Below are 144,179 nucleotides of genomic sequence, written 5' to 3'. Positions count from 1 at the left end.
GGAAAAATTGCTTTATCTGGTATTGGTACGAGAAAAAACAGCATTAAACTGGCTTTTATTTACACACCAAAAATGATAGAAGTATATATATAAATTACAAATGAATTGTGTGCGAATCCAACAATCTAGCCTTTTCAGCAAACCTTTTGTTTTGTTTGAAAATTGACAATATGAATACGAAATTTTTATTTTTATTCGGTTCACATATAAAAATAAAACATTAGTATTCGAATCCGTATTCCATGGTATCGAGATTTAAGGGTTTTTTTTGAAAGATATATAATTTTTCCTTAAACAAAATTACCATTTATCGATAAACATATTTCAAAATATATTTTATTTTGAAATAAGAATGCTAATGCTTTCGGGAATCTAGGACGAAGTACATCAGCAAACCTCTATAAGACTCAAATTTCTTAACATGATATAATAACCTTTAAATTCAGTGTTCTGATAAATGAAAATTTCAAAAAAAGTTTCCCGGTCACAGAAATTAGCACCAGTGAAGACATTTTGATATATATATTCCATTCATTCTGAAACCGCTTTTATCAAGGGAATGGTAGACTGAAGTGACTGGCATTATTTGAATAAGGATAACAGCTGTCAAGATTGTCCTGATCGACCCGAATAACAACCCTTTCTTGGTGCCAAAGGCTGAATGTAACAGTTTGTGTCGGAAGATTGTTGTCCGAGGACACGTTGTATCATGATAATTGTTCCGTCATATTTTTTTGTTTCAAAATGAAAAATCAGTGGTAGAAAAAACAAATGGATAAAGGTCAACAGATGTTAAGCCAAAACTTCAATATCTCAAAAAATAGATATTACTATTAATAAAGTCTAAAAACTTGAACACTGATGCCTTTCAATAGTTACTTTGAAATTTTAAAAAAAGATCAATTGTCTAAACTATATGACACAATAAAAAACTATAACAACAAGGACAATTCTCTTTCGATGTTTTGTTTGTCTTGAGGTTACCACCACAAGTCATGAGAAGTCATAACAAAGCATGGCTTATTCCTTTATCTGGCACATTTGATCGAACTATATCACTGGGAATATTAAACTTTTTATTATTCAAAGGACATTTATTAAGAACAAAAATGTTATTTCGATATTCAATCAATAAAATCTTTTGAATATGCAGATCTATTTGTTCCTTGGTACTGTATGTTTGTGAATTGTATTTGCACAATATTTGTTCCTGACGTAAACTACAAACTTAATAATCCATAAAGCCGTGAATATGCATTACAGTTTATTTAAACTTTTGTTTGCTCTTTAGAAAATATCACTCTATCGCTAAATTTAAATTCCTTGTGACCTACTGACTGGGTTATACAACGAAATATTTACGTTATTGCCGTCTGGGAATTAGAGCAATTCTTTCGCGCCAAAATGTAGAAAGAAAGGTAGCTTTGAAAGCACACGTGAAGCTGTGCACACAAAGGTGTATGTGTGTACCTATTTTATTTTATTATTACCAATTTTAAGGCTATTGACTTATTTTGACGGGGAAAAAAAACCAAAACAATAACGTTAATTTGTATTGCAAAAGAAACCGTCACAGGAAACAATAGAGTCTCTGTACACGAAAAGGTGTTATTGTCAAAGACATTGTTTGTACTTCATAACGTTTAACATTTTGGTGAAACTATATAACCACAATTAATGTAGTTTTTGCATACATGTCTTGTTCAGACTAATGAATCACTAGTGTGTATATATCACAAATATAACGGGGATTTTCTGTTTTCTTTTGTGTCTCTGAAACACAGACTCTAGTAATCCATGTCAACAAAGTAATGAATTGGAATGTCTCTGTTTTTATTGTGACGGTAAAAGTAATTGGTATTTCCGTGTTAACATCAACAACACTGTCAGATGTTTTCACAGCAAAAAATTCGCAATGTTGTGACGCTTTAATATGTCTCGCTTGTCAATACACATCCGAAAGGTTTCAGATATCGACACGATTCTCTCTGATTGATGAGAGGTGTAGATCAGAAATATAGGCTAAACCTAATTTGGAACTATTAACCTTAGGGGGAAAATTCCTTGCTTACATACATATCTTATTTGAATAAAATATTGAATATAAACTGATAGTGTATTATAGTTAACAGAAATTTACGTTAAATTAAATCTTCCAAATTTTATAGAAACAACTGTTTGTATATACAATTGGGGTCATTTAAAGTATTTTCAAAATTCACAGGGCCGTAACTACATTGAGGCAAATGAGGCAAATGCCTCATGTTTTAAATTTCAAAAAAATAAAATAAAATAAAACAAGATTGTCTTCATATGATTGTCTTCATATCAAATAGTTTTCACTGAAAGTGTCTTGCAAGAAGCAAGTTCTCTTCACTCTCTGATATCGCCCCTGCATATTTTTCGTAATCCATGTTTCTATTTTACTTTTGGTTTTCAGAGTTGATGGTCTATTGTTTGTACTTCTGTGTGCCGGGTTTGTCTTTTGTTCATTTATTGTCCTACTAAGTGACTAGTCTGAGTGTTGATTTTCATTTGTAAACGTGTCACACTGTGTAATGCTGCACGTCCGCCGATGTCCAGGCATTATGCGAGAAATATTTTAAGAATATACGATGCTACTGGACCCAGAAAAAAGTGGTCGTTTCTGCATGGAGAATTGAAGTTGATATCAAAGAATACGAAACTGCCTTTCTTGTATATAAAATCATACCCAATTTTTCTTAGTATGGATTGCAAAATTATGTATTTTCTGTAGGTGAGATATGCACAGAAGTGATAGATATGTATTATAAATATAGAAAATTGAATAATTATCGTAATCAACAACAAAAAAAAAACTATCATATACCCAAGCGCCTGTGGATAAAACTAGATAGCTGACATGGTTTAAATTAAAGTAAGACCATTAACAGAAAATAAAGGAATATGAAGTACACGTACACGGAAGCTAATCGCACACAATATCAATGTATAGAAAAAAAATACAAATGATCAATGGTCAAAGTTTTTATTCCTGTTCTTCATCTTGATAGTTGCTGGAGGTTCTTCAATAATGAAAGAACCATAAATACCGTAAAACAAGGTCAATATGGTTCCTAGTGTCGACTTGAGCAATACTAGTATTTAACGTATATTACTGCACTAATGACTGTCACTATATTTAAATCTAGTCATAAAAAATCTCAAATCAGCACAATACAAGACAAGAACAGACAGACATATCCGGTATTAATGATTATGAGAATTACGATTTTTGATTTATCCTACATATCGGTCTTTTAATGTTTTGAATTTCCCTAAAACTTTAAAGTCTTGAATAACAATGAATCTATGTTTTTGCTTTGAGACCAGAATATTGTCGAAAAAATAGCTAAAAATAATTTGCGTTTCTATGTAAGAAAGAGTCCGGGAAACTCTCAGAATGCACGATTTTGCGTTATTAACGCAGACCCCTCGCCAAAAATTTTTCGACTCGCTACGCTCGGCGCATATATTTTGCCTCAGTATTAAAAGGGGCTAGTTGCGGCCCTGAATAATTCCTGTTCTTAATTCATAAGACCAGTCTTCTAACCTTTGAAGTCAGTCCATCAATAAAAATCAGGAACACAATGTTAGATTAAAAAAACTTTCCAAACTTCGCAGAAAGAAAATCCATCATTGGTATATGTACTGTTTAGGCGACCAGATAAAAATATCCCTCAAAGAATGTGTACTGTCAGTTTTATGTCGCTTTTATATGATTTAGAGAGACATTCGTGGCATAAATATTTCGTGTATGTTAAGTAAGAAATTAATATCACTTCAAAATTTTCATACATTATTTATTAGAATTACGTATATATCACCTGTAAGAACCCTCTGCTTGCATGGCTTGGAGTTTCGTTTATAATATGTCATATACTTCCCATGGTTTCGATCACAGGTGCTTTGTTTACCATTTGTAACGGTTATTTTGAGACTTTTGACATTTTATCAAACCTAATATAGATTCTGCTTTAAAAACAATGCATTAACAGTAAATAAATTGTTCTCATACACGTATACCAGCAAATAACTGGCTTCTGTATTAAGAAAACGATCGAAAGATAAAATTCTTACTTAGCGAAGGGCCATGTGATTTCGCTTAATACAGAGAGCCAGCAACAAGTCAAAAAAAAAAAACCATTTCGTGCAAAAAATCCTCTTATTTCCACAACTCTCAGGAATAAATTGTCATCTTCTCGGTCACATTTTATTTTTCTACAGAATGGCGTTTTATATGTTTTGTTTCTTAATCTGAAAAAGATAACCCGATCGCGTGTTAATGTGTCTGTCTCAAATCTAGAACACCATCAATGGTTGTCATAGTTTTTCTCAATTTAGGAATAACTCTTCCTTTACAACTTCAATCGAATTAACACTCGATGCGATCTAGAGCTTGACATATTGCATCGAAAATTATCTGTCATTGAGGGTCTTTAAGTGACTGCTAGGAGGCTAGGGTATATTTTAAATGCCTGTGATGGAGCTTTGACGTTGACCAAATGCATTCTGGTATTTAAACACATGTATAGCAGTCTTAAACTTTCTACAGACATAGTCTTGAATACATTCAATTGGCATAAATAATTTATTTTCAATAGTTTCTATATATCATTAAAAATGTAATAATTTAAACGGTTGAAAACTTGAAAAAGACTTAACATACTGTGCAGAGCTGATTGAAAATATAAGCTGCACTGCAGTTGTCATGCCTATGTGTAAATAATTGGACTTGACGTTATACAACGAACAATCGCATAATACAGAAGTTTTACTGTCTTCTGAGTCGGATGATATTTATGTTCTCATAGTTTGTCTGTTGGCTGAATAATCCGATGGCTCTTCGTTGTACACCGATTAGAGGATGATTATGTTAACAAGACCTTCTCCTCTAATGTCTCTTTTACAACTACATTATCCGTTATTTAAAAAAAAATATATCAAAGATTTTATGAACAATAAAAGGTAAATTTATGATAATTTAACATTAATATGTCTACTTTTCTTCCTGAATGTTAAAAACACAGGTGAACATACTAAAGGTCGTTACATATCTGTAGACCTTAGTAAAAGTGAACGTACCTATGATTTTAAGCTAGAGATAACCATTTAAAACGATGTATGTTACAGTGTGATAGACTCGTGTTCCTGGAACAATAGTGACCACTTTACAAACCATGTTTTCAAAGCAAAACACATATAGAACATTCAAGAGCGTCAAAACCAAAAATTGACATAACCGGACAGAACGGCACAGATCGGTTTATGACAGCATTGACATTGGTATAGTTGCAATTAAATGAAAATATACAATAAATAGATGTCAAAAACTTTGGCTTATTTCTTAGAAAAGTCGATTAACAATTGAACAATTGCAATAATATTATATCATTTCATAAAATTGTATTTCAGAGATGAAAAGGAAAAGGCATACAATAAGAATTAGAAATATTTACCTTTTCAACAAATGTTGATTCGTTACTTTAAGTTAAGATATGATATATACATGCAGTAACGTCTGTTTCATATTTGACTGATCTGTTCACATTCTGCTTAATTTAAGGGGCAAGAATTTTTCATGAAGGAACGTTTTTTATAACTTAAAGGAAACGCTAGTACGAAAGATGAAATTCATATATAGGAACAGTATCATTGTTGATATTTCATGATGTATTATTTTACTAATATTCTATAACTAAGATGTTTTACTTGGATCTTCATGACTGGTAACTTCAAATGCGAGGGTCATATACTATTCTTCAGCATACCATTTCTAGACAGATTACGCAAAATTCAATATGCAGTACCGTCACTAATTTAGAAGATGCACCTAGATATCCATATATGGTATTATCTATGTCATTCTGCTAAAGCAGACCATTTATTTACAAATGCGCCTGTGTGTAGGATTTGATGGCAGTCTAATTGATGCAGGGATATATTTAGCTACTATACAATATTGATTCCTATCCCAGTATCAATACTCATGACCTCAATTGAAATCAATTAAGAGAACGCAACAGATGAAATGCGGGAAAGGGTTGATTATTGTAGATTTTACGTCAGCAGTGATGATGCCGACGTCACTTTCTGAACACATGCAAGACACGACGCAAAATGTTGTAATCAAAATTTTTTTCAATCGCTCTCAACTAAGTGTATTTTGTGAAGATATTAAGCATTTTATAATTTAACCATGCTTTTCTGAAAGCGTTATATAGTTTTCATAAAAAAAAATGGTATATGTATAAATATAATCTTTTGTAATGTTCATTGTTCTTTAATATAGAAACTCATGAAATTTAAGACTATAAAAACAGAGAGAAGCTGCAAAAAGAGGATTAACATTCCAATGGTCTTTGATATGACAGAATGGAGTTATATATATCACAATATATTGATTCTGTATTTAGCTAATTGTAGATGTATGTTCCCAGTGGAACCATTTGTGTCATAAAATCACCAGACAATTCATTGATACTAGTTTATTGATATAGCGGAAGACTCGGGGCTATTTCAGGAAATATCAGTTTGAAATCAGGAAGACAACAACTACTCCTTCGGACTTTCTATCGGTCAACGACACGTGAACTATATGTAACGTCATAAAGACACAATCACACGACTATTTGTTAGCAGGGGAATAATAAATGTATTTATTCACTAAAAAGGAAATACATGTAAAACAGAAAACTTCAAGTTTATAAACCTTCAATTTGGTCAAATAACATTATATAAATAACACATAGCTGAGAGGGTGATAGAGCAGATTGGTACCCCGAGAAAACATTGTCAACCGCGGCGAAGCCAAGGTTGACAATGCTTTTTCAAGGGGTACCAATCTGCTCTATCACCCTCTCAGCTATGTGTTATTTAATTTATTATACTGAACGTCCTACCATTTTTGTCTTTTACAGATTAATTTTATTTCAAAAGGATTTTCTATGACGTCACGTACATAACAACGTTACGAGTGTTAGAAATAAACAACAAGATGGTTTATTTTTTTCATTTTGACAGTTTAAATAATAAAATTTGATCCAGAACGTAAAACTTAAGCATTGACTTTGTATTCATCTACTTGATGTAAATTCAATCCATTGTCCTTTAAATTGTCGATTTTTGATTGGTTTAGACGAGAGGGTAACATTCAAAAAAATTGTCACCCTCTCAGCTATGTGATAGAGTAAAATGACACCCTCGTATTAGCCAATCAAAATATGGCATTTTAACGTGAAGTATAATAAATGCTTTTGTTTTATATATGTAACTAACCGGGCTGTTTCTGTATAGATCCGAGATATGCTAGCTTCACTGCCCCCCGAAACTCGGATCCAATCATGACAGCTGATCGAGAATCTTGAGCGGGACATTACACAGAAAAGCTTTAATTTGACAATATTTTTCGAAAATGATCCTTATTTGTCAAGTAAACAGGAAACACATATTTATTAACTGCGATTTGTTTAATCTGGTTATCACCGATCTATTTAGAAAATAAACTCCGACTTTTACACTAACTCGTAAGAGAAAAAGCTTTTATTTATGATTGTATTCGTTCTACCAAGCAAAACTTGTATTTTAACTTTTGAGAAGCCAAATTTCAACATCTCTTCTAGATACATTTCGTAATCAACAGGGTATTGTGTTAGAAATAGTTATATGTAAGCAGGTGCTTCTTTACGTAGTAATCCAATATATTAGTATACTGCGCCTATTGGTAACGTAGTTGCTGTTTCTTTTTAATCATCTAATTAACAGAAATACTTCAGAACCTCGATATAAACAAATGATTCACTTCATACATAGTCACCAGGTAAACTGCATCATCTTTCTATTACGCATAAATTTCTTTGAGTAATGCCAAAAGGTTGAATAATAGGGCAATAAGGTCGGATATCGTTGTCGGTTAATTATCGATTGTTGGACTAGATTGATATTCTTTTATACAATTTCATTAAATGAGAATCTAAATCGTTGTATTTCTGATCATACTAGAGATACAGTAAAATATGTAAAAGCATATTCTGACATGAAAAAAATGGCAATCTTCTATGTATGTCACAGCGATATATTGAACAAACTGCAATAATACTTTGCCATAAGATGACACATTTTAATAAATATTTAATAAATAATTTGTGAATTTAAAACTTTCAACCTTTATAGAAAAATATTAACGAGTTTTGGTTGATATTTATTGGTTTTGGTAGGAAATGTCAAAAAGGTGTCAAAAAGATTACAGAGAAAAGACAGAATTAGAATGGATTATATATAGATATATGTCTCTGATCTATATTATAGGCCAAACAAATCTGTGAAAACATATTGATAGTTGCCATAAACAAGCTTTCGTATTGTTTGTGTATTGATAAAAAGACAACGAGCGGTTGTGTTTTAGAGAATGCTCACATTGGCCCTATGGAACACCATGTACTGACAATTAGACATAGCGAAACAAAGAAAGTGTTATTGATAACAAGATGGAAGCCAATTTCGATCATTTAAAAAAGACAATCTTGTATTCAAGTCAGAGCCTTATTGAGCAAGTCATAAGATGACACCTTTTTAAATAAATAGATTAAATATATAAGACTTCCAACCTTTACAGAAATACTTAACAATTGATTTTTTTATATATCTATTAGTTTTTGGTAAGAAATGTCAAGACGAAGGTGTAAATAAAAATTAACCGAGAAAAGACAGTATTAGAATTGATTTATATTGGGTAAAATAAACCTTGGAAAACATGGTTTACTTATTGTTATATATTGACTATGAACTAGCTTTCACGGTATAACTGCATGCAATCACTCTTTGGTACTTTGGTATATTAATTTTATGAATTAGGCCATTGGTGTTTTCTTTTGAATTCATTCACATTTTTAAAGCTTTAAAAGCCGACTAAACAGTATTGGTTTCCTCATTGTTGAAGTTAGAACGTTTGCCTATAATTGCTGACATCTACTTCATTTGAACTCTGGTGGATAGTTGTCTTATATAAAACAGATTCTGTATACTGTTGTGTGTCCTTTGATAATATTTCGTTTTTGTCATGGCATTGTCGGTTTGTTTTCGACTGATCGGAGTTTGAATTTCTTTTTGATATCTTTCTCCCATCTTGGTCACTTGAATATCGAACTCATTCGATTCGTCAGCCTTATTATTATTGTAAACAAAATTACGTCAGACATGTTGTTATTGTAAACAAAACAAAATGAAAGTTAATTTCACACATTTTATTTTTGTGCTAATGATTTTTTTTGTAGTTCGAGCATTGTACTTCACAGTTGTGTCGTCTGTGGCATATGACGATATTTAGACTTATTAACACCTTCAAACAAATATCTTTATATAAGTATATATGTGTGTGACAGGTTCAAATAAAGTTTACAGAATTCTCTGATCATAAATAAGCACGTGGCTCGATGGTCATAATTCCAGTGCTTTTTTAAATTCAGTTTAAAAAATCCAGGTTACATGATTCTAGGATAAATTTTATGGGCGCTTGCGCGCAGCTTTTGATTACATTTGCGCGCATTCAGTTTACAGGTAAACTCAGGTAAAAATATAAATCAAAATTAAATCAAATTGTAATTGACTATATATTTTTTTTTATTTTCATAATAAATATGACTATCAATTATTAATTTTGAAAATATTTCAATAAGTTTGTAAAGTTACACCAAGGTATACACATGGAGTTTCGGCACGTACCGACATGTAAAGTAACGAATTTATCAATACTCTTACCTTTAAAAAAATAGCTATGTTTTAACATTTTAACATTTTCATTTGTATATACTTCTAGGATTTAGTGCTTGTGCATAATAAAATGGACTTATCTTGCTCGAAAATCCCACTTATACTTGTAAATAATTGAACAAATTATAATTAAATAAGTATTATTACCTGTATTTTACCTGAGTTTACCTGTCAAAAAAATGCGCGCAATTGTAATCAAAAGCTACGCGCAAACGTAATGATATCGGGTACGTTCGAGAAGCCAAAAGAATAATATAATCAAGAACATCAAATCCTAAATCAGAACATACAATCGTCGTTAACGTCGCCATTGTTTGATGGAACTGCGACAAACGTTATCAGTATCTGTTATATTGTGTCACATGCTATAAATATATAGTTTTGTGCCTATAAAGATTTGAGTTGAATTTAACAAAATGCATGTATTTGAAAATTTGTGCCAATATGTCCTTTTGTCATTATCACTGGGCGTCTTTCTTTCAATGTATAGGAAATAAACAGAAATCGTCATCTCTGATTTCACAAGGACAATCTATATTTTGGTCTCAATCATCCTCATGGTCTGAATTCAAAATCTTAAATATCAGGTGCAGTCTACCAACTATAGCATGCTTAATATGACAAAAACGATCGAAACAGGTGTCCTGCCCTCAGCAAATTTTCTAAATGATAACCTTCATTGAATGAAAATGTTAAGAAAGCCATAGTATATAGACAAATGATTTCACATTGTTAATGTGCTTGTTCCAAGCCAGAACCTCGTCAGTGGTTGTCTTTAGTTGTACCTTTCTTGATATGTATATGTTGCCATTGAAAGAAAAAGATTTGCTGAAATTATTCACAACTTTTAATGAGCTTAACATAGTCTATATATATATATATATATATATATATATATATATATATATATATATATATATATATATATATATATATATATATATATATATATATATATATATATATATATATATTAGACTCACCGGGATTCGAACCCATGCATGCTACTGAGATATCGTGACACCAAATCGCCTGCACTGTAGCCGTCCCGCTAGACCAAACGACCACCTGGGCTTCATACAACTACAGTACATGATATATAAGGCATGAAGATGTTATTCTTACAGATCAGCTAAATTATCTATAGTTAAGGATCCTACAAATTAATGTAACTTAAAGATACAGACACAGAAAATAATTATATTTATAAGTATGTTTGAAGCCCAGGTAGTCGTGTGGTCTAGCGAGACGGCTACAGTGCAGGCGATTTGGTGTCACGATATCTCAGTAGCATGGGTTCGAATCCCGGCGAGAGAATAACAAAAAATTTGCGAAAGCAAATTTACAGATCTAACATTGTTGGGTTGATGTTTAGACGAGTTGTATATGTTAAAAAAAAATATTGTTGACATCTAGATGTCTTTTGTGTTTTTTGTCTGTCATTGACTTGCTGCCTCAATAAGGTATATCCGACATTCTCTTGTTTCCATAAGATTACTGCTTGTATAGACATCAAGTTATTTACAAATAAATAAACCAATCAGCCCATCCGTATACGATGTGGTTTTCCCCTGTTTTAGAGAATATGTCAACAGTTGTCGTTAAAGAGGATTACAGACAACTTCCCCTATGTAAGAGCGGCACTCCAAAGTTATATCTGAAAAGTGATAAACCTATACGAAGTTAATGAATTTTGAATGGTGGTGTATATCATACTGGGAAAGAATTACCAACACGAATTTACAAAGTCCTACGCACAGGAATTTTAATACTTTTATACTGAAGGCAACCCGGAAACAAAATGAGTATTTTGTGTATTGAATGACACAAATAGCTTTATAATCTCAATAGAATTTGGGTTTTTGTTTGGAAGTATTTTTCTATTGATTCTTTGACAAAATACGGTTATACCCACATTCGTGATTGTTCAATGTTGTACCGCAGTCATGTGTGGTACTAAACATACAGGGAAAACAAGGTTATTGAATAGTAAAAATTATGACGATGAAACAAAAAATTAAGACAAGACGTACAAGGTTTTTAGATAAAACATACCTCTTTGGTAAATACAAATTTGTTTCGATAGTAAATGTTATACGAAGATTATGTTCGTATCATTATTGTGGTAAATATTAACAAGTATTGACATTCCGGATATGAATGTTATTGTCCTAGTTATAAGCCACATCCGTGTGTTTATTTCTCTTAAATAATACACAGTTTCCTTGAATTTATCTTATTACGAAAACAGACTTTTTATTTGACCTTTGTTGTACAAAGAAACTGGATATAATTAATTTTAACAAAGTTGATGAGAGCGTCAGAGTGTTTATTAAGTTTTTAAGTCAATTTTAAGTGCTATTGTCTACGTTTTAGTCAAATTAATCCATCTTTACTTAATTGTTTTTGGGTTTGGTTTTTTTGGTCTATGAAAAATATGCTTGTTATATACTGATATTTAAACAGTGGAGAAGACAGAATTTTCATACAGCCGATTCATCAAAAGTTAATGGGGAGCAGTCAGAAACTGGCGGGAAAAACATACAAATTTTAGCAATAAATGCTTCATGCCATTTCTTTCTCTCATTTTTTTGTGTATGAAAAATCTGATTCTGTTTTCAAATATCGTTAAAAATTAAGATTATAACCAAATATATATATTTAATATAAACACTGGTTTTCATGATGTTTCATGTTGTCTGAAATCGCTTACAAGTGTTTTCACTGCTATCGATATTTTCATGTCTTTGAGAAAAGTCAGCTTACTCTTTTGAAATCATATTAAAGTTAACTTATGTTTTGTAAAATACTGAAAGAGATGTGGTATGATTGCCAATGAGACAACTACCCACTAGAGACCAAATAACATGCATAAATGTTAGTAATTAAAGGTCACCGTGTTTGTTTTTTTTATCATGTTTCACCACTATAGTTTTATTTTCACAAATTGTGCATCAATACATTAAAAACAAGAAGATTATATCAACATTGTATACAATGCTGTACTTTGATTGTCGTTTTGTTATTGTTTTCGTTCGGTTGCTGTTTCATTGACACCAGTCCCTTTTATCCATATATATCTATATATAGTCATTGCTTGTATACATAGTATATATACATTATTGAGTTGTATAATTACGGTTCTTCGAATTCAATATTGAAACGACCTAAGATCTATTTGCGAACGATATTGTCCTTGTTGCTTTATATCAATCAATTAATAAAAACCATTGGCAAATTCTAAAACACTCCGTATCCAAATATATGCTGACATTGTAGTTGTAAATATGTGTCTAGACACTTAAACTAAGGAGTGTATCGAAATAGACAATTTCTTATCTTTTCCAAATTACCATACATGGAAGATATTTTATTCTCCTGTGAATAATATAGGACATGATAAACAGCAGTCGTGTACATTAGTCTGGTACACTGTATAGGTCAGTGAGGATTAATGCACATATAGTTGTGCTAAATCATATTCGCTAGCCAAGAGCAACACCTCGGTACTCTCTTCTCGAGAAATCATTTGCTTTGAAACAAATCATCTCTGAAACGAACACCTCAGTAATCTGTTTAGAATGCTTAACAACCTGCAGAGAGTATGGCACTTTCATAACATGAGGCATCGGAATTAACACCCCCAAATTCGACCGAATGATGCTGCGTATTTATACATTGCAAATTCAACCAAACATTGCTTTTGATTTTGCCATTTGATAGGTGACTTTCCGTTTTGAATTTCCCTCGGAGTTCGGTATCTGTGTTATTTTACTTTCTTATATAGGATAGAGGGTGAAATTCTGTGTATACTTTGTTATTCAGACTTTCTCTCGCTCGACAGTTAGACCAAAAACAGACCCTACACGTTCGGTCGGTGTGGAGACGTTTAATTAAATCTTTGCCTCGAGTCACATTTTGAGTACGATAAACTCCTTAACTGAACTTGGAAATTTCTATGAAATATTAGTAAGTGATATTTGCAGGTATCCCTATCGACCATGCAATTATCAACTCAATCCACGCACTTGCTCCAAGCGACATTTAGAAAAATTATGGACATTTTAGTATATAAATAAATATATATTGGTAAATATACCACATGTCATAATTTCAACTTTTTTCACGTATCGGCTATTTTATGAGATTTTTTCATTACATTTCCGTTATTTTTACATTCGTCTGGGTAACATGTATTGGTCGATTAACATAAAACCTATTTATTATACATGGATATAAGACTAAAGTTGTTTTAGTTATACATATTTGTTTTTCGTTCATTTTTTACATAAATAAGGCCGTTAGTTTTCTCGTTTGAATTGTTTTACATTGTCTTATCGGGGTCTTTTATAGCTGACTATGCGGTATGGGCTTTGCTCATTGTTGAAGGCCGTACGATGACCTTTAGTTGTTAATGTCTGTGTCATTTTGGGCTTTTGTGGATAGTTGTCTCATTGGCAATCATACCACATCTTCTTTTTTAGAGTTACAAGTATTGGTCGATTAACATACGAGTTACATGTATTGGTCGATTAACATAACACCTATTTATTATACACGGATATACGACTAAACTTGTTTTAATCAGCATAGAATTTGTTCAAGTTTCCAAACATTTGACAGACCAGAAGATTGGATAAATTTGAATCAGATCATGAGGGTTTTTGTACGCTTGTTTGCCTTGATATGAACTATATATACTTACAATCCGTTAGAATATTTCTGCTAACAAAACAAAAGACATTTGCTGTCCGTCTTGTTTGGAAAACAGTAGTATTTTTGAAACCATACGTAAGCGATACGCGTATTTACTGAATGTGTAACTCTTTTATAATAATGACCAGGACAGGAAATGTATGCGTGACGGACGCACTTTTTTTCTTTATTTTAGAAAATAGAATGAAATTCAAAACAGTGTGGCTGTGGCCATTGATTGACACATTAAATTCATTCATTGACTGGGACAATTTAGGTGAACGTTTGTATGTAAAGACCACTGCTCACTATGTACTTTTTAAAGACACTTAAACTTTGGGGTCACCAAAGGTTCTCAACACCTTAATAAAGTAATTCGAAAAATTAATCAGAAATAATACGATGTTTTGATTTATATCAATTTTATAAATCAAAACATAAAGGTTATTCCTGATTGATTTTTCGAATTATTTTATAATTAAAGGCGTTAAGAAACCTTTGGTGACCCCACAGTTTAAATGTCTATCGTAGGTACGTCGTGAACAGTGGTCGTTACAGACAAACGTTCACGTAAATTGTCCCAGTCAATGGATGAATTTAATGTGTCAATCAATGGCCACAGCCACACTGTTTTGAATTTCATTCTAAGACAAATGACGGTATGACAATTTATCGTGTCCAAAGCAATTGTCATCAACATTTAAAAAAGTCATTATATTGATGAAAAGCTATACAGCTTTCTCGTAGAATTCTACAAAAATCTTTCAATGTGTTTCAAAAGTTAAAAACAAATTGTAAATGTTTACATAAATAGATAAAAACAAATAGTTTGTACTATTAATATACATCGAACCATGGCGCTTCTAAATCGACGTCATAGCGCACGAAAGGACAGCAAATTGCCAGGAAATTGTTATCTCTATTTCCCTGTAGTGGCAGTAATTTTTTGTCTTTCTGTCTACAACTGTGAGTGTCAAACACAATCTTTTTAACTTTAACCTGGACGGTGATATATACATGTACATGATGTCAGCTTTTGGGTACTTCGTAGTAAGGCATTTATTCAAGCAGCCCAGTGCTTGGTCACTTTATAATTTAACTAATTGTCCCAATCACCAGAACCATATAGAATCATATTCAAAACAGTGTAGCTGTGGCCATTGATTGACAACCTTAAATTATCCTATTGACTGGGGCAGATTATGTGAACGTTTGTCTGTAACGACCACTGCTCACTACTTACTTATTATAGAATTTAAGCTGTGGGTCACCAAAGGTTCTTAACGCCTTTAATATTAAAATAATTCGAAAAATTATTCAGGAATAACTTTATGTATTGATTTATATTATTGATACAAATCAAAACAGCATGTTATTCCTGATTAGTTTTTCTAATTACTTTATTTAGGTGTTGAGAACCTTTTGTGACCCCACAGTTTAAGTGTCTTTAACAAGTACATAGTGAGCAGCGGTCGTTACAGACAAACGTTCACCTAATCTGCCTCAGACAATGGGATAAATTAAGGTCGTCAATCAATGACCACAGCTACACTGTTTTGAATATGATTCTAATGTCTCTGCAATCAACAACAGTCTAAGTTGCAAGAAGTCACAATCACTGGCAGTCTTAGTTTGAAAACATTTTTTTTGTGCTTCTTATTATCATACATTGTCTCAAATTAATAAAAGGCTGAGTTTGGTATCTTTGTCGACATATTTAGTGTATGACCGACGAGGTTTTATTGTGAATGCGAAGAACCATGATAACTATTGCATGGTTGATAACTGTTCCTCCTGCATGATATCGTCTGTGTTGACGATGATGTCTTTTGTGTTAACAATGGTGTCTTCCGTGTTAACGATGATGTCCTCTGTCCTGACGACGATGTCTTCTGTCTTGACAATGATGTCCTCTGTGCTGACGATGGTGTCTTTTGTGTTAAAAATGATGTCTTCCGTGTTAACGATGATGTCCTCTGTCCTGACGATGATGTATTCTGTCTTGACAATGAAGTCTGTTGTCCTGACGATGATGTCTTCTGTGTTGACTATGATGTCCTCTGTGCTGACTATGGTGTCTTCTGTGTAGAGGATGATGTCCTCTGTGTTGACAATGATGTCCTCAGTGTTGACGATGATGTATGCTGTGCTGACGATGATGTCCTCTGAGCTGACGATGATATCTTCTGTGTTGTCGATGGTGCCCTCTGTGTTGACGATGATGTCTATTGTGTTGACGAAGATATCTTTTGTGTTGACGATGTTATCTTCTTTGTTGACGATTATGTCGTTTGTGTTGACGATGATAAACTCTGTGTTGACGAGGATATCTTCATTGCTGACGAGAATATCTTCTGTGTTGACGATGATATTTTCTGTGTTGACGATTATGTCCTCTGTGTTGACTATGATATCTGTTGTGCTGACGATGATGTCCTCTGTGCTGACGATGATATCTTCTGTGTGTTTACGATGATATCGAAGTTCTGTGTTGACGATAATGTTACATTAAATTGTCAGTATTGTTTTGAAACCTTTCGCAATAAAAGTATTTTGTGATGTCGGCGAAAAAACGAAATTTATCAAATACTTTTCGACTTCCGTTTCCTTGCACATGGTCAGAGTCCTCGTCTTGGTCATGCAATCGAAACATCTGAAAAAGTGACATTAAGTAAAATCTATTCATCGATCAGATGTCATGCACCAATTTTTAAAATGACAAGTGTGTTATAATTCATTTTGATATATATAGTATCTTATTTTATCTATATAGTGCATGCAATAAAACATTTCCAACGTTTACATGGATCTTTTAGAATGTTTAATAAGAACAAATCAAACAATTACTAGTACTAGAAGGTTATAAATTAGCCTAATTAAAAGTATTATAATTAAGTTACTATATGTATAAATATGTATGTATGTCAGTAGTAATATCCATAAGTCATGCATAAATGAATGTAATTATTTTATTTTTTTGTCTGTGGTTATGTTGTCTTTATTATATACAGAACTGTTCAAATAACCGTAGTCACGACTCTCGTGTGTTGTAAAGATAAAGCTAGGACATGAATTATCATATATCTATATATTGATGCAGTGCATATAGAGCATTGAGTTAACAAACACATTACCGTTTCCGTTACCGCGAACAAAAAATCGAACCCAGCTTTGAATCATTTGAATGAAAAAAATAATTACAATAACATTAACGGTACCAATTTTCCTGCACAAGATGCGCATTTCGACAATACATGTCTCTTTATAACGTAATGTATGTATTTAAACATGTTCAATTTTATCAGGAATAATACATAAAAGCTGTAGCATGGTCCTGTCTGTTATGAATGTGTATACATAATAATATGTATCCATCATACTCCGCTCGAACTATCACGTGAAATCATGGTCAGAACTGTAATTTGACATCAACTTAAAAACAAAATCACATCATCATGATCATGCATATTTTAAAAGTTTGAAATTGCTCAGAAACAGAAAGAAAAAAAAACTGTTCTGTTCCTTTGTTGACATATTAAAGGCCGGTGATACTGTTTATACGGTAAATACTAGCTATGTGATCTAAATGATAAAACGCTAAAAAAAACATGAAATTGTTCCTTGTGGTTACAATAATTTAGAATAAGTGTATTATATCTATTCTTTTCTGAAAAATAATATCAAATCAAGAATGGTATATAACGAACGGACATCATGTTATTAACTGTATGTTTAATAGGAGTGCGACAAGGACAGAATCTGTCACCTCATTTGTTTTCAATAAACATGTATAAAAGATTGCTTAAGCTTAATTTTCGACCGATATTTTTTTTCTCAACAGAGGGTATGTGGTAATAAAGTCATGAAAGAATTAACTATGATAAAGAAATAAACGGCGAGATTAAGTGATCGCGAGCTGTAAAATGCATGAGATTTCTGTAACTTATATGTATATTATATATATTGTATAGAAATCTCTTTATCCTGAATTATGGCAACGCGATAGAAAATGACAAAAACCTGTAATTTTTTGCTTACATGATCATCAATGATTAGTTTTGCTTTTCAATATATATTAACTAGAACACACCCGTATATCGCGGGTCCGTGACTGAATTAAAGTATATAACTATGCGCAAGCCTTATTTTAGTATCAGTATTGTCATCTGATAAAGTCATGCTGATTATAAGATACACAGTTTTCTCTGCTTTCAAATCTTTCTGTTTGAACCCGTCGAACTGGAACTTATCAATTATTGATAATATTAATTATTTGGAAAACAAAAGTATTTTTTAATCAACAGCATTGTCCTATTGTCCTATATTAGTTATAAATATTGAATTCTTTGATTCGCTGTTTTACGTCATGCCCGCTAACAAATTGAAAACTGTACCTATACGCCTTATTTTAGTCCAGATTTTTAGTATTCGTATTGTTATCTTAGAAAGTCTAACTGATTAAAATACTACAATAGGTAACAATTTGACAATTAAGTAGTGTCAACCCTGTGATTATGACCCGTGCAATACTATATAGCATATTAATCCCGAATACACCGTTTGGTGGTGCGCCTGTCAGATGCGGAACGTACAGATAAGGTAATCGGTAACAGGTGAATATACTATTGGTATCGGTATCGGACTCGACCCGGAACTTCTTAATTATTGGCAATATTAATTACATGGAAAACAAAAGGGCCTGGAGTGGTGTAATTTTTAATCTACACCTTTGTACTATATTAGTTATATATAAAGTTGAATTCTTTGATTCGTCGTTTTTAAGTGATGACGGCTGACAAATTGGACCTCGTAATTTTAGTATTATAGATGAATGGCTTAAAACTTCCATTGAAATCGTTTCTTTGCATCTGTCATATTTTCTTCAAAAACAAAGAACTGCATTTTACCCTTATGTTCCATTTTAGGCTATATATAGTGGCTATATATGTGTCTTGACAAACAAAAAACTAAAATATAAAATTTTTACTAGAATCTCTGAAACTCATTCAGCCCAAGTTTTGCTGAAATTGATTCAGCAGTTTCAAAGGAGACGATTTTTCAAAGTAAGCAAACTAAATGAACAAATTTTGAAAAAAATTATTTTAAAGGGCAATTACTCCTTAAAGGGACAATTGACAATTTTGGTCATATGGAGCTTATTTGTAGATCTTACTTTGCTGAACGTTTTTGTTTTTTAAAGTTTATATCTATCATTAATAATATTCAAGATAATAACCAAAATCTGCAAAATTTCCTTAGATTCATCTGAAAATTTCAGGGTTGAAAGAACATGGCCTATAAATTTTGTTACCTCCCATCAGATTAGCTCTAAATGCTTTGTTTTTTAGATATAAGCCAAAAAATGCATTTTACCCCTACGGTCTATTTTTAGCCATGGAGCCATGTTTTTTTTAAACAGAAAATGTAACACAAACTTCTTTTAGATACCATTAGGATCATTCAGCTTAAGTTCGGTTGGAATTGATTCCGTAGTTTCAGAGAAGTTGTTGAACCAGACGGACGATGACGGACGACGACGACAGACGACGCAAAGTGATGGTAAAAGCTCACCGTTCCTTCGGAAGGGTGAGCTAAAAATGTCATTGAATTGAAAAGTAATACCATATTCTGTTACAATTTAATTGAAAATAAGTAAATATGGGAAATATGCATGTGGAAGTATGTACTATAAAAACTATTCTATAGCTCTCAGTATTGTCTTCCTGTTTATTAGCTTTAGGGGGATTATTCGAGATGGCTTGTAAAACTAAGATTTATTGGCAGTATTGACCACAGTTTTTCATTATCAAACACAAATTTATTCAACGATATATATTGTTCAACTAGATAGATTCATAGATAACTAGATTCATAGATGTATAGATCATTAACGGTTACCTCTGGCAACCTACAGATAACTAGATATATATAGATATATATAGATAGATAGATGTATGATCCTGGGATCAACTAACTTAGCTGTTGGATCCTGGGATACAGCGATCCACAAAATGTACTTTATCACTAAAATATAAACAACTGTAACTGTAGTTTATCACACGCAGCGAAGTTGCCAAACACATTTTTCACTTTTTAACGATCAAATATTTCTATACGTCATCCAACATCTAACTGAGACATCACATGGTAAATCATCAATGGAGACGAATTTTTCATACTGAAACTCTAACTACTAGTAAATACATGTACCTGAAAATAAAAAGAACAAAAGAGCAGTACCCAAACAAAACTACATGGTTTAACTATATATAGTGAAGGGATGGTGGGTATTTTCAAAATACTTCTCTCTGTAATTATACACGTCTGTCCTCTTGCAGCTCAAAGTTAAAAAGAACGTTAACGTCAAATTGACGTCACAGCTATACATCTTAACGACTACATGTGAATTTATAAAGGAAAGTACTGCAACGGACAAGATTAAAACTTTCCACTACAATAACCGAATTTATGTATGTTACATAAATTCTATTATTTTCAAAGGTTTTTTCGTACTCTCGGTTCTGTAATGCCAGGAAGTTAGTTTTCTGAATCAGAAACATTTTTGTTATAAAAATGAATAGCGAAATAATGTGTTTACCGAACTGGAAATATACTTCACTCCCGGCTGTTTATGATTTTCCGAAACATTGGACAACATCATTTTACTTATATACAGAAAGGGAGTCTGTTTTGTGATCTATATTCAGTTCAACTGTATGTAAGGCATATTTTACAACAAAAATAACGTGCTTGTCATTGGAAGAAAAATTAAGTGGGTCTGTATGTGACATGTGGTTTGATAACTTTCCATATAGAGAAATGATTTTCAGCCATATTATTGCAATTAGCACAGCCAAATACAAAACTCATTAGTAAAAATAATACTGTGCACTGGTATCTTAATTGTCGATTGTATTGACGTTGTTAGTGCAGAGAATATTGCTGCACGATTCATTATTCATTACGTGACGCTGGTGGTACAATCATTGAAACTGAGTTAGTAGGACAATCGATTTATCATCAAGGATTTGCATACATGGTTTCATCCATTTGCCATTAAAAAAATGATGTAATACCAGTTCGATCTAGTTCCATTAGACTGACGTTTTGTTTAAAATTGCATGGTAAAATATCGCTCATTGTCGAATTAATCAAGCGCTTCTCGCTAATATGTACTGGATACGATCTTACGGTGCTTCAACACAACCTGCATGCATACAGACCAATCCTACCTTCCAGCTTTATATCCAGGACGATCCACGTTGTGGAATCTATTCCCAGATTAAATGTTTTTTTCTTCTTTCATGTCCTGAATATACCCATTAAAACATGTGTATAACTACACGTTCATCGTGGAAAAGCCAACTTTATTGTCCTCACGTGGGGTATACGATAGTTTGCTCATTATGCTTGTACAATGTGTAAAATTGAGAATGGAACTGGGTGTGATTTGTTTAATCTGGCGTGGATCGAATGTAATCATTTTAAACGTTTCAAATTAAGACAAATAGAGAAAAAAGGCACCATATATACGTAGAATGCAAATATACAGATAGTAAAAACCAACAGTCTCCAAACTAACTGTACCGCATTTACTTGGTAATTGTACGTTGCTAACGAGTTGGATTAACACATTTGATTGCTTTGGCATAGCTCTAAATAAACAACTGTGCATGCTATGCTATATTTCCATTTGTTTGCCCTTTGGACTGTTTTCGTATAAAAAAAAACTGTTTTGAATGTCACCTGCTTGTGGTTTATGATATATAGAGGTGTATATACAAATAGCATATGTCCTATTTCATGCACAGAATAACTTTTCAGAACGTGATCGAAACATGACATAAATGATGCAACGGGGAAAGGATTTAAAAACAAAAGATATGGCACTAACGCATGTATGTAGAATGTTTCCGTCGAAAAGAGAAAAAAATATGTATTATAATTTTGAACATAAACTAACACAAATTGTTTAACTATAAAATTAAGACTCGGAAGGACCAGTTATAAAGCACCACAGTCATATCGTCAGTAAAGGCTTTACAAAACAACAAAGACTCAGAAGGACAGGTTGTCACCGAGAAGGGACCACCAACATATGAGTGTAAATATGTTTACAGCGACACAGTATATCAATCCATTCTTTGGGGACTATCCAAATGTTCGTCTTCATGGTTCCAATTACTTATCACAAATATATGCCTCTTATATATGTAAAGGATGAAGCCTATGACTCTCGACACTATCTAGTACCACTTACTTACGGACGAACCGCTTTACTGTCATTCCCTGTCAGTTTCGTCCCATGTCAGTTTGTTGAAATATATACACAAATCTAAGTGACGGCTTATTGTTTGGGGCCTCCTTACACACATATATCATATAATTATATTGTTCATTGAAAATTTTAAGTTTTTTTCTTGCAGAATGCGCAGGCATAGACTTAATAGAGCAGAGTGTTTAGGGTGGTTTATATTAATAGAATGAAATTCAAAACAGTGTGGCTGTGGCCATTGATTGACACATTAAATTCATCCATTGACTTGGACAATTTACGTGAACGTTTGTCTGTAACGACCACTGTTCACGACGTACCTACGATAGACATTTAAACTGTGGGGTCACCAAAGGTTTCTTAACGCCTTTAATTATAAAATAATTCGAAAAATTAATCAGGAATAACCTTTATGTTTTGATTTATATAATTGATATAAATAAAAACATCGTGTTATTTCTGATTAATTTTTCGAATTACTTTATTAAGGTGTTGAGAACCTTTGGTGACCCCATAGTTTAAGTGTCTTTAAAAAGTACATAGTGAGCAGTGGTCGTTACATACAAACGTTCACCTAAATTGTCCCAGTCAATGGATGAATTTAATGTGTCAATCAATGGCCACAGCCACACTGTTTTGAATTTCATTCTAGTATTAGCTTCATATTTTATATCTCAACCTATAGATATTTATAAAGCAATCCTGGATGTATTCTATATAATCATTTAAAAATTAAGGTTAAAAGACAGAAATGATGAAAAAAAAAACCAATTTATTCCCATGTTCATGGATAGTAATTTTCAGTATTAAATATGGCATATTTGCAACTTAGATTTGTTGAGATTAATCTCCAATTGATTATTTCAGCCCCAATAGGAATCAGAAATAATTAGATAAAATAATGAATTTTACTTTGTTTTCGATATATATATATAACTTTACCAAATGATTCAGCTTTACTTCTAAGTTTATCAGTCAGTACGAAGGAAGAACATTCCATAGGATGATTAAAACAAATCAAGATGACGTCAAAGATCCATGCTGCTGTACTGAAACTGACCTAGTCTTTCATAAAAGTAGTTCCGACTTAATTTAACATATCGTTTGATTGTCTGATCTTCATTTTGCTGTTTTAAAACACCTAGATCAAATACTTTCTGACTATATCGATCGTTTTTACTTCACTGAGTATATCAAATCATAGATTTATATACCCAAATGGTTCATATTTTAAACATGTTAAAGAACATACTTAAAATTTCCTTTCAGACATTTTTGAAGCATTTAGTATACCCGACTTCCATGTAATATTTTTACATGCATGATTTACAAAGAATGTTAAGCAGATTACACAAAATACCAGTCTTGCATTTGAAAAGGATTAATTTTTAACATGGCCGTTTTTAAAAATTCAGAAGTGAAAATTTATTTTAAAATAAAATGAAGATCCCATTCGTCTTAAATAGTTAATTTGTCATTGTTTCTGTGCTGTTTGCATCCATGGAAACGCTGCTGGTACACTTGCAAATAAAATAAAGATATTTAGTTGCACGACAAAAATGATTATGTGTTTACTGCGGAGAATCTTCAAAGTCCACTATCTAGAATATCTTAGTATCATATGAATAACAACTGTAGTAAATTAAAAGACATTACGTATAAATCATTAGAACACATTGCCACGCACACATTGTTACAGAAGTGTATTATACATGTAATTATAAAGACATCCTGTTTTGTTCTTTATTACTGTTGTATTGGTGGTGACGTCAGAAAGAAAATTTTGTGATGCGTATTGAAAATAGGGCTGACAATACGTCATCACAATGTCAAATGGTACACCGTTTTACTTGGCTATAAACAGGTGTGACAGGATACAAACATTTTGTATTTCTAGACGTAAACACAGGTAAACACCGAAAAGGTTATTTTTATAGTAAAGTTTATTGATCTTCCGGGAGGTGATACAGCAAAGTCTCCCACGTTGACGTTATAAAGTACAAACTGAAACACAGCATGTTTTAATGAGTACTGCATTAATAAACTGGGTGATTATGAATAAAACATTCCCTCACCAAAGCCTTTGTCATTCGGCATTGAAACTCTAGAAAATATCATAACAAACTACCAAAAAAATCAAAACAAACAGTAACATGGGATCGTTCATTCACCTACACCATCTGCACATGTGTGTTTCCTAATTGAGTTGTGTCTGATTTTTTTTTCAGATACTAGCGACCTGTTGTGAATCTTTTCCACACCTTTTTCAGATAGGACGAACAGCTTGCTAAATACTTTTATAGTATACACTTAGAGCCTTTGTAATTTAAGAGACGACCATTTGATATTCTGAGGGGTGCAGGAGGACTTTTTTTATAGAGGATTTCCTCATTTTTAGTTCAATTCTGCCAGTATCGCTTTTTTAACGCAGCTTTGTTTTCTTTGTAAGTATTAGCCATCTAACCTATCTAACAAGTCTGAGGACAATTGCATTACAATACCCTGAACGAACTTATATAAGCCCCTGGATGCCATATTGAACTTTTATGAGGGCCAATGATACATAAAAAGTATAATGATCATTTGTGTGACTTGTTACAGACTGTCCATGCAGTAAAGCTTTTGAAGACTTTTTCCTAAGGGCCGGCAATAAGAAATAAAAAAAATCGAGTCCCTAAAAAACAGCACTTTTAAAGAACCTTTTAGAAACATCTCCAAGTTTGGTAGTATATGTTCAGTGTATTGTTCGTAAACAAAGGAAGGTGGCGGCCAATGATAATCACTTTAGCAACTTCGGTCGATGGTGAGTTTATATTGCGAGAAATTGTTGCGAAATGTGTAATTAGTACATTAAGTTCCGCGTACTCTAGATCAGTATGCAATAAGGGTGACTGGGTACGGTGGCCAATGAGACAACCATCCAACAGAGACCAAATGTTGAAGTTGTTAGCAACTATTGGTTGCTGTATATGACCTTTATTAATGAGCTGCTGTATATGCCCTTTATTAATACCGCATATATAGCAAACTATTAAAAGTCCGGATATAACAAACTATAAAACTGTTTTTTGTTAGGTAAATAACATTGAAAACTCATCTTTTCGGTCTCAATGCACTCTCGAATGTACTCATCATGCTAAAACAAGTTTTTTTCTAGCTGTGTTGAAGATCAATTGCTGACATTGGACTGTTTTCTGCTCTTTGGTCGGGTTGTTGTTGTCTCTTTGACACATTCCCCGTTTCCATTCTTAATTGTACACTTGAAATGGTGACTGATAGTTTCGCATGGAGTGTCATACCGTTTTCATGTTTGGTTTATCTCAAGTTAAAATAATACTATCTAATGATGATATAACTGTATACAACATCAGACAATAAAGTTGATTTCGTGCCACCCGGTCCCTTTTACAAACTATGTTTTGTTTTTTACATGGGTCCTGAACTAGGAATAAAACTATTATTAATGACGTGATATTTTTTAAATTTATAGTTATTCATTTTTATTTACGTCAATAAGACAGTATGAAAACATTGTTTGACTATTTAACCGTATCAAAATATCACGAATCTTTCCTTGTAAATACAGGTATAATTAAATTCTTTTACCTGCAGTAAACAGTCCTATTTACCATCTTCTGCGTCCATGCAATTAAACATATTAATTACATGTTGTTTTTGAGCATTCATGCTTACATGCATTATATAAGCTTAAATGATGTCAATATTGGAAACTGCGTTCAAACTGGAATAATTAATCACCTTTTACATGAACCAGCAATTTATTATTAAGATAACTTTACAAGTTTTTGTTATGTATTTGTTTTGAAGTTTCAAGGGAATTATACTATAATTATTAAAAAAAGTGTTTGATATTGTCTTTTGGTTGGCTTTATTGGTGTAGAATCCTTGGTTTTACATGGAAGTAATCTATCGACAATATAATACTACCATGGTTGTACTCATTGCTGAAGGCTAATTGGTGACCTATATAGTGGCATCTATACGTCACATTAAAGTGGTCTCTTGTGGATATTAGTCTCAAAGCCAATCCCACCACATCTTCTTTTGCTGTGTGTTTCTTTATTCTTCATTGACTCGAGGTATAGGGGGATGTTTGAGATCTCACAAAACTATTTAAGGTTTCACTAAAATTAATTTGGACCGTTTAATTTTCATAAAATTTTGATAAAGCAATTACTTTGACCCTTTGACAAAAATATAAAATTTTCAAAAAATTTGAACCAACCATTTTATCAGAAAAAATACACTGGTAACATAGCAGTTTGACAAACACTAGTTTTGATCATTGGGAAGTTTAACATTCCGTTAACCACACAACGTGATTAAAACGTTTAGCTGATTTTACCGAGTTATCTCACTGTAGTGTTAGGTGCCACCTTAAACACCGACGCATTTTTGCGCCTGTCCCAAGTCAGGAGACTCTGGCATGTGTTAGTCTTGTGTGTGTTTTTTTTTTTTAATTTTAGTTCATTTCTATGTTTTGGAGTTTAGTATGACACCCATCTTCACCGAACTAGTACACATTTTTATTTAGGGGCCGTCTGAACTCCAACTCTGGGTGCGGGATTTTATCGCTGCGTTGAAGATCTATTGGTGGCCTCCGTCTGTTAGCTGCTCTTTGATCGGTTTGTTGTCTCTTTGACATTTACCCGATTTCCTTTCTCATTTTAATTCTTTATGGATATACATTTGAAAGCGACATAAGATGTCCATATATATTATATATATGGTCTGCTGTATTGTTCATTTGTCTACAATTTGAAGTTCAAAATGTTAACGAACTCTGTATCAATACCAGACAATCTACAACGCATTCTGCAAACCCAGTCTGTAAATGAACGTTATGCATCTTTGCAAAATTCATCGTCTGTAATATCAATCAGATACTATTATTGAGAAATGGTTGTATGCTTGTATTACCTCTGACTTGGCAGAAGAAGCTCTGCCTACAAACACACTGATATTTCCATTGCAGACAATCTACCGCCGAGACATAAATTACTCTTTTGGATGTATCAAGTTCTTTCTATATATAAGCACTGTTCAATCAAATAACAACACACAACTTCTAAGTTTGATGTCATAAATCTGCATGAAAGAAATGGAATATATATTTTTAGCGGAATATATGATATAATAGGACCGCGGGTAGCTCGCAATCAACTGTTTTTGTCTGATGACGTGCAGTTATATATTTTAGATAGTATATAAATATAACTTACATGTCAACTTTATATATCAATATTAATTTAATTATAATCTTTGTGCCTGATCTCATCTTATATGTGCATGAGATATTTGCCACCGGACGAACGTGTTTGATAAGGAACAATTCGTCGATCTGTAAGGGATACAAAGCAGTGTCTCACCTTTTTTTCAATATTCAGAAAATAAAACTGAGCATCAAACACATTTATATTTTTAAAGATTACATAATGAACAATACAAGACAGCACTTAGACAAAACAAACATTTTTGTAATATTTTTGCACTGACATTTTTTGTTACTGTAATTGATTCTGTTTGCGCAAACTCTTTATTGATTATAGGTCGGAAAACTCGTTATTTGTATGAAAGTCATAGTGACCTTCAAGAATCAACAAATAAAAAACTTCGACCCTGGAAGGTTATTTTTTAGTAACATGCAATGGTAAAGCTAAAATAACCTTCAAGGGTAGTTAAAAAAAAGAATATAATTTCAAAGGGTCCTGACACTATCAATAAAAAACATGATGCACCCATTGTTTGATCTTGTTTCCATATGTGCAATATCTATAACATATAGATATAGGAAAATGTGGTAGGAGTGCCAATGTAACAATCCAATTTATAAAAGTAAACCAGTATGTATTATACTACATATAGGTCAAGGTACAGCCTTCACACGGGCCATCGGCTCACAACGAACAGTAAACTTTAAAGAGCCCCCCCCCCCCCCCCCCCCCCCCATTACTAGTGTAAAACCATTCAAACTGTAACACCAACGGTCTAATCTATATGAAAACGAGAATTGAAACACTAATGAACCTCATAAACAGACGACAACCACTGAACATCAGATTTCTTACTTAGGACGGATTAAACGTTTTAAGTCCACTGTTTAGTTTACAAGAGGAGAAAAACAAACATACACATAAAATCGCCTAAAATCAAACGACACAATAAATACCATAACCACCAATACATTTATAGATATAATATAGATATACATGTATGCAAGATACTATAATTGTTTAATCTTCTACGTATAAGGTTCATTGTTACAGTATGTATACATGTATGTTTATATATAGACAGGTATGATAATTCAAACAAGATCCCCTAAGACCATGGAAGTAATATTGACATTATTACTTCCATGTTAAGATTAAGTAACAAAAATATTACTCTCATGTTAATACTAAGCAAGGATTTGTATACTATACAAATCCTTGGACTAAGTAACTAATAGAATAATGCATTTAAGATAAAGTATGGTGATTCGAATTACAGAATAGACCAAAGGCAAAAACGTTTATGCTTGAAACGTCGTTTGCTTCCACTGGTCAGACCAACTACATGTAATAAGCTTCTAGTAGCATAATTTGCGACACGGTGGCATGCCACATTTAAACCCTTTTAAATCATACGTGTTAAATATTTATTTGATTCCATTTATAATATTTATTATGTGTCTTGACAAAGGAGAATAAAGTGTGTATCAAACCCAGGCGAAATAAAGATCATCATTATAATCATTATACAAGTACATTTGCAGTAGTATTATCTACCATGCTAGCGTATAATATATATATATATATATATATATATATATATATATATATATATATATATATATATATATATATATATATATATATATATATATATTGGTATGCTTGTATATGATATATCACTATGTTTAGCTGTGATTTGATGTCTGTCTGTGACATAATATAAATTTTAGATCCCAGTGTCTGCTCGTCTGGTTTGATGATTTTGTGGGTCGCACAATTTCGTTTCGCCATTCCTCCCACTATAGTTTCCTCTGGAGGTTAATATCCTTTTTGTTAAAGATGCATAGTTTACTACTGTAATTTGTTTACAATCATTATTGAAAGATACAAAATTAATAGTGTACCACCCGTTTTGATAAACGCCCATGTTTTTGCTTTTAAGCTCTCTTTACTTATACCTCGACTATTTTAAAGCTAATTAAACCTTTGATAATGTGGGAGGTGTGCGCTTTCGCCCTTCCGCGATGATGATTCAGTGATCATACATACATCACTGTACATACTCAGTATTTTGTGAATGAAAATGATATCCCTTTGATGTTTGTACTAGAATGTGACTAAGAGAATATCAGACCGTTTAAAACACAAAACGGCGCGTAGATTCCACATTTTCTTTATTAAAACCCACTTGTAACTTAGATACAATTGCAAAAGAAAATGAAAACTACGTCTGTTGTTCTACAAAAGATCTGTCTTAATGGTTTGTTCATTTTGTGGAAATGATTTAGGATATAAAGAAGAGATCTGTTTCAATAAAGCATCTATTCTACGTTCTCCGCGAAAGCATGCCATGGAAGTTACCTTAAACTTTTAAATAGATGTATTTCATTCAAAGCAAAAATGTGTTCTATACATGACGGCAACATTTCCCAAAGCACAACCAAAATCATTTAGGTACGAGGTTCTTTAATTCTTATTTTCTTTACATTTTAAGCTCTTTCTTATTTTCTTTACATTTTAAGCTCTGTCCCTCTTCTTTGCATTGTTAGTGTAGACATATTAAAAATGTAAATGAACAGAAAAGAAAGAAAGGAGCTTGATAAGGAATTGATAAACTATTACAACTGGTTAATGAGTCGTAATCAAGATAAAGATTTATTACTGTTTTCAAGCATCTTGTATCTGTTTAATTAGCAGGACGTTATATAGTTGATAATTCTGATTATACACCACTGACAGGAGACGTGAAGTTACGTAAGTTCTGGTCTGTAATCTCAAACATATATTGCTGGATACGGTTACCAACTGATTTCCGGTCACAACGGGCACGTGCCATCAATAACATAACCAGTAAGACAATATGATGGCAATTAACGAGGCGTATTTAATTGCATGTCATCAGTGTTAATTATAGAAGAGATTTTCTACATTGTTATGTAATATACACAGTGGGACGCGTGGATTTGTTAATACACATGGCAGACTGTCCATCTGTGTTTGTGCCAATATCTCTTATTACCATGAATAAATTGGATTCATTGAGAAAATTTCAACAGTTTTTGATATCCAGCATTAATTATTTCGTCTAGAAAAAAGACTGATCACCTTATGGTTATGTTGAAAAGAGGGACGAAAGATACCAAAGAGACAAGTCAAACTCATAAATCTTAAACAAACTGACAACGCCATGGCTAAAAATGAAAAAACAAACAAACAACAGCACACACGACACAACATAGAAAACTAAAGAATAAACAACACGAACCCCACAAAAAAAACTAGGTGTGAATTTATCATAGATAAGACGGCCAAAGGGATTCTATAATATGAGACCGTGAAAAAAACCCACCCCCGATGAAAATTTGTCGTGCTTCCTTTTGTACCTTAGACTAGTAGTATAAAAATTTGAATCCATTTAATAAAATTGATAATAATCATAAGGTGAAACCAAGGACGTATGTTAGTTATACGTCCTTGGTCAAACCAAATTAATGTCGTTTCTTCGGATTTTATCTTTTGCCGCTATCAAAACCATAAATTCAATTTCAAATTCCAAAGTCATTGCCCGCTCCTAAATAAATACTTGAATGAATAAGAAAAACCTATAACCTGATTATTTCCACGAGCTCTTTATACTCCTCACGAATAAAAGGAAAACACAATATCGCTGGCTGTCACGTATTTGAAAAAAAACCAGTGTGAGTGTTGATGACTTTTATTTGAAAGTCATTGTTTGAAAACATAATATAGCAAAACAAAATTAATAAGACAGTTGTAATAAATGTTTCAGTTCATTGTTTCATTGAGGTTAACATACATGCCTCTACAGTTTGTATGTAATGAAAACCAGAGCTGCGATGCTTAATTAGACCATAGCTATCATTAATTAAAGTTATGACTGTTATAAATATGCCACAATTAGATAGACATCGAATGTGAAGAGACCGCTGTGGTCGTTCCCCCTGAGACTATTACACTAATATACATGTATATTAGTCCTAAATGAGACGGTAGGTCTTTCATTGGGAGGGCACTATTTAATGTGATACTTTATTTTGAATTTGAATAAAACAGTATTAATATCACATACTTGACAATTTGAGAATTGCCACTCCAAATCACTGATCATTTACAGACGAAGATTATCTCACCCTCGTCTGCTGTTTTTCCTTTACATTTGATTTTTCAACCCACATTTTTTTCGCTGCATGCTTTTGATAAATGCTGATGTCATTGTTTTTTTATTATATTTTCATCATTAGCATTATCAATACATACGGTATTTTTTTTCTTAATTTATTTTATTGAGTGGTTTTCTTTTTCAACAGGTTGCTTGTTTTGTACTGTAGTAAGGACTAGGATGGATGTCAAGTTTTATTAAAACTAGTTTAACCCGTCAAGTATCAAGTCAATGACTGTCGCCGTTCCATTATATTTTTTCCATCTATTGTGAACAAGATGTTTGGTTTCAGATATTTTAATTCATTCACAGCTTGATTTAACCTTGTCTGAGCGCTTATCCCTTTGTGAAGGCTGCATCGTGACCTTAGAATTGGTTAAACTGTGTAAATAGGTTGCCTTTTCAATAACGTTTACCTTGTAACCTTTTACTAGCATTGCACGTCTTTTTCAGTTTACAAAATAGCTAGCTTGGTTGTTCATCCAGTTCTTGCAAAGTCAAGAATTTTGTTGACATAAATCACAAATATGAATTTAACTATTTCAGTTTTGTTAAACCACAGCCAGATCAGAGCCATACACATAAAAAGGCATACCAATATAGGCAAATATTCTCGACGTCTTAAATAAAACAATATCTATACTATATTGACAGTTTTTTTTCAGTTCCAAACATTTATTTATATAAATTGCAATATTTTTCAATACCTCCAGGTTTTCTTGAATAAAAAGCCAATTAAATTTGGCACTTGTGCTTAACTTTTATTTTTTTTACAACCTATTAAAATATTATCATATTTTTTTTTTCTGAAAAAGTTATAAAAGGGACACTGACATATAAAATGTTCTTCGTCTTCAACTTTATTTAAGATGCATTTTTTACATAATCTTTGTGATTTATCTATACAAGTTTTAGCATATCTATCTGTCTCTACTTTTAGGGTGTGTGCACTTATTCTGATCTTGCACTGTGCTTGCCATACATGATTCATTCGGATGATCGAACAGAGCAAAGCTAGTTTTTTTTAAGAAATGTAATCCTAACCTGGTCAGATCGTTCTACTTTATCTCTCGTTTCTAAGGGCAGTCATAACACTGAGTCCTTCCATATCATGAGATGGTATGATAAAGAAAGATTTCTACATTTTTGAAATAGCTATTTTGACCACGTCAGCTAAAGTTTACACATGGTAACAGGTATACGGTATACTTGTTAGTGACCTTCTGCTGTTGTCTGTTCTATGGGGATACGTATAAACATCGATCAGGACATACCAGAGACATATATGACATACAAAGTGCACTCAGGACCCTTTAAAGTCATCGTATCTGCACACAGGATGGATGTATATATTCGTTATACGCTTCTTATTTTAGAGTTAAATTTTGGTAGAATTTGAAATCGAACTTAGAAGATATGTTAATTTTTATAAAATAATGAGGACACTGTCACTGAGGAGGTCCTGAGCGGTGTTTAGACGTACCGGTTCTATGGTGGGGTTGTTGTCTCTTTGACACATTCCCCATTTCCATTCTCATTTTTATTATATTTTAAATATATACAAGACGATGGGGTATGATTGCCAACCGTTGAAGACAGCTCTTCACCAGAGACCAAATGACGTAGAAGCTAGTATATTTTTCATATCGTTCGAACAAATAAGAACTGTACCTGATTGTTCATATCTATATAGTATGTACCATATGTATGAACTTACCACAATGTAATTCAAAAGATATGAGATCTTGATAGGATAATGTTAAGTCGCGATAGTGCAGCACATGTTCTTCTTGTGACGCTCCTACACCTTCTGAGGACATAAAGCTCATGAAAAATGTCTAATAATGTGCTTCAGTTTGCATTTTCTGACGTCGGTGTGATGTAAACGACAAGAATTGCGTCAGACTTTAGGAATTTGCTCCTACAACTTATCTGTTTATAATGTGCATGATGTTTAAAGAACTTCCAGATGTTAGAAAGAATTCAACTGACCTAGTCAGACGTAAGATGTGGCCTACTTAAACTTAATAAATCAAATGTCAGATCGTATGTTGTTCTACTTTTTTTGTAAGTTATCTCGTTTTTTGATCAAACGGTTTCCAGCAGAATATAAAGAGTCTGTATCTAATTACTTAATTGCTTATTTACGGTCAATAAAAGCAGAATAAAACAGACGGGTTCAAAACAGACGACGTAATTACACAACGATGGAGCTTATCTACTCAATCTGCTTCTTGTTATGGTTAAGTATGTTTTGTTTTCTCTCACTTTTATATTCCCTTTTTAAGGTATCAAAACACTGCGGCTTGCCTGGTGCACTTCTCTGTCTGTGTTGACATGAATTATCATTGATATATATATGGTCATAATTATAAATTAATTGTTTACAAAACTTAGAATTTTTGAAATACTAAGGCTTTTCTATATCAGGAATAGATACCTTAGCCGTATCATTGGCAAAACATTTGGGAATTTTTGTTCCTCAATGTTCTTCAACTTCGTACCTTATTTTGGCCTTTTTATCTTTTTTTGATTCGATCGTCCGGCACTGATGAGTCTTTTGCTGACGAAACACTTCGTTGTTCACAATTTTGACGTTCAATCGAATATAAATGAACAGAATAAGGTACGAAATTCTAATTTTGAATACAAATCCTGTTCATAAATATAAAAAGGGCCCTATATTTAAAACATGTATAGTGACAGAATTGCAATGAACATATACATACATATTTATTTATTTTTTTCTGTTGTGTACACTTTTTATCGACATGTCATGTGGATTAATAAACAATAACCTTTACACACAAATGTTTCGTCATTCGCCTGGCAGCCACATGTTACATTTGGCTTTAAATGTCAATTTTACATTGTTGTAAACAGCTTGCTTTGCCATCCTACACCTATGATCCCTCGATTGGAAATATACATATTCTGCATATTATCTCGAACATACTTCTTACTATATGCAATGAAAATATTTCTAGTATGCCATTTGACGTATCAATCGTGACACTGGACAACGAATGCCCACATTAGAAATGAATCATTAAAGGTCGTAAAATTTACGTCATTTAGACTCAAATATCTGCCCTTAATCCCTTCTGTCTATTTACAGTGAAGAATAGATAAAAGCTATAGTGGGTGTTTTATTATTAGCCTATTAAGTCTTCATAAATGTAGAACGCTTTATATTTTGTACATGTAGTAACATCGAATTTTACCTGGTCTCGGGTCGTGGGAATATTTAAATCTTAAAAAGAAGTAATTCAAGCGATATAGAAGTAGATGTAGAAGTTGTTTTAGTGTTTACTAGGTTTTTATTTGCAGTGACCGGACTCGCCCAGCGACGTATAGCAAACATCTTTTTAATCCCGTAAACATTGGATACATATGTTCATACATTCAATATCTAGCTAACACAGACATATCAATACATTTGATACATTTCCAAAGTTTTTATATTCTAATCCATTTTTCCAAAGACCAAATATGAGCTATTGCCATGACAATGAATGGTGTCCGTCTACATCGCCTAAACTTTTTTTAAGGATTTCAATTGTTCTAGTTTAAACATATTTTTTATAGTGGATTCGGAAACAAGTTATGACAACTTATTTTAATCCCTTTTCACCCTTTTCAGCCTCTAAATAACTTTTACAAATTATTTTTTTGGGGTGTAATCCTGTTTATCATAAGTGACAAAACATATACTGTATCAGGGTCACATTTTGTAAATCAGAAACTTGTTGAATAAATACGCGAAATTGTAAGTGTTTCATTCTTACTACTTCATTTCATTGGAATCAACAACAATAAATTTTGTAACATGCGTGATTGATTCTGAGAAGCCTTATCTGGTAAAAAGGAAATATTATAAAGTTTATAAACACTTTCTCCTTCAAAACGTGTTATCAGATTATACACAACTTGACATAACCGATCCCAAACGTCATTTATGGTGAAAACTGGATTTGATGATTGATTGACAGGTGAGTCTCTTGGAGCCTCAAGTTTGGAATGTAAGAGTTTTACCCTCAAGACAGAAAGATCTGTCCTAACGAATACAGGTAAGCATGTATACCTCTCATGACACAAATTTTGATGGATTAAATTTTGTTTGAGTGTGAATAAGTGTAAAGACATTCATTCATAAAAATTTGTATGCATGACTTCCAAAGTTCTTTGGGGGAAAACCACAGGCATGAATCGTGGGAAGTATAGTTTCGTGTGAATTATCTAGTTTTCACAACTTCGAATACTTTCCATATTACAGCAGGTTCCATACCATATGAGCATATGTTATCAATTTTCTCGTCAATTTTGGGAACTGGTCTCTTGTGTTAGCGAAGAAGGAAGGGGGTTCGGATTCTCAAGTTGGACCAGAAAAAAACCAGGACTTATTATTTTTGTCAATGCATATATAACTGGCCATACTGTTGTTGACAGAAAACATATTTTAATAATTATGATATTACGTAATAACATGTACTAAATACCTGCTAAATTAATAATATACAATGTATACTGCATAAATACTTTGTCTATTTGTGGTAAAGTTTTATTTAATTAAGTGCATGTATAATGCATGGCATTAATGGATTTTATTTAAGATTGCGAAGAGAAATGACCTTAAACTGGAGCGGATGTTATTCCATTAGCGGGCAAAATCATCTGTTACAATGCATTCTTCAATTTTCAGATACGAAAGGAGATTCTCCACATGAGGCAAGCCACATGGTTACATCAAGGAGGTTATATTAGATCGAAGAAGGATCCAATAAACTTATTCGCTAGATGGAAATTCTTGTCGTTGAGATCAGTTTGTGCATGCCTTAAAAATCTTTGGCGCTTTCGTGCCACCACTCTTGACTGGTAATGCATACAGAAGATACCAAGAACCACACAAAAGACTGGACAGTCATGATACAACAGACCACATCAACCACCAGCACCCGACTCCTCCGAAAAATTAACACAGACATACTGCACACTACGAACGACACGATCCAGAAAGCGTAATTCTGCCGGTATATTCATGTGAACTACGATTACTACATAACCTCACAAGCAGGAGATTTTGATTACAGGGATGGACTGGATTATTCGGGTTAAGCGCAACTTAGTACAGACACAAATCGTGGTGTGGTAAAACGAGTTGTGCGTGCACTTAAACCTCCCTCTTAACCAATGAAGACCGTTTGTCGTTCAGCTTAAAACACACATTAAATAATGTATATAGTACTTCAATAATAAAACTGTATCAGCAAACATTAATTAGTCCATAGAAGTATTATATAGACAATATAATACTTCCATGATTAGTCCTAGTAGACTGCGTAATTCAATAAGTTCATTCCGTTCAATTGTTTCAAATATTTAGGTGGTTTGAAGCCTATCGTATATAGGAATATTGAATTCTTTCACAGTTTTCTCCATGCAAGATTTTTTTGTATCATTTAATCATATACATGTATATTAAGACTTACTGGCCTGCAATCACGATTTTTAAAAAAATTTCTACTGTTATTTGTCGTACTCTCCCTTTTTTTTGGGGGGGGGGGGGGTTATACTCATCTAAAGGGTTATCGACAAAGCAATAATTTTGCTACGTATTTCCAATTTTATATGCAACCGATTTAACATTTTGAAAATTTTATGGCTCCCTTTATATTCTAGTAACAAGAGTCACGGTGGTTGGTTAACAGGAACATCCTACAAACTTTTTGTAAACTGAATGTCTTAAAGATATTTTGGCTGGTTTTTTTTGTATGTCCCTTTTGATCATGTTGGTGCTCACGTTTCCAGATATTCCTTGGCTAACATTTTTTAAGTTTAAGCGGTCCTGTTGAAGCATATGGGGTTTATACAAAAACCGATAAGGATGACACGTGATATATATTAAGTGTTATTTTCATTTTCGGACATAGTTTTTAGTCTTATTAGCGGAGTAGCAGTGAATCATATACCGGTAGTATTGAAGATATGTGATGAAAATCGCCTCGATGACCATACGAGCTACATGTAATTGGTCTCAAATTAAACCGTTGTTTCCAGTAAACATACAAACCAAAATTGTCCTCGAATTTAAACCATGAAATTAGTCTATAGCACTGGTCACTTACATCTATAAATAGAGAATTCGGATATTAAAATTCCATTGGCTAAATTCTTAAGTAAACATAACCTGGCCGTAAACTCATAGTGGACAGTATATGTCAACTTTATTTACCACAATTATTACAAAAATGTGACCCGTCTATTCAAATATTTTAGACATTCAAGTTGTATGACGCAAATTATTTGATTGAGCCATTCTTTAGTATTCTATACACTTTAAATGTCTAAATAAAAACTTTCAATCTATTTAAATTTCCGAATAAGTTAAATGACATGAAGCTTTTTACAAATATTTACTTTTGATATATAAAATTTAATAGCACTAAGGGTGACTATATAGATCTATATACATTTGTTTAGAGTTTAAGTTTATGAGACATTGCATGCATGATGTGTTTTGGATTGGAAAAAAAATATCCAGATGAATCAAATGTATATAAACATCCTTCAATTTTACCATCGGTCAATTCTGATACAGAAACTTTGAAAAAAATATATACTAGACTTAGTACAATAACGCACTAGTATATAATTATTAAATGACAGAAAAAAATCAAAAGTTTACAAAAGATAGCAAATGCGAACAGTTAATTAAAACTCAGAATTTGAACATCGACTTTATGAAGCTAGGCTATAACTGCGTAAGTTTGAATTCATTTTTTCCAAGAATATATCAATTTGGACAAATGCCATGTCCGCTATATCCATAAAAGTAAATAGCAAACATTTATGTAATGCTCACTTTATGTTCTAGTAAAGTCACAGCCTAAATGGGTTATTGTTTCTCAGATCATGCTTAAGAGCAGAACCAAGATATCGAAAGTACACGTACACCTATTGTTGTACAACGAACTCTTTTACATTTAAAAATACTTTCTGTAAAAAAATGACGGAAGTAATGCATGTATAGTTACAGAATACGTCCAATACACAACTTCCCAACTGTTACTATATCGACATGGTGGTATCGCTTTCCACAACAGGCTGTATCGTATAGACATTTTCCTGGTATTTGTTTAACCGAGAATTCTAAATTATATTCTCACGCGATATATTCTTTGAAATTCAAAATGTTAATGAATTGTTTTGTTACGTGTATGAATTTTGCCTAACAGAAATAAAAAAAAAATAAAAAATATAAGCAAAACAAAAAAATAATACTTCGTTGCAAGTCAGATTTCCTAATTATATTCTCAAGCGAGATTTTCTTTGAAATTCAAAATGTTTAATTGTTTTGTATCGTGTATATATTTTGCCTAAAAAGAAATAAAAAACAATAAAAATTTAAAATAATCAAAACAAAAAATACTTAGTTGCAAATATTTCCGTATATAGATAAAAATAGCAGTCATTACTGGTTTGTTGTTATATTTTCAAAAAGTTGTATTTAAATAGTTAACCTAGTTTAAAATTTCAAGTTATTTTGAACACGGAAGATACTTGAACAATTTCTAAAAACCGCCAAGTATATAGTGTAGTTCTAGGAAGTACTAGTAGTGAAGGTGAAGGGTATATTTTCAGCATTTGTAAACGATTATTTGATTTTTTAAATTATTTATTGTATTACAGATAAGAAAATGTCGGCGACCAAAAACTGAATACTACGGTAACGCGTCCTGTACAGATGATAAAACTTCCAAAACAATATTGGTCGAGGCTTGCAAGCCATATATGCGGAAACTATAAACCGCGAAAATGTTGCTAAATGCAAATATATATGGAAGATTCTCTTTCTATAAATATACACATGCATAACACACATATTAAGTCTTATTTGAAAGGCGGGGCATGTTCTTTGCACATTGACCGTTTTAACGGTTTAATTGACAGTAATTAAATATTTCGCCATTTTTGGATTTTTTTTTTTTTTGGTCAATGCTCAGAAAGAGAAAGGTACAAAGTGACAGAACTTACCGTGACACATTATTCCGATGGTATAACATGCATATAATATATAGACATCCACGAAACAGAATTCCGTTGTAAGTATCTTTCAAGGAAGCATATATATATACGATTAAGTTGAAATGCATTTTAATCAAGGGGGATACCTTCTGTCCAAGGAAAGGAGAAGGGTTTTACTGGCCAAAGCTGTAAAATGCATCTACCGAGTGAAGCAAAATTTAATTTTTATTGACGATTTTTAGCGGACTTGTTTTTCAAAGGAGGGGATGCATGTCCCTTAATTCCGCCACTGTATTAATCTTGGTTAGCTTACTAACATATCTACAATGTCATTTGACAGGCATTTAGTAGATGTTCATGTACATACATTGTTTAAATATATATAGATAGATTTAAAGGAAACATTGCTATAGATCCATGATCTTGATGATTATCCACTAAAAGGTTAATCATACATATGTATGCACTGAAAAATAAAAGTTATAGATTAACAAAGTAAGGTCTAAAGCATTTATTATTATGCTAGGGATTTTTCAAGCAACTCTTGGGTTCAATTTCTATGGAATTGGAATATGTTTTTCAAATTAAAAAAAAATCCTTCCTCCCCCCCCCCCCCTGTTTTAATGATTGGTCCCTTATGTAGAGATTTCCCTCTGTTACATAATGGTTAGCTGTGCGTTGTAGCAATGATATAAAGGGATATACGTCTCTGAAAATAGACAAGACAGTAGATTGGATGCTGTAAACTAATCAAATCGTTGTAAAGTTCCTTGTGCGAGAACTCCCAAATTCTTTCTGTTTAATTTCCCTTTCCTAGAACAATTCGACCTTTCATATCAGAACGCTTACTGTGAAATCCATAAAGTAGTTCAAACGGAAATACTAACACAAGCAATGTCGTCTGTGTTTACAATGAATCTGAATGGGAGCCACATCTTCCTCGAATCACTTATTATTTCCTATTTACAATTGAGGACAAGGAAACAAGCTTGATAATCTTAATATTAATTCTTTCCCATACGTCAGTGTTGAAAGTGTTATTTTCCTGAAGTCTTGATAGTTTTCCCGCCAAATTATTAATACCGTCTTATTACAAATTAATATAAAAGGATGTATCAAAATTTACCAACAAATTTCAGATATTATATAGGTTAAGACATTACAGTCCGTTTCTTAATTATTATGTCCTGTATAGTTAAATTTTATCTTTGATAGAATCCAGTATCGGATCCTGGATTATCATCGGAAACATGCCCCACCATGGTTCAAAAACTGTAAATTATTTAACTCGGCGTCTAATACAGGAATGTCCAACGCCCTTGACTTTTCATGTCACAGACAAAACAGTGGCGTATGTTCGGGTAAAACATCTCCTATTTTACAAAACAGCAAGCCTGCAAAGTAAATGCGTAACATATTTTTTTCAATTCAAATTCACTGTTATCGATGAAACACTAATAAAACTTAAACAGACATAGACCCTCAAGCGAATAAGATACTAAATAAAAGGTGCAATGTATACCTTGAATACTAGTAGCTCTTTCTTTAGACCAGATGTGAACAATATACTTAATAAAACGTTTAATGTATACCTTGAATAGCTGTTTTCTTAAGACCACAAATGACGTATATCTAGCAAGATACTTCATAAATGAGTGTATGTATACTTTATACAAAGTTGTGTCTAAAGACCAGATGCGAGCAACATAATAAAAAATACTTACAGAAGCAATGTAAATATTTCTAACAAACAACGACTAGAGCCGTGCTGTAGTGTTTAGTGCATCGGACTACTAACACAAAGGTTCCTGGTTCGATTCCCGTCTGGAATGAAAATTTCAGGGACTTAATTTTCGGCTCTCCCTTGACACAATTTGCGAGTATGGTCTTGAGGAAACGATGATAGTCCGTAGGACGGGGACGATAAATGGCTGACCCGTGTCATATATATTCTCTTGCACGTTAAAGACACCCTTGTATATATCTGGAAAAAGAGCAGGCTAATGCCGCTACAAGGCAGCACTCGCACCCGCAAAGTGGAAAGGGATTACTATAAGTTGCAAAAACTTGTTTCCCAATCCACTATAAATAAAAATGTTTAAACTAACGACCAGAAAAGAGCTTTTTAACACACGGAGTCCATAGATCAGTGCTATCTATATATTGGGGAAACACCTACCATTTATTACAGAAACCGTTCAAGAGCAATTTATTTAACAGACTGTATACCAATCATCAAGGGCTATCGTTCAGACAACTTATAAGCATCAGAGAGACATTTTGATCATAATGTCTTGAAAAGGAAATTTAAAAGAAAAATTGAGAAATGAAATGGGGAATGTGTCAAAGAGACATCAACCCGACCAAAGAGCAGTATACATTATTATTCAGGGTCCAGCGTGATTGAAGATTTGTGCTGTTTTCTGTTCTTTGATTGGGTTGTTATCTCTTTGACACTTTCCCGGTTTCCAAAATTCTCTTTTCTCATTAAGGGTATTTCTTTTGGACAAGTCAATAGCGTTATTTCAATCAATCAATTGTGATGCTCTTATTTATTGGTTGAAGTAGAAGATTGTCTTGATTTTAGCTAAAAACGAAAAATAATAACGGTTAACAAGTATATATAACTTTAAGGGTCTTTCATGGCGGAAATCATCCCCATTTTTCATCGTAAACCTGTTCCAAGTCGAGCTATTTACCCCTAATGTTCTGTTAATTTGTAAGTTACGTATTTCCTTTATTGTCGGGTGGTTGTTGGTGGTTTATAAGTTCTCCTAGTTATCACTTGCCTTGAGTTTTGGTGGTAATACTAAGACCATAGACTAGTCTCGGTGTTCGATTAATGTGTCCGGGTAGATGTTTCATTTCCTATTGACTGTAGACCTTGTGCATACATGTAAAAATCCGATTTATTGTGTCTGTCTTAATGTTAATCGTAATAAGAGGCATTATAATTTCAAATAAATATGCAGTTACAATTTGTCGTTGGATTATCTAAGTAACTCAGTTGAGCCTTGTTTTGTTGTACAACGTTGTTTGGTTGCTGTGTCGTTGACATAAGTCCATGCACGTCTCCTTTATAATTTATCTTTATTACATTCAAACGATTGAAGTCCGCAAGTCGTCCTAGAAAACCGACACATATTCTTCACGTTTGTTTACCATAAAATTGTGAACCTGATATAAAGAATCAAGTTACAACAAGTACTAGATATTCAGGTACTACCACCCGATATTTCTCCGAAATTTATAGAAGGGGAGCGTTTATTTGTCGAACACTTGAGAGACAGGTCACCGCATAGGTAATTCAAATTCTACATTCCATTCACGTCCTAATTTCATTCATGATCACGAGGACACCGCTGGTTATAGGTACGAGATATAGTACTTATATAAGTATGACATATAATCATTGGTGTAAGTCACTACCAGGTACATCATCAGGGGAGATAATTTTCAGCTTAAACATAAGAGGAAATGGCCAGTACGATATTGTAGTAGTGTATACTCTATTGTGTCAGCTAGAAACGTGCATCGTATTCAAATATTTTCTAGACAGTACAATTACGATAGTAGATGTCAGTTTCAGTTCATTATGTCCTTCTTTCTAAAATCCTACTGTGAATAGACAACAACCAAAATATGACAAACTCAATTTCATCTTATTGTCAGATAAATCTAGAGGAGGATATGTATGGTGTATGTCGTTCATTTCATTTTTCTGACATTCTTAAAATCAGTTGTCTCTTTTCTCTAATTTTTCCGTTCTTAGAATTTTAAGTTCATTTTAATATCTGTACATTTTTTCCATTATCCTATTATGCATTTAGGTAAACCCACATTATCCGCTAGTTTTCTCGTTTGAATAGTTTTACAGGTCTTTTATAACTGACTATGCGGTATGGGTTTTGCTCATTGTTGAAGACTGTACGGTGACTTATAATAGTTAATTTCTGTGTCATGTGGTCTCTTATGAATAGGTGTCTCATTGACAATAATATCACTTCTTCTTTCTATGTCTAATTATACTTTCAGTAGAGGCGTTTCAAATGTTGCGCTCGAATATTTTGCAGTCCGTTCTAGCAATTAAAAACGAACATACAAACAAGGGGAAAACAACCCAGTGTCAGTTATATAAGTGTTATTCAACTGATCAGTGGGTCATCTTTCAACAAAATGACAGTTTTGTTGTTTGGCATACTCCAGGTAAATTTCAGGTAATATTGATAGTATACCTGTACATTAAAAATCTACCGGTCAATGGGGCAATTATTTAACATACTATGTCCTAAATAGTTACACTAACCTATTTAAGTGATCAATCAAGTCTTTTTATGACAATATCTGACAAAATTCGTCTTTTATAGCATATTTGTTGACAGGTAATGTTATTTATCATTTGTTGGTTTGTCTTTGAAGTTTTTATAACAAATGATATCCTTTTCAATCTCAACAAACATTCTGGGAATTTTTATACAAGCAAGCAAAAATAGATTGGGAGTGCATTTCGGGGCTAGTACCAGGCACGGTATTAAAAAAAAAAAAGATATGGAAACGGGTATTGATTCACGAAGTGAATGTATTGTGTACTATTAAATAATTTAATATTTTTTTCAAATTCGGTGTATATGTACTATAGAAAAGTCATTGTCTTATTTTCATTTACATTGGATCATATTTTTTTCTAATTTATTTGATTTTTGAATAGTCGATTGGGAAAGATTAACTGATTATCATCAGCCTTTACACAATATATTCACAATTAACAAAAAAAATAAATAAACGGCTAATAAATTTATCATCTCAGATCTTAAGCTCTGTAATTGCTTTAGGTCAAGCAAATCGAGCTTCCTATTTGATACTGTAATTTAAAATCATACTTAAGTAATATTATCTCCTCCCCTGTGTGAATATTTCTTCGGTCCTTAGCCCTCCGGTTATCTGATATCCCTTGTATTTTTTACAATTCAATATAAGATATAAATAGTACACGGTATATATGTTCTTAACATATCACCCTTGAGATAATTTTCACACTTTATAATTAATGCATTTAAAGTAATCTTACCTTTGATTTATTAGTTGTCTAATGAAATAGTTACTATATATCATTAAAAAGACAATAATATATTTGACATATATATTTCAATGAGATGCAGTTGATTTGTATCGCCAAATCCTGAGAAATGTAAAGAATGCGACGAGACTGTATAGACTAGTTCTATCATGATAGAGTTTCTTGTAGCCGGTTAAATGATCTTTTTATGCATTAAGGTGATATTGTCGGTTTGAAAGGAACCTTTTTAAATAATAAACAATTGTATTTTTTTAAATTGCTTTTGTAACGCAATCCAATGCATAAAGTAACAAAAATGAAATATAGCTTGAAATATGCAAAAGACAAATGATAAAAACTACATTTTGCAATGAACTTTTTTATACTGTTAGAATGAACCCTTGAAGATAAAGCTTTCACTAAAAAATGCATATGGGCATTGTTTTAATCCGAATGTTCAGCGTTGTAAAGAAAAGCGAATGTTTAATTTGACCAAGATGTGTAAAAATATCTCTAGCTAGATTTTAAAATATCTCTAGCTAGATTTTAAAATGTCTCTAGCTAGATTTTAAAATTAAAGTACATGTTTGCTTATAGGTTTAAAAAGTTTGGCCTTTTCTTCCTATATTGTCCTTCGCGTTCCCCTCAATGACAGTGTGAACACTGCCTCAAGTCTGTGTGAACAAAACATCTCTGTCTCAAGTCTATGATCACAGCTTTAAAGGATGGTAAAGGGAAACACGCTATCTTATTTTACACAATAAAAGGTTGCCCTAGTTACACAGTATCTAAATTTTAATCTCTGATAAGTATCTTTATTTTTCTGGTTGAGGGTAGTTAAACTATGAATGAATCTCGTGTACTTTTTAAAGCGAACAATTTTCTACTTAAAAAAGTTATAAAACTAGGAAGGGTGGTCGATTAAGGTCGAACTTAGAACAAACTACAATGTATGCACGATGCTAGGTCATTTCTCTTCTTCTGCAGTAGAATAAACAGAGCGAGAATATTAATTTGCTATGGAGCAAGTCAACCAAAGGTTGATTTATATTCAATGTGAACGACCTGAATGATTTTTTGTCCGATAACTGGTTCAATTGAGGTCAAATGCAGATTCAGTAGTAAGCCTCGTGCTTTTAGGATCTTTTAACGATGAGAAAGAGGATAGAAATAAAATAAATCTTTACGCGCTGATCACACGCAAAGAATGTTTTAGTTGTAAAGAACTGCCTTATTCCATGCATATTGTAATTGTTTATCGTTTATGTTATAATATGGAACCAACCACCAGCGCTTGGACTCGGAATGGACTTCTCCCCTTTCTTTACAATATGTTTCTCCCCCACCTCTTTTCTTTACAATATGTGTTTTTATATTTTATTTTTTTCATTAGATAATCTTTATTGCAAAATATGAAACCCTGGGGGGTTAAAATGCAATAGATATTCTGTAATATTTTAACTTCTTTTTTCTAAGTAAATGTGTTCTTTCTCCTATCTATATGACATACCATTAACAGAAGCTTATAAACATAATTTTTGTGGAGAAAATATAGTTGTTATATTGTAGGGATAAAATATTAAATATGACTGAATATTTACTTTAAAAAATAAAAACACAAAATAGGGGTTCATTTAGCAAGCGCCAGGCTGTAGAACCATCCACCAAATGCATGTATTTTCTTCAGATGAAAGGATTTGATTCCTTTTAGGAACACATGGCAATTTGGGGGGTCTACAAAACGACAAATATTTTGATACTCCCTTTGAAAATCTTCTATATACCATAACCAAAAAACAATATAGTTAAGAATATCTTTCGGGAAAACAGATCATATTGTATAAGCTTCTTTGTCGATAGCTCGGGTAATGAGTTGTATCAAGGTTCACATTTTCAATCTCGACTAACGTCTCTGAAAATCGTCGTTAAAATGTGATGCACATTTCACACATGATTGATTTCGTATAATTTTATACATGACTGATAAGCAATGCATGTATTTCTCTTTTTTCAATATATATATAACAAATAGTTGTTTTTTTTAAATGTCAGTTTTACAACTTTAAGTATGTATGTATAGTCGAAATGGGGAAACAATAAGTCGGGTCTTCATTTGACGAATGGACTAAGTTCATCTTAGCCTAGTCTCTAATTTTCCCAAAAGTGAAATGCGCACGTCTTTGCGACACAGACTTGATTTGTCTTCTCTGATATGTGACATAGTTTTATAACGTAAATATATAATCACGATTAAAGATAAGAGTTAGTATTCGTGACCTATATCGTACTAAGAAGACCTTACTATTTTTCTTTCACTACAAAACTATCTTTCAGTGCTTATCTAAGCCCTGATAATTGTGTAACTATCTACATTTAAGGGTTAAGCCATTAAGTTCGTCTGCGGGCCATGGTATATGTTTACCCATTGCCCTTGTTTCATACCACATATTTTGCCAATTTTCTTAATCCAGAAGCCATTTATTAATCGATTATCTTGATTATCATATTTACATGTATTCAACTTATATTTATCTACACTTTCCAATTGTATATTTAATCGAATAGGTATATATGAAATATAGTTACCGCGGTCATAGGCGTTGGTACGCAAGTTTCAGTCGAGCACCTTGTAACCTTAAAAAGTAAAATCACAAAGATACTGAACTCCAAGGAAAATTCAAAAAGGAAAGTCCCCAATCAAATGGCAAAATCAAAAGTTCAAACACATCAAACGAATGGATAACAACTGTCATATTCCTGACTTGGTACAGGCATTTTTTTATGTAGAAAATTGTGGATTGAACCTGGTTTTATAGCTAGGTAAACCTCTCACTTATATGAAAGTTGTATCAAATTCTGTTATATTGTCACCGATGCGTGAACAAAACAAATATACACAATAGGTAAAAATGTCAAAAATAGGGGTACAGCATTGTATTATCATCAACAAATGTAACGAAGAAGCACAAAAAGGCATGCATCAAAATTAACATCCTCGTTTTGCTTATACTATACGATTTTATTTATCTATGTAAAATGCACCCATAAAGGATGAAAGGTTTTAAGTACTGGTGTAAAATTGCGTGTTTGAAATTCGCACAGGTAGAGATAGATCGAGTCACATCCTAAAATAATTTTGCCGTTCAAAGTATGATGGGATACATAAGCACAGAGATACGTCAAATGGATATCTCAAAAAACAGACTTAACAGTAAAAGTAATATTAATAAAGACAAATAAAGAATAACATAACAGATACACAACTTCAGCACGCAAAATCTTTACTTCAAGACCATCGTGTATTATTTGTTGATACGGAATATTTATCAACAAGTTCTAGGTACCTTCAGATGAACTTTTTTAGAAAAAGGACGAGACGTTCCTTGACATAGTCCTGGTTCATCAACTTTCTGTTCAAACACTGGTGACGTAGTAGGAGCTGCAAGCTCTTAAATACCGAATAAGTTGGGAAATGTATTTTCCATATGTCGGTGAAGTTGGTATATTCCTTCTAAGGTGGGGGAAATTGATAATTTCAAAATCAAAATCGTCTCGTTTGTCATAGATTCTGGTACTAATATGACTGTGTATGTCAAATTCGAGATATAAGTCTAGAAATGAGGCGGAGGAAGCCGTGTCTGTTGTCTCTTTAATTTCTAGTTCTGGTGGATATATTAATGGAACCCAATCGGAAAAGTTCGGATTGTTAATGGAAAGAACATCATCAATATATCTGAAAGTGAAATTTAATAACCTGGCTTCTTTGATCTTCTTGTTTTTGACAAGTGTATGAGGAACTCCGATTCATATGAAAATAAGAAGAGGTCAGTCAGGAGAGGCGCACAGTTCGTTCCCATAGGAATTAAACTTAGATGCAGATCATTATAGTTGTAGTCTTGTTCTGAACTCTAAACGTTTCGTTCGATTATTGATTGACATAATTAGACCTAAATTGTCCCTTTGTAAGTCTTTGGTAAATTTTGGACATGCATAGACCAATACTATGAGAAGACACTCAAAATATATTAACTTTAGTGCTTTGTCGGTTGCATCATGTCGACACGCTATTAGGGTATACTGAAGAGGTGTATACTAGTATTTTAAAGAATTACGTGTCAGTTAGCCTTCAAAATGTAGGCGTAAAGCTGAAATTCTAAAGTAACCCTTAAAACTGATAAAAATTACTTAACTGTTGAAACTAATACGGGGATGAAGTAATTTTCAACAGAAAACAAATGGAATTAACTGATAGAATCGCTTATACCAGTAACCCGATCAAAATTCGTTATCCTGACAGGATGTCACTTTAGCTGTATGACATTTTTGTTGTAAATGAATGGGAACTTAGTTTGTGATTTTGCTGTTTGAATCATCATTACTTGTGGAAGATCCTGGATGTCGTTTTTTTCTCAGTCGTGTCAATTTAGAGCCTAAAACAATGTGTGGAAATCTGATGTTTTTGTCGATCGTCAGTTTGCTCTCATTGACGTTTGTATACCCGACTTGTCAATTTATGCATATCGCACAACACACACACGTACAACAATTAGTTATATAAAGCACAAAAAAATAATGTCGTATAAAAAGCAAATGTTTTTAGGTATGTATAACGAAAACACCTTACTATAGTGCAGAGCCCCAAAAATCCAAGAAATTCCGATCGTATCGCTCTTTATGGTAGGTGTTTAAGCTAGTTCTTAGCGCTAATAAAACTGAATATGTATCGGTTTGTTACAAAAGAATGTAAGGGCATCTTAAAAGTTTGTATGTGAGATGTTCGTTTTCATTTTCCACCTTCTCTACTTTCAGGTGTTTAATTTTTACATTTTGGGGTGTAAAGAATTAGAAGAATATGTAGGTGTAAAGAAATCTTTATGGACTTCGTGTTAATTATAATCTCGAGGTTTTGAATGTGTCTTCAATTACTAAAGACGCTTAATAATATTAAAGCTTTTAATCCTGTTGTTACAATTAAATAATTCCCGATTTGTAAAGAAATCCTTGCATGGGATATCCGAAATATTTAGAATATCGACTTTAGAAGGTTTTTTTGTGGCCACTTGGTACAGATTTATAAGAGATTATCTTTGATCTCTATTTTCAGTACAGATCTTGCCGTTTTGTTCACTGTGTTAGCATTTATCATGTTTAACCTGAACAATCCGTCTAAATGTGGGTAAAAGGTTCAAAAATAGATTTATTAATTGCTTTGGGCAAGATACGCGTATACAAATATATTGAAATAAACATTTGAATTCATCAACCATTTTCCCATTCTCTGTTCAAGCTTTTGACAAAAAATATCAGTAGGTGTCTAATATTGATGGCATCTATTCTGAAAGCAGAAAAAAATCTCTAATTCTGCTTCCTCTATCGATTGTATTTTCTGTTACGCAACCGAGAAACTTTCTTTCTGTCAATCATTGATCAGACTTGTGACCTTTTATTCAGCGAGACCATATCACGACTATACTGTATGATCAATACTATTAAACCGTAGTAAAGTGCTGGCAGCTTGCCAAGTAATAGATTACGTATACAAATACGTAGAAAAAAGGGGGTGTACAATTCATGTTTAATTTCAGTTGTTTACCAGGCGTTTTTAGTTAGACGATATCTGCAAGACATTTAGTTGTCATTTATTTATTTAATGGGAAATATATTGAAAATCAATTTAAATTAAAACTTTGCATCATCTTTCTGCTGTTCACGTAGCGTTAGTAAATCAGTCGATCTATATATTGATCGCTGAAAAAATGCGTACATCGTTTCTTATTTATTAAAGATCTGTAATTAGTTTTGTTTTGTTTTTGTATAATCCATGGCAATTTGCCAGTGTTATGTCATAAAGTCTGATATCATATGATCTTGCTGTAAAATTGTATAGCCACAAAAATGTTTTAGTCGAAGAATGCACAGTTATGGGATCTTGTCCAAATTACTAATAGTATTATTGTTTATGTTTTAAATCGTGATAATTCCTATCATGTTATTTTGCAATCTAAAAAGATTGTTTTGTAATAAGTTACAAACATGACCAATAACATTAGTTAAACGTTCAGGAAATTTCCTGAATTGTTTCTGTTTCATAAGAAACGGTATAATGTATCCGGGTTTTTGTATCGAGACACTCGTTGCTTTAGGTAGTTTTGCTGTACAATACAAATGCTATATTTGTTAAATTGAAAATATCATAGAACACCAGTATATCTTTATAATTGTTGATAGTTAATAATTCCTAGTACTTCTGTTTCAGCAGGATTCTCACTAAAGTGAGTGCTCGAATCCTGGACTTGTACACGAATATTTGTATGGAGTAATTGTTCTCTTAACCTTCATGTTCAAAGTTGCACCTAGAATGTTCAATGATATATCAGCTGAACCTATTACCATTCAAAAGCAACAGTTTAAAACCTAATATTAGACTATTATTTGATCTTTTCCTCCTTGTTTGACATATAGACGTTAATAATAAATTGAGGCATTGCTTTTGTTTTCCGTCAGTGACTATTTTGACTTTTCAGGACCATAAAAGAGGATTCCTTAGACTTTTCTACAGATTTTGAGAGAGATATCTGGTCTTGTTTTTTTTTTTTTGATCTTCAATCAACAAAACAACTGGTTTGTTTTGAGCATATACAATGAATCCACCAATAAACTAATACACTAAAACCCCTGTAGAAGAAAGAATTTGTCCTTTGTGCCTATTAGAAGTAGAAGATGAATTTCATTTCATTTTAAAATGTACAAAACTAAATATAATTAGAGACCAATTGTTTTCCAAAATTAGTGAAATAGTTCCATCTTTTTTAAATATGACTAATGAAGCAAGATTTAAATTTTTGTATACGTGTGGTGAGACTGATATAATTAGAATTATTGTTAAATTTATAAGCGACATGTACATTTCTAGAAATGCTTTATTAAGTACTTAATAACTTTGAGGTACCACCTCCTCATATATATATCAATCCTGTAATTTTGGATTTCAAACCAATAAAAATAACTTACTTACTTACCAATAATAAAACTTGAGTGTGTATATTGGAATGATCAGAAAACCATCAACACAATAAAACACGAAAATAAATTTGACAACTTTTTTATAATTTTTTTTAGAAATAATATAGACTGTCCTCTGTCAATGTAATTGTGAAAATGTAATCAATGCCATACTAGGTTTTGAAATTTATTGAACTATAATTTCCAACTCAGAACTTTTTTTTCCATTTGTTTCAACTGCTATATTTAAAATAGGTGGAAGAGTTCTGTATAGTTCAAATGAACAGAAAAAACAGTCTCACTTTATATAGTACAAATGTAGAATGGATCATCAGTATGCAGTATCGTTGAAGACAAATAGACCACAATCTCACTTTAATTGGTAGAATGTCCAAACAATGAAATTCTTCAGGTTTTGAAATCTGTTTTGGCCCAACTATTTTCAACTGAGTGATGGAAGTTCATTTTGCCATGCTTTTCAAGTTAACTGAGATTCAAATATGAAGTGAAGAGGGCCTTCATGAGTTATTTTGTGTAATACAAATATACGAGGCTACAGCTGTCTTAATGTGTATAGCAAATAAACAGAACTCATTTTGTGTTGTTCAAGTGTACAGGACTCATATCTCATTCTACAAAAGTAGAGTATGAAATTGAAATTTTGTTGAGGTACTCATATTTTTTAGATCAGTCTCATTTTGATCAATAAAAATGTACATAGGATACAGATATTCAATTTTTGTCTGGTGCAAATGTATATACATTTTGGTACCTGAAGTTGTCATATTGGCACATATACCACATCTCCTTATTTTATATAGAGTAGCACCGTATTAGCATAATCCAAATAAACATACAGATACAAATGTACATGTATTTTATCATATAGGATTGTTCCTTGTAGTAGTAATAGTCTTATTTAAAAATCTACATGTATAGTATAATTGTAGATGATCAGCGTCTAGTTTTGAATTGTGTACTGTATACATGTCCATTATGTATGATCAGCGTCTAGTTTTAAGTTGTGTACTGTATACATGTACATTATGTATGATCAGCGTCTTGTTTTGAATTGTGTACTGTATACATGTCCATTATGTATGATCAGCGTCTAGTTTTGAGTTGTGTACTGTATACATGTCCATTATGTATGATCAGCGTCTAGTTTTGAATTGTGTACTATATGCATGTACATTATGTATGATCAGCATCTAGTTTTGAGTTGTGTACTGTATACATTTGTACATGTACATTATGTATGATCAGCGTCTAGTTTTTAATTGTGTTCTATATACATGTATGAAGGATGACATCTCCTTTTCTTTTGCATTTCACATGAAAACTGTCTATTGAAGTACAAATGTACACAAAATTGTAGTCTTACTTCATTTTGTACTTGTAAAAACATGAACAGTAACAAAAATTAATATTTATACTTTTATTTTTCAAATCTTTAGGATCCTTCCATTTCTCTTTTTCTTTATAAAAATAAGTTATATACATTACAAACAAACACAAAGGATTTCTCCCAAATAAATTAGACACACCTTACTAAGCTGCTTATAAGCAACACACAAACCTACTCTCACATCCATCATTATCATTCTGAACAATTTTTTAAAATGGCTCTTTGCTCATGCATCCATCTCCTATTATACCTCAGTTTTAACATGCACACATAGTCTTACACACGGCAAAATTCTGCCAATAAATATATGATTTTATATTTACAAAATGAATGATTAATGATTTGAAAAATTCGTAAAAATGATTTAAAGAGAACTTTTCTGGCAGGCAAAATCTTGTATAATTGTTGCATAAATTACAAATTTTAAAATGCAGATCCAGATTTATATAAATCTGTTAAAAATAAATTGGTAAATGTTAGTTTAGTGCCAAATTACTACATAGGAGTTAGTAAGACTCCAAGTTGTTTCTAAAATCAATGTGAATGTTAAATACTACAGTAGTACACATTATATATTATCAAGAAACTTAGTTTCTCCGTTGTAAAATCTACTCAAATGGTCTCTCTATGGTATAAACCAAGTCGTAATTTTTAGCACCAGTTTATACAAAATTGAATTTACACTTATTGACAACAAAAGTACAAATGTTTCACATGCATTGAAATGGCAGTGGCAAATAAGTTCTCAGAACTTATATCATAAATAAATAAATAAAACAAGTCCTATGAGCATGTCCTCTTTGAATAGCACAATAAAATTATGCCAGACTTTGGCAAATTGTTTGATTAATCCCTGAGCATTGGAATGAGTAAGTTTATTGCATTTTTCTGTTGCACAGAATATTGACTAAATCTATTCTGTTATAAGGTTTCGTCACACACTTTCTTGGCTACTCATTGAAACAGTGTCTACAGAATTTCCATGCTGGCAAGAACTATTGTTATTATTTCCATGTAAACTAAGTTTCTCAACTGGCAACTGTGGAGTTGCTAACCATGAATGATTTAAAATGTCTTCAAAAGATGGCCTATCTGATGGACGAATTGCTAAACACTTTTTAATTAAGTCTTTCACATCATGTGATAATCTTCCCCTAAATGATACTTCTGCTCTCATGATTTGTTCATCTTGTTCAAATGGAATATCTCCACAAACTAAGTCAAATAATAAAATTCCCAAAGACCACACTGTTGCTGATCTTCCATGGTACCGATGGTGTTTTATCCATTCAGGAGGACTGTACACTCTTGTACCTTAAAAATAAAGATATGACAATTAAGAATAAGCTCTAACTTTTCTAATGCATTTCTTTACAGAATTAACAATTAAAATTAAGCTCTAACTTTATTATGAATTTCTATACATAATTTAAGTTTTATATGTTTTTATTATTTAGTCTCAATTTTTGTCATCAATCAACTAAATTCTTACTGCCTAAAATGAAGTGATGTGTGAAGTGTTGTCACAACTCATCCTTTACATTTAAATACTTAAGTAAAGGACACACCTGAATGTCACAATGAAAGGACATATGGTCATAAGAAAGCCTGACAGATGATCAACTTTTTAATATATTAATACCCTTAATGTAATTTGTGTTAGAAAATTTTACTAATTACCCCATTTATTCATATCTAATAGCCAAAGTATTGATTTAAAAAACTCAGGTAAATGTTTTGACATGCATGACTGATCACAGGTATGCAAGGAGTTCTTGTGAACCAACTTCAAAATGTCCCACATAATCAATCCTACAGTTGACTTGTTACAAATTATAAAAGCATTTAATTTTAGGTTGATAGCAACCAGTCATATTTTTTTGGCTAATGCTACCAATATAATAAGCCAATATCATAACTTGTTATGCACTGTAATTTAAACCTAGTTGTTAACTTTGTGTAAACAATGTATGCTATGTATGTTTTGCTACTGAATATATGAATCATTGCCAAGTTATGCTGAGACACATGTGTGATCATTTATGCTGATATTTTCAGCAGCAGCAACTGTGTAATTGATATGTTTTGCCAGCCAATGTAAAGCATTCTTAGCATCTCCCATATTGGGATCAATTAATATGTGTAGGTGGATGAACTTTTGTATTAAATCAAATACTCAATATTCCTACAACACTACAACAAAATGCAATCTATTAAAGATGCTCACCATCAAATGTCACATAAACTGTATCTTTGAGCAATGTACCAGATCCAAAGTCAATTATTTTCAGTTCACCAGTTTTCAAATCCACTAAAATATTTTCATCTTTAATGTCTCGGTGTACAACACCTGATCTATGAACATTATATAGAGTTTCTACAATTTGTCTAAAGAACACTTTGCTGGTTTCTTCATTAACAGCGCCTTTTTCTGTGATATAGTCAAATAAGTCTTGAACATGCTCTGGTCGTTCCATCACTATAACATAACTGTGAGCACTATTGTTTTTCACTTCATACCAATCTAACATTTTAATACATCCAGAAACATGAGAAACTTTTTTCAAGAGAATAATTTCCATTGGTATATTATGTCCATTATGAAGTCCCCATTCAGTCACTTTATTTTTGTTGATTAATTTAACCGCAACCTGAAAGATATATACAAATTTGTTAACAACAGTACAATGTTTTCATGTTTCAAATATAAACATTTTAAGTAATGTGTTTTATTTTCTCTTTTTTCATTTTTAATTAGTTTTTACAAGAAGGGTATAGATGTCTAAAGAAATAAATGTTTTCTATTATGAAATTTGTTGTAAAAGTTAAAAACAAGGAAACAAAATTCTCTATTTTATACTTACAGGTAGACCATCACTTCTCCTTGTGCCTCCATAAACTGTTCCAAAACCACCACTTCCCAGCTGTGCACCAACATTATATGTTTTATTGAGCTCTTCTTTTCCTTTTACTGAAAAAACAAGATAGACTTGTAAAAATATGAGTCTAACATAATGTATAAACAACAAAGTAACGTGGCATCAAGTAAAGATGTAATGTATAAACTCGCCATATTTCACTGCAATTTAGAAAAGTAAATTCAAACTTACTTTGCTCTTTCTTTTCTCCCGGGTTGTTATTATTAAACAACTTTCTTCCCAACATGATGATATTTGAATATATCTCTTATTTATCAACCACTAGTATCCTTAAAGTATTAGGTATTCACTAAGCAAATCTCAAAAAGACATCCCTGTTGACACGACAGAATATACAAATGTTATGAGTTTCCGAAGTTGTGTGTATAGTATTAACGTTAACTATCAATGTGCTATAATCAGGACACGATTCATGCGCTAAGGCACATCCCACTTGGAGAGATGCCAGATTTGTGTTTTGAAAAAGTCTCTTGAAATATTTTATAATTTATATCATGACAATCTCTTACAAAATGCTGAATTTACTATCCCGAGCTACGAAAATATTATAAGCGAGGTATAAGTAATATAAAATTGAATGCAGACAGAGAACTATATTGCGTTGTAGTGATATGTCTGATTGAATATGTTATAAATCTGGCCGACTGCCAAATAATAGCTTGCCGCTATTTTTTTACCTACAAATATATTAACCAATCAAAAATACTCCCGCGTTTCTTATCTAGTAACGACCAATCAAAAGCTCCATAGCTTACAATACGCCTCGAAACGTAAACAGAACAGCGTGGTAAGGTGAATGAGTAACGTAAACAAAACATTACAGCGGGATATAAGAGAAAATTCCTAACATATTTTAAAGGCTTTAGTTTTTGAACTAAACGACTGAATCGAAACTGAATAAATCTATTTAAAGACAATATCTTTTACACTTTTTCTATGTTAACCATAATTTTTACAACAAATATTACACACTGACATGCAGGAAAACACCGAGCTAAAATGATGTGGGGGTCAGCTTATATTATACATGTAAATAATATATTTCATGCAATTCTCTTTACTTGTTTGTTCATTTATTGATGTATATATATGTATGTATATATAACTTGTTCATAAAATAATTAATAAAGAAAGCGCATTCTAACACACTTGTTTCAATATTAAAGTTTAGTATTTTAAGTTTATTCAACTTAACTGAGAACCTTAATTTTAGTCTTTTGGACCAACGATAAAAACTCTAAATACATACATATTTCGTATGTTAGAAAACTTCAGTAATCACACATTTTCAAAATTTCATACTGCTGATTTAATTTTTATATATTGAATGTAATTTTCTGTAAAGCTACATATGACTATGTACATAACGTGTTTGAACGCAGATCATATTTTATTGACATAATTATAAACGCGTCCATTTGGATAGAAATGACCTAAATTTTCAAATAGTAATACCCCAGATAAGAGAAAACATTTAAACAAGCTTCCTGTTCAAAAGAAAAATAGTCCTCATTCCTTCCCAGATTGAAATAGAAATAAAACTTCCCCGTTTCTATTACATAATTGCTGTTGATTTATGAAAAAATACATTGTTATTTTTAGTCAAGATTTGCCTTGAAGGAAAATATTAAATTGATTTAATACAGGAAATATTTACCAGGGGGCAAGAGATATTGTAATATTATTATTTAATATTTAGGCCAAATTGATACTGAAAGGTGTGAACATATTTTTCCTGTTACAAAGAAACTTACACTATTTCACAATTAAAACACATTTCCAAAATACACAAACTAAAAATTAATGTGTGAAAAGAACTTTTGCATTAGAACTACAATATGCTATATAATTAGAACTACAATATGCTATAAAATCGGGTATAAGACTAAATATAAAACTAAAGTCATAACTAAATTCAGTATAAATATATTATATAAATATTGACTATTCAAGGTACCATGAGAATAAGAACCTCGAAAGGAATATTAGTTAATGTAATTATGTAATTATTTCTCGACTATGTCTCAAAGCGAAGAAATATGTTACATGTAACGGGAGATAACTGCTACATAAAACAAAGCAATGCACGATTGGGTTATCTGCCGATAGCAAAAGCGTGGGAGACTTTTTCCTCTCTGACAGACACTTATCAATCTCATGAAAAACCGAGAAATAACTATATACATTTATTATTTTTTTCACTTACAAGTCAATTGCTGGAAGATCTTCAATTATAAACTGAGTCGACACTTCTCGCTTTAGTATATTGCTTCATTCTTTGCCTTTGATAGTAATTCAATGACCGACAAATTAAAACCACTGTTTCTATTTTCTCACCTTTTGATTGTTCCAATCAAGAAATGGAAATAATTGAAAAACACCTCAGTTTTCAAAATTCTCAGGCGTCGATTCTTGTATATTTTGCTTTTAAAAACAAATTGACTAAGAAAAAGTCAATACGAAATTAGAAAAGTAATAGTAGTAATGTCAGTTAATACTCTTTTTTTTGTTGAAATATTGGACATATTGAATATAGCGACTGTTTCAATAATTCTTATGCATGAGCATTTTTGGGTAATGTAATGTATGGCACCTAAGCAATGATTACTTGAGACTTGTTCAATGTTAAAAGGGCATGCGAGTCGATACTATTTGTTTTCTAGTGACGTTCACAAATCAGACAACATTGTGACCGGTCAGAAAGAAATATCGTTTATATGTGATAAAACGATAACAAAATCGTTCTGTAGGCCAGACAGAGTTGTCTCTCTTCCTTTAATGCTAAACATCATATAAAAAAGTAAATTTTGTACATTTACTCAATACTAGTCTATAACGACTGATGTAACGGGAGTCTTATCCATTTAAGATCATTGATGTTATGTGAATAACCGAGTAAAAATGAGTGAAAATAAAACTGGGACGATTCTTTCACCAGGTACATAACTCTAGTTCAAATAATTATGACGTCTGGCAAGGCTATTTTTTTTTTGGGACGCCTTCCTAAAACTTCACTTGTTCACTTTTTACTGAATATGCTCAGCATTGCCCATACATGTATATGTATTAGTTATTTTGAATTATTCTCTCTATTTCGCCATTATAAATGATGTCGAGCAGGCATATTTTGGTGCTATTTACATTTTAAGTTGAGCTGTTGCACAGTTACGTTATAAGGGGAGTAAGCGATAACAAATTGTGCTTTAAGAAAGACAGAGTTACCTCTCTTATTGCAACATTTCGGACTGACATTTTCCTGAATATAATTTGTAACATGAATAGTAATTGAATTTGTCCTTTGTTCTTGAGTGAGATAACTTTTGTTATTTTGAGAGGGTGCAGTGTAAGAATTCATTTTTGTTAGGGGCACTTTCTAATGCCGATCTTGATCACTTTTTATAAGAGTATCAAACGTAGCTTAAACTATATAGTGCTCCTACTTCCATCTTCTTTTATTAACAAACCCCCCCAAAAAAACAATCAAATGGGCCGGAACTGCCCCCTAATCAGGATGTGGAAGTTGTCAACATAGAAATGAATGCAATGAAGTCTCATTTGCACCGAATCGCGTCAACATATTGCACATTTCTTTCCCTTGCAATACTTTTACATCCTCACGAAAATGAACAAAAGGGCAACAAGACCTCAAAGATCGACATAAACTATCGACTTCTTATTAGCCGATGCCTTATAAGACCCCCTTCCCCAATAAAGAAAATTGAGCATTTGTCATCAGACTTATAGTCAAACGAAACAAATTCTTATCAAACGCCAGACTAGTGATTCGATGGTATCCCACGACCAGAATCCTTCATTGTCATTGTATTCCTTGTTAATGCGTAAGATAAATGACTAGTGATTCGATGGTATCCCACGACCAGAATCCTTCATTGCCATTGTATTCCTTGTTAATGCGTAAGATAAATTATCACAGATATTTGTTCGTTTCTAAGGTATCTTAATAATTTGAACGTAGTTTTATGTACTACAAAACACTGACTGAATAAGCATTTTACCAATTTCACATCACGACTCTAATAATTCGGAAGATTGGCAAATTAAAAATCTCCAATCAAAACGTGGGGTGGCGTTGTCATGTTAACACAACGTAGGGACCCCAACACTAGAACCAGTTTGAATTTGAAAATAATTCGGCCACTTCATATGCATGAAATACACTATGCTTTTATGTAATCATTTCGAATTCGAAGTCACTTCTTTAAAATTGCTAGACACACGTAGGACATTGTAACTGTATAATTTTCTATCATGCCAACATTACCTTAAACTTTTTACTGTATATTATATTAACCCAAGACTCAGATTTGAAAATATGTTGTATACCGAAGTAATACAAGTAATCAATTCATTATTCGATACTGGACCTTAAGCAACCAAAAACCAATCATCATTCGACTACTCGGCGAGTTGATAGTTTTGACCGGTTAAAGGGGTATAATTATAGAACAGTAAATGTCTCATTGCCCAAATACGAATGTGTATAAGAGTTTCCCAAAATGTGGTCGAGGAAAACTTGAGTTAAAGAGTGCAGAAACGAAAATGGGACTAATAGTCGAGGTCAACATCTGAATACAGCAACCTCGGCAAAAGCGAAGACACATGGTCCTAGACTTACCCATCTTGCTACAAACTCTTCATTCAAAGAAAATATATTGCATACCAAATGGAGATTACAGCAAACAATCAACACTAAATATATATATCAACCAATCCATTGATGGCAGAAGCATCAATGCCATCAACATCAGGATCTAGCATTAACTAACCATCATTTAACACAACATCATTCAGCACAGATATATATACCGATCATGACATCTTCACTAAAACCAACTTAAACCAAGCCAGCCATTAAAACGGTTAAGAATATAATATTGAACATCAATTTTCAAAGTCTCAGAAAAAGGAGTATACTACTTGAAGCAATTACAAGTAACGAGCTAACTGAGCTTGACGAAATAATAGACAGTCCGCACGGAAACATAGCTTGATCCCAACATAATATCAAATGAGATCTATAAGACTACTTCCACTATGACACTGAACGACGAGATTGCCCAAACCACGGAGGGGTAACGATGGCAGCTAAACACACATTACAGCTGGGTAACAGACACAGAGCTACTGACTGGCACTATTAACTATTAACCTAGAACGAAAAAAGATAATATACTTATAGGTGCATATTATTGACCACCAGATAAAACAGACGACAAATTTACCTGAATTAAATGAAAGACAAATAAATAAAATCAGAGCAAAACATCAAAAAGATGTATTCCTTATTGGTTGCGATTTTAACTTACCAGATATTAACTGGGCAGAACAAACTATAGACCATCGACAGTATCCTACCAGAACCGACCAGGCGTTCTTAGAACTTGTAGCTGACAACGGGTTAGAAAAAATTGAGGACTTCCCATCGCACAAAGAGAACACCTTAGATTTATTGCTTACTTCACACGCATCATTTAAATCAAGATGCAAACCTTTACCGTCTATAGAAAATAGCGACTGTGGCATCGTCCTCATGGTAAGGTTTGTAAACCACTTATACCTAAACCAGTCTGAAGTAAAATATTCCTATGGAAAAAAGCCGAAATACATAAAAATAAAGGAAGACCTTCAAAACTTCATAACAACTTTCAAAAACATCAAAGACAGAAGCGTTGAGTCATTGTGGCAGGCAATCAAAACAGCCGTACACACAACCATAGAGAAAAGAGTACCATAAAAATGATTCAAGGAAGAAACACTCATCCATGGATTAATACAACTATTAGACGCAAAATAAACCAGAAACAAAAAGCACACAAGAAGCTAGAAAAACTAAAAAGAAAAGAAACAAGGATATGGATACATAAAAGACTACAAGAGGATGTACAGTGGTGGGAATTCAGGCAAGCCAACAAGAAATATATGGAAAAAGTCAGCTCCCACTATAAAGATAACTGAAAATCTTGTCTAATATCAAGAGCAAAGGTCAAGAATGGACAGGTGTTGCACCGTTAAAAAGTAAAATGTGATTTCTACAGAGGCACACCAGCTGACATTCAAAACGACAAATTTCAGTCAGTATTTAGAAAACCTTAATAACCTTTCAAATAAAGGAATAAGTCCATACTTTACCATGAAGGACATACACATTAGCACCAACGAAGTCCACAAACTGTTAAAAACATGAAATCTCATAAAGCTACTGGTCCCGGCTCAATACCGTGTTTTTAGCAGCAGCAGAACAACTTGCTCCTGTACTTACAAAACTTATACAAAACACCATTGAACACTGGCGAAGTAGTGGCGGATCAAAAAAAGGGGGGGGGTCCGGGGGTTGGAACCCCCTTTTTTTTAGACGATCAATGCATTTTAATGGGAGCATATAGTTGGAACCCCGCTTTTTAAAATGGCTTGATTCGCCCCTGCGAAGTCCCGCAAGATTGAAGAGATGCCCATGTAGTTCCCCTTTTTCAAAAAAGACGATAGGCACATATCATCTAATTACAGACCAGTATCTCTAACTTCCATCACATGTAAGGTCTAAGAACATATTGTACATAACACCATGGACCAAATTGACAAAAATATTATACTTACTGATGCACAACACGAATTCCGCAAAAGACGAGCATGCGAATCCCAACCCATCATAACCATCAACGACATTGCATCAAAATTAAAAAGAAACATCAAAGTAGACATCATCCTGCAAGACATTGCAATAGCATTTGACGAGGTACCCTTTCACCGCCTACTACACAGCTGGAAAACTATGGCGTCAACCCCAAAACCAAGAAATGGATAAGCTTCTTCCTACACATCAGAAAGCAGAGTGTAATACTAGAAGAAGCTGTCACCACGAAATTACCAGTACTCTCAGAACAGTCCTTGGACCATAAATGTTCCTGGCCTACATTAACGTCATGCCAGAAACAGCATCTACATCAGAGACCAAATTATTCGTAGATGACAGCCTACTCTTTCGTACCATCACCAACCAAGCAGATAGAGAACTTCTCCAGAAGCATTGGAAGAATGGGAAAAACAATTGGCAGATGAGTTTAAATGCCAAAAAATCCGGTCATAACAATATCACCGAAAAATCGACCAGTGATATAAACAACATACAAACTACACGGCCATACTCTAGACACAATTGAAGCTAGTTAATAACTAGGAATAACCATCAGCAAGTACCTTACCTGGGATAAACACAAAGATAATACATAAGAAAAGGTCATAGAACATTAGGATTTATACGTAGAAATCTCAATGGCTGTACAAAACCTGTAAAGGCAGCTACATATGTATCCATGGTAAGACCTGCAGTGGAATATGCATACACAGTATGGGACCCAACAACCCAAAATAAGATCAAGGCAATAGAACAGGTACAGAAAAGAGCAGGACAATTTGTGAATAACAACTAAACAGATCGAACACCTGGCTGTGTCACAAATACAAATAAAACAGACTACATACTATTCAAGATGCAGCATGATCTTATATTAGACATATATACCGTCATCAATATTTAATCTCAACTGATAACCGGGCCAGAGGTAAACACCGCTTCTACCAAGAAAGAACATGTACAGATGCTTACGGCCAATCTTTCTTCCCGAGGACCATCTCAGGGATTGGAACAACAGTTTCATCGTCCAACGCAGTTGAGGGATTCAGGGCTGGCTTAAAGACATGATCTGAAAGGAGGTAGGTAACACCAGTTGTACATGTACAGTGTTTTAATTGTATTATATTGCGATCGTTTTTAAATGTAAATAGCCAAGAGAGAACTTTCTGTGTGTTTCCGACACTGCGCAAAGTTTTCGCGTGGAACCAATCACATTTAGCTTTGAATCCGGTTCCTTACTGGCCTGGAAGAAGAACACTTTTATCTATAGAAAATCAAGACATTAAACAAATATATACTACAGTTCCCCGATATACATTTTGCCAAGATTATGAGTTGGGACGTGCAGATGGTGGTGACAGGATACCCCTTCCTCTGTTTGGCATCTCGGTCAATAAACTTTACTCAGTACTCTGGAGTACAAAAGTTGTTCTCCAATCACAGTTTTTTATTGGTTTATTACTGAGTCTTGAGAACGATAATCGTTCTCGAAATTTGTAAAACTCCAAGAATCCATCAATGAATTATTTTAAACAACTGTTACTTCAGAAGAACAAAAGTGCACACGCTGAAATGTCTCGCCTTCTTACAAATTATTTCAAGTTGATAGTCATAATATAAAGCTTTCCTATGGAACTACCACATAAACTTAACATGATACAAGAAAAAATGGCCAAGGTCAGAAAAACCAAACTGGAAATACATGTACACCTAACAATCATTTCATTCAATAAATATGTTTTAAATATAGTTGACCTACTTACTGCACATAGTAACTAAGAAAAAAAATTAACCAGAACACATTGATCAATGAATCATGACAATCATGTCAAGGTCAGATGAACCCTGCCAGACAGACATGTACATCGTACAATCATTCCATACAACAAGTATAGTTGACCTATTGCTTGTAGTATATGAAAAAAAAAATTGACAATGAGCAATGAACAATAAAAACGAGGTCAAGGTCAAATAAAATATACCAGACTGACATGCACATCGTAAAATAATTTTATACACCAAATATATGTTAAGTTGACTTATTGCATATAGTATAAGAAAAACAGACCAAACCACAAAAACTTAACTTACACTACTGAACCACGAAAATTAAGTCAAAGTCGCATTACACCTGCCAGTTGGACACTACAGTTATTCCATACACCAAACATTATATAGTATACCTATTGCTCACAGTAGTGAAAATTTATGAACACAGTACAATTATTCCGTACAACAAATATAGTTGACCTATAATTGCTTATAGTTTGAAAAAAAATCATACAAAAAACTTTACATTGAGCAATGAACAGTAAAAACGAGGTCAAGGTCAATTTCAATATTAGAAAAACAGACCAAAGTCCATAACAACAGCTGGAAACCAAGTTGAATTTAAAAAACAAAGATGAAACTTTTTGTTAGAGAAGGTAAACAAAAAAAAAATGTACACATGAATTGTTTACTTCTGTTTAAATAGGCTTTAAAAGATTAATAAAGGTGCATAAATTAGGATTTTATGCATATGATATACATGTTTTTACTTGAATTATTGTATTGAGCTTTCCGAAATTTGTGAACTTTTTAAATTATAAAAAAAACCAGTCGATTGTGACAAGTCCAAATCCAAGTTGATCTTTGTAGGGCATAAGCATAAATTCCGCTGAAGAAAAAAATGAATAGAAAGAAAAACACAGTAATCTTTCTAACGCACTAATTTGCATCTCTGCCCAGACATTAGTTGTGTTGGGGGAAAAGCACAAAAATGGGCAAAAATTGCATCGAAAAGAGAAAGTCGTCGAGTGCAACATGTTATGTTCAGGCGTGTTTGTGTTGACTATTCTTTTTTGAAACATTAACAGCAAACTATTTGACACATACTAGTAGTAAAAAAAAGTTATTTTTTTGTGTGTTATCTAGGGCTATTAGTCTGAAAATCTTCCACGAAATATTAAATTAGAACTTTTTTAAAATGTTTTTAACTTTCGGAAATTCCATCTGGCAACCGATGAGACAATGATTGTACAATTTTGACTGCCTTTGCCCCCGTACTGTCGGGGATGGAAGATTTGAAGATTCTTGCCGCTTTTCGGTTTTATTCAGAGGTAACAAAAATCTGACGCTTGAAATAACCCTTATTATTTTTGTTAAGCTGAACATTTTTTTCTAGATACCGGTACTCTATGCTATTCGGCAAACAAAATGAATGCAAGCAAAAACAAAACTTCAAAGTTTGTACAAATAACTGTCAGTGGACCAGTAGCCTACTCGATCAAAGGACTTTTCTGCTATACAGCTCAATACAAACGTAAAGCAACGGCTTATGTATCTGGATAAACCGAGGGTAAGATCAGTTCTATAGAATACAAATTTGTTTAATGGTACCAATATCGAACCAAACACATAGACCATAGAGAAAATCCATAACAAAACAACAAATTTATCACCCATTGTTATATAAATAAGTTGAGCTAGGCGTCGTTACCACTATGCTTGAATCATTTATCTTGAAGGTACAACCTCGACCACATCCGGTGGCGCCAACACCAAAGACTTTAAGTTGGGTTTCACAACATTGTTGAGGCTCTGATGCCGTCACATTTACACTTGGAACACCAAGACAGAAAGTCAAACAAGACAGGTTTGGGAAGATCCTCATAAATTGGTAATATCCCGATTTATGAGTATTTTAAAACCAAAGACGGATATCAATCTACAGTGAAAAACAAATAAAAATGTGTAATTCATCATTATTAATATCATGGCGCACACATTCATAGAAATGACAACATTTTCCCCGTGAAGACCGTAGTTAAATGAGAACTGAATACAAAGATAATGGCCTCCGAAAGTCCAACGTTTTGAAGGCTATGAACTTTTAGCCAGATGATATTTCAATCATGGTATTTTGGGGCAAAAATGTTGTCATTTACGTGAATGTTTGCATCATACACCATTATACACAGCAAATCTTAAATCCAAAAATTTTATATCTTTACCACTGAAATTGGATTCCTGTTTTAGGGTATATTTGATACCAATAAATGGGATAATTCCCATTTATAAGGATATTCTCCAACCTGAAGAAGGAAATATAAAACGGTCATGCTTAATACAAATTATTGGAACACGTACGTACTTTTCGATGTCAATGTAGACTGGAACAACCAGGAAAGTAGTAAATCTGTGTAAGGACAGGTGTTCAAAAGACTGTGACAACCTCCAGCGTATAAACTAGCTTCTTAGATATGAAATTTGAGCAAACATAGAAATTCGTGATAATGCATACTCAATTTATCAGGCGAATACATAATCGATTGCTTTTGCTAAACTCCGAGTGGCCAATGTTTCGCACATACATATGCATATTCAAGACGGCATGAGACTTCAGAGATTCGGAACATACAAGATCATACAATTTACATTTGAGTTCTCATGACTTCAATCGTCTTATATTAAAGTATTTTTTTTAATTATATTTTACTTTATGTTTATGAATTGTGTTGGTTTTTCAAGCTGATTATATCTTTGGATACGATACAGCCACCGAGTTGGGTTGCAGATCAGTTCAACAAATAAAAATAGTTAAAATACTACTTTATTTGCAAAAATAGTAAAATTACCCAAGCTTTTCATAGTTATCAACCCCAAACAAAGGGACAAGTCAAGGGTATCAACCCCAAACAAAGGGACAAGTCAAGGGTATCAACCCCAAACAAAGGGACAAGTCAAGGGTATCAACCCAAAGCAAAGGGACAAGTCAAGGGTGTGATAATGACAAGTCCAACAGATTCCATATATTTCTGCAGTTGATATCCTGCCTTTCAATTTTTCAGTTATTATTTGGTGTTTCACTGCAATTTTCAACTTTTAAAAATATTTTGAACTCTACAGAGAGATAAAATCATTTCAAAAGTTCATTTTTTTAATTTACACGGAATGCAATCTCTTCTCATTTTTTTTTCATAATGCTTGCACAGTTTAGGATTGAACTTCCAAATAACACTGAAGAGAAAAACTGAAACTTTATATAAAAAAAAACAAAATTTGTATAGCTCGATTTAGCTTATTTGGCCTACTGAGCCAAACTGCCAAAATTCGGAACCTGTTTAATGTTGTACGTACGGCGTATGGTATAATTATGTAGTTACTTACTTCTTGTTGGGCTATCCATTTGATTTATAAAATATCCAAAAAAATATGTCGATTTGTTGAATTCCTTTTTTCCCCGCCAAAATTCATTTATGTTTCGTGACAGTTGATGTGAACTTCTTACGTGTCCTTACATGGACTGTAAAAGTACATTTGACACAAGTACTCTATAAATCACGTGGTACACACTCGTAAAGAACACAATTCACTTTTACCATGGTTCGCTGACTTCACGAAATCGTCGATGAATCAATGGGTTAATTTATATTTCTATAAACGGTGATTTGTGATGAGAAATAATGACAGTGGGACCAAATAGATGGACATGGTTCTAAACTTTGGAGGCACGTACAATGGACTGAGATAAAATATTATCAAATATCTTGCAGAAATGCAAACCGTGCACAAAATTAATATAAGAGGTTTCTCGATGTGTAACTGATGATACGTATCGAACTTGTACGGAGTTCTCATTTAAATGGGCGTATGACATTTGCGCCGATTTTTAAAACTGTCATTGTTTCATTTGCGCCGATTTTTAAAACTGTCATTGTTTCATTTGCGCTGATTTTTAAAACTGTCATTGTTTCATTTGCGCCGATTTCATTTTTTCATTTGCGCCGATTTTTAAAACTGTCATTGTTTCATTTGCGCCGATTTTATATTTGTTCCTTATTACATTTACAGTATATAACATAGGTGAGTAAATACTGGCCATACATATCGGAAGGTCAGTGCAAATGATCGCGAGAAAGGTATACTTATTTTTTCTATACACCTCAATCTTGAATGTCTTTGCAATGATATGTCTGCAATTATTATTAAAAGATGGAACTTTTAAGTGCTGTCCGAAAAACTTTTATCAGTAATATACTTTAAACGGATGTAAAAATGGAAACTACCTCTAATTTACCTTCTTTTACCTTCGAAAGACCTGTAATTTACCTTTAAACAAATCGGCGCAAATGAAAGAAAAAATTGGCGCAAATGAAATGCAGATCGGCGCAAATGCAAAACGCCGATTTAAATATTCATCGTGATAAATAAATAAAAGGAAATTGCAGATAAAATATTTTATACGCGAGTATGCGACGACGTGCTTTAATCATTCGATAAAGGGGAACTAACGGATTTGGTAATCATAGATCATCTTATTGTTAAAAGAATTATATATGAAAGAAGTTATCAAAATATAAACACTTTGTATATGATATGAAACCCACAGTTCAACTTTCTGTTTCAGTTTGTCCTTCTGAATAATTTTAACAAGATGTAATGTTTTCTCCTGTGTTTTTGGTCCACACGTATATTAAACATTTCATTGTTTTTTATTTCAAATTGCTTGGTCTTCCAAAAAATAAAAAGTTATAAAGGGGCAATTCAGTGTTTCAGCTAGACCGTTTTCAGAGGGCGCTGAGCCTGCCCTTTTTTTTAGTGGCGCCCTGTGCCCTTTGCCTTTTCCATTGCTCCCTGCCTTTTTGGAAATCGATGTTTTATTTTTTATGCAATTTAATCTACTATAATTATCATAAATATAGTTGTGAAAATGAATAATTATCAGTCCCTTGCCTTAATAAAAATGAAAAATCTTGCTTCAATATATAGAAGTCAATGTGCTTATTTTCGAGATACTAGCCATTGAAATTTTGGCGGGAAAATGTTCTCTCTTGATTTTTCATAGCTTAATCATTAACAAGTTAAAGTTCTCAAAAACTATTAAAAGATAAATAAGATTTTAGAAGACTTTTACAAATGGCTTATAATTATATATGTATGTAAAAGATTTATAAAAAGAAAAATTGGGGTTGAAATGGGCAAAAAATTTGAAGGCATTCAAATGGATTAAACAAGGGAGCTCTAAAATAATTGAATTTGATCTCTTTATGTCTGGTAGATGTGATACTTGCACTTCAAAACAATGTAAAATATGAATTTTCCTACTACTTGCCCTGTTGCCATGGTTACCGTTGTTCATAGCAACAAAAATAGCATTTATTTTATTCTCATGTGAAACTTCATTAATGCCAGTAAAGTTTATTCCAAAGATATAGTAACATATTCTTAACTTTTTACACACATTTTTGAAAGATATACAAAGAATTGCTTGTGATTACTGTGTTGGCAGGGGTAACAAAAAAGTTTGTAGGTCAAAAAATAATCTGGTGACCCATATTTTTTTTAAAGCTTATTACTGAGACCATATTATATCAAATTAAAAAAAAAAATCAACGGACCAATTTTTGGGAAATTTATGAAAAATTAGAAAAAATCACGAAATTTGGGTTTTTATGTGTGCAGCTGTGTTGATAAAATTAGCTCCAGATTTAATAAATATGTATAAAACTGCCAATATTTGTGTTTTTTTTTTACATTTTAAACATTATTTTAGTGATAAATGAAGAACAAACCTTTCAAAATACTTTCAAAGGCTTGAAAAAAATCCAGAATTTTCATTACAGGTATGTATTTACTCAAACATGTGATGTTCCAACTTTGGCGAAACGAGTCTGGTGACATACTATTTTTAACTCAAATTCTTATAGAGGCCATTGCATAGTATATGTATGCAAAATTTAAGAAGAATTCAACGGTGAAAAAAAATTTGTTATTACTGAAGGGATTCACCTTAAATGATCTTCTTTCATTAGCATTAAAATCTGGAGGGTATTGACCATCACACAAAAAGTCATAGCGTTTTATATTCACCACTTTCCATTTTTGTTTACATCTGTGTTGTCTTGATTTTCAATTATGGTTTACTAATGGATTAAAACATTTCAATGATTGTTAAATAATTTGTTAAATTATTTCCCTTCTTCAGGGACAGAAAAAAATAGCTACACTATGAAAAATTGTCCCTTGTGACATATTTTTATAAACATCCATGAAATTATGTCCAAGTACTAAGGACAATTTTTCACTAAGGAGGACACTATTTTATAGTTTACAAATGTGATATTCTGTCCCGTGAACGAAATTTCACAGATGAACTGTGAAATATGGCCCAAGAAGACACAATTTCATGGTATACTATTATGGCTTACACCTATCCAGGAGCCTGTAATTCAGTGGTTGTCGTTTGTTGATGTGTTACATATTTGTTTTTCGTTCATTTTTTTTATTTTCCATTTATGGGCATTATGTTTTCTGGTCTGTGCGTCCGTTCGTTCGCCGTACCGTTCGTTCGTCCCTTCGTCCGTCTGTCCCGCTCCAGGTTAAAGTTTTTGGGCGAGGTAGTTTTTGACGAAGTTGAAGTCCAATCAACAGTAAACTTAGTACACATAATCCATATGATATGAACATTTGTATTTTAATGCCAAATTAGAGATTTCCCCCCACTTTCACGATCCACTGAACAGAGAAAGTGATAGTGCGGACGTGTACTAGGGACACATTTTTGTTGTACATAAATTAGACGTGTACTAGGGACACGTTTTTGTTGTACATAATTAGACCGTTAGTGTTCTCGTTTGAATTGTTTTACATTTGTAATTTCGGGTATTTTATACCAGATTATGCGGTATGGGCTTTGCTCATTGTTGAAGGCCTGTACGGTGTCCTATAGTTGTTGATTTCTGTGTTATTTGATCTCTTGTGTAGATACTACATCTCCGTTTTCATATTAACCAATATTGAAACTGAATATGTTTATTACTACAAATTGACTATTAGAGTCTATATTATATTCAGTTTATAGTACTTCATAATATACTAGTACATGTTTCCAGCAAAAGGTTTTTCAGCATGCAATAAACACGTTGCTGTTTACGGTCTTTTTCTAGAAAATTGAAATGTTACATGTTTTTGTCAAACTTTACACCGAAGGAAATCGGTAAACAAAATGAATACATAGATAGTAATTTCATTTTCTATACTAAAAATTATTGTTTTATTTGGGAAATGAAATTTTCCGAGGCAGTGGTGATAGGACGTAGATGTCGAACGCCACCCTTCTGATCGACTATAAATTTTAAAAAATCTCATGAATCGACAATTCATTTGATTTTTTTTAATAGTATTAGATATAGCCAAAAATTTAACGTGACTAGCAAGGCGGCCTATATAAATATAAATATATAAGCTTGAAGCTTGTGGAGAGCCGTGATGTAGTGGTTAGCGCATCGGACTACAAACACATAGGTTCCTGGTTCGATCCCCGTTCCGGGAAGAAAATTTCAGGGACTTAATGTTCGGCTCTCCCTGGACACTATTTGTATGCGAGTATGGTCTTGAGTAATTAACAACTAAACGTATAGGTCACCGTACGGCCTTCAACAATGAGCAAAGCAGATACCGCATAGTCAGCTTTAAAAGGGACCGAAATGAAAAATGTAAAACATTCAAACAAGAAAACTAACGTCCTTATTTATGTGCCAAAAATGAACAAAAAACAAATATGTAACACATCCACAAACGACAACCACTGAATTACAGGCTCCTGACTTGGGACAGGCACATACATACAGAATGTGGCGGGGTTAAACATGTTAGCGGGACCCCCCCCCCCCCCCCTTTGATTCGAACCCATGCTACTGTGATATCGTGACACCAAATCGCCTGCACTGCATGATATCACAGTAGCATGGGTTCGAATCCCGGCGAGGGAATAACAAAAAAAAATTTGCGAAAGCGAATTTACAGATCTAACATTGTTGGGTTGATGTTTAGACGAGTTGTATATACATTATGTACACAGCCATGTATCACCATCATTGATGGCGATCCGATGGATAAATCTGTTGTAGAGTTGTCACCGACTCAGACGTACTTATAAATATAATTAATTTCTGTGACTGTATCTTACATTAATTTGTAGGATCCTTTACTATAGATGATTTAGCTGATCTGTAACAATAACATCTCCATGCCTTATATATCATGTACTGTAGTACGCCGCTAGATTAAAACTGACGAGGAAAGGTAACACACAGCCACTGAAAGCTTTATTATTTTGTAGAGCCCAGGTGGTCGTGTGGTCTAGCGGGACGGCTGCAGTGCAGGCGATTTGGTGTCACGATATCACAGTAGCATGAGTTCGAATCCCGGCGAGGGAAGAACAAAAAATTTGCGAAAGCAAATTTACAGATATAACATTGTTGGGTTGATGTTTAGACGAGTTATATATATATATATATATATATATATATATATATATATATATCATATAGGCATACCTTAGCACTGATTACGATCCTATGATCAAAATTTAGTTTGACACAACTGGTATATTTGTGCTTTCTTGTTTCTACTTGGTACTGTATTTATCTGGGTAATGTCACATTGTATTCTTTAGGTTAAGTGTAGGTGCAGGATCGGAATTCTTCAGGGCTAAGTGTATCTTGGAATCGCCCCGAACTCTAAATATTCACCTATTATATTCACTGTTCTCTCGTATGTCTCTTTCTTTGCTAGTAGGGTCTGGAGATCTATTGGTATATTATACATCTCCAGCTGTCTTTTCATTCTTCTCGTTCCTGATGGTATCGTGTGTAGTTAATTTAAGTGTAATGTGCTTTCTCCTTCACCACATTCGCAGTATGGCACGAGGGGTTGGCCTATCTGGTTTATTAAGTCTAATCACGATAGCCTGTTCTAAATTTCGATATGATTCTCCATATAATTGGGTTCAGATAATCAACTTAGTGGATGGGTCTTACCTACAATAGGAACAAATGCATGCAGTTGTCTCCCTGTTTCGCTTCTAGTCTCTATTTTGCCATAAATTTTTGTTGACATCTTAACTGCACTTTTCACATCTGACATTGTTATGACGTGTACTGGTCATTTAGACTTGAGGCCTCCTGTGCTGTATCTTTTGCTAACCGGTCCGCTATCTCGTTCCCGGCTATATTACAATGGCCTAGGATCTAAAATAAGGTAGTTTGTATGCCACCTTTCAGGAGGTCCCAATGCTTCCTTTAATGTCTGTGATAGTGTCGATGTAGTTAGTTGACTTCCAGTTTAGAGTCAAGATGCCAATAGCTTTCTGGCTTTATTAAAAGTATAAAAGTAAAATTACGGCCTTCAACACGGAGCCTCAGTCCATTTTAAGACTGTGTTAACGTCTCTTGATGTTTTGTTCTTAAGTTCTTTGATGTCTTGTACTCTTGTCTCTTGTGCCACTATTGTGCCATCGTCAGCAAATTTGTAGTTTTGTCTTGTGGTGTTATCCATAATGTATGCTGCTATAAAAAATGTTGAAGAGGGTAGGTGTCAAAACTGACCCTTGTGGTAAGCCAATTTTTGTTTCAAATTTAATTACCAATGAAATTATTCAACATGCATCTGGCTGTTCTATTAGTGAAGACGCTATTTATCAAGACTTTTCCTTTTATACCTAATTTATGCAGTTTAAACATCAACCCCAAACGCCATATTGAATCATACGCCTTTTCCAAATCTACTAACCAAGCCAAAACTGATTCGTTCCTGTTCAAAGCATAAACTATTGTTTGAACCAGTCTAAGAAGGGCATTTGTAGCGCGGAATGATTTTTTCTGAACTCTTCTTGGTTTAAGTCAATCAGTCTGTGTCCCTCAATATATGCAACCGCTATTCGATCGTATATTACTCTTTCCATTAATGACATTAATTTGCATAAAACGCTTATAAGACTAATTGGTCAGTATAGGAAGAGGTGAAGTAGTAGCTTGTTTTCCAAGGTTTTCGCAGGAACTTTTTCATTCCGTTGGAATTTCACCTTTTTCGAAGATGACGTTCATCATAACCACCATATCTTCTATAAAGTTTTGACCTGCATTTTCAAAGAGTTAAGAAAATAGTTGGTCTGGTCCTGGAGCTGTTCCAGTCTGTATAAGCGATATCAGTGGCGGATCCAAAATTTTCATAAGTGGGGGCCCAGTGAACGCCTAAGAGGGGTGCCGCTCCCGTCATGCTTCGGTGATTCCCTATATAATCAATATATTTTTTCCAGGAAAAGGGGGAGGTGGGCCCCCTGAAAAAAAAACCTCTAAATCCGTCTCTGTATACAGCTGCCTCTACTTCTTCTTTGTTGATTTCTCTATCGGACCCCTCTCCTATTTGTTGTGATCTTTTTTCTTCTTTGTGCTGGTTATTCATGTTTATTACTGAAATTCCTCAAATAAGTCGGCATTTAGATTACAGGTTGCTGAAACTGAATCACGGGGTCGATTTCATGATGCTATATTTATTGAAAACAACTTCATAAAAATCCCTTTTTTGCTGTTTGGGACACGTAATAAAGAAAAATTACACCGAACAGCTACACCTATCAATTTAAAAGTCTAAAATTACAATTATGAACTCCAGTCCATTATGCGGTATTATTATTGCCGGCCACACTTTAATAAGGTGCTTGGGAAAAGGACCCCCCTTTTTTAAAGTAAATAATTTTGTAACATATTTTCACTTATCTAATATATTCTTGATCTATCTAAACTATATTAAAATAACAGTAGCTTTATATAAACTTTGACACTTATGATATCAAGGATTGTATTATCTATGTCTCTGGTTATAGTACAAATCCTTGATATTTAGTGGAAAAAAGGGGGGTCCATTCCGTAGGCGCCGGTCGCTTACAGGCTGATGTTGGTGCTGTTATGCAAATAAAATCCTTGATAATATTAACAACTATAGTTTGTTGGTTTGGTTTTCTCTCTTAAAAAAAAAAGAAACATTGAAACAACGAACGTGATGTGTTTGCTGTGATGATAGCTACGCATACGCATGCTGAAATGATACTTCCGGTTGTACCGCAAGAATGGCGGACAAGCTGACCGATGCCGAAATAGCAGAGGAATTAAGGAAGTTTGGAGAACAAGTGAAGCTTCCCATAGACAGGAAAAAAAGACCACTGCTTCTAAAAAAGCTTAACCATTATCGTGCAAAAGAAAGGGCTGCCACGCAGCCCAAAAAGTCGACACCAACTCGTAAAAAACAGCCGGCTGAATTTAGCTCTGAGGAGAGCGCCGAAGAGGAAAATGAAGTCGATTCAACATTTGGGAAATTTTTTGGTCGTGCGAAAAAGACACCATCCTCTCCTTTCTACAGCAACACTAACACTATTGAAATATCCCCCTCGTCGTCAAAAGACGACCCTAAACTCAAAAGGAACACGAGAAGATCTTTTCTCTCAAAAGATGTTAATTCTTCTGAAAACAAATCAAAAATGTATCCAGACTTGTCAGAACTGTCCATTTCTAGTGACAGCAATTCGAAGAACAGTTCTTTAAATAGAAGCACTTTAGAATATAGTTATGAACAAGAATTCACAGACTCTGATCCAGACGAAAGTACATATGAAGTAGTAAATAAATCGGTGAACACAACATTTATTTATGACAATCAGGATGAGGAACCAACACTCCACCAAACTCGTAGCACACCTCATCGCGGTACACTAAATCGTAAATCTGGAAATACCCCAAACTCTGTCTTGGTTCAAAGACAAAAGAAAAACAAATCTAACATAAATCATGTAAATAAATTGCCAAAAGAAGAACCCGAAGAGCCATTAGAGGATGCATTTCAGACTACAGAGAAAGTAACAGAAACATCATCAAGCTATGTTTCATCAATTCTAGTGCTTCTTGTTGCCATATTCTTCCTCAGTATTTCACTCACATATGTTTACTTACGAAGAGATTATTTGTTTCAGACAGAATCAGGTTATTACTTAATTTACTGTCTTAATCATTTTTTAGTTGGAATTGTGTGTATAATTTTTTTTTTTTATCAAACCATCATAATTTTAAAAAACCAAACTATAAAACTGTGTAAAAAAATGAAAATAAATAAACTCTGGTATAATAAATTTTTGCTGTATAAATAAAAACATAATATCTAATTATTCAATCCACAGACATGTTAAACCTCTTTATTGTTGATTATGTATCATGCCTGAATTAAGTAGAATTTTTTAATTAATGTAATTTAAACATTGACTGGTGCTAGAAATTTGTTTCTATTTTGTCAAAATTGCATATTATTTGATTATATTGTATCATGTTTTAAATCCTGAATGCAATGCTCTTTTTAGGTAAGAAAGTAAAATTTCCACTTGTTTGTAAACATAATAATTCCTAGGACCCCTTAGTAACTTAACTTAATGCCCCTGGGATATCAACTAAGGGTCACTGTTAATCGTTTATGATATACATGTATTATGACTGTGGTATAAAAGATACATTTGTAGTTTGAGAAATTGACCTGAAAAATACAAAAATTGTGTAAAAAGATCCTTGATTGGTGGGAGGTCTATGGCACTATACTTTTCGTGTTGGTCTTGTATAAAAGAAAGGTATATACTGTACATGTGTATGTATATACATATACATGTACATGTATATCGGAAATTTAGGTAACTCGAGTATTGCACATGCTGAGTTTACCATGAAAAGGCTGATTTTAGTATATCATTGATGAAGAAAGATTGTTATGTAAAAAACGCCAAGGCTTGATTTCAGTATACATGTAGGCAAACTATATAATATTTGAGAGATTAATAGATAATAATAACCATGATAATCCTGGATTGAAATGTTGATTGAATGTTAAGGTTGTGTAAAGATTGTTTCAAAAGAGCATTGAAATATATGTGTTAGATTTTGGTATTAATAAATGAATTTATTTTTCAGATCTTATTGTGCCATGGTCTACAAAGGTGAGTGGAATTAAACAACTGATATTTTAACTGTGGGCGTAAATAAAAAAAGATCATTTTTAAAGCTGTTTTCACATATTGCAGGCTATTCTCAAATATGCATGCATCAATTTACTGTAATCTGTGCTGTTGTAGAGATTGGTGAAAGTAAAGTCCAATTTTATGGTCTGTAGACTTTCAATATAAATGAGGCTTGAACCTGTAGATTTAAGGCAAGTTTAACTTGTGTTAGAATTGGTGAATTTAAGTTCCCAGCTGCAGGTGGTTGTGATTTTTCTCTAATTTGTCATTCTGGAGCAAAAAGGTGTAATTGTTATGATAAAATTATTAAAATAAATACTTCACTATATTCTAACATATCAATTTCTGCTTTGCATAAAATGGACAACATACATGTAGTTAATATTACATGCACTTAAAAAAATTAACCTTAAAATTTACATTTTTCAGGTTGGTGAAAAAGCACATGATACAGATGATATCTTGGAGATTGTTAGAAAAATTAGTGTTTACATTCATCAGCAACCTCTAGGTAAGGACCAATAAAGACACTTCATCAAATATAGCAGTATTATTTATGTATAAAAAGAGTATATAAATTATATAGAATATGGCAATTCAATATTACTATTGAATTGACCATTTTCACGATGCCGACTTTTGTCCCCCAAATTGCACTGATTGCAAGCTTGATTTTACTTCTTGAAGTTGATCATGACTAAACATCACGATGTTCTACCACTGAGTAGGTAACTTGTAGAAAAATACTAAGTCCGGAGTCAAAAGTATGAAAAAAGTCTATTAGAAAATAGATATATCTTATTTATCATAATGAGGAATCTAAGGTAACAAATTTCAATAATACTGCTAAAATAAGCAACCTTTATTGAATTTGGAATGTATTTTTCTAAGGGTTTATCAGAAAGTAGATATAGTAAATATCTAGATATTATGTATTTTCAATCCCTCATTATCATTTTTGTTTCCATTGGTGGTTTTTTTTTTCAGATCCAAAAATAGATGTGAAAAAAGTATCAAAAGAAGTTGTGAAATTGAAGTTGGAAAAATCAAGAGATGTTAAGAAGGTTTGTTGAATAAACTTAGTCTTACAATAAAACAGTGTACTACTATATGTTTTACAAGGTGGGGTGTTAAAGAGTATGTTGTAAAATAGAACATACAATGTTAAAAGGTTTGAAATACATTTAAAAAACTGGTAAAAAAATAACCAGAGCTCATTTTTATACGACTGCAAAAATTGAAAATTTTTTGGTCGTATATTGATATCACGTTGGCGTAGTCTGTAGTCGGCGGCGGCGGCATCCGAAGACTTTTGGTTTTCGCACTATAACTTTTGTATAAGTGAATAGAAATCTATGAAATTTAAACACAAGGTTTATGACCATTAAAGAAAGGTTGGGGTTCTTTGATATGCTGAATCTAACCATGTATTTAGATTTTGGACATTGGACCATAATAGGTAATGTCCAATTTAAAATTTAAAGTTTTTAAGTTTAAGTTCATAGACCACATTCATTATCAGTGCTCTAGCTAAAATTCAAAAGGGGCAGGGTGCCAGTGGAGGGCAGGGCACTTTTTTATGATTGGAGAAGGCACTGCTCATTTTTTTTTGTCTACGTCCCTGCGTGTATCACGATTTCACATATTTTTTTTCTGTATATATTGTTAATAAAGATGCATAAGTTGTTGTTTTGATTATTAATTCTATAAAATTTGCATAAGAAAAGTCATTCATACTACATGTTCATAAAACATGGCAATACACATTCATACTATTAACCAAAAGAGGCAAAATAAATTTACTTTTCTCCCCCACCCCCTCTCCCTCCAAAAGAAAGATCATAAACTAAACATCTCATAGTTTACCATACATGTACATGACAGAGTAATTTAAAAATTTCATCTAGAGCTTGGCCCTCAACACCTGTTTTCATTATTCATTTTCAGAAATATATTATTTAGTGTAGCTTCATCAAGTTGATTTGTGATGAGTGTTTAACTGCACACCTGTTCAGAATGTGTTAAATTCATATTTCTTTTTTGACAATGTATAAAACATGGATTGCCAAAAGTATGATTATCAGAAATAAATTGCAATATATTTTTTTTTGTATGTTCAAAGACAGTTAATATCCTTAAGGTAACATTCTTATATAATTTTGTATTCAATTGGTTATTTTTTCCTATTTTTAATGCTAGATAATATTTTAGGAGCACAATTTTGTAATAAGCTTTTTCAGGGGAAATAACTCCAAAATTAATTTCCATGTTTACGTCTGCTTGTCGCTCACAAATTGAGATGAGCGATGTTTCTGTAAAGGCATAGTTTTATTTTGATAACTTCAATTCAATTCTAAATTCACGAAAGTCTTCATTCATACACTCTTCCATGGTGACTTGAGGATCGAAAAGAAAATGCTGACACATTCATCATATTTATGACAGAAAGGTACATTGTCTTAATTAAATTACCTAGTAATTAACACCTTTGAAGTCTTATCCACTATAATTGATTGTAATGACACGATTAACCTCGTTACCTGGGGGCAATCACCAGGTGTCAGATATGTAATTGAACTTCTGATAAGAAATCGATGAAACAAAAGGCAATTTTACCAAAACGGCACAAGGGTTTTTCAAAAAAGCGTCAGGGCAGAAGGGCGCGGCTGAGGGCACACAGGGCGCGGCGCCCTTCTATTTTGGGCTAACGAGACCACTGATTATGTGTCAGAAACCTGTGTTGTGTCAACTATTTAATCACTATCCAAATTCAGAGCTGTATCAAGCTTGAATGTTGTGTCTATACTTGCCCCAATGTTCAGGGTTCGAACTCTGTGGTCGTATAAAGCTGCGCCCTGCGGAGCATCTGGTTGACACATGAGATTAAAGATAAATTAAAGAAATTTATTGTTTGCCAGTTTGGGATTCAGGTTTGTAGATAAAAAGCAATAAAGTTGGCCCATAAGTTAATGTCAATGGAATTTTGATCTAGAATCATATTTCTCCCATTACTATTGATACTCTGTCAATCAGCATAAAGTTCCCTGATATTTCTTTCAGGGGAAAACAGTTGTTTGATTTTTTATCCATTAAAGAGTTGTCTCTCTTTGATTAAAAATAATAAAATTTTGATTAGAAAACTGACATTTACATTTCAATGTTCCAATGCAAAAAACACATCTTTTTGTCAATAGAATACAAGTGAAACTAGTGTAAGACCTCACTATCAAAACAATAGAAATATTATAGGAAAACATATTTTTGTTTGTAAATTTGAAAAAAAGAGACTGCACCCACTTCATTTAAACTTTGGTGGGTAGTTGTCTGATACCAGTTCTCCTAATTTTCATTTAGTAAGGAAGGTTGGGATTGATTTTGGGGATGATGGTCCCAACCGATTAGGAATTAGGGGCCAAAAGGGGCCCAAAACAAGCATTTTTCTAGTTTCAGGATAATAACTTGTGTAGAAGTATTTCAATTGCTCTGAAATCATACCGCAATGTTTTAAAACCACAAGTAGAAGGTTTGGATTCATTTTAGGGGTTATGGGGCCAAAGTTTAGGAATTAATGGCCAAAAAGGGGTCAAAAAAAGCATTTTTCTAGTTTCAAGACAATAACTTATGTGTAATTGTATGAATCTCTCTGTAATTGTACCACAATGTACCATATAACAAAGGGGAGGCTGGGATTAAGTTTTGGGTTAATTGCCCAAAATATGTAGGAATTAGGGGCCAAAAAGAAGCATGTTTCTAGTTTTCAAACAATCATGACAATAACTTGTGTTTAAGTGTATGGATCTCTCTGAAATTGTACTACAAGGTTCAATACTGCAATGGAAAGCATGGGATTGAGTTTAAGGGTTATTGCTCCAAGGGGGTTTCAAAAAGTTGGGGTGGGGGATTTTTTTGTTTACCATTTTTTGAAGGGCTTCCTTTTTTTTCAAAATTTTTCAAATTTCGAATTTTGAAAAGTTTCAAGAAGAAATCTTCATTTGCACAGTATTGTGTAATAGATTTGTTACAGACCTGCCAACTTTTGAAAATCCCCATGGGGGATTTAGTGCGCAACCAGATTTTTAAGGGTTACAGTTTTTGCGGCATTTCTGCGTGCACTGTTTTTTACTCTTAAAATAGTCTCATATCTCTTCTTTTTTCTTTTGATATACTGATGATAAAGTTCCCTGATATTTCTTTCAGGGGAAAACAGTTGTTTGATTTTTTATCCATTAAAGAGTTGTCTCTCTTTGATTAGAAATAATAAAATTTTGTTAGCCTATGATTAGAAAACTGACATTTACATTTCAATGTTCCAATGCAAAAAACACATCTTTTTGTCAATAGAAAACAAGTGAAACTAGTGTAAGACCTCACTATCAAAACAATAGAAATATTATAGGAAAACATATTTTTGTTTGTAAATTTGAAAAAAAAGACAGTGCACCCACTTCATTTAAACTTTGGTGGATAGTTGTCTGATACCAGTTCTCCTAATTTTCATTTAGTAAGTTCAACTGGGGCAATAAAATATTTTGATGCAAATAATTGAAAGGTCCCAAATAAGATTACTTTTGTATAGCTATGCCACCTATATATCATGTATAATATATGAAAAATACAGAATTGTGAAAACCATATTTTTTTTATGGAACACTTTAATTTGTAGCTTGACAACCTAAATTTGTTTGCACTAAAAATACATATACCACAAGCACATGTATTACACATGCTTACGATGACAATTCCAGTTGTGGAAAACCATTATGATATTTTGCCAAGGTAATTCTTTTTTTCTGCAATAGAGGGTGTGCCATAAAATTTCAATCTTGTATATATAGTGTGATGGGAAAGTAATAAATTTGAACTTATTTTTTCAGGATGGTGTTGAATTTGTGAAAGCTTTACGTTTAATCTTAGCCAATCCAACATGGTCCATCAGGTAACCAACCTACTTTATCTTACATTCACATGTAACAAAACCTTAACCTGTATGATGCTAAACAGAAATAAAAAAATAATAATTACATTTATATGTGCCTATTTTATCAAACCTCAACAATATGATTAAAAAATAAATTAATAAAAGGCTCAGGTGATTAAACAATTATTTTATTACGAAGAGTTTTCAAAATAAAAGTTGAATTACTTCCAATATTTTTTACGAGAACATGAAATGAATTACCAAGATTTCTGTATAGTTTAAGGATACTTGTTTGCTCAACATTTTAATTAACATTTCCACCTAAAAGAAAACCCAAAAGACAACATTCAGATATATTCATTGACCTTTACTCCCATTTTCTTTTTTAATAGTCATACAAATTGTTATCAATGTATCAAGAGAGTAGTATACATGAACACAGGAACTTTGTCTCAACATAATAAACTAAGACCATCCATATAACATATATTGTGTTCTGACTTGTTCTATTGTTCTTTTAAGTGCATAGTCAAACAACAGCATAGGCTGAGATTCAAGGTTGTTCTACTGCTGACCTAAATTTACATTTCTTGTTTCACCTGCAACAAAATTCTTGAATGCAAGACAGCAGTTCTTTTGGGGGATGTCAGTAATTGTTGACCATAATATTTCTTATGACATAATTGAAGACACAAAATAAGTAAACACAATTCTGGTCAATTGCAACAAAGCTTTTTCGTTGATAGCTTTCAAGAAAAAAGTGGGGAGGGTGTGTATAATTGAACAACACTAAATATGATAATACAAGGATGATGCTGTCCAAATTTTTTCTCTTTTATTAAGATGTGATTTCCTTATACCTATTCAAATTGTGTAGGTATTGGTCATAAAACATACAGCTGTACCGTACCTCCCCCTTTTTATACGACCGCAAACAAAATTTGCGTTGTATAATGGTATTATGTCGTCGTCTGCGTCGTCCGAAGACACATTTAGTTTCCGGACAATTACTTCAGATTTAGTGAATGGATCTCTATAAATTTTTTCCAGAAGGATCAATACCACTAAAGGAAGGTTAGGATTGATTTTGGGGGTTATGGTCCCAATAGTTTAGGAATTAGGGGCCAAAAATAAGCATTTTTGTAGTTTTCTAACAATAACTTGTGTTTAAGTGTATTAATCTCTCTGAAATTATACCACAAGTTTCCATACCATGAAGGGATGGTTAGTAATGACTTCAGGGTGTTATGGCTCAAAATGTTTTGGAATTAGGGGCAAAAAAGGGGGAATAGGGTCAAAAACGGAATTTGTTTTGTGTCAGAAACTCATATTATGTCATGAATTTGATCACAATCAAAATTCAGAGCTGTATCAAGCTTGAATGTTGTGTCCATACTTGCCCCAACATTTGTGGTCGTATAAGGATGCGCCCTGCAGAGCACCTGGTTCTCATCTGTACACACACACACACACACACATAACTAATTTTCCAAAAATGATTAATATGCTTAGATTTGTTGTGGTATATCAACAATGATAGTGTTACTCACATAAATTTGAAAGATGTTCTGTTATAAATTTTGTTATTTTTCTTTTTACAAATAATGGTATATTAAATTTTCAGATTACTGAATGAAGATGGTAAGCCTGTAGTATATACTCCAGATTCCAAAGATGAGGATGCTGTTGAACAGGCAAAATGGCTAGAAGCAGACAGAGATAAATCATTGTTAGAAAGACTGAGAGACTCAGCATACAGAATATTTGTTGGATTTGTCTTGTTGTTATCATGTAAGGGAAACAATTTTCTTTCAATGGAAACAATTAAAGTTCAGTGCATTTGAAGCTCTTTTCTGGGTTAAACTTTTAACAGAAACTCTCAAAACTTAACATTTGAATACATGGGATCTATAAATATATAGAAGGAGTAATATGACCAAAAGAGTCACAATTCATTTACAGTAAACTTTGAGAGAATTAGAACCTTATTTTTTTAATAATTTCTTTATTGACATCAGAGACATTTGCATTTAGATAAATAAAAAAAAGGTGAAGACATATTATAAATGTAACATGGAATTTAAGGAAATTTTGCATGTACTGTGAAAGTACTTTTTGTTCGTGGTGAACCAATTTTCGTGGTTTTCGTGGATGACTTTATCCACAAATTAAGTGTCCAACAAAAAAAAAACAACCATTGTCAAAATCAAGACATGGAAATATCACCTTGTAGGTTTCACTTCTGATATGATCTAGAGAACATATTAAACATCACCAAATCTGAGAATACTATTATAGTTGTCACAGGGCAAATGCGCTATGAACTACAACTGCAGGCAGGATTAGACCCATTTAATCTTTAAAACCTGAACTGTACAATTTTTTATCTTTTAAATCAAATAAAACAATATTTTGATCGATGAAAGACAGATATTTGGTATTCATATGCTATGATAAAGGTGTTCATTTTATATACTCATAACTCTCTTACAGGAAATAATGATTTCATGCTGGCTTTTGATAAAAAATATTTTACGATTCAAGATACATTTATAGCATTCGTTTATATAAATGTTTTCTTTTAAAGCTAACATGTTTATAACCTAATCAACACCTTTAATGATCTTTAATCTGTTAATCACTCTATCTCGGGTTAACTAGTGTGGTCACAACGATTTAGACAGGTCAATGTTTACTTTGCATTTCCTTCAATCAAGACAATTTTTAATCTTTGTTCTAATGGTTTCAATTTTTCAAATTTTTTTTTCATAGAAAACTTAAATCCATGAATTTAAAAACCCACGAACATGGAAATGTTGCTCAAACCACGAAATTAAAGTACTTTCACAGTATAAGAGAGAATTTTATTAGGAGTGGAACTGTCTTCTGACTTCAAATCCTGGTGCCATGAACCATTTGCTTGTGTGATAGTTGACTTACTCCCATGTCATGAGTGATGGAAATATTACATTAAATGTATTGGTCATTATTTTTATGCCCTCGCCATAGCGGAGGGGGCATTAAGTTTTACCCTTGTCCATCTGTACGTCCCAAAGTTGGTTTCTGTTCTAGAGTTATGCCCCTTTACAAATGGAAAAATTGCTAAGTTTTTTTTGTTTCTGTTCTTTCTTAAGTTTGCCTCAACCAAATGTTCTGAAACTTATACACAATGCTTATTCCCACAATATACAGATCAAGTTTGAATTTTGGTGCCGTCGCTTTAACTGTTCTAGAGTTATGCACTTTACAAATGTAAAAATTGCTGAATTTTTAATTTTTTTCCCTTAAAATATCAATCAAGTAATTTTTTCAATTGGATTTATCTTCCTTTGTCCATGAATATAATGAATGCTTTATACAATACAATAATCAATATATCCTCCTGATAAATTGAAGCAATCATTATCATGCAGTGCTTACAAGCACTTTGATTACCATTCTAGAGGTATTGTACCTTTACAAATGAAAAAATTGCTGATTTGTTTTCATTTTTATACAACCGCAAAAATTGAAAATTTTTTGGTCGTATATTGGTATGATGTTGGCGTCCTCGTCTGCGTCCTCGTCGTCGTCGTTGTCCGAATACTTTTAGTTTTCGCACTCTAACTTTAGTAAAAGTGAATAGAAATCTATGAAATTTTAACACAAGGTTTATGACCACAAAAGGAAGGTTGGGATTGTTTTTGTGAGTTTTGGTCCCAATATTTTAGGAATTAGGGGCCAAAAAGGGCCCAAATAAGCATTTTCTTGGTTTTCGCACTATAACTTTAGTTTAAGTAAATAGAAATCTATGAAATTTTAACACAAGGTTTATGACCACAAAAGGAAGGTTGGGATTGATTTTGTGATGTTTGGTTCTAACAGTTTAGGAATTAGGGGCCAAAAAAGGGCCCAAATAAGCGTTATTCTTGGTTTTCGCACAATAACTTTAGTATAAGTAAATAGAAATCAATGAAATGTAAACACAAGGTTTATGACTACAAAAGGAAGGTTGGGATTGATTTTGGGAGTTTTAGTCCCAACAGTTTAGGAATTAGGGGCCAAAAAGGGGCCCAAATAAGCATTATTCTTGGTTTTTGCACCATAACTTTAGTATAAGTAAATAGAAATCTATGAAATTTAAACACAAGGTTTATGACCATAAAAGGAAGGTTGGTATTGATTTTGGGAGTTTTGGTCCCAACAGTTTAGGAATAAGGGGCCCAAAGGGTCCAAAATTGAACTTTGTTTGATTTCATCAAAAATTGAATAATTGGGGTTCTTTGATATGCCGAATCTAACTGTGTATGTAGATTCTTAAGTTTTGGTCCCGTTTTCAAATTGGTCTACATTAAGGTCCAAAGGGTCCAAAATTAAACTTAGTTTGATTTTGACAAAAATTGAATCCTTGAAGTTCTTTGATATGCTGAATATAAAAATGTACTTAGATTTTTGATTATTGGTCCAGTTTTCAAGTTGGTCCAATTCGGGGTCCAAAATTAAACTTTGTTTGATTTCATCAAAAATTGAATAATTGGGGTTCTTTGATATGCCAAATCTAACTGTGTATGTAGATTCTTAATTTTTATACGCCCGTCGTCTTTTAGACGGGACGTATTATGGTATACCGTTGTCCGTCCGTCCATCCGTCCGTCCGTCTGTCCGTCCGTCCGTCCGTCTGTCCGTCCGTCGTCCACACTTCGGACAATAACTCAAAAACGCTTTCACCAATTTCCATGAAACTTTAGTGAATTGTTTATATCTATTGATGTAAGCTCCCTTTCAATTTTTATAAATTTCAGATTTTAAGTTTTGGATTTATGGGGCTTTATTCATAAAAAAAGGGGGATTTTCAACACTTTGGACAATAACTCAAAAAGGCTTTCACCAATGTCCATGAAACTTTGGTGAATTGTTTATATCTATTGATGTAAGCTCCCTTTCAATTTTTATAAATTTCAGATTTTAAGTTTTGGATTTATGGGGCTTTATTCATAAAAAAAAAGGGGGATTTTCAACACTTCGAACAATAACTCAAAAAGGCTTTCACCAATGTCCATGAAACTTTGGTGAATTTTTTATATCCATTGATGTAAGCTCCCTTACAATTTTTATAAATTTCAGATTTTAAGTTTTGGATTTATGGGGCTTGATTCATAAAAAAAAGGGGGATTTTCAACACTTCGGACAATAACTCAAAAAGGCTTTCACCAATGTCCATGAAACTTTGGTGAATTGTTTATATCTATTGATGTAAGCTCCCTTTCAATTTTTATAAATTTCAGATTTTACATTTCCGTGTTATGAATTTTTATGCTTAAAAAAGGGGGGATTTTCCAATTTTGGGACAATAACTAACACTTTCAGGTAATGAATTTTTATACTTTAAAAAGGGGGATTTTATGAAACTTTGGTGAATATATTAATGTAACATCCCTTTTGATTTGTATATATATTTCTAGTTGATCATATAAATTCATTTAAAGCATAAAAGACAAGTTAAAAGAGCAACGGGCGTATCATGCGCTAAAGCGCAGCCCTTTATTGGTCCTGTTTTCAAATTGGTCTACATTAAAGTCCAAAGGGTCCAAAATTAAACTAAGTTTGATTTTAACAAAAAATGAATTCTTGGGCTTTTTTGATATGCTGAATCTAAACATGTACTTAGATTTTTATACGACCGCAAAAATTTTAATTTTTATACGCCCGGGACGGGACGTATTATGGTATACCGTTGTTCGTCCGTCTGTCCGTCTGTCCGTCCGTCCGTCGTCCACACTTCGGACAATAACTCAAAAACGCTTTCACCAATTTCCATGAAACTTAAGTGAATTGTTTATATCTATTGACGTAAGCTCCCTTTCGTTTTTTTTTAATTTCAGATTTTAAGTTTTGGATTTATGGGGCTTTATTCATAAAAAAGGGGGGATTTTCAACACTTCGGACAATAACTCAAAAAGGCTTCCACCAATGTCCATGAAACTTTGGTGAATTGTTTATATCTATTGATGTAAGCTCCCTTTCAATTTTTATAAATTTCAGATTTTAAGTTTTGGATTTATGGGGCTTTATTCATAAAAAAAAAAGGGGGATTTTTAACACTTCGGACAATAACTCAAAAAGGCTTTCCCCAATGTCCATGAAACTTTGGTGAATTGTTTATATCTATTGATGTAAGCTCCCTTTTAATTTTTATAAATTTCAGATTTTAAGTTTTGGATTTATGGGGCTTTATTCATAAAAAAAAAGGGGATTTTTAACACTTCGGACAATAACTCAAAAAGGCTTTCACCAATGTCCATGAAACTTTGGTGAATTGTTTATATCTATTGATGTAAACTCCCTTTCAATTTTTATAAATTTCAGATTTCACATTTTCTCGATATGAATTTTTATGTTTAAAAAAGGGGGAATTTTCCAATAAAAGACAAGTTAAAAGAGCAACGGGCGTATTATTTGATATGCTGAATCTAAACATGTACTTAGATTTTTGATTATGGGCCCAGTTTTCAAGTTGGTTCAAATCAGGATCCAAAATTATCATATTAAGTATTGTGCAATAGCAAGAAATTTTCAATTGCACAGTATTCAGCAATAGCAAGAAATCTTCAATTGCACAGTATTGTGCAATAGCAAGAAATTTTCAATTGCACAGTATTGCGCAATAGCAAGAAATCTTCAATTGCACAGTATTGTGCAATAGCAAATATTTTCAATTGCACAGTATTGCGCAATAGCAAGAAATATCTAATTGCACAATATTGTGCAATAGCAAGAAATTTTCAATTGATTGGAGTTATCTTTCTTTGTCCAGAATAGTAGTTGAATCAACTTAAATCATTGTTTTATACAATATACAATGTATATTCACTTTTACTACCAACTGATAAATTAAAACAATCTTTACCATTCAGTGATAACAAGCACCTTTTGTTACATTTTAATATTTTATGATGTATTTAAATGAGTAGTTATTGTTGCAAACTCCATTAGAAATTTAAATTGAGATCAGTTTTGAAAAAAGGGAAAGGGGGATGGGAAAAAAAATGGGGGGGGGGGGGGTTAAATTTTTCTCATTTCAGATTTCATAAATAAAAAGAAAATTTCTTCAAACATTTTTTTGAGAGGATTAATATTCAACAGCATAGTGAATTGCTCAAAGGCAAAACAAAAAATTTAAGTTCATTAGACCACATTCATTCTGTGTCAGAAACCTATGATGTGTCAACTATTTAATTTTAGATTTAAATAAGTTTGAAGAAGAAATGTTTAATTGATTTGTAAAATCTTGACATTTGTTTTGTGTAAAAAACCCATATAATGTCAAAAATTTGATCACAATCCAAATTCAGAGCTGTATCACGCTTGAATGTTTTGTCCATACTTGCCCCAACTGTTCAGGGTTCGACCTCTGCGGTCGTATAAAGCTGCGCCCTGCGGAGCACCTGATTTTAGCTTGAGATTGTCTCAACTTAATATAATGAAATGTATATATAATGCTTTTTACAACAAAATTCAGTTTAAGTTAAAATTTTTGAAGAGTCACTTTACATTCTTCAGTTATGTTCCTTTATAGCATTATATGGTATCGGGACATCATCTGTGTCTCTAAGGACACATTCACCATTTATTTACTAATAATCTATTTCTGAAAAAACTAACACCAGAAAAATAAACCAAGAATGTTGGTACAGTTTACATTTTACAATATAGATATGCAGACAACCTGATCCTTGGTACATATACTGCTTTTCACGCATCATAGCAAGTGAAATAGGGATGATTACTATCTGGTTTTATTTTTCAGGTATTATAGCAGGAGTAATAGGGTTGTTAATTCTCAGGTTTTATAACAAGTCCAAAGAAGAAGAACAAAAGAGAGTCTACAATATGGTGGAACAAATCATTGGTAAAATTGTCTTGATTATAAAATCTGCCTGGTAGTTTGCATCCTGTTCGAAAATAAAACTTTGAATTTTTCTTAAGGACTACAAAAAGGCAACCTGATTTTTAACCTACTTTGAGGGCTTATATTACTTTCTGACATTAGGGTTTTAGTATCCAATATTTCCAAAATTAACTTCAATATGGTATTTGCATTTTTTGTTTGTTTTGTATACCTGAATGTATATTTTCAAAATATTTTGATAAAGCTAGTAGGGTTTGGCTGATATTATGTAAAATTGTGTTTTGCTATTATGCTACATGAATTTTTTTTGAATTATGTGCATCCATCAATACTATTGCAGCATACCAAGTTAAAATTATGGCTGAAGGTTGTGGTCACATCAAGTTTACATTTAATGGTCATGGTCATGGTGTCATATTTAAATGTACGTATTCCAATTTGCTTTTCCCAGATTCATGATTAACTGAACATGGACATGGGATATTGTGAGACGATCATGGTGTCCTATAGACACATGTTCTAGTTTCATATATATTAATAAGCCATGAATTAATCATTAACATGTATGATATTTCATATATGATGAAATTTGAATTGATTTTGACTATTTTCTAGATGTCATTAAAGATAACTTTGAAGCAAGTGAAGCTGAAAGTAATGTGCCGTCATTTATGGCCATTCAACACGTACGAGATCAACTACTACCTATATCTAAAAGGTAAACAAATTTGTTCATTGAATAAAAATTGATGACTTTAATACCTATATTGAAGAGATAGATAAGTTAATTAAAAGAAAAGTTAGAATTTATTACCGTTGTATCAAATAAAATTACAAGATGTTGAAGGTGTATGTGTATGTACATACCTTTACAGATATGAAAAAAATTACAAATATATATATCTTTTGTCATATTGATGGAAACATGAAAAATGTCAAGTGACGAGGTTTTTAACTACCTTGACACCTTTGTATGATAGGCATTGGATTACACTTTTAGACATTTGAATAAATTACTTTTTCTTTTATGGTAATTGATATAATTTTGAGAGACAAAAACATAACAGGATTCATTGGTTCTGTAATAACAAGAATAAAGAGTAAAATGAAACATAATTTGATAAAAAGGTATGCATAATTGTGACTGCTTTGTGCTAGCCTACTGGTTTTGTAGGACTTTTGGGTGCTAGTACACCAGAACACTGTTTGCAGGAAGAAAAACACCCCACTAAAAATGACAAGCAGTATTACAGGAGAGAAAGAAAAAGAAAAAAGAAACAGTTCACCAAAACCAATAGAAAACACCTATTTATTGCACTTCTATCTCGGTTAGGGTTATCAATTATTACCCATGCCAGAAAACCTGGTTTGGAAACAATTTCGTCAGCATAGTATGTTTCATGCTGCATGATAAGCTTTTCTGACATTTTATCACTTGAGTGCTTGATTTATTTTCTGATCCTTATACATTTTTATTTTTTTTTTAGAAAGAAACTTCTGCCTACTTGGGAAAAAGCTGTTAAATTTATTGAAGCTAATGAGTCAAGGATTCGTGTTGAATCCCAGTCCATACAAGGAGAAGAATTCCTGGTCTGGAAATGGCTTCCAGTAAGATAATTTACTGATATATTCTGATAAGAAATTAAATACTTCCATAGTATTTGTAGAATTTGTTGTTATGAGACAGTTTGTTTTTGAATACCATTGCTCATACAACCATATTTTATGACTTGTATGATAATTTCAGTTTGTTATAAGTTGATCTATATCTGAAGTCCCAATAGAAAACATTTGTGCTATTTAAAATTCTGGTATCTTTTCAAGAACATTTCACAGTCATATGGCATTAAAAACGTAATCTTGATTAGAACTTTTGTTTGGGCAATTAAAAGGTTGTCATATAACTATTGAAGTAAAGTCTTCAACATGACGTCACCATGAACACTAAATTTGATTGACAAGTAGTTACTGAAATGGTACGTTCTTTAATTTCAGACAATATCTAACGGTGGCAAAGTTTGGCAGGGGCAAGGTATGTGGAGAAACTTTAATTTTGAAATTAAACATTTACTGGATGCATCATAGACTTGAAGTTAATCCCATGAGAAATCTGTTTTACTATCATATTTTGGAATTGTCATATTAAAGATAAATTGAAAAAGCAGCAGAAAGTGATTTATCATATCTTTATACATAAATCAGCATAATGAATCTGTTAAGCAGTTACTGTATATTCTGAAACTAATGTGTTTATTTATTATTGCAAATTTTAAAGAATAGACAAAAAGGTGTAACTACTTATTGCAATTTCAGGAAAATCTGCTTTTGGATATATGCATCAGAAATCAAAATGTGAGTTCTTCTTATTGGGATACTCACCCAAATAAAAACCTGGTAATAATTTCTGAATTTACAGTATCAAGATAATGGTTTTCCACAGCTTGGAATCAAACTTGTGATTAGGGGCCAGCATGCAACCACAAGACCACCAAGTCAGTCTCTAAATTTGAGGAAACTTTGTTGTAAAGATTTGATAAATATAAATTAAAAAAATTACAGTTATTACACCAGTGAAACTATTATGTGTTATTAAAATAGATTGACTCAAGCTGGAAACTCTTTTAAAAGTATAGTATATCTTGAATTAATATATGTCTTATTCTTTCTTTTTGCAGCCTTTAGTGAGAACAATATGTCACCATCAACTAGTCTACATTATGGCCCTACTCCATGTCTGAAGATTAGGAACATGTTTGATGCTGATATGTAAGTGTAAAACTCAAAACATTATAACTTTTCTCTGCTAAATTGGCTCAGAATGCTTAAGTTAATCATACTTAACTTAGTATGAACAGGATAGTAAAACATTTTTACTTTCATGTGTATAGATATAAAAAGGATCTTCTAGTTTTTCTGCATAGACACACGATGTATAGGTCCTTCTAGCTTTGCTCCATAGATACACTATATAAAGGCACTTCCAGCTTTACTGCATAGATACAAGATGTATAGGCCCTATTAACTGGACTGTTCAATGCTCATGCAGTTACTATAAATATTATCTGTGTTTATATTTGGGCAATACTATTTAGGAAAGACTTTAATGGATGCTTGAAGATAGTTCACATTTGAATTATCATTGTTAAAAGATATGTTTGATATTTCTATAAACAGCATGTAGGAAGCTAGTGTGAATGCAGATTGGTTTTGTCAAGAAAAGAAAGAAAAATGTAAATACTTTTAAATGCAAGAATTGATATTGCAGGGAAATAGAGGAAGACTGGGAACAGAACGTGAAAGATGCCATTCTGGAGAAATGTAGAGGAATAACTGGTATACTACACATACATGTGGATGATACTTCTAAAGAGGTACATATTATTTAATTTTTGGGGAAAGACGCCTTCTGTTTCTCGTGAAATTATCGTATATTCAGCTTTCCCTTACACTATATACGTTTCTTTTACAGTCCGGAAAAATCAGTATTACGAAATATTCTAAATATATCTAACCTAGTGACGTCATTGTTGGAATGCCACACTACACAGGGATATCCTTTATTCATTATAAAAATCATTCACAGTATTTGTATACAAATTTAAAATCCGTATTTGTTAAATGTAAACCTAATGATGTTTGCTGTAGTGTAGATGATTCACACACCAACATGCAATGCTTTAATCTGAGGCTATAATCAGATAATTTGTAGGTCAACTTTCGCGGTAAACAATGTCAATGGGGATACATGAGATTGGGGAGAGAAACGGCAGTTTTCATTGTTTCTGTAAAGTTCTGTTTTTAGAATCTTCCTCCAATTCAGGAGCACCTCAATTGATGAGTAATTATACACTAAAATCAAAGTAAATGTTTCTGAACACTTTAAATGTGACATTTAGTATATGATAAGTAGTCTTCTATATAAAAAAAAATTTGTACCAACATAATTATTGAAATGGTTAAAAAAAAATATTTTAAAAATAAAATGTTGCTTTTTGTAGTTTATACCTATTGAGATTGGGGAGAGCAACTGCAGTTTTCATTCTTTCTGTAAAGTTATGTTTTTAGAATCTTTCTCCAATTAAGGAGCACCTCAATTGATGAGTAATTACCCACTAAAATGAAAGTTAATGTATCTGAACACTAAAAATGTCACATTAAGTATATATATGATAAGTAGTCATCAATTAAAAAATAATTTTGCGTCATTTTTTTTCTTCATTTTTTTTTTAAATATTGCTTTTTGTAGTTTAAAGCTATTTATTTATGAATTTTACAGATATATCAAAATGTGGGATCTAGAAACAAACTTCACACAGCTTATATCAATCATATTTGATTTTATAAGTACATGTATCCCTGTGATAAGAGTTGTAACTGCATGGGAACTTTATCAATGGAAAATCAAAACTGAATAGATTTTTCAGTCCTCACTTTCTTGAGAATACTGTCACAAAAAATTGAGAATGGTCCTAGCCTGCCGTTCAGTTGGACATAATTAAAATTCTAAAAGATATTGTAGTTGTTAAATTCAATTGAATTTTAGATAATTAACTCCCAACTTTAATTAAATGTTTTGATTTAGAAGGTGCAGATCTCATTGGTCCAAATTGTCTCTATGATGAATTCTTGACTAAGGAAATGAAATAACAATAAACAACAATTAGTTTCATTATTGTCAGCCTTTCTATATGTTCTAGCTGTTCTTTTGATCATTCTTTGTATGTAGACTATCAAAAGATACCCCCCTAAAAATTGAAACAATGGCCGTCTTTTCCCTCAGAGCTCTTCAGGTCTTTAATTACTGTATTTTTGAACAAATTTTCTAACCACTAGTCTGATGACCAATATTCTGCCATTTTTTTTTGTGTCTAAAACACAGTTTTGAAAATACTTGCTAGTTTGAATAAAATTTTACTAGTCTGGGGCATCAGTCCGACTAGTGGCTAATGGTGCAGACTGTTAGTATTAGTAATATAAACAAAACTGGGGTTGTAGGCCATACAAAAAAATTATGAATGACATAAAAAAAAATGAAAAATTGTAAGGGTTCTGCGTACCCAGTGTCTCGCCTACTTTTGCTGGTACTCGCCGGCTCAACAAAAATGAGGGGGAAAATCAATAAAAATATTCCTCTTGATTCTATCTTTTGATTGTAAGAAGCTTCTTTCCAAGTTTGGTAAAAATCCTGGAAAGTTTATGAATCTAATAAATGTTTTAAAAACTTAACTGCAGACTGTATGTAATGTTAACTGGATGAAAACCAAGTCCATTTATAAGTAAAATACAGATACACAGGTACAAAATTTTAACAAAATTTCCTTCTAGATACTAACTATATATATAGCTTTTGATCATAAACAAGCTTCTGTCCAAGTTTGGTTGAAATTCAGGATAGTTTAAGAAAGTTATTAAAATTTCAAAAACTTTAACCACAGAGTGAATTATTGTGGACGACCCTGACTGAATGTAGGATCACTATGTGTTGCTTTTTCAAATTAAGTCGAAGGCTCGACAAAAAGCACAAGATGTTCCATGAATGATAAATTTCCCACCATTTGGAATGTAATTACTTTTTACTGTATGCATTATTGCTAATGAAAACATTTTTTAAGATTAGTTCATTCATATACCAACAGTGGAAGGAAAACAGATAACTTAGATAAAGTGACAGTGAAATTTCATTCTTGAAAACACAATTCAGAAAACTTTATTGAGTAACAAAAACAAGGTATGCAATTATGTGCTTCTGAAGGTTGAGCAGTTCTTGCTCCACTTGTGTCACCTATCATTTTGATTGTTATTGTACAAAAATCATTTATAGGTTATGTTTGAATGTAAATCATACTCCAGAAAATGATATTTAAAAATTCCTTGTATTTGTATAGTGATTTGTTCCTCTTTCAATTGTAGGGCTGTGTGTACATGAAATGTGGAAGCTGTGAAGTGGCTTACAAAGTCTACAAATCTTTACATGGATGGTGGTTTGATGGTAAGTTTTAATGAAGTGTCTTTTCTTACTGAAGAGATCAAGCTTCCTTCTTTTTTGTTAAATAAACAGCTATATATCAGAACCAAATTATATTTTCTAGGTACAGTGCAACCTGTCTAATCTGACACACTAAGGGACCAAACAATATTGTTTTGGACTGTACAGGGTGGAATACTCATGTTTCACTTTTGAACAACACAAGTATTTTCTGCATATTGCTGGTTCAAGAAATTCTTGGATTTTTATACGACCGCAAATTTTGAAAAAATTTTCGTCGTATATTGCTATCACGTTGGCGTCGTCGTCGTCGTCGTCGTCGTCGTCGTCGTCCGAATACTTTTAGTTTTCGCACTCTAACTTTAGTAAAAGTGAATAGAAATCTATGAAATTTTAACACAAGGTTTATGACCATAAAAGGAAGGTTGGTATTGATTTTGGGAGTTTTGGTCCCAACATTTTAGGAATTAGGGGCCAAAAAGGGCCCAAATAAGCATTTTCTTGGTTTTCGCACCATAACTTTAGTTTAAGTTAATAGAAATCTATGAAATTTTGACACAAGGTTTATGACCACAAAAGAAAGATTGGGATTGATTTTGGGAGTTTTGGTTTCAATAGTTTAGGAATAAGGGGCCAATAAAGGGCCCAAATAAGCATTTTTCTTGGTTTTTGCACAATAACTTTAGTTTAAGTAAATAGAAATCTATGAAATTTAAACACAATGTTTATGACCACAAAAGGAAGGTTGGTATTGATTTTGGGAGTTTAGGACCCAACAGTTTTGGAATTAGGGGCCAAAAAGGGACCCAAATAAGCATTTTTCTTGGTTTTCGCACCATAACGTTAGTATAAGTAAATACAAATCTATGAAATTTAAACACAAGGCTTATGACCATATAAGGAAGGTTGGTATTGATTTTGGGAGTTTTGGTCCCAACAGTTTAGGAAAAAGGGGCCCAAAGGGTCCAAAATTAAACTTTGTTTGATTTCATCAAAATTGAATAATTGGGGTTCTTTGATATGCCGAATCTAACTGTATATGTAGATTCTCAACTTTTGGTCCCGTTTTCAAATTGGTCTACATTAAGGTCCAAAGGGTCCAAAATTAAACTTAGTTTGATTTTGACAAAAAATGAATCGGTTGGGTTCTTTGATATGTTGAATCTAAAAATGTACTTAGATTCTTGATTATTGAAGTTTTTTGATCCAGTTTTCAAATTGGTCTACATTAAGGTCCAAAGGGTCCAAAATTAAACTTTGTTTGATTTCATCAAAAATTGAATCCTTGGGGTTCTTTGATATGCCAAATCTAACTGTGTATGTAGATTCTTCATTTTTGGTCCTGTTTTCAAATTTCAAATTCTACATTAAAGTCCAAAGGGTCCAAAATTAAACTAAGTTTGATTTTAACAAAAATTGAATTCTTGGGCCTCTTTGATATGCTGAATCTAAACATGTACTTAGATTTTTGATTATGGGCCCAGTTTTCAAGTTGGTCCAAATCAGGATCTAAAATTATTATATTAAGTATTGTGCAATAGCAAGTCTTTTCAATTGCACAGTATTGTGCAATGGCAAGAAATATCTAATTGCACAATATTGTGAAATAGCAAAATTTTTTTTAATTAGAGTTATCTTTCTTTGTCCAGAATAGTAAGCAAGAAATATCCTATTGCACAATATTGTGCAATAGCAAGAATTTTTTTTAATTGGAGTTATCTTTCTTTGTCCAGAATCAACTTAAATCTTTGTTATATACAATATACAATGTATATACACTTTTTACTACCAACTGATAAATTTAAATAATCTTTACCATTCAGTGATAACAAGCAGTTTTTTTACATCTTAATATTTTATGATGTATTTAAATGAGTAGTTATTGTTGCAAACTCCATTAGAAATTTGAATTGATATCAGTTTTGAAAAAGGGAAAAGGGGATGTGAAAAAAAAGGGGGGGGGTTAAATTTTTCTCATTTCAGATTTCATAAATAAAAAGAAAATTTGTTCAAACATTTTTTTGAGAGGATTAATATTCAACAGCATAGTGAATTGCTCAAAGGCAAAAAAAAACTTTTAAGTTCATTAGACCACATTCATTCTGTGTCAGAAACCTATGCTGTGTCAACTATTTAATTTTAGATTTAAAAAGTTTGAAGAAGAAATCTTTAATTGATTTGTAAAATCTTGGCATTTGTTTTGTGTAAAAAAAACCCATGTAATGTCAAAAATTTGATCACAATCCAAATTCAGAGCTGTATCATGCTTGAATGTTTTGTCCATACTTGCCCCAACTGTTCAGGGTTCGACCTCTGCGGTCGTATAAAGCTGCGCCCTGCGGAGCACCTGGTTATCAGAGTCTTCAATCAAATTTAACTTTCAATCATATCTATTTGTTAGACAGTTTAGTGATCATGATACACTTTTACACATGATAATTATTCATTTTGATTTATCGATTAGCAGATAAGACTAATGTTTTATGAACACCTGTCAGAAGGATTTTATTTAGTAGAATTATAATACTGAGATTTTCAAATTCAAGGCCTAAATTGTGGCCTTATCATATTTGTCCTTTAACAAACCTTAACTAGACTTATATTTTTACTTACCACAAAGCAATTTTCCTAATACAAATATGGTATAATGTGTTCAATTTATATCCACATTCTAACAAAAAAGCACACCTATATGTATTCTTTGGATGTCACCATGTCAATTATTTTACATTCACACTTCATTACTGAGGAAACAAGGAATTTTATGACTATTCTAGACATTTACACAAGTATCTTGCAATAGAAAGAGAGGCATTTATATGTTTATTATAAACAAATTTAATTTATATTGTCTTTACTTTATAATTGACAGGTCGTTTGGTAACAGTTAAATATCTGCGACTAGAGCTTTATCATAGTAGATTTCCGGTTTCAATTCGTGTTACCAAATCCTTGAAGCCTTCCAACAATAAGATGTCGTCTTTGTCCCAGCCATACCATCGATCAACACTTGAAATGACGTAATGGCATCCTATAGTTAGATAACAGATCTCATTGTACATGGACTTCAGTGCCTTGTATAATTTTATTTATGTTGATTAGTGCACATGATGTGAAGATATTTCCAAGACTGTTCCAGGTGAAGATGAACATTTAGTGACAAATGAATCGTGGATTGAATATTGCAAGATTTTGTAGATTTTTTTCATAGGGCAGTGTTGATTTGAATATCTTGTAAAGATGTATTTTATTTGTTTGTTTAATTATGTACTCAGTCATGTAAGTGTAGGTTATTTCACCAAATTTTGCTTTGTATTATCAATTTCAACAAAACTTTCTGTAAAGTGATTCCTTTTTTTTTTTCTAGAATACTAGTAAGATCTTTATGCACTCATGTCTTTGGTCTAGGTATACATGTTATCTTTGGTAAATGTAACAATGGTCCATTCGTTTGATGTGTTATATCATTTTATTTTTCCATTTGATTAGGGACTCTGTTTTGAATTTACCTCAGAATTCAGTATTTTTGGGATTTTACTTTTCCCCAGTAAAGGACAAGACAATCACAGTTTCAAAATTTCATTATATTTTTAAAAATACTACTGGTTTTGTTTCCTTTAAATGATCTAACACTTTCTAGTTTGGGCCAAAGTTAGCATTTAGGTTTTTGGAATAGTACTGGTTTTGTTTCCTTTAAACTTCCTGGTTTTGGTTTAAGTTTACTTTAGGGGTGGGTAGATTGTTAACAAATAGGTTACTGTAGTTTAGAGATCTTTTAACTTTGACCGTCATAGATCAGGATTCATTAGAGAACATGTAACTATTATTGCCTTTGTAGTGTAGTACAATGTAATCCAATACTCCTAAACCAGCCTATTTCAATAGAAGTGCAACTTCAGATTATTTCATTAATCTACTCATCTTCAGAATTTTGCATATAAAGTTGGGATCAGAAAGTGTTTTTGGTATTGATCCATTTGAAAACAAAAGTTCTTCACAATACAAACAATATTTGTAACAGAATAACCCTACACAATTATGTGCCATTTTTCTCAGGTAATTGTAATATCATGTTTTAATTACATAACAACTGTTCCATTAAGTTAAAATATAATGGGTACACAAACATTTTTTTGTGAGGCTTTAAATAGAATTACAGTGTATAATATAGGTTTATTTCTGACAGAGGACTTTAAAATTGTTGATTTCAAAAACTTTTTTTGAAAGTAAGTTTATAATGTTCATGCTGTAAGTTATGACACCATACTCATCATGTGCTTATATAACTCTTATATACGATAGGGGTATATATGACATTTGTATAGTTTTGTTACACTATTGGCAATTTTGTTATGTAATATGCCTTAACGTGTTCTATCTTATGTATTTAGTCGAATCCTACCATACAGTCAAACTTCAATAGTTTGAACTAAATAATAGTTAAGATGTTGTTGTAACCTTGAAATCTAACTCTGCTCTGAACTCTGTAATTAAGTCAATAACAATTTGTTTGAATTCACTCTGTGTGTGTTATAAGACTTTCATTGTGAATTTAATAAAAAAAAAACCTGAACTTAACATTTTGCATATCTTGTGTATATCTTGTCAGTTTATTATGTGTCACAAGACCCTTTCAGTTTCCTGCTCCATAACTTTGCTTAGTGGGTAATATGAAGATTATTTACACTTGTGAAGTAGCTGATCCAGGGGCAGGGGTGATCATGGGGTTGGAACCCCCTTTTTTGGGCGATCAATGCATTTAAATGAGGACATGTGGTTGGAACCCCTCTTTTTAAAATGGCTGGATCCACCCCTGTCATGGAACTGTAACATACATTTGTGTATTTCTCAAGTGTGTAATAATAATTGACATACAATTCCTCTTGTGTCATGCCATCAAATTTATCTGTTTATTGCATTTATATTCAGTGACATAAAGGTTATGCAACTCAAGAGGAATTTATTTTGTATTTCTTTCTTTCTTTCATGTCTTACAAGAGCATCAAAGTATTTGCTGTAAGGTTATACAGACCGTGCAAGGGCTCTATAGCCAGTCAAGGTAGTTAAAAACTCCCATCATCATGTAGTGTTATTTAAACAAAGAAGTAGGCAATAAATTCATTTGCTTAATCTGTTGATTCTGTTTAATTTTAATAAAACTTTTAAATACGTGTACAAGTAAATTATGAAAATGTAAATATGATAATGATGAATTTAATTTGTAGAAATTCATCAAAATTGTTTGTAGAAGAAATTCTGTATTTTCTTCTGTTTGGTTTCAATGCAATATTTAAATCTACTGCCACTGACTCAATGAAATCCCTGTATAATTCATTGTCATGCTTTAAGAATGAAGGAAATAATATTAATGGTGAAAAATATAACTAATGATACATATAAGCTATAATCATAGCACATTGATTTGCTATATCATATCATATTATTCTCTTCTATAAAAAAAGTAATAATTGATTTTATTTTTGCCTTGATTTCTGAACACAAATTGAGAAATGAAGTAATTGCAATAAATGCAAACTGTTTACATGTAATGTAATGACAGACAGTTGTTAATATTGTTTGCTTTATAAGAATTATAGTTGTACTTCAAACTAGTATTTTTACAATAGAGATGATAATTTTGGAAAAAATGATGTCAAAAAAAGTCAAAGTTAAACACATATAAATACTCAAGGACTAGATCAATTGCCTAGCTTGCCGCTGTCTAGCATAAGAAATGTGAGCTAATCTGTACTAGACTTACTTCTGCCATTCATTTCATTGGTTATGCATGAGGACTAGTGCTACTTTTAACTCTTTTATATTGTATTCAAAGATTCAGCCCACAAAAAAATTTTATGAATCTTGGTATAAAATTTTTTAACTAATTTCGGCACAAGCTTTAAAATAAAGGTTACCATGTATGGATATTCTTGGTTAGAAATGAATTTCTAAGTACATCTTTAAGATATGTTAAACAAATTTGGGTCAAAATGTTAAATATGATTTCAGTAGTTTTCTTTTATTCAATAGATCTTATTTTAAATGTAGATGGATATGTTTAAAGCTGTTTATTAAGTTTTTAGTAAAATATAAGTACATACTTTGTTACAAGTTGTATTGATTATAATAACAATTTCTAGACAGAAATAAATGGCATCTGATTTTTATTTGGTTGTATAGATGAAATATTTTGTTAACAGTCACGTTTTCAATTGATTATTTGTTTGTTCTGTAATGCATTAGCATTTTTAATTCATTTTGTGTGAAGAATTTTTAGAAAATCAGTATAAAATTAACCATCTCTCTTCTGATGGAAGCTTATACATGAAGTATGGTATAACAAGGTTGCTGAGGATAATAATAACCAAAGCCTGCTGGTAAAATAAGCCTTTGTATACATTTAAAAGGAACTTGACTTCATGTATATGATCTCCTGTTTTTTATGCCCCACCTTCGATAGTAGAGGGGCATTATGTTTTCTGGTCTGTGCGTCCGTTTGTCCGTCCTTCCGTCCGTCCGTTCGTTCGTTCGTTCAGGTTAAAGTTTTTGGTCAAGGTAGTTTTTTGATGAAGTTGAAGTCCAATCAACTTCAAACTTAGTACACATGCTCCTTATGATATGATCTTTCTAATTTAATTGCCAAATTAGACTTTTGACCCCAATTTCACGGTCCACTGAACATAGAAAATGATAGTGCGAGTGGGGCATCCGTGTACTGGGGACACATTCTTGTTTTTCTTCTTAAGAAAACCAACTTTATACAAATTTAGTAGGAGTAAACAGTTATGTAGTTTTGTTATACACAGGGTTAATAATACATGCCTACAGCCATTTACTACATGGACTTATATATATATATATATATATATGATCAGTACTATTTCATATTCTTTTGCAGACATCAATTCTATTTTTAACTTAGTTAGAAGTAGGAACTTACACTTGATTTGTAAATACATTGAAATGACTATATTGATGATTCATATTAAATCTTACTAATCTGTTATATTATTTGTTCATCTTTTGTATTGCAATGCTGGGTTATAAATATGATTCAATGATTGATTTTAGATGTATTATCCAAAGATACAATATAATAACCATATTAAGGATCTACTGAGTTCAAGAAAAAATGCTTAAATTGAAGAATTCCTGAATTTTCATTCGATAATCTAACATAAAAACCTTAGGGTTGTTTAAATAAGATATTTAACCAAGAATACCAAATTTCTTATTTGTAAAGGAATATAATTTATAAGGGGCCTCAGTGTCCAAGTGGTCTTAGTAGTTAAACTACAGTTAATACTGAGGTTGTGAGTTCGAACACCACCGTTGCAGTTGCACTAGACACCAATCTTAATTAAGTAGGATTGTCAGTTTTCCTAATGAAGGAAGGTGATTTTCTCTGGTCACTCTGGTCTTACTCCACCAATAAAAACTGGCGGCCACGAAATTGCTCAAAAGTGGCACATTTTACCCTAGTTTATTCAAACTTCAATCCGTTGGTTTGAAGATTGTGATTATTTTTGTCTAAAATTTTTAATTCATTAAAATTAAGTTATGTTGAAATATGACGACATATTTAACTTACATTATTAAGTTATTATTTGATTGGCTTGTATATATTCATGTATTATAGTAAAATTTCAATGTTTCCAAAAATGGCAGGAACTGTGGTCTACAGTATAACCGGAATTAATTGAAGCAATTGTGGAACAATCCTATTTATTATTGATGAATACCCAAAAGTGTCTTAATAATCTGTTAAAATATTTTACAATTAATCGTTTGTTAGGTATAATAAAACAATTATTGCACCAATGAGACGGTAAACATCCAAAATTGTCAAACAAAATAAGGGTTATTCCCCTTGGACTAAAGCTCTCTTGGAATAACTTTTATTTTGGTTTTAATCTCATTAGGCCAGGAGTTTGCAGATGAGGATTTTATGAAAGGGGCCCACCTAGGGAAAGTTAGGAGTTGGACTTGTATATATAGCTCCAAAAGCCGCTATCTAATTCTCAGGTGTTGACTAGAAATGTCATATTTTAAGCATTTGAAATTATCATAATGCACATTTTTGTCGAGCCTTGAGTCGAAAAAGCGAGACTAAGCGATCCTACAATCCGTCGTCGGCGGCGGTGGTGTCCACAAATATTCACTCTGTGGTTAAAGTTTTTGAAATTTTAAGTACAGGTCCATGTAAGAATCAGGCAAATCAAATAAATACTGATAAGTCCATATACACGGAATATGGTGAAATTTTGGGAACTTTGTAATCCATTAATAAAAGTGACAAAACCATAGTATTACATCAATGTATGCCATATTTGTCTAGCAAAAAATCGATTGAATGCATTCGCAGTCCGCATATTTAACAGTGTAACGCATTGGAAGTAGGTCAACTTCGATATTGATTTTCTGTAAACAGCAGATGCCTAGCACACAAGTTTTATTATATTTGAAATCTTTTGATACATATCTTCTCTTTCAATGAATAAAAAGTTTGGAAATTTTTATTTAAAAAATATTATTCACTAAAGTAAAATCATCGAAATGCGTCTTTCGCGGTATTGTTTATCTCCCTTGCTTGGTTACCTCTTTTAAAAAAAGGCGCGTAGTCTGCACAACAACATAACAAATGGCAGACGAGTCACTCCCGCCGGACTTGAAATGCAGCCTAAGTCTGTTTTCAACCCACATATGTGGGTATTATCCTGTATATAAACAAGATAAATGTATAAGAAAGCTGTCGGAATGTGACAAAGACATTACGCGGCATTTGCAAGAGCTAAGACTATGTGGAGGTCATCAAACTACGCACGAACCAGCCGTTTGCAGTGAGGGAGAATTAATAGCTCTGAGATGTGGTATTTTCAGGTAAATGAATATGCTGCCTCTTTCCCCACACTCAACATAATTAATACCACTAAAACAAACAAAGACACAATAAGTTATATATGTGTATAACACCCACGATAAACTGTTACATCATGTATTTTGTTTATGCCTCCCAGTCCCAGTTCCATAGGACGAACCACCATTAACTTGAGTCTTTTTGGTAATATATATAGCACAACCATCCATCAAGCTGTTAAGGGAACTATGAAATTCATTTTATTGTTATGAGGGGTGGGGCTGAAATGAAAATTTTGTCCTGAATTGTTGTCTTGCCTTTTTATTTTTCAATCTATCTACATTGTATCATTTTTATTTGGTCCTGCCATGTTTGTAATTAGTTTTTCCTTTTTTTTACATAAATTGTCCAGCCTGTCAGTGTGTTTTTATTTGACAGGTTGCCTGATTTTTGTATATATATTCAAAACTGTCCTGCCTTTTAAAATGTCATCCTAGCCCCCCCCCCCCCCCCTTTATAAAGATGAAACGGTATCTCCTAAAAACATTAGGAACTGGGTAGGTAATGATAGAAATAATTACCCAATCATGTTTAAAACACAGAAAAAAAACTAAACACAGTGAACACAAACCAAAAACTAACTTTAAACAATTGAGGTTGCATCCATCCTCAAAGTACATGTACTGAGTCCCCTAAGCCTATAAAAATAGATAACCCTTTTGCTTTCAGAGGATTACATGTGTCCATACTGACTGATGGAGGGGCCGTATATATATATCTAAGTTTAAAAACATGCAAGTGTCTCCTCGTTGTTGTATCATTTTCGAAGAAATGACAAGAGATTAAACATATAGTTATAGTTTTCTTTAATGATTACCAAACGTAATGATCATTTTGGCGTGACGTCATATATCAAATTTTGTTAGACATCACTGACAGCTACCGGTAGTATTTTCTGGCAGCAAGAGGATTAAAGCTTAAGGTTGAGACACATTTCCCAAATCAGTTATAAACATATTAAGATTTACTGATGTAATTTTTGGTAAAATATAATTACATGTACATGAACAACATGTACACATGTATATAATTTATGCAACAACTTGAGACCATGAAACGGTTCACCTGTTTGTTGTACACCTTTCTCCATTGGGTTCCTAAATGTTCTTTCAATGTTATGAATAAAACAATAGAAGGCAAGTAATTATTTCTTGATATATATATATATATGTAACACTCAGAAAATTGTCTTTTCCTTCAAACGTGTCTGATACTCCCAAACATGTCCACATCGATGTCACTGAACTGCAAAACATGTCTAGATGTAAAAAGGGCGTCAAAGGGTGTCATTTTTATTATTCAAACGCCTTAATTGTCCATTTTTTTAATAAACCCCCAAACGTGCCCAATCCTTTAAAAGATGTCAATTTCCCAACTTGTCTTATGATATAAAGGGAAATAAAAGATTGTTATACTGATATTCCGTAAAAATAAAACTGCCCTTTTCCACTCCAAAAATATAATTTGATTCCGTGTTATGATTAGTGTAAATTCCTAATAAAGTAAGTGTAAATTTTTATAACTGTACACATTTATAGGTCCTAATCCCAAATTCCCAGAATAATTAAGGTACAATTCAAGAGTTCTGGCAAATGTTCTTCCGCATCTCATTATATAACTTATCCAAAGTATGTTGTCGTCCTGTCCATGCATAAAATATTTGCCACTGGAACTTATGTCTCTTGTTTGCATATATTTAGGTGATGCTCGAAACCAAAAGTTCATATAAAATCTTATTACCAGTTTATAATTTTAAGAGTTGTTTTTTTTAATTTTTTGAGAGAATCACCTAGTTTCTGAGTGAAGTTATAAAAAAATCAGCCTTTACTGGCTCTTTAGATTTTTAAGTCTAATGTTAATTCTGAATAATCGTAAACAAATTTAGGTCCAATCCTAAGTCCCCGGTATGATAATAAAACTTAATATGTATAGTATTTATTGTTAATATGATATCATTCAAACAAAAGTTGATTTATACATGTATGTTACAGGTTAAATTTGCAATACATGTAATAACCGGCATTGAAACCAACTAATACTTATAAATGACCACTTTATCAAATGTGTCCCCCATTATAGAATTGCCGTAAACGTTAATGATTTTATTCATGTTCATGTATTAGCGCTAAAAACGTGAGACTCCTAGTGTTTAATAGTGGACACGTTTTTGCGAATAACAATTATCGGACACGTTTGGGGGTTATAAAGTCAGAGACATTTGGGGAATATTTGACATTACAGCCACGTTTCGGGAGAATAGACACGTTTGGGTGAATCGGACACATTTGGGAGTGTTACATATTTATAGATACATGTATTTGATCTAGACTTTTTCTATAAAATTTAAAAGGATATAAAGGATGATGGAGAAAGTGTTATACATGTAGTTTACATTGAAAGCCCATTTATATCTGACTATGCAGTAAATGTTTTGCTCATTGTAAACCACCCTGACCGATAATTTAGTGATTTTTCTAGTACTTTTCTATGCTAATACATATTTGAAAAAAATACCTTAAATATATGGTCCAAAATACTTATTTGGTTCGCCTTTTCATTGTTGAATGAGTATAAACTTATATGGTCCAACCATACACATACGGTCGGCCCATATACATTCAGTTGGACCATGTATACATGCAAGGTCCAAATATTCATATGGTCTAAAACATAACATAAAACAATGACACAACACCAACAAAATCTTGCAACAATTTCTAAATACATTGTAGGTGAGCGACACTTTATAGCTATAAAAGTGTTTCACATTAAGCATATAACACTTGTCAACCTAGATGTACATGTATATAGAATAACCATACATTGTCTCGAAATATCAATGTTATTTGTACAAGGCTTAGAAACAGGTAGAAAGCGAGGCTGTGCCGAGCATTTCTACCTGTTTCGAGCCAAGTACAAATAACAAATTGATATTTCGAGACAATGTATGGTTATTCTTTATATACTGCAACTCTTAAAAATGTTTTAAATGAAGTATTTTGGGTAAAAAACATCATTTCTTAATTTGAAGCGGACGACGTTAAATTTCCGCGAACCTGTATGTTTTATTGACATAATAAATAAAACTCTACGGAAACCCATTGTCAACGTCATAAACAAGGTGATATACGGTCATGGACTGTATATGACATATGAATATACAGTCAATGCAATTTGACTGCTCAAATAGCACAGCTGCAGTATATACAAATGTACATGTAGCCTACATAATGTAATCTAAATTGCTATTCTGAGAGAAGACATTAATGAAAACATTTCAAAATTTTTTTTTTCTTTCAAGGTTTGACCAAGAAATGACTGTTTGTCCATACCACAGATACAGTCTAGAAATAAATTGGAAAGCAAGTAAAAAGTGTACCTTCCCATTGCATGTAGGAAAGCAGCAGCCACAGAAAGGGGTGACTCCATTGATGAGCAAAACTATCCTAAACAAGTTTGGATGTCTTCAACCTGTAGGTTCAGGTAAAACATTATTTATTGTTGCAAATATATCTAAATAGTTGTATACAAATTGCTTGTCATGAAGAAGATTTGTTTCAATTGTTTTGCTATAGGCTTAAAAATATTTTTTTTGGAAAAATGGTTCATTACTGCACATCCAATTATGAAAATCCATGTTTAATTATAAAGTTGTCAATAATGGTTTAAAATTCTTTACACTTTTTATAGACCAAATTATGTGCTTGCCCTTTCCCAGCTTCTCGGCCTCAAACAAAAAAGTTGATATTTTTCTGACATTGACCTTATATTGTATACCCCGGTATATTCTGATTTTGCAAGGGAGTTACAATTGTATTTCATTATGTATTTATCATGTTTATAATTCATGTCTCACAGGATTCTTCTTTCATTACAAATAATTATATTTACTTTCAGGAATTTGTAATGGATGTAAGAAAAAGTGTAATGACCTAATTCCAAATACACCAGAAGAAAATGAATGTTATAATGAGGTATGGTATTTTGAATAAGTGCTGAATTATTGATGTTACATAGTTGTCCTTTTACAGCAATTTGGATGTTTTTTTGTCATCATTAATCCTAGTTTTATTCATTATTTTGAATTTTATAAACTGTCTTCTGCTCTGGTAGCTTTTTTGTTTACCATTAAAACCATAGGTTGCAGCTTCAACCAAGGGGATCATACTAAAAAATGTGTGCTGCTTCTATACATTGTAGCTACTTTTACCAGATACTACATATATATATATATATATAATAAAAACTATAACACAAATTCCCATTATAATAAAAACTATAACACAAATTCCCATCAAATTAATTTTATTATATATATTAAAGAAGTGAGATTATTTCATGCCATTTTGCAGTAAAAATATTGTCGCAGGTACATACAAGGTTACTGGTACATGGTTTCCTGTCAACTGTTACCTTGTGAATTAATATAGAGAAATCACATTTGTCATTCAATGTTATGGACATGGCTGATGTATAAAATGTAATTTATATTTCTTGTCACTCATAAATGTATACATGTATGGAATGTAATTATTTATGCTGTTGTAATGATATTCCATAGATTTCAATCATTTCTGTTTATTTTTCAGTACATTGATCAAGTTGACCAAGAAAGTACATATGAATCTGGATATAAATTGAGAGAACATCCTATCCAACAATTTGAAAATAATGTGAGTATTACTTTATTAATTAATAGAGAAAAAAGTGCTAGTTACTATCAGAGAGTATTAAAACATTATTGAAGCTAGTCCTCAGAGACTGCCTAAGCTAAATTAAACTTCTATTTATATCTTAAGTGACTTAAATCGTAGTTCTAGTTCTAGTTTGATTTTATTCTTTTCATGAGTTTTGTAACTTTGACCATATTTCTTGCAGCCCTTATGGCTTACAATTATTACACATATGTAGAAGAATTAAAGAATTTAAGAAGAATGCATAAAGGGCAATAACTACTTAGGCTGACAAATCTGGTCATGTCAACTTATTTGTATATTCTTGTCCGTCGGTACTGCATCAGGTTAAAGTTTTTGGTCAAGGTAGTACATGTTGAAATTGAAGTCACACTAATTTGAAACTTAGTACACATATTCATTATGGTGAGATATTCTAAATTTTATGTCATTTGTTGTTCTAGGGTTCAATACATGTCTTTAGTTACTAAATTATGTAAGCATTTTTTATGACTGCAAAATGTTATAGCCATATATACAAACAATGTTATTGCAATGTCATCATAGTTTTACAAAGACGCTTGGTTTCAAGACAAGAAATTGATTCTAACTGTTCTTTCAAATTTTTGAAAACCTATGCTTTTTCAAATATTTTAATTGCTTTCCAAATTGAGAGTTATATCAAGTTTGAATTTTGCATACTGGTACATATTTGTCCAAACTGCTCAGGGTTAAACATCTACATTTGTATCAAGCTGCAAGCCACATTATCATAGTACAGTATTATATTTTTATATGTTGGATACTAATTATGCTAACTTCATTACGCCTTGAATGATTTTTTTCCAATTTATATTACATTTTTATTTTATGTATATACTGTTGACTTAAAAGCATTTTTTCTGTTGTAGAAAGAGGATAAATCGAAACAAGTATGTTTGAAGAATATAGAAGAGGATTGTTTTGACAGTGTAAGTTTAAACATTCAGAAAGTTTACTGTATAGACAAGAGTGGACACACTGAAATATTTTCCCTGGTTTAGTGTTCTCAGTTAAATTTATGTTGATGGTTGGATAGTAAGAAAAGAAGGAATGATTACTGCCTGACAGACATGTACTTCTTACCATTCCATACACCAAATATTATTGACTAAATACTTATAGAATATATATGAGAAATAGACCAAATCACAAAAACTGAACTTTGACCATTGAACCATGAAAATGTCCAAATATAGAAGACTTATTGGTTATATTATCAAAGATATAGACTTGAATATGGAAACTTGACCTTGTTCACTGTTCCATGAAATGAGGTTGAGCCTTGATTTTAAGTAAAAACTATCTGACAGGTATGAGGTTGCACATACCAAATATATACATATGTAAAAGAAGATGTGATATGATTGCCTATGAGACAACTCACCACAAGAGACCAAAATGATCCAGAAATTTACAGCTTTAGGTCACTGAACGGTCTTCAACAATGAGCAAATCTCATACTACGTAGGCTTTAAAAGGCTCTGAAATGACCATGCAAAACAATTCAAACTAGAAAACTAACAGATTTTTTTTATGTAGTGATCTAGTTATCCTATTACAGGTATATGTAATAAGATAGAAATAAACATAGCAATTTTTTCTCAAGTAGTCACTTAACCCTGAAATGAGGTCAATAATATTGGTCATATGACAGACAGAAAGTTTGTAGCATAAGGCATCTATAAACAAAATATGAAGCATCCGGATCTTCAAATATCTGAAATAATAAGCTTTTATGCATCTCATTTTAATGATTTGTGTACTGATTGTTGAATGTTTTCATATTACAGACATTCGAAGGAACCCAGTTTTCACAACATCTATCTCAGATTTCTAACTGGAGTGATAATATTGACACAAACACATTAGAAGTGGCAAATGAAGTAATTGATCTTGCTAGTAGAGGAAAATCAAGTCCCCTAAGAGGCCAATTACGTACCAACATAGACGAGGCTAAATTGAGTACAATCAGGTACTATAAACGTAAGGCAGAAGAATCTGTGGACTCAGTTCTCAATCTTATTGCACCCGGGCAATCACAAGGACTAAAGAAATTAATCATGCCAGAAATGATAACCAGTAAAACACCAACAGAGTCTGATCTCACAAACTCAGTTTTGAAATTATATGAGGAAACCACAAACAGTAATTTAAAATCACAAATTCTTTCAGTTATAGCAAGGAAGATGACAAAACAGGAACTGTTAAAACACATACCAGATTTAACTGTTTACAAATTAGACCAAGCAAGATTGTTATCTGTTACTCAAGGAATCACTATACCAGAAAAAGTTAAACAACCACGAAGCAGAATGGATCAAGTCAAGCTTCAACATGCCTTAGACTTCTTTTTTGATCCATGTTTTGTCCAAATTGTTTCATTTGGGACTAGGAATATCAATTTAGATACTGGAGAACACATAACAATTCCTGATGTTGTAAGAACTTCTTGCCATTCTCAAATTATTCAGATGTATGAAGTTTACTGTAAAGACACAGCTTTTGAACCTTTAGGTAGATCAACTTTATTTTACATCTTGAAGGCTTGTGCAGCATCAAAGAGAACAAATCTTCATGGGCTGGACAACATTGCAGCAGAGGGAGTTGAAGGCTATCAGGCATTACATGAGTGTACAGATAAACTTAAAGAGATAAATATTATATCTACTGAACAGCATACTGAATTAAGCAATATAATAACTGCTAGCAAAGTGTACATGAAAACTGATTTCAGGCCACATGTACAAGAATCTGATATGTGTGCTGACCATTGTATTAAATGGAGTCTTAGTGATCCTAAGGATGAAAAATTCCAGTCACAATGTAATCATACACATAGTTTGCATTGCGATAGATGTCAAATTCTGAAAGAAATAGAGTCGAAATTGAAGATCCTTATAGCAAATCTTGAAGACACAGATTTGAAAGAAGAACACACCAAGAGATTGTCAGATGCCACCACACAAATATATAATTGGAAGTCACATATTGTTAGAACTGTAAATCAAGACAGGTTTAGAATAAATATGCTTGAATCACTAGAAACACACCAGGCCATGTTAGTAATGGACTGGGCTATGAAGTTCTTGCCACTCAAATACAGAGAAAAGCAAACAGATTGGTTTGGGCAAAGAGGTAAAAACTGGCATGTCACTGTTTGCATTTTTAAAGATCAAGAAAATGCAATGAAAGTAAGTACATGTGTGAAATTATGTTTCTTAGTCTATGCTTGCGTATGCATGTCCATCTTCGACCTAAAGGTTTTAGAAAAAATACATGAAGTTTATTATGAAATTAAAGTCACATTAAGTTGTAACAAAGTACATCTGATTATTGAAATTTGACACAATTTTTCGGTTCACTGAACATGGCTAATGGTAAGGGGTACATGTATTTGTAAACCTACTGTGGACACATTTTTGCTCTGAAATTTACTATCAAGACCTAACAAATGACTTTTACAATTCGGCTATTATGTCAGACATAGGTCTAGAAATAGTGAAAATGTTTTAAAAAATAGCTGATACATTCTCAATCTAGATTTATTTCTTTAATCTATTTATAACAGCATATTTACCAATAAGTTGAAATTTGTTTAAAAAAAGTATTCTTTCTTCTTATAGAAAAAGACACAAAAATCGGTACATTGTGGTTCTTATTATGTTATACAAGTAGTACGTGTATACCAGGTCTGTAATTCATGTTTTTTCAGTGTGTAAATCTTACTCTTAATTTAAAATGAAATGAACTTAACTATAATCAGCTAATAACAAATGTCATAGTGTATTTTTTCAATTTATTTTCAGCATAAGACCTTCACTCATGTATTAGATTCAGCAAAACAAGACTGGTTTAGTGTGACATCTTTGTTGGAGAATGTTTTAGTAACAATGAAAGAGCAGCTCCCACACATCACAGAGATTATGTTACGATCTGACAACGCAGGTTGCTATCACTGTGGCCATATGTGGTTATGTTTACCAGAAATAATTAAACAAACAGGTACAGTATACATGTAGATACCTCACCCCAAGGGTGACTGGGGTATAGAAATATGGTCACTTGGTCTTCTCCCGACTGGCAGTAAAACGCTTGCTGAAGTGGGGCGTCCGTTTGGCTGTGCGGGATGTATCAAGTTTGCAGTCACGTCCGTCAGAAGGGGACGTTAAATCCGATGCCTCGTGTAAAGAGAGTGCCACGCCCTTTGCACGTTAAGAACCCTTGCAACAACTCTTTGAGGGGTCCGTAGGTGGCCTGTTGTAAGGCAAAATTTCTGTCCCTATCCAATATACCCTCATTTTCCAGTGGCAGTCCAAATTTCCCCGACCATCATCCTAGATGGCCTCTATTACAACAACCTACCTATTGTATTTATTGTGAACTTGTTCTCGTCCTGAATATGCATGAAATATTTGCCACTGGACGTTAAGCAACCAACAATCAATCAATCAATCATGTAGATACCTTTTATGAAATCAACGAAAGTTGACGACAATGCTCTGATACCTTATTATAAATTATTCTCTGCAAACAATTACTTCAATATTATGGCATTGTCGTCTTGGTTTGGTATTGTCTATTGACATTTGGTTTCCAGACAATTACTTTGAACAGTAAAAGTGAAATTGATATTTATAAAATATTTATTTTAAAGTTCTTCTTATATTTAGCTTGCTTTTTTTGCAGAGTATTGTTTCTCTCATTATATATTTTTAATATGTTTTTAAATACCAAATGCTTATTTGATATATATGAAGTGTGAATTGTCAGTTTTAAATCAGTGATATGAGAATTACAGAGCAACTGAAGAGTGTAATAAAGTTGAATGGAAGGACTTTAAATCTATGTTTCTATTTAACCTGAAATTAACTTTTTACTTGTTTAAAAAATTCAAACAAGAAAACTTTCTGGTCAAGAGAACTAATGAATAAATTTAGGTAAAAGCTTGTTACTGCACTCACTTGCAAAATTGTATACACACTTGTAAATTGACCATGATGACATAACTTAAGAATTCAATATATATGTTACAGGAATACAGATAAAACATTACTGCTATTCAGAGCCACAAGCTGGTAAATCGTACTGTGACTCCAAGATAGCCCATATGAGGACTAAGATGAAGACCTATGTAGCCAATGGAAATAATATTTTGTCTGCTTCAGACATGAAAACTGCCCTTGATTTTGGAATAGGTAAATTATGATTTAATATAATAAAGCATAATGTATGTAAGGGCTATTCCAGAAAAAAATGTATGGAGGGGTTGGAAGGCAGTTTTTGTCAGCACCTGCCACCCAGACAATTGTAATTGAGAATTATAGTGCATCATAGTGTGAAAAGTTGCTCTGATACCAATCACCCATGTATTATTAATATAATGTGCCTTCCAACCCCCCCATACATTTTTTTCTGGAATAGCCCTAACATAGTTGCACAAGTGAAGAAAAACATTTTACTTTTCGAAAGTAAATATCCATAATGAATGTCTCTGTAATAACACTAATTTTTACTCCATCAGATGTCTGATTCAACAATTTATAAATGTCACTCTCTTTAGTGTTGCTCAAGACCAAAAAATTTGAATCTGAAATCTGATACAAATATTGACCAGCTCAATAGAGCGGAAAATCATTAGAAGTACATCTAAATCTAGATAAACAAACAATGTCCTAACCTAAAAACTCATCTTATCATGTTATACTGACATAAACCCCAAAATAAACCAATGTCCTTTTTATGCTTGAAATGTAGGACATAGTGCCATAGTTTTCCAGAGCTGTGTTGTACTTTATAAGAGAACATGATAAGTTTATGATAATAACTAGCCATTTGATTATAAAAATGTACATGCATCATTTTTTTTTTAATTTGAAGTTTTATATTGCTTTTACTCAGAACTTTGACTCACACTGCAAACTAAAATATATTTGGCAACTTAATTACTGGTGTTTCCATTAGATTTGTATCAAAGATAAACATATGGACAGACATACATATATATATATATACAAAAAACAAATATGAAATACATAAGCAACAGAAAACCACTTTAACTACAGGCTCCTGACTTGGGACAGGCACATATATATAGTACATATGCAACAAGGTTAATTTGGCCCCTGTGGAATGATGGAGACCCTATAGTAATTGGTCTGACAGTCTGTCTGTCTGTAACACATTGTGGTTGCTGTATTAAGAGAACTGTTATGATTTCAAAGTATATACCTTACATGTATATTAAACAACACCAGAGGCTGTGTCATAAGATCAAGGTCAAAACCTTAGATTTCAGTTTAGGCAAAATAAAAATAAATGTGTGGTTCTAGTAACCCTACCGTCCCTACTTTTTCGGCTTAAAAATAGCCTACCCTAAAGATTTTATTGTTATTTTTCATTAAGCACTGTTTAAGTCAGAATGTTGCTCCCATAAAAAAAAAACATAAAATAAAAAAAAATCCCTACCTACCATGCCTACCCACCCTAACTTTTTTTAAGATGTAACTGAAACCACACATACTTTTTTATTTGGCCTTACAACCCCATTTCCAATGGTAAAGTAACAATTTGGTTTAACACGCATTATTCACATGGGGGCTCACAGATACAGCTCCAATCTCAAGTATATCTAGTTATATTTGCTATATCTTAACAGATAGAACCTAACACACCCTCTAACCAGTGGCTATGCAGCACAAGAAATCTAAACTGTTGTATGGCTACATGAATTATTTCTTAAGTTGAGTATTAATTTTATTTCTGTTTTTTAAGATAATGTTTGCTATGAGAAAGAACTAAATTATCTTTTGATCTGGTTGTAGGTGTTGCAGGATGTCAAGTTTCCACTGTACAAATAGATCTGTCAAAACAAAAACTTGTCAGTCACAAAATAAAGAAAATAAATAGTTATAATGATGTCCAAGTTTCTGAACAGGGTTTAGTTTTGAGGAAAGCCTATGGCATCGGAACAGGAAATTTAATATCTTTTAATGAAATGGCTGAACTTTCTAATAACAAGCTAATAGAGCACAGATCAGGATGCATTGTTCACGAAGCATTCAAAGTGCCTTCAACACCAGCAGGAAATATCAAAACAGTTGCTAAAAATGAGGGTAATGAAACTGTAAGTAAAACCTGTCCTGAAAATAATACCGAAAGTCTTCATCAAAATGGAACTAATGATGCTTTATTCTTTTGTCCAGAAGTTGGTTGCATTAGAAAATTTATTACTTATAAAGGAATTGAAAATCATGTTCTCTGTGGAAAACATTCTTTACAGCTAGAAAAAAAAACAACGTATGATATAATAAGAGAACAGTGGGCATCTCTGTGTAATCATGCTGTGATTACATGCAAGACACTTTCATCCCCAAATAGCAGTGTTGAAAACACACTCAACTGTGAGCAAATGGGGTGGGCTTTACAGAAAGGAAAAAAGACTATACGATTCCCGGTGCAGGTTAAGAAATTTCTAACAGATAAATTTTTAGATGGGGAGACAAGTGGAAAAAAATCAAATCCTGTTGAAGTTTGTGAACAAATGAAATCTTTAAGAGATTCTGATGGAAAAAGATTATTCCAAGTTGATGAATGGCTGACTGTTGCACAAATTACATCATACTTTTCCAGATTAGCAGGCAAATCACTTTCAGTCCAGACACCTGCGAAACAAGAAGAAATTGATGATGATGATCTTATGGCAGCCTTGTCTGCTATTGAAGAACAAGAGTTGATGGACAGTATCAATGAATAGAATTGATAACTTTGAAATCATTAATAGAGACTTAGAGGTGCAACAAGTGTTCAGAAAACTTTAATTATTTACTTGAAATTTCATCATGTTCATGTTATACTACATTTTTCATATCAAATGTTTTTGAAACTTGATTTCCCTGTCTTAAGGTGGTAGCCAACACATTCACTAAAATTAATTTGGCTCATTTAAGTTTCATCAATTTTTTATGAAGTATTTACTTTGACCCTTTGACAAACATATAAAATTTCAAAATATTTGACCAATTTATCAGAAATATAGCAGTTTTACAAACACTTATTTTGATCATTGAGAGGCTTAATATTTCCTAGTCAACACATCATAATTAAAATGTTTAGCTGATTTTACATCAGTTATCTCCCTTTAGTGTTAGGTACCATGTCAAGTGGTAAAGCACTTTTATGTAAATCCAACTAAGTAGTAATTTTGGGTCAACTGCACAAAAGTATTGAGTTCTAATTTTTTTTTAAAAAATGTTCTGTGCATTTGTTTTTTTGTCTGCTTGTTTTTTCTGTCTATCCATCTATCTGTTCTGCTTCAGGTTACAGTTTTTTGTCAAGGTAGTTTTTGATGAAGTTGGAAATCCAAAAAAAATTATACTTAGTACATATTTTCCCTATGGTATGATTTCACTAATGTAATTTTCAAATTATAGAATTGACCCAAGTTTGTAAGTCCACTGAACATAGAAAAAGACAGTGTGAGTATGGCACCAGTGTAATATGGACACATTCTTGTTCAGAACAGTATATTATACATAGAAAATTATAGTGCGAGTGGGGCATCTGTGTACTAGTAAGGACACATTCTTGTTCATTCATTTTTTGTACATAAATAAGGCTGTTAGTTTTATCGTTTGAATTGTTTAGCATTGTCAATTTAAGGTTTTTTAAGCTGACTATTGGGTATGGGCCTTGCTCATTGTTGAAGGCTGTACAGTGACATATAGTTGTTAATGTCTGTGTCATTATAGTCTCTTGTGGAGAGTTTTCTCATTTAAATTGTTTAGCATGTTCATTTTAGGGTCTTTTAAGCTGACTATTGGTTATGGGCCTTGCTCATTGTTGAAGGCTGTACAGTGACATATAGTTGTACATATCTGTGTGATTTTGGTCTCTTGTGGAGAGTTGTCTCATTGGTAATGACACCACATCTTCTTCATAAGGCTGTTAGTTTTCTTGTTTGAATTGTTTAGCATTGTCATTTTTGGGTCTTTTATAGCTGACCATTGGTTATGGGTCTTGCTTATTGTTAAAAGCTGTACAGTGACATATATATAGTTTTAAATTTTTGGGTCATTTTGTTGAAAGTGGTCTCATTGGCAATCACACCATTTTTTTTTTATATTAAAGTAATTGTCACAAATTATTAAAGTACTAAGCAATAACGCTTTTGAATAGAAGTCTATAGTACATATTTGTACCATAATGATTTACAACTAAGCATTAATAAAATATGTTCAAATGATTTTGCTTGTGTCATATAATTTTGTTTTGGGAAATTAAACATTTGAACATCTTATTATCTTTTTTCCATTTTATGCTTTACTTCCATTATCTCCAATTGTCATTTTATACATGTAAGTTAACCAGAAATGTCCTCTTCGAAAGGGAAAAAATGCTGAATAAAAGAACATTGACTCTTGCATTTTTACATAATTATTGAGGAGGGGGTACCTTTGTGCCATAAACACCTTTCATTTTATTTTACTGATCGTACCACTGAACAAACATTCTGCAGGTATAACTGTTTATCACATCTACTAAAAAAAACAAATTCCGTGTTCGAGACACAAAACAGAGTAATCTGTGGCTGAAATATCTTCACTACAGTGGCTTGTGAGATGTGAGAAAATTATTCGGTTCTTATAAATCAAATCCTTCATTTATATCAATTCAGACTCTGTTGATGCTTGCAAGGTAACAACACAATTATTGTGGACTTTGGCTCATCACTTATGTAAATCACAACATTTTTCCCATTGGAAATAGTTCAAGCGACGCTCCTCTCCAAACATACACAAACAAGCTATATATATTGTTACACTCAAAATGCAAAATATTAACCCTTTAAACCCTGGTATATCATATGTATAGGAATTGGCATGATATAAGTGAATATTTCACCTAAATTTGATCAACATGGGGCGTAAAAATCATAAAAAAATTAAAAAAAAAACTGAAAAATTGACGATTTTGATGGTGCTGCCACCTACAACAGCGAAATTTTTCCGAACTTTTTTTTGTTTCAATTTATTCTATAGGGCTTCTACTAAAAGGGAATATATAATAAAAGTGTGTATACAGTTGCTGTTTTTTAAAAAAATAGAATGAAATTAGATGAAATTTGCATTTTTCTAAAATTCATTTTGATCACATTTGCATGGTTACGGTTGCTAGGGAAGAAAATATTTGAAATCAATTTTCAATCTGTTTTCATATCACTATACATATGAACTCTATATAAAGTATATACTAGCAACAAAAATTATATTATTAAAGCAAGATAAATTACTTTAAAAACGTGCATTTTTGTAGTTTTCCATGCTCATTTTTAGGGGCCATTACAGGGAAATTTGAAAATGAACATTTTTAACACAAAATTTTTTTTTTTGGAAAAAAAAATTCAAATTCAAGTTTTAATAAGGTAAATCCATATCTAGAATATAAAATTTGATCAATTTGCCAACATGGACTTATCACTGTTTGCCTGATTCTTACATGGACCTGTACTTAATAACTTTCTTAAACTATACTGAATTTCTACCAAACTTGGACAGAAGCTTGTTTATGATCATAAGAAAGTATCCAGAAGTAAATTTTGTAAAAATAAAATTCCATTTTTACTGTATTTTACTTATAAATGGACTTAGTTTTTCTGCGAGGAAACATTACATTGACTCTGTGGTTAAAGTTTTTAAAATTTTTATAATGTTCTTAAACTATCCTTGATTAGTACCAAACTTGGACAGAAGCTTGTTTATAATCATAAGATAGTATCAAGAAGAAAATTTTGTAAAAATAAATTCCCACTTTTCCGTATTTTACTTATAAATGGACTTAGTTTTTTTGCCAGAAACAAAACATTCACTCTGTGGTTTAAGTTTTTAAAATTTTTATAATGTTCTTAAACTATCCTGGATTTCTACCAAACTTAGACAAAAGCTTGTTTCTGATCATAAGATATTATTTAGAATTAAATTTAAAAAAAAAAATTCACTTTTTAGCTCACCTGGCCCGAAGGGCCAAGTGAGCTTTTCCCTTCACTTTGCGTCCGTCCTCCGTCCTCCGTCGTCGTTGTTAACTTTTACAAAAATCTTCTCCTCTGAAACTACTGGGCCAAATTAAACCAAACTTGGCCACAATCATCATTGGGGTATCTAGTTTAAAAAATGTGTCCGGTGTCCGGGCCAACCAACCAAGATGGCCGCCATGGCTAAAAATAGAACATAGGGGTAAAATGCAGTTTTTTGGCTTATAACTCAAAAACCAAAGCATTTAGAGCAAATTTGACATGGGGGTATTATTGGTCATCAGGTCAAGAGCTATCTGCCCTGAAATTTTCAGATGAATCGGACATTTCGTTGTTGGGTTGCTGCCCCTGAAATGGTAATTTTAAGGAAATTTTGCTGTTTTTGGTTATTATCTTGAATATTATTATAGATAGAGATAAACTGTAAACAGCAATAATGTTCAGCAAAGTAAGATCTACAAATAAGTCAGCATGACCAAAATGGTCAGTTGACCACTTTAGGAGTTATTGCCCTTTTTAGTCAATTTTTAACCATTTTTCGTAAATCTTAGTAATCTGTTAGAAAAACCTTCTCCTCTGAAACAACTGGCCCAAATTTAACCAAACTTGGCCATAACCATCATTGGGGTATCTAGTTAAAAAAAATGTGTCCGATGCCGCTCCCAACAAACCAAGATGGCCGCCATGGCTAAAAATAGAACATAGGGGTAAAATGCAGTTTTTGGCTTATAACTCAAAAACCAAAGCATTTAGAGCAAATTTGACATGGGGGGTATTATTGGTCATCAGGTCAAGAGCTATCTGCCCTGAAATTTTCAGATGAATTGGAGATTTTGTTGTTGGGTTGCTGCCCCTGAAATGGTAATTTTAAGGAAATTTTGCTGTTTTTGGTTATTATCTTGAATATTATTATAGATAGAGATAAACTGTAAACAGCAATAATGTTCAGCAAAGTAAGATCTACAAATAAGTCAACATGACCAAAATGGTCAGTTGACCGCTTTAGGAGTTATTGCCCTTTATAGTCAATTTTTAACCATTTTTCGTAAATCTTAGTAATCTTTTAGAAAAATCTTCTCCTCTGAAACTGCTGGGCCAAATTTAACCAAACTTGGCCATAATCATCATTGGGGTATCTATTTAAAAAAATGTGTCCGATGCCCCGCCCAACCAACCAAGATGGCCACCAAGGCTAAAAATAGAACATAGGGGTAAAATGCAGTTTTTGGCTTATAACTCAAAGACCAAAGCATTTAGAGCAAATCTGACATGGGGGTAAATTTGTTCATCAGGTCAAGATCTATCTGCCCTAAAATTTTCAGATGAATCGGACATTTCGTTGTTGGGTTGCTGCCTCTGAAATGGTAATTTTAAGGAAATTTTGCTGTTTTTGGTTATTATCTTGAATATTATTATAAATAGAGATAAACTGTAAACAGCAATAATGTTCAGCAAAGTAAGATCTACAAATAAGTCAACATGACCAAAATGGTCAGTTGACCACTTTAGGAGTTATTGCCCTTTTTAGTCAATTTTTAACCATTTTTCGTAAATCTTAGTAATCTTTTAGAAAAATCTTCTCCTCTGAAACAACTGGCCCAAATTTAACCAAACTTGGCCATAATCATCATTAGGGTATCTAGTTAAGTCTCCCAAACAAAGTTTGGAGACTTATTGTTTTTGCTCAGTTCTTATTATTTTTATTATTCTTCTTCTTCTTCCTCTTCTTCCGCCACTTTAAAAATGAACTTGTCCGCAGCGTTTCTCCAAAACCGCTTGTCAGATTGACCTAGAATTTCATTAAATGGTAGACTAATATGTCTAGGTGAGCCATCAATCTTTCGTTTGTGCATTGGGGTCTATTAAGGGGTATTTTGGGGGGTAGAAAGGAGGGAGGGGTTTACTATAGAACCTTATGGGATTTTATTTTCTAAAATTTTCAAATGAATATAACTTGAAAACTGTAAGTGATAGATACATGCAGTCTTCAGAATTAATTATAGGACAATTAAACAAATCACATGAAATATAGGGGGAGTCCCTGGGAGTTCATCCCCACCCCCTTCAATTTGAGAATATGCTTATATCTTGTAAATGGTCCAGATCCCCACCCCTAAACCATATATATTCTTAAATGGGACGATAAAACAAATCAAATGAAATTAAAGGGAGGTCCCCGGGGGTCATCCCCACCCCGTTCAATTTGAGAATGTGCTATCATCTTGTAAACGGTCCAGATCCCCACCCCTAAACCATATATATTCTTGTAGAGGACAATAAAACAAATGAAATGAAATTAAAGGGAAGTCCCTAGGGGGTCACCCCACCCCCTCCTGTTTCAAAACTTTTAATCGGTCAACATCCCCACCCCTAAACCATATATATTCTTGTAGGGGACAATAAAACAAATGAAATGAAATTAAAGGGAAGTCCCTAGGGGGTCACCCCACCCCCTCTTATTTGAAAACTTGTAAACGATCAACATCCCCACCCCTAAACCATATATATTCTTGTAGGGAACAATAAAACAAATGAAATGAAATAAAAGGGAAGTCCGGAGGGGGTTACCCTACCCCCTCTTGTTTGAAAACTTGTAAACGGTCAACATCCCCACCCCTAAACCATATATATTCTTGTAGGGGACAATAAAACAAATGAAATGAAATAAGAGGGAAGTCCCAAGGGGGTCACCCCACCCCCTCTTGTTTGAAAACTAGTAAACAGTCAACATCCCCACCCCTAAACCATATATATTCTTGTATGGGACAATAAAGCTAATCAAATAAAATTAAAGGGAAGTTCCTGGGGTACCCCACCCTGTTCAATTTGAGAATGTGCTTTTATCTTGTAAACGGTCCAGATCCCCACCCTTAAACCATATACATTCTTGTAGGGGACAATAAAACAAATCAAATGAAAATGTAGGTAAATTTCCTGGGGGTCACCACCACCCCCTCCTGTTTGAATACTTGTAAATGGTTGAGATCCCTACTCGTAAGCCATATATATTCTTGTATGGGACAAAAAACAAATCAAATGAACATGGGACCATATGAATGGCGAGTTATGGGAGCTTTGTTTGGGAGACTTCGTAACAGCATCCTGTTACAATTACTTCTTGTTAAAAAAAGTGTGTCCGATGCCGTGCCCAACCAACCAAGATGGCCGCCATGGCTAAAAATAGAACATAGGGGTAAAATGCAGTTTTTGGCTTATACCTCAAAAACCAAAGCATTTAGAGCAAATCTGACATGGTATAAAATTGTTCATAAGGTCAAGATCTATCTGCCCTGAAATTTGCAGATGAATCGGACATTCCGTTGTTGGGTTGCTGCCCCTGAAATGGTAATTTTAAGGAAATTTTGCTGTTTTTGGTTATTATCTTGAATATTATTATAGATAGAGATGAACTGTAAACAGCAATAATGTTCAGCAAAGTAAGATCTACAAATAAGTCAACATGACCAAAATGGTCAGTTGACCACTTTAGGAGTTATTGCCCTTTATATTCAATTTTTAACCATTTTTCGTAAATCTTAGTAAACCTTTAGAAAAATCTTCTCCTCTGAAACTGCTGGGCCAAATTTAACCAAACTTGGCCATAATCATCATTGGGGTATCTATTTAAAAAAATGTGTCCGATGCCCCGCCCAACCAACCAAGATGGCCGCCAAGGCTAAAAATAGAACATAGGGGTAAAATGCAGTGTTTGGCTTATAACTCAAAGACCAAAGCATTTAGAGCAAATCTGAAATGGGGGTAAAATTGTTCATCAGGTCAAGATCTATCTGCCCTAAAATTTTCAGATGAATCGGACATTTCGTTGTTGGGTTGCTGCCTCTGAAATGGTAATTTTAAGGAAATTTTGCTGTTTTTGGTTATTATCTTGAATATTATTATAAATAGAGATAAACTGTAAACAGCAATAATGTTCAGCAAAGTAAGATCTACAATCAAGTCAACATGACCAAAATGGTCAGTTGACCACTTTAGGAGTTATTGCCCTTTATATTCAATTTTTAACCATTTTTCGTAAATCTTAGTAATCTTTTAGAAAAATCTTCTCCTCTGAAACAACTGGCCCAAATTTAACCAAACTTGGCCATAATCATCATTGGGGTATCTAGTTAAAAAAAGTGTGTCCGATGCCGCGCCCAACCAACCAAGATGGCCGCCATGGCTAAAAATAGAACATAGGGGTAAAATGCAGTTTTTGGCTTATACCTCAAAAACCAAAGCATTTAGAGCAAATCTGACATGGGGTAAAATTGTTCATAAGGTCACGATCTATCTGCCCTGAAATTTGCAGATGAATCGGACATTCCGTTGTTGGGTTGCTGCCCCTGAAATGGTAATTTTATGGAAATTTTGCTGTTTTTGGTTATTATCTTGAATATTATTATAGATAGAGATAAACTGTAAACAGCAATAATGTTCAGCAAAGTAAGATCTACAAGTAAGTCAACATGACCAAAATGGTCAGTTGACCACTTTAGGAGTTATTGCCCTTTATAGTCAATTTTTAACCATTTTTCGTAAATCTTAGTAATCTTTTAGAAAAATCTTCTCCTCTGAAACTACTGGGCCAAATTTAACCAAACTTGGCCATAATCATCATTGGGGTATCTATTTAAAAAAATGTGTCCGATGCCCCGCCCAACCAACCAAGATGGCCGCCAAGGCTAAAAATAGAACATAGGGGTAAAATGCAGTTTTTGGCTTATAACTCAAAGACCAAAGCATTTATAGCAAATCTGACAAGGGGTAAAATTGTTCATCAGGTCAAGATCTATCTGCCCTGAAATTTGCAGATGAATCGGACATTTCGTTGTTGGGTTGCTGCCTCTGAAATGGTAATTTTAAGGAAATTTTGCTGTTTTTGGTTATTATCTTGAATATTATTATAAATAGAGATAAACTGTAAACAGCAATAATGTTCAGCAAAGTAAGATCTACAAATAAGTCAACATGACCAAAATGGTCAGTTGACCACTTTAGGAGTTATTGCCCTTTTTAGTCAATTTTTAACCATTTTTCGTAAATCTTAGTAATCTTTTAGAAAAATCTTCTCCTCTGAAACAACTGGCCCAAATTTAACCAAACTTGGCCATAATCATCATTGGGGTATCTGGTTAAAAAAAGTGTGTCCGATGCCGCGCCCAACCAACCAAGATGGCCGCCATGGCTAAAAATAGAACATGGGGGTAAAATGCAGTTTTTGGTTTATAACTCAAAAATTAAAGCATTAAGAGCAAATCTGACATGAGGTAAAATTGTTGATCAGGTCACGATCTATCTGCCTTGGAATTTTCAGATGAATCGGATAATCGGTTGTTAGGTTGCTGCCCCTGAATTGGTAATTTTGAGGAAATTTTTCTGTTTTTTTGTTATTATCTTGGATATTATTATAGATAGAGATAAACTGTAAACAGCAATAATGTACAGCAAAGTAAGAACTAAAATTAAGTCAGTATGACCAAAATAGTCAATTGACCCCTAAGGAGTTATTACCCTTCATATTCAATTTTTAACAATTTTCTTAAAATTTGAAGATTTTCAATAACATTTTCCACAGAAAGTACTGTTATAGATAGAGATAATTGTAAGCAACACGAATGTTTAGTAAAGTAAGATCTACAAACACATCACCATCACCAAAACACAATTTTGTCATGAATCCATCTGTGTCCATTGTTTAATATTCACATAGACCAAGGTGAGCGCACAGGCTCTTAAGAGCCTCTAGTTCTGTATTTTACTTATAAATGGACTTAGTTTTTCTTCCAGTTAACATTCCATACAGTCTGCAGTTAAAGTTTATAAAACATTTATTAGATTCATAAACTATCCTGGATTTTTTACCAAACTTTGGAAGCTTCTTTCAATCAAAAGACAGTATCGAGAGGGAAATTTTTATTGATGTTTTTCCTCATTTTTGTTGAGTCTGCGATTAACAGCAAAAGTAGGCGAGACACTGGGTTCCGTGGAACCCTTACGAATTTTTATTTAGGCCATCAAGAAGCCCCAATTTGCCAATCACAATCAACAATGTCTATAAATACTTGATATCCATTTCATGGTTGTGGTTATATACCTTTTGATGTATTCTACAAGTTCTGATAAAAATTTGTGATGTTTGACCATTAGATTCTTCTTAGAAGTAAGGAATATGACAGTTGTTATCCATTTGTTTGGTATGTTTGAGATTTTGGTTTTGCCATTTGATTAGTGACTTTTCTTTTTGAATTTTCCTCGGAGTTAAGTATTTTAGTGATTTTTCTTCTTCTACAGTTCAGAAATGAGAAAAGTCCCTATGCTCCAGTAATTTTAATTGAGGTCTTTATCCCAGAAAGAAATAGAAGTATATTTTATTTATTTTGGTAATTTTCTAATTTAGATAATATCGGTAATGTATTTGATCCTGACTGTCCACCAGGCCTATTTTAACTTTTTAAACACTTTAGTTTTATGAAATTTTCATATGGTAGAATGGAAAAATGACACTTGTTCCACTGAAACGTCCTGAAACTGGAAGCTCCAGGAACACCGAATTGTATAATTTTAGTCCCTTACTGACGAAGTCGAAAGGTACTTAAGGCTTGCACTATGTCCGTCTGTCTATTTGTCCGTCCGTCCATCAGTCCGCCAAATCAGTTTTCGACAATGTTTTCCTTGTGCTTAAAGACATTGATTTTGATATTCGGTGTATTGTTTAATCATAAGTTATAGATCAGTTCAAAATCTTGTTCAGGTCTGACGATTTTGTGCAGAGTTGTGGGCCTTGAACTAAGAAAATTCACTCAATCAGTTTATTAATGTTTTCCGTCATGTCTAAAGGTATTGATTCGATAATTAATATATAGTTTTAGCATGGCAAGTTGCACATCACATTCGATTTTTTTTACCGATCTGATGATTTTGTTCAGAGTTATGATCCGGCGGTTTAGAATAATCAATAATCAAAAATATCTCAATATATATATGACAAAAAAAACTGGAAAACTAGAAAATGCCCATTAAGGTTATTATTGTCGAGTCTGCGACTTTGATGCAAAAGCCAAACATGGCAATCTTACATTCCGTTGTTGGCGTCGTCACAGTTGGCGGCGGCATCAACAAATATTCAGTCTGTGGTAAAAGTTTTTTCAAAATTTAATAACATTCTTAAACTATGCTGGATTTATAACAAACTTTGACAGAAGCTTTTTTTGTCGAGCCTTCGACTTTAGTCGAAAAAGCGAGACTAAGCGATCCTACATTCCGTCGTCGTCGGCGTCGTCGTCGTCGGCGGCGTCCACAAATATTCACTCTGGTTAAAGTTTTTGAAATTTTAATAACTTTCTTAAACTATACTGAATTTCTACCAAACTTGGACAGAAGTTTGTTTATGATCATAAGAAAGTATCCAGAAGTAAATTTTGTAAAAATAAAATTCCATTTTTTCCGTATTTTACTTATAAATGGACTTAGTTTTTCTGCGAGGAAACATTACATTCACTCTGTGGTTAAAGTTTTTTAAATTTTAATAACTTTCATAAACTATCCTTGATTTGTACCAAACTTGGACAGAAGCTTGTTTATGATCATAAGATAGTATCAAGAAGAAAATTTTGTAAAAATAAATTTCCACTTTTCCGTATTTTACTTATAAATGGACTTAGTTTTTCTGCGAGGAAACATTACATTCACTCTTTGGTTAAAGTTTTAAAAATTTTAATAACTTTCATAAACTATCCTTGATTTGTACCAAACTTGGACAGAATCTTGTTTATGATCATAAGATAGTATCAAGAAGAAAATTTTGTAAAAATAAAATTCCATTTTTTCCGTATTTTACTTATAAATGGACTTAATTTTTTTGCCAGAAACAAAACATTCACTCTGTGGTTTAAGTTTTTAAATTTTTTATAATGTTCTTAAACTATCCTGGATTTCTACCAAACTTAGACAAAAGCTTGTTTCTGATCATAAGAGATTATACAGAAGTAAATTTTGTAAAAAAAAAATTCACTTTTTCCGTATTTTACTTATAAATGAACTTAGTTTTTCTTCCAGTTAACATTACATACAGTCTGCAGTTAAAGTTTATAAAACATTTATTAGATTCATAAACTATCCTGGATTTTTTTACCAAACTTGGAAGCTTCTTTCAATCAAAAGACAGTATCGAGAGGGAAATTTTTATTGATGTTTTTCCTCATTTTTGTTGAGTCTGCGATTAACAGCAAAAGTAGGCGAGACACTGGGTTCCGTGGAACCCTTACAAATTTTTATGATCATAAGATAGTATCCAGAAGTAAATTTAGTAACCAATATCCTGTTTTCCCGTATTTTACTTATAAAAGGACTTAGTTTTCGGCTAGTTAACAATACACTTAATTTGTGGTTAAAGTTTTAATCTTTTTAATTGCTTTCTTAAACTATCCTTGATTTGTACCAAACTTTGACATGAGCGTGTTGATGATCAAAAGTAAGTACTAGTATCTAGAAGGAAATTTCTTAAACATTTATTTCCTGTTTTCACGTATATTACTTGCAAATGAACTTAGTTTTTCTCCCAGTTAACATAATACACAATTAAAGTTGAAGCTTTTAAAACATTTATTAGATTCATAAACCATCCTGGATTTTTACCAAACTTTGACTGAAGCTACGTACAATCCAAAGATAGAATCAGGGGAACATTTTAGCAATTGTATCCCCATTTGTTGAACCTGTGACTGCCCGCAAAAGTAGGCGAGACACTCTGTTCCGAGGAACCCTTACAAATTTATCGATCAATTAGTTCATAAATAGTTGAACTCATTTCGCAACTTGTAGTCTATGTATTACTGATTAAATTTTCTGCTTGTAGGTTACTTGGTATAAAGTAAAATCACAAAAATACTGAACTTAGAGGAAGATCAATTGAACTGTCATATTCCTGACTTGGTACAGGCATCCTCAAATGCAGAAAATGGTGGACTAAACCTGGCTCTACAGCGCCAACCCTCTCACTTCAATGACAGTCTCATCAATTTCCGATATTTTTACATTGATGCGCTAAATAAACAGACACAACAAATAAAACAGCCAAAATTACTTGGTATGTCATCCTTTTATAGTTTTATAGATTAAAGCCATAACTGATTAAGAGCTATACAATGTATGGAAATAAAAATTTCGCAAGCCATATGTTGTTCTAAGTGAACGCTTGATGTACTTTTGCTGGACAGACCATACATGACCATCACTTTTGCTTTTCCTCAACAAATATCCAATCGATAGGACATCTGTTCGTTGTCCCAAATTATACACGTTTGGTTATATATATAAATATTTAAAGGTACAGTAGCTGTAAAATTCATTTACACCGATTTGACTCAAATTCTCATATCTGATTTATAACAAAAGAATATCCAAATTTCAAAAACTTCAAAAAAGAAATTTGGAATAGCTATACTGGATCAGCATTTATATGTATTTTAGATAAACGCCATCTAATTAACCATCGAGATGAAACCCGAAAAGGGCCGCTATATACATGAATACACATGAATAGAGATGCAGGCACGTACAAAGACGATTGATAGGTCTTTCCACTTTTCGTGGAAAGACCTTTTGTTTTTCTTCCGATTTTTTTTTCTGTCGTCTGAGATGCTTTTTTTTTTACAACATATCAAAAGGATTTTTTTACCAATGATGTGATACAGTGATGGGGATTTCAAAACTCACCCTGTGTAACCGAAAACTTATTCTTATAGGAGTTATCTGCCCGCGTCCCCTTTTTCTTGTTATCACTATTTCTCTGTAACCGTAAAAGATTTTAACAAACTGTTTTCACCAAATTGTTCGTCTACACTTAAGAATGTTTTGGTCAATTAAACTGATGTGATTTGATGACAATAGGAGTGATTTCACTTTGAAAATAAAACATAGATGAAATTCACTGAACTCTTTTGATATGAAGTCCTTGGACCATTTGAAGGAAATTGAGGTCAAGGTCATGTTCTAAATTTTGAATGTTGCTTGTTATCGTTATACAAAGAAACAGTAACAGTTAATGATATGATGTGTTTGCCAAATAACTGTTTACAACAAGACGCAACTTCAATCCATTAAGACAAAGAGTTTTGGTCAACCCTTATAGAAGTTTTCTCCCCTTATGTATTTTTAATCTGCATTTCTCCACAGCCATACAAGTGATTGAACTGGACTCTTTCGATTTGAGATCCCTGACCTATGACCTTTAAATTGAGGTCAAAGTCTAAGGTAAATTTGGCGTTCTAGATTTTGACCTCTGCTAAAAAATCATACGGATTCATTATAAAACAATTAATAAAATTGAGAATGGAAATGGGGAATGTGTCAAAGAGACAACAACCCGACCAAATAAAAAACAACAGCAGAGGGTCACCAACAGGTCTTCAATGTAGCGAGAAATTCCCGCACCCGGAGGCGTCCCTCAGCTGGCCCCTAAACAAATATATACTAGTACAGTGATAATGAACGCCATACTAATTTCCAAATTGTACACAAGAAACTAAAATTAAAATAATACAAGACTAACAAAGGCCAGAGGCTCCTGACTTGGGACAGGCGCAAAAATGCGGCGGGGTTAAACATGTTTGTGAGATCTCAACCCTCCCCCTATACCTCTAACCAATGTAGAAAAGTAAACGCATAACAATACGCACATTAAAATTCAGTTCAAGAGAAGTCCGAGTCTGATGTCAGAAGATGTAACCAAAGAAAATAAACAAAATGACAATAATACATAAATAACAACAGACTACTAGCAGTTAACTGACATGCCAGCTCCAGACTTCAATTAAACTGACTGAAAGATTATGATTTCATCATATGAACATCAGGCACAATTCTTCCCGTTAGGGGTTTAGTATCATACCATCATAACATATATGAGAAGAACATAACCCGTGTCATGCCAATAATTGTTTAGTCTTCTACATTTGGTTGTAGACATTTCATCATTTATCAGGTCAACCGGAAATGACCGTATTTTAACCAGTTGTAGCCTATTTCAGACTAATCCTATGAAAAAGTGCTTATAAATTTTATTATTTTTGATATCAGTTTGAATTAACATTAACCAGGATTGACATTTACCAACACCGTTTTTTAAATTTCGTTCTTATTATCGAGATGGAAAAACCTTCAATTGTTTTCTGAAGAATTGGGTTTTAATTGTTTTAAGAATGATATTTTTGTGTGTGCTGAATCAGTGATTGGAATAGATTTTCTCTGTTGCTTCCTGGTTTCTCTTTCAAATAATGTTGATATTCTTTTCTTTTATTAACTTAACATGCTTACTTATGCGATACCCATCTTCAGAGGACGGTTAAACTGAATGTCTAATGAAAACGTAGTCTTCATATAAGATCAGTTATTTTATTTGCAAACCTACAATACATTACCGACGGTTTCTTTTTGACTTATTTTAACGAATACTATTTCCTTATTATTTATGAATGTCTGAAACAAAGAAAATCGTACTTTGCTTTGTCAAAACTCGTATGTAATGCCCTTTATGACTATACCATTGTCAATGGCTTTCATATAAGAATTCAAAAACATATAAACAATTATGAATATTAGTTTATTCTCAAATAATCATTAATCTCCATGCACAAAAATGTAATGATACTTATAATTGTCAAAGCCTGTTAAACTCTTCACTTGTTATATTTGTTATGCACTAAAATTATAACTATAATAAAGCAACCGGTTTCCTGCGAAGTTCAAGCTACAAGCTTCCTTACGGGGAACAATTTACAGAAAGGTTACATCAACAAAAGGCAAGTGATTATCGCCTATTTTTTTCTTAACCCTCACAGCATTCATTTGCCTACGATTTTAGTCTGCGATGTGTTTCTATGTTTTACACCTTACAAGTAATGTGTTATAAACTCTGCATGAATTGACAGTTTTATCTAATTGCCCCGAAGGTTTGAAAAATTTACACTTAATAAGGTACAATGAATTGTAAAACAATTCTTCTAATACACTACTGACAGATTTTAAAAATCAAATTTTAGTATCGAAAAAATATTTGATCTACCTATATTTTTGTTTCAACTAATGTAATTGGGGATTGAAATTAAGTTCAGAGTTCATTCAGCGATGCTTCAATTTTTTTTGAGAATGGCATATTTGAGCACTTATATTATGTAACTAACTACAAAGCAAATATTTGTAAAAAGACATATTTTAGGCATACGTTTTCTAAAGATTACATGCTACTATAGAGCTGGTTATACCGATCAATCTCGATTTCTGTACAGTTTAAGTTTACACCATCGAGCAAAATGACTTGAATCATTTGCGAAATATTCATAACGTTTTTCGCCAAACCTCCTTCGGGCCCTTTCCACGACCTCCTCTGGAGCGTATACAGTATAATCAGTGTTGGAGAAATCAGTCACTTCTACACTTCCATCAAACGGAATTCTTAATGTATCCTCCCGAATTTTTCTATGCCTATGTAAACCACGAAATGCATAATGAGCTATTTTGCACTGTAGAGACCTGTCGTGTGATTCAATTTCCAGTACGATAGCAGAATGCAAACATCTGTAATATGTGTATGTTATAATATCACCGATCCCAACGTCATCTTTTGATTTGATCGGTTTTTTTACAACACTTAATAATTTTCGATTTCTCTCGAAACACGGTTCACAGAGCATTCCCCTTTCGTATTCAAATTTATTTCGAAGAACTTCGTCGCCGATACCTTGGAATCTTTGCCTTGCAAAAAGTTGCACTACCATTCTTATTTTTCGAACTTGTAAGCTAAGATTCTCTCCTGTAACACACCATGTTGTAAAATGCTCGCAGTTATTATTTCGCAAGCTGTAACGGTAATTAGGGTCGGATTTCGCCGTCACTGCTCTATTGATGATCTCTTCGGGCAAGGAATGTTGAATTGTATTCGAATATTTATAAACCATCACTTTCATCTTATCTAAATCCATTTTTTTAGTTTCGTGTAGTATTTTTGCTATGCTAGCACCCGGCCAAACGGTACCATATATTGCACCAGCTATCGTGTTTGTTGCATGCACCAATTTCACGACTATTTTATTTTCTTTTTCTTCACAATGTTTTACATGGACTACAATTGCATGGTGGTCATATATTCGCCCATGGAATTTTATATGATCGCCTATATTTATTTCTGTTCTTTTGAAAACCGGTATGGGTTTTACACATTCAATGCATGCAACAGATTTTGTCTTTTGCTTTTTAATACCATCAAGGTCATCGTAGTTTTCTGTAAAGTTGTCTATTGCTTTAGATTCGTCAATTTCTGGATCTTCTGTAATTTCGTCCTCTTCAGCTATCTTCACAAAAGAAGGTTTGTCTGATGCTTTCTGTCGTTCAAGTGTTAAATGTTTTACGGTTTGTTCAGACGGAGGTCTTTGAAGGTATGTCTGTCTGAGAGCGTAATCATTTCCAGTCCATATCTTTTTGCATTTGAAGTTTTTCCTTTTCCTGAAAAAGAAAAATGTATCAAACTCAATTAGTTAGAAACTATCACGTGCCACACTAATAAGCAATAATTATTTACTTTATTCTTACATAATAGAAAATGTTGAATTAAGGCATGTTGCACATCAAATTTCCTATAGATCCATAGATGCTTTCATTATTGGTCGCAAACTAGACAAACAAACAAAAAAATAAAAATAAAAAACGAAACAATTTAAGAAAAATGAAGAATTACCACATTTTGAACACTTAAATAATCCTCTTGTCGTCTCTGACATTTCTCATATGAAATAATATGTTATGCTGAAATCAAAGTTGCATTTTCCGGTTTCCTTTTTTCAGTTAATTTATTGTAAAATATTAGCTTTTGACACAACATACTGTAATCTTTGAAGTTTTTAAGTTTATTGTACAATCTTTCAAGTAGAGTTTTTTCCGGTTTCATTTTTCCCCGGAGAAATTATGATAAAATCTTCATACTAATGTACAGTAGTAAACTTTTGTCAGATTCCATTTTTAATCACGCTTAAAATATTTCAGATAGAGTTTAATTGTATTAAAGGTGTTTCTCGATCAATAATTTTTTGAAAATTCCCTGTTTTTATTTTTTTCATTATCATGAAAACGATGATTTTAACATAAACTCAATTTCAACCACTAGTAAACTTAGTATGCTGTAATTATATCAAATATGATAACATCTTTGACACGAAAACACTCAGTTAGTTCCTGTTGCAGTTTTATTGACGTTTCAGTATTTTTCTATCTTAACCGATGGCTAGTCAAAGATTTAAAATTAATAGTTTTCCAAGAACAAATAGGAAAGTAAAACATTTTGATAACTCGATATTAGATTTATTCTATTTAAAAAAAAATATAAGATATTGCAGATTATGTGGTCTCGATTGTTGTACTGCTGCACATGCATTTGGAGTCTTCTTGATTGATTGAAATGAAATGTTTATAACCGAGTAGATCCATTTAAACTTACTTGAAAGATTTAAATTAAGAAATGTTTATCCTTAAAATGCCTATCATTTTGTGTTTCGAGAGAATTTTTTACACATTTACAAAACACTCATATAGTCTGCTGTACTCAAATCTTTTTTCTATTTTTTTTTTTAACTTTTTTAATGATATCATTATACTTCTAAATTAGTTTTTACTTTTCTGCGCTCAATGAAGTGCGAGACAGTAAAACAAACTTTGCATTTTATTGGGCGTCGTCTGCGCCCATGAATCTGACCCTACAAAAATATAAAAATTCCGAAATTGTTGACGTTGGATAGGAAGAAGAAACTGGAATCCTAGCTAATCACTGGTAATACACAGAATGATGTCGACAATTTTCTTATGGCTTCTTGGAGGATAGTCTCTAGGGGTAGAGAAATAAATAAATTATGATTGTCTAATAACTTTATTCTATTTAACAAAGAAAGGCACTTATTATTGTATACTTATGTTTAAATAACACTTCCGGAGTTTTCAAAATTAAATGAATGGTGAATAATGTTAAATCCAATATCATATCCTCCATTTTTAAATAAATAAATTTGGTGTATTTACTGTCTTTTGATTGTGTAAAAGAATGGCTTTATTTTCAATGTTATCAATTTTAATGGAGACACGCCCACTCTAACGTTGTGTATTCATACGCAAACATCTGTGTACGTTGTTATTAATATTAATATATATCTTTGAGCATTATTTTTGATAGAAATTTATTTATAATGAATGGCAATAATTTATTTTGAATTTATTGAACCATAAAATTAATTTTTGACTGTTCACATTTAACATAATCCGCTTCGCGGATTATTCAATGTGAAGAGTCAAAAATTAATTTTATGGTTCAATAAATTCAAAATAAATAAAAGCCATTCATTAAATAAATACTATCATCATAACGCATACACGGACGTACTTAGTAGTATGTATGCCGTGTTCAATGAATGGTATATCATTTGTATAACCCTGCTGACTGTTTTCTTTTGACCTAGTCTTCACAATGTATTAATCATAATGTATATATGCGGTATAACTTCTTATCATTCCCCTGACTCGGGACTGGAACGATAGTTTTAATAATATAGATTGGTAAATTTCATTCGCAAATTCTACCAGAATGAAGTGTCAACAAAAAAGGTTTTAACGCTGAAGTGGAAATACACATCTTACTGACATAAATGCTCCTTTTTATTATATTTTCCCCCAACTACGAACGCTGGTACTTTTAACATACATTGTATACTATTCCGTGAAAAAGACACAAGGGAAGACGTGTTACATTGCATGTGGTTGGGTTATAGATGGTGTATATAAAAAAGGCAGAAAATATCAAGAATTTCATAAAAACTCACAAAACCAAACGCCATCAATCAACCGGACCAACGGAACAAGTGAAAACAATTGTCATATTCCTGAGTTGGTACAGGCATTTTCCGAAAGAAAATGATATGTTAAACTTAATAATATAGATTGGTAAATTTCATTCGCAAATTCTACCAGAATGAAGTGTCAACAAAAAAGGTTTTAACGCTGAAGTGGAAATACACATCTTTCTGACATAAATGCTCCTTTTTATTATATTTTCCCCCAACTACGAACGCTGGTACTTTTAACATATACTATTCCGTGAAAAAGACATAAGGGAAGACGTGTTACATTGCATGTGGTTGGGTTATAGATGGTGTATATAAAAAAGGCAGAAAATACCAAGGGGACATTCAACGTCCGCACAACAATACGCAACAATCGAAGTTTTATAAAAGCTTAAACCCCACCGAAATCTGAGAGTAAGTGTGAATGAAAATACCGCACAGAAAACAGCGACCGTGCAAAATCCAATTTAGCGCTTAGCTTTGGTAAATTATGACAATAAAATAAACCGAACTCCAAGGTTAATAAAGAAAAGTGGAATTTCATAAAAACTCACAAAACCAAACGCCATCAATCAACCGGACCAACGGAACAAGTGAAAACAATTGTCATATTCCTGAGTTGGTACAGGCATTTTCCGAAAGAAAATGATAGGTTAAACTTGGTATTAAATTCAGCAAAAGTTTGCACACACATTTATTTGAATTGTAATCTTTGCTTCAAATAATAAATCCGAGTCCCGATTTAAATTCAAATGTGTTCATCTTTGCAGGATATCATATTCGATTGCTTTTGGTAGTTTCGTTAGTATAAATAGTTTTGGTGTGATTCATTGACATTTTCAGCCAATAAATCAAAGTATATCACCTTTGCAATTTAGTTATCTCTAAACTCTTACAGAATATGTTAGTTAGTTAGCGCTGAGTCAATAGTTTTTGAAAAAACCATCCAGAGAGTTTTCTTGCGAAAATACTATCAACAGTGTAGTTATACAAAACATTAGTACTAAACATTGGAAAATACAGTAGGAAGGGCGATAACTCATTCTAATGTTTCCTTCGATATTTGTCGTCTTTTTTGTTATATTTTCTTTAGTTTATTTCATGTTCATTATTTATTTCCAATCTTTAATTTGATTAACTTTGAGATTTGATAAGAACACATGTTTGAAGGCAGGTAGGGTACCGACTTCAGCTGCTAAGAGCATATGCAATGATTAATGTACAATGAAATAAAATAAACACACACAAAAAAAAAAGAGTTAAAAATTATTTTCCTTTGAATTATGTCACCTTTCATGAAAGACAGAACCGCTTTGAATAAGATAAAAACGATTATGGATTTCATAATACGAATTGCATGCACAAGCAAATCACAGTAAGCTAAATGTTGTAAGATCAAATATATACAGGCTGTTAGTGTTCATTTCACGCAACAGCTTTTTACGAAAACTGTCCATATATTTACTACAATAAGATCTGTATCAACATTTATTAAAAAGTATAATCAGCTAGTAAAAAATAAAATCACCAAAAATACAAAACTCCGATAAAAATACCAATCAGAAAATCCATAATCAAATGGCAAACTCAAAATGTGCGAACAAAACAGACATTATAGGTAAAAATGTCAAAACAGGGGTATACCAGTCAACATAGTGTTTTAATCAGAATTAATATAAAAACAAACAAATATGTAACACAGAAACACAAAATGGCATATAGACATAGCACGTACGCAAAATTGGAAGACAAGTATACTAAACTAACCATAGCGCAATGAAAGGATGTACAAGTACCGAGCGTTAGATGTTATTTGTCGAATGTAACTCTTTGAAGCTTTCTTAAGAGAAATTAATACTTGAATACTCTTTGATATCTGCTAAATATTAATAAAGTATAGGGGTATAAATGCAACATTCAAGTACGAAGTGCTCCAGGGAATCCTCTGAATAACAAAAACCCATTTAACAAATGGAATCCTCGCTAATATTTATACTCTATATAACTTGATTCAAGAGTAAACAGTTTATTCTTGTTACCAAATTTAGCATTGTAGATTAAAATCCAGTAAGTTTGACAGATAAAAGTTGCTACTGGTTGGCGAGGTAAAATTAAGAGACTCAATGTTAACTGCTTGTATTTCTCGATATATTCTATGAACAAAATTTTAAAAAAAACACAGTTTTAATATATTCAAGTTCACATTTGATTGGTAAAAAAATTTGTTCACATCAACCGTATTAAATGCATTTATACTTTTATAACCATTTGTGACAATTGCATACAATTCTTTGAATGGCTGTAAATTCCACACATAACCATGTTCTATTAATCGTAAATCAATGCATCCAGTGTTAAACTAACAAATTTTAAAGGCCAATATGCAGAATCAAGATTGTTTGTGAGTTTTTCAATTTTTCGTGCTACAGTATTGTTTCTTTATTGCAGTGAATTTCGATTTCTGTATAATTTAAGTTTACACCATCGAGAAAAGTGACTTGAATCATTTGAAAAATGATCATAACGCTTTTCGCCAAGCTTACTTCGAGCCCTTTCAACCACTTCCTCTGGATCATAGACAGTATAATCAGTGTTAGAGAAGTCAGTTACTTTTACACTTCCATCAAACGGAATTCTGAATGTTTCCTCCCGAATTTTTCTATTTCTATGAAAACCACGAAAAGCATAATGAGCTATTTTACACTCAAGTGACCTTTCGTGTGATTCAATTTCAAGTATGACAGCAGAATGCCAGCATCTATAATGTTTGTATGTTATAATATCACCGATCTTCACGTCATGTTTTGATTTGATGGGTTCTTTTGCAACACTTAATAATTTTCGATTTCTCTCGAAACACGGTTTACAGAGCATTCCTGTTTCACACTCAATTGTATTTCTAAGTGCTTCGTCGCCGATACCTTGAAATCCTCTATTTGCAAAAAGTTGCACTATCATTCTTATTTTTCGAATTTGCAAACTAAGTCTCTCTCCTGTAACACACCATGTTGTAAAATGCTCGCAGTTATTACTGAACAAGTTGTAATGAAAATCAGGGTTTGATTTCGCTGTGACTGCTCTTTTTATTATCTCTTCGGGCAAAGAATGTTTGATTGTGTCCGAATATTTATAAACCATCACTTTAATCTTTTTTAAATTCAATTTTTTCGTTTCGCTTAATAGTTTTGCTTTGCTTGCAAACGGCCGCATGCAAGCATATACTGCCCCAGCTGTCGTGTTTGATGCATTCACTAATTCGACGACTACTTTGTAATCTTTCTTCTCTGAAATTGTAACATTGACTACAATTGCATGGTGATCATATATTCGTCCATGAAATTTGATATGATCCCCTCTATTTATTTCTTCTCCTTTAAAAACCCTTACGGGTTTTACGCATTCAATGCATGCAACAGGTTTTGTATTTTCTTCCTCTCTACCATCAAGATCATCATGATTTTCCTTGATACTCTCTAATTTACAAGATGATTCGTCAATTTCTGGATCCTCTGTAATTTCATCTTCTTCAGCTATCTTCACAAAAGAAGGTTTGTGTGATGCTTCTTGCCGTTGCTTGGTTAAATGTTTTATGGTTTGTTCAGACGGAGGTCTTTGTAGGTATGTCTGTCTGAGAGCGTAATCATTTCCAGTCCATATCTTTTTTCTTTTAAACTTCTTGCTATTCCTATAAAACAAATGTTAAAATGTATAACCTCAATTAATAAGATGCACTCACGAACCACACACATTAGCGATAAAAATGTACTTTATGCTTACATACTCGATGCTGTTTTATTAAAGTCATGTAAATCAATTTCCTCCTAGATTCTTTCAACATTAGGTAGCAAAGGAATCATAAAAAAGAACAGAAAAAGAACCATACGTTAAAGATGTAAAGATGTCTTACCCCATTTTGAACACTTAGATAATCTTCTTTGTCTTCTCGTACGATATAAAATGATATGATATGTTATACTGACAACTTTATGGTTTCCGGTGAACTGATGATGAAATATTGTACAAAAATAGTATTGTCTAGTCTTGGAAGTTGACAGTTTCCTATCCCATCTTTCAAGTAGAGTTTTCCGGTTTTATATTATCGAAGATTTTATAATCAAATCTTCCTCGACATATACTAATCAACAACACAATTCAATGTATTTTCTATATATAAAAAAATAGATACACTGTACCAAGGTAAATAAACATTAAAGAAGGCAATTTCCACCACTATTAACTTGGAAAACCGGTACTATGTCAAATACGTTAACATCTTGGACACACACACACTTAATTAGTTTTTGTTTTAACCTTATTGATGTTTTAACCTTTTCTGAATAGTTTGACTGGACTATAAACCAGCAGGCATAATTATATATATTATAACAAACATCGATATTATTTTCGTTAGCTTCATACATTTACGGAAAATTTGTGTGTTTTCTAGTAAAATTTCACTGAACTTCCCTATAGCCTGTTATAGTTTGGTGGACGTATTTTTCAACAATCATTCGGCATTCCCATTTGAACCAACAGTGCCCCTCTTCCGGCTGACTTCATGCAGAACTTCTAAAGAAAAAAGAACGGAAGTTTGCAGTTTTTTAACCTTAATTTCTGGAACATAGATGATGTGCTATCATTAAAAAATTCGGTGACCATGTTGAACTCATCTATCCTATCGAAATAGAGATATATAAACAACAGATACAGTTAAGTCTGCCTTATATCTTGATTAACATCTTGAAATTGAAAATGACAACTATACGACAAAAGAGATGATTTTAGCTTATCAATTGTGAACTTTCATTTCTTTTGTATCAACATTCCAGTAGCGCCTGCATACGTAGTATATAATTCTATGTTGGAACGAAACTTCAGGGCTTGTATTTTCTATTGCCTTGAAAGATGTTTTGGGCTAACAAGGAAGTATTAAACCAAGAGTTCCAAATGGTGAAGTTGAAATCATCCCTTCATAAATTTTCCGAACGCCTATACGAGTTGGTTGATCGATTCGTTGTGGAATATCTTTTTCAAAGATGATAGCGTAGATGTTCTTATTGTTGTAACTACAATACGTTCCCTTTCCCCGAATGTGACATAATGAGTTAGACTTATTACCAGATTTGTACTAACATGAGCAGCACGACGGAAGTAATATGTAGAGCTGGATCTGCTAACCATTCTTGAGTGCCTAATATCATCCTCAGTTTTGTAGGGGTTCGTGTTGCTCAATCTTGTTTTCTTTGTCATGTTTTGTGTACTATAGTTTGTTTGATGGTCTTTTTTCTTATTTAGTATTATACCGTGAACGTAAAACAACCGAAGACGTGTTGTATTGCATGTGTTTTGATCATGTTATGGTGTGTATAAATAAGAGGAAGTTAAACCGCCTTTAATACACTGGGAAAACTAGTTCAAAAGAAATCAGTCTGTAGGTTAAATATGTATACTCTCCTTCAAACAAAGGTATAGATATAAATAGCACATAAGTAATTCTATACACTATTATTATTGTCCTCCTTCTTTAAATATTTTGCACATATTGTCATCTACATTCCAATGCGTGTTCACATGAATAGCCGTTGGAATGAAACTTTATGCCTCAAGGAGCCGGTATCGCTTACCTTGCATTATAACTTTAAATTGATCCAATATAATAATAACATCACCAATATTTTTCGTCGAATAGAATTAAGATATCATTCTTGAAAGGCAATAACTCCATAAAAAGGTATAATAGATTTGACTTATTTGTAGATCTTATTTTGGTGATCATTTGTGTTACTTACATTTTCTCCCTAATATAGTTTCCAAACCGAACTATCATGGAATGACAGATGCTAGTTATAGTTTCTTTAAATAACTTCTGCAAATTTGTAAAACATCGACATTCAATTGATTAATTAATTAATTCATTGATCGATTGATTGCTTTCATGCCATGTTCAGTTCTCTTGGCTCTATCATATATATAAGAAGATGTGGTATGAATGCCATCTCTCCATCCAAGTCCCAATAATTATATGTCAAATTATGGCTTTCGAACTGCATCCTTTGATCACACCGAACAGTCATCAATAAAAGGCCCCATTATGATTAGTATGAAACAATTCAATCAGGAAAACTAACAGTCTAATCCATATAAAACAAAAAAACGAGAAACGTTCCCTTATGGACCACATCGTCAAACGACAATCATTAATAGATATTCCACTAGGACGCGGTGTGTCAGAGTGTAAGATCATCGCGATGGCCGGAGGCCAGAGGGTGATCTAACACTGACACACCAAGTCCGAGTGGGATAACTATTTTACATCCCAGCTGTTTTAGATTAGATAAAAAAACAATTTACAATTCATAAAATCTAGTTTAGAACGCCACACAACCGTTATAATATACTTTATATATTACTATTTGATGTATACCCTTTATGACCCCCGAACACGATAAGTAGATATCAATGAATGTCAACTCGCCCCACTTGCCAATCGGCCCACACTAGACGCCACTTTATAAAAAAATCGCCCCACTCTTGTTTACCGACTCGCCCCATTTTTGAAAAAGTGTAAAATCAAATTGAACAGTCAGTCTGACAACTCACTTATTAACGAAAAAGGTTTAAAACCCACTGAATAAAGGTCTGCCAACTCGTCTCACTTATAAAAACATCTTGCTTCCTTTAAGTATGTTAAATTACTGTTAGTTCGTATCCAGTCGTTCTGGTGCAGTGATATGTTTCGTGGCTTGATATGCTAAAGGTCTTGAGTTCGAATCCCAGCATA

The 144,179-nt window shown here is 32.6% G+C and overlaps 4 protein-coding genes and 2 long non-coding RNA genes across 7 annotated transcripts; 3 read left to right on the top strand and 3 right to left on the bottom strand.

Annotated features, from left to right (window-relative positions):
- The first annotated feature begins 35,942 nt into the window (after positions 1-35,942).
- On the top strand, positions 35,943-37,453 carry LOC143045102 (uncharacterized). The gene is made up of 2 exons (XR_012968866.1): positions 35,943-36,246; positions 36,879-37,453. It is a non-coding gene; the product is annotated as an uncharacterized LOC143045102 (long non-coding RNA).
- Positions 37,454-53,682: 16,229 nt separating this feature from the next.
- LOC143045094 (serine/threonine-protein kinase pim-3-like) lies at positions 53,683-68,548 on the bottom strand. 2 transcript variants are annotated; one of them, XM_076217404.1, is made up of 4 exons: positions 68,410-68,548; positions 56,532-56,638; positions 55,895-56,318; positions 53,683-54,981 (listed from the first exon to the last, which is right to left on the bottom strand). In XM_076217404.1, exons 1-4 carry the CDS (start codon positions 68,426-68,428, stop codon positions 54,602-54,604), a joined length of 930 nt encoding a protein of 309 aa, XP_076073519.1. In that variant the 5' UTR covers positions 68,429-68,548; the 3' UTR covers positions 53,683-54,601. The 2 variants fall into 2 exon arrangements, with proteins under 2 accessions (XP_076073519.1, XP_076073510.1); XM_076217395.1 differs by lacking the exon at positions 68,410-68,548 and adding an exon at positions 56,778-56,960.
- A 7,574-nt stretch (positions 68,549-76,122) lies between these two features.
- Positions 76,123-103,871, top strand: LOC143045084 (uncharacterized). The gene is made up of 14 exons (XM_076217388.1): positions 76,123-77,057; positions 78,027-78,052; positions 78,503-78,584; positions 79,061-79,137; positions 82,948-83,009; positions 84,616-84,782; positions 90,778-90,879; positions 91,495-91,597; positions 92,367-92,487; positions 92,875-92,911; positions 93,555-93,645; positions 94,145-94,250; positions 96,790-96,868; positions 99,738-103,871. Exons 1-14 carry the CDS (start codon positions 76,151-76,153, stop codon positions 99,887-99,889), a joined length of 2,112 nt encoding a protein of 703 aa, XP_076073503.1. The 5' UTR covers positions 76,123-76,150; the 3' UTR covers positions 99,890-103,871.
- A 1,587-nt stretch (positions 103,872-105,458) lies between these two features.
- Positions 105,459-118,498, top strand: LOC143045075 (uncharacterized). Its single transcript, XM_076217378.1, has 9 exons — positions 105,459-105,745; positions 109,084-109,265; positions 109,680-109,756; positions 110,372-110,455; positions 111,367-111,426; positions 112,288-113,688; positions 114,304-114,499; positions 115,531-115,692; positions 117,319-118,498. Exons 1-9 carry the CDS (start codon positions 105,507-105,509, stop codon positions 118,248-118,250), a joined length of 3,333 nt encoding a protein of 1,110 aa, XP_076073493.1. The 5' UTR covers positions 105,459-105,506; the 3' UTR covers positions 118,251-118,498.
- Positions 118,499-133,103: 14,605 nt separating this feature from the next.
- Positions 133,104-135,386, bottom strand: LOC143045066 (uncharacterized). Its single transcript, XM_076217366.1, has 2 exons — positions 135,253-135,386; positions 133,104-135,020 (listed from the first exon to the last, which is right to left on the bottom strand). The coding sequence occupies exons 1-2, from the start codon at positions 135,255-135,257 to the stop codon at positions 133,787-133,789; spliced, it is 1,239 nt and encodes a 412-aa protein (XP_076073481.1). The 5' UTR covers positions 135,258-135,386; the 3' UTR covers positions 133,104-133,786.
- A 4,132-nt stretch (positions 135,387-139,518) lies between these two features.
- On the bottom strand, positions 139,519-141,492 carry LOC143045062 (uncharacterized). The gene is made up of 2 exons (XR_012968855.1): positions 141,306-141,492; positions 139,519-141,083 (listed from the first exon to the last, which is right to left on the bottom strand). It is a non-coding gene; the product is annotated as an uncharacterized LOC143045062 (long non-coding RNA).
- Between the last annotated feature and the right edge of the window lie 2,687 nt (positions 141,493-144,179).

The sequence above is a fragment of the Mytilus galloprovincialis genome, chromosome 1, assembly GCF_965363235.1.
Source record: "Mytilus galloprovincialis chromosome 1, xbMytGall1.hap1.1, whole genome shotgun sequence".
NCBI classification, from domain to species: Eukaryota; Metazoa; Mollusca; class Bivalvia; order Mytilida; family Mytilidae; genus Mytilus; species Mytilus galloprovincialis.
This window is presented reverse-complemented; position numbering and strand designations above follow the sequence as displayed.

What these genes read in the sequence shown, in the direction of transcription:
- LOC143045094 (XM_076217395.1), bottom strand. Translation starts at nt 56,832, where the DNA reads ATGTTGGGAAGAAAGTTGTTTAATAATAACAACCCGGGAGAAAAGAAA. An exon ending in GGGAGAAAAGAAAGAGCAAA is followed by an intron (nt 56,639 to 56,777) that starts GTAAGTTTGAAT and finishes TTGTTTTTTCAG; the next exon opens with TAAAAGGAAAAGAAGAGCTC. An exon ending in AGTTTATGTGACATTTGATG is followed by an intron (nt 54,982 to 55,894) that starts GTGAGCATCTTT and finishes TTTATTTTTAAG; the next exon opens with GTACAAGAGTGTACAGTCCT.
- LOC143045084 (XM_076217388.1), top strand. Translation starts at nt 76,151, where the DNA reads ATGGCGGACAAGCTGACCGATGCCGAAATAGCAGAGGAATTAAGGAAG. An exon ending in CTACTACCTATATCTAAAAG is followed by an intron (nt 91,598 to 92,366) that starts GTAAACAAATTT and finishes TTTTTTTTTTAG; the next exon opens with AAAGAAACTTCTGCCTACTT. An exon ending in ACATGGATGGTGGTTTGATG is followed by an intron (nt 96,869 to 99,737) that starts GTAAGTTTTAAT and finishes TATAATTGACAG; the next exon opens with GTCGTTTGGTAACAGTTAAA.
- LOC143045075 (XM_076217378.1), top strand. Translation starts at nt 105,507, where the DNA reads ATGGCAGACGAGTCACTCCCGCCGGACTTGAAATGCAGCCTAAGTCTG. An exon ending in TCTTCAACCTGTAGGTTCAG is followed by an intron (nt 109,266 to 109,679) that starts GTAAAACATTAT and finishes ATTTACTTTCAG; the next exon opens with GAATTTGTAATGGATGTAAG. An exon ending in AAAATGAATGTTATAATGAG is followed by an intron (nt 109,757 to 110,371) that starts GTATGGTATTTT and finishes TTTATTTTTCAG; the next exon opens with TACATTGATCAAGTTGACCA.